This window comes from Hemicordylus capensis, chromosome 1 (assembly GCF_027244095.1).
Source record: "Hemicordylus capensis ecotype Gifberg chromosome 1, rHemCap1.1.pri, whole genome shotgun sequence".
Lineage (NCBI taxonomy): Eukaryota > Metazoa > Chordata > Lepidosauria > Squamata > Cordylidae > Hemicordylus > Hemicordylus capensis.
Window position 1 is genome coordinate 279,286,622 of NC_069657.1, and position 144,179 is coordinate 279,430,800.

Consider the following 144,179-nt stretch of genomic DNA (forward strand, 5'->3'; position numbering starts at 1 on the left):
TCTTTAAATTTGGCAAGCCAGTGAAGTATACAGATTTGTGCCATAAAAGCTTTCAAGCAGTTGTACAGAGAAAACCTGTCTTTGTTTAAACAAATACAAACTTCTTCAACTCAAATACATCTAGTGAGTGGAGGTCAGGGTGGGTTGTGACCTTTATACAGTTGTATCCGCAAGTGGCAAACTGTCACCACCCTCGCCACGTTTGACTTGAGTATTTGCTCTTGGCACCATTTTTAAAAATTGCCTTTTTTGGCCAATTCCCGGGGTCACAGGGTCAACCCAAAGGTCAGGGGGTCATTTACAGGGTTCAGGGGGTGGTTTGGGGGGTTGCGGATGATTTGGGGGAATTAGGGGGACATTTCTGGGGTCACGGGGTCATTTACAGAGGCCAGGGGATCTGTTCCAGGGGCCAGGGGATGTTTTCCAGGCGCCAGGGGGAATTTTTTAAACCTTTTTTTGTGTGCATTTTAGGCACTTCGGCACTCGCAGATCCCCTCTCCCCCTGTTTACAATGTAACCCTATGTCTCGCCAACCACGAATTCGCCAACCGAGAGGGTTTTCAGGTATGGAACTGTAGTGGTTGGTGAGGGACAACTGTATTTCTGGTCGATTAACTCCACAGAGCTGCTTTTTAGAGCTTCATGCCTTCCAACTTGCTTGCGGTGGCCATGTGGTGTATAACGTCAGAACTATGTCTTTCCAACTTGCCCTCTCCAGTAGGGATGTGAAAACGGTTCGGCACCAAACTGGTTTGCCTCAAACTGTGCTGGTTCAGCAGTTTGATCGTGGACTGAACTAGGGTAATTGAATGGGTTCAACACTGCATGGTGGCTGAGGGAGGGGGGTTGTGTGCTAAATGGGCAGAGGTGTGACGGGGTGGTGTGATAGGTAGATTAAGGGTCTTATTACTGCCCAGTGCAGCTGCCAATGCCATCGCTCACCCCATATCCAAAGTGCATGTGCCCCTCCGTCCTTTACCAAGCTGTCAGTGCATGGGCAGCTTGCAAAAGGATGGAGGGTTGCATGTACTTTGGATATGGGCTTCACCGGGTGGGGGGGGGGTGATTGGCGGTGCCGGCACAGGCAGCCAAGATAGGCAGTAAGAAGACACTTAATCTACCTCTCTCACCATCCCCCCAGTGCCCCTTCTCAGAAGCCAGGACCCCCACCCCTTTACTTGTAAAGGGGAATCGTAAAGGGGAATCTGGTTAGAAGTATTGGCCACCAAACCCTTGATCTGGTTCAGTCAAATAGATCAGCCCAGCCCATTGGTTCAACCATATAGGTTCAGCAGCATGCAATTCAGCTCAAATTCGATTTGAATTCAATCTGAACCACAACAATTGGTTCATGCACACTCCTCCTCTCCAGGCCATTTGTTCTCTTAAAGCTAGTAACTCCCAAATAAAAATTATGGGCCAGCTCCCTATGGTTTATTCAGTCAGGAATGAGATGGGAAATCCCCTAAGCCTGATGTACCTGACAAACAGCAACTCCAGATTCAGACACACAGCTGTTGTTTATACTAGTCAGGATCTGGGTTGTACATGCGTGGGAAAGCAAGGTGAGGAAGGAGTGCATGGGCTTGGGTCATTCATTCATTCATTCATTCATTCATTCATTCTATTTCTATACCACCCCATCTATCAGCTCCAGGCAGCTCACAACAAGTAAAACACCAACATAATTCATTAAAATCAGTGGTGGGGAGGGGGGGCAGGGACTAAAAGCAATAAAAAATCAGTCTTAATGAATTTAAAATTTAATAATCCTGGAAGGTCAGACCTAAAAAAATAAGGACTCTCTTGAAGGTCAATAATGTTGCTGAGCCTTGGATTTCAAGTCATGTCCCTGGTAATCTGAACCCACCCTAGAGTTGTGCACAAAACCGGGTTGCCCAGTTTGGTTCAAGTCCGGATCGGACTCAAACCGGACTGGACATGTTTGGTTTTGGCACCCAACCCCAAACCCCTGCCCTTGGTTCAGTTCAGGGGAGGTTTCATGATTATTATTTTTTAAAAAAAATTACTTGCCCCCTCGGGGGGGCACTACCATGGCCATGGGGGGCGGGTCTCCAGAGATACCCCCTCGCCCCACCGGGCTGCATTTATGCCCAAATCTGGGTGGTCTTCAGCCCATTCTGGGCCTGCCCTCCATTGCGGTGGCCATTTTGGAGTGTGATTTGTGCACAAACAGAGGCCAGCAGATGGAAGAGTACCTCCACACACACACACTCCCGCGACCTCTGTGAGGCTGGGTGATCCGGCCATGTAGAGGCCCATTGGGCATGAGCAGCAGCCTCCAAAATGGCCACTGCAACAGAGGGCAAGCCCGGAATGGGCCAAAGACTGCCTGAACCAGATGATTTGGGCATAAATGGAGGTGGGAGGGGGAGGGGAGTAACTTCAGAGACACACACACCCCGCGGCCACTGCAGAGCCCACTGGAGGGTGTCAGTAAATTTAATTATTTTTTAAAAAATTTAGAACCCCCTGAACAGGCTGGGGGGGAGGGGAGGTGTCAGTCCAATATCAAATCATCAAACCAAATCAGTTTGATGTTGAACAGTTTAGGACTCAATCCTGTTTGCACATCCCTAACCCACCCTGTGTCAATGTACGTCAGTGGGAGTAAGCTTCCATTATTTTATTTTTTAACATATTTTTATACTGCCCCAAACTTGCATCTCTAGATGACTTACAATTAAAATAATTAAAAACATTAAAACAATTAAAATCATTTAAACATTAAAATCATTAACATTAAAATCATTTAAAACCACATTAAAAATTAAAACCATAAAGCTAATTAAAAGCCTGGGTGAAAAAATGTGTCTTCAGTGCCTTTTAAAAAGTTGCCAGAGATGGGGAGGCTCTTATTTCAACAGGGTACACAACATTTTGGAATCATGAAGAACTGTCATGTCTTATGAACAAATATGAAGTTGCCCTATACTAAACCAGACAATTGATCCATCTAATCCACTATAATCTGCTTTGACTGGTAGTAGCTCCTTATGGTCTGAGGTAGAGGTATATTCCATGATGTGCTGCCTGCCTGATCCTTTTTTGACTGCAGAACAGTGCCATATTTCATATAATAAACAATGAATCTGAGCCTCCCTTTATGATGAAGCAAGCTTATACTGAGTCAGCCCATTGGTTCATCTAGCCCAGGCATCCCCAAACTGCGGTCCTCCAGATGTTGCTGAACTACAACTTCCAGCATACCCAGCCACAAATAATTGTATCTAGGGATGCTGGGAGTTCAGCAACATCTGGAGGGCCGCAATTTGGGGATGCCTGATCTAGTCCAAAGTTGTCCACTTGGATTGGCAGAGGTCTTTCCCATGACCTCCTCTCTTATTTTAATTGAAGATGCTGACCTTTTACATGCAAAGCATGTGTTCTACCACCAGGGAACCTTTATGGGTGTATTTTTGGGGAGCTTCGAGGCAGCAGAAGGATGGAGGGAAACGGCACCTCCCCCTTGCACATGTGAAAATTTCTTAGGCACATGCTACTTCAGTTAGCATGTGGGTCCTGGATATAATCAGTTGAATTGACCACTTTTGATAAGAAAGCACATCTATCAGCCATATGGCTGGCAGAAGGTTTGCACCAGTATATGTTATTCCCATAGGCCAGTGAGTTTCAGAGGATGCCATCATTGGCATCTACCCCTCCCAATCCTTGTCTGACACAGCATTGCCAAGGAAAGAGCAAGGGGCATTTCTTTCAGCATAGGAAGTCATGGGATTAGGCCCTTGGGATTTATGGGGTTTCATCCGTAGGTGGTACAAGTTATCTATGCATAAAAATGAAAATCTTTTGTGTGCATGGGGGCAGGAGACACAGCTGGTGTTGTGTTATTTGTTATGCAGGTCTAGATCAAAAGCTGGGTTGTAAGGATTGTCTAATTCTTTACTCCCCTGCCAAATACATTCAGTTATGAACAGTGTTGAAACAGACATTTGCACACTTGTGACTTCCTCTAGAGTGATAAATCCCATTTTATGTTCTCCAGATGTATGGTCTCTGCAATCTCTCTGTTGGATTTTTTAGCTAGGATTCCAGGAACCTCACAGAAAGAAAATCTAAAACCCATTTTTTTAAAACCACTATTTCTGGCTAAAAAACCCAGACTCACTTTCTACTAAATTCTCTCCACAAGGCATGTTTTTTTAATAGCCATCACTCATTTTCCTTAACAGCCTTTTCCATTCACATGTTTAACATTAGCAATAAATGCAGCCAGCCAAGATGACCTATAATTTTGTAATGTGCACTTTATTACATACTTAACACTTTAATAAGTTTCCAGATTGCTAGTTCTCAAAGTGTGAGGTGGGTCTCTCTAAAGAGGCATGAACATTCCTAGGCCTGTCATTCATCACAGGTGTCATTTAACAGGCCAGGAGGAGGGATCCAAATACACCCTATCCAAATGGAAGGTGACCTGCCCTGTCAGCAGATAGTTCACTCTTTCATGGAACTGATTGACAATTCCATGGCCCAATAAGGCAACCCTTATTTTCAAGTGCTTTGTTGCTTTAAAGTTCACAGTGATTCTGCAGGGCTCCAGTCCTTTGCTTTTCATTTGATTAGCCAGGATCTGTGACAAGGATAATTATGAGGCGCTTAATCCCCTTGAGGAAGCTGGAACATGTTTGTTTAGATAACAGAATAACTTACCATAACAGAGTATGAGAACATTTTATTTTGACAATGCCAGGTATAGCTCAAGTATTAGACTACTGGTTCTACAAAGCTTAGCTGTCATTCCACCTTCTGAACAGTGGCTCACAGACTGTGCAATGTAACGTGGGTAGTTGATGTACCACCTGGGCTGCTGTGCATGTGTAAACACTGCCAATGGAGTTGCACTCCAGTATACAGTTGTGTAAAAACACATCGTGTAAATGCCCATTATTTCCAATGGGTGTCCTGTTGTGCAACTGCATTTGCACAACTTTATGCCAGGGTGGAGCTGCCCCGATACACTCCATCAATGGTATTTACATGTGCACAGCAGCCCGGGTGGTACTTCAACCACCTGCATTGCATTGCCCAGTATATGAGTTGATAAGTGGTGCCATCTTATTGAACTATATCTAACTGTTATTAAAGTAATCTCTCTTTGATAGAGGTTTAATGATGCATGCCTCCATGGGTTGGAATCAACTTCATAATTTCAAGGAACAGACCTTGGGTAGTTCAAATAATTATGATTAGTGCTACTTGTTTATTATCAAACATACTGCTTCTCCTCCTCCTCCTCATCATCATCATCACCATCATCAGAATCAGCATCAAATACACTGCTTTTCAACACAAGTTCTAAAGCGATGGAACTTTGAGTGCAAGGAAATGATACAGGAATAGTACAAGGAAATGGCTCCCTGTCCCAAATGGGTTCAGGAACAACTCGAATAATCAGCTGTTGCACGGAAATGGCACTACAAGGTAACAAATCTCTATTTTTTCTGCCTATTCATTCTTAGTTCCTGCCCCAGAAGCATTGGGTGGGGAGCGGGGGCAGACAAGGAAAAAAATCCATTTGAATTTGGCTGAAAAGTAATTTCCCCCTTTCATTGTTTGTCTGTTGAAAATGTGATGCTGAGGGAGTAGTATAAGAATGCCAACAAATCCCTAGTTTGTAAGCCTTACAGCTCAGAATCTATGCATAAGGATTTGACTCTCTTGCCCAGCACAATCTTCGTCCTGATTTTGTTTGCCTATTAGGAGAGTTATTTTTATATCTGGAGCAATTATGGTGCTTCAGCTTTGCAGCTGTGGGAGCTTACGGTGCTGACTATGCTAGGCTGGCATTAACACTGGAACCTGTCCCATTTCATTGCTTTCAATGGGACAGTGTCAGCTACCTTTTGCTGGATTAGCTCAATTGTTTTATGTTGTACTAGTTAAAAGCTAAATGATGTGCAGTTCATTGTAGAGGAAAGTGCATTCACTTGTTAACATCTACTGTTCAATATGCCAGGCAGAAGAGATTGTAAGTGGAAAGAAATTCTAGTAACAAACATGACTTTTAAACTTATTTTTTGAACTTTTTTTGAGGGGGGAGGATCTTTAAATCAAAGCATTCTAGAGCAGAAGGAATTTACTAAACTGTTGAAAAATCTTGACACTTCCAATATTTGCCAGAGCAGTGAGGTGTAGGAGGAGTCCCTTTACTCAAAGTAATTCCTCAGCGTCCATTGTGGTTTTTGTTATTTGTTACCTAGAGAAGTGAATGGATCACTGATTGGCAAGCAGCCAACACTTTTGCATAGGCTATTGAGGATTCAGGAGCCCCTTCATTTAAAAGGGGAAAGGGAGAGTTCGAGCAGGCAGAATAATAATATGACTAGCTTTCAGCGGGCCCAACATCCATACAAATGAAGCACTTGAGTAGTACAAAGTTGTCACTTGAAACATTTGCAGTCCTCATGGGTGCTAGGAAGATCATATTGTTCTCCAGGTTTGCAATTTTTTTTTTTAAGTTATCGGCAAAAATATAAGAACCGCTTTGCTGGATCTAAGCAAGGCATGCCCTATTGCAGGCAAACCCTTACTGTCTCATATGAGGGCACACTGTCATCGTAGCTGCCATACTCTATCCACATGAAGAGAACATAAAGCAACAGCTGTATGTATCACAGCAAGTGTCCAGTCACTCTTTAGGAGAAAGCAACAAGAGTTTAGCAGCAAGCATCTTCCTACCGATGTTCTAATGACTACACGGCTTCTCATTGGGAACTGGTGCCACATTTGCTATAAATTGGCACCTGCCATAAGCTTTGCAGGTAGCAGTCTAAGCAATGGTGCACAGCAGTTCAGAGTACAATATTAATAGGGTTTCAGCCTGTAATCTAAACAAACCATCAGCTAAAAATGCCCCAATGACTAAAAAGGCACCCTCAGTTACTTGAGACAGCAGCCAAAATGAACAGGCGGCTGATGCACCTTCTCTGTGAGAAGAAACTAGAGAGTTTGGGTCTATACAATTTTATAGGTTTATAAAATTGGGCATGCTGTGGAGAAAGTGGACAGAAAATTTCCCCTCCCCCCCTTCAAAATGTTAGACCTTTGGGTCAAACTGTGAACTTACTTGGCAGGAGATTTAGGACAGACCTCCACACCCCGAAACTACTTTTTGACACAATGCATAATTCACTTAGAACAGGGCCTCTCAAACCTGCATCCCATTTGTTGTTGGACTATAACTGGAAGTCCAACTCTGAGAAGGCCTGACTTAACATATTTCACTGCTAAATTAGTAGCTTGATTGATTGATTGATTGATCAAGTGTCACCAAGTCAGTGTCGACTCTTAGCGACCACATAGATAGATTCTCTCCAGGATTATCTGTCTTCCACTTGACCTTTAAGGACTCTCAGTGTTGCATTCATTGCCTTCATAATCGAGTCCATCCACCTTGCTGCTGGTCGTCCTCTTCTTCTCTTTCCTTCAACTTTTCCCAGCATTATGGACTTCTCAAGGAGCTGGATTTTTGCATAATGTGTCCGAAGTATGACAGTTTGAGTCTCGTCATCTCTGCCTCGAGTGAAAATTCTGGATTGATTTGTTCTTGGATCCATTTGTTTGTTTTCCTGGCTCTCCATGGTATCCTCAAAAGTCTTTTCCAGCACCAAAGTTCAAAAGCATCAATACTTTTTCTATCTTGCTTCTTCAAAGTCTTCTAAGTTAGTAGCTTAGATGGTCTTAAAAGGAAATTAGAGACGATCACAGTAAATTTAATTTGCTTACTTACTTATTTATAATATGTCTATCCTGCCCCTCCAGTGCAATGCTGCTTAGGGTGGCTCACAACAACGGAACAAATAAAACAATTTAAAAAATTAGATCCAATTAAAACCAAACTGAAAAATTGAAAACCCACTAGAACATACAAGATAAAAAAAATTGAAAAGCGTCTCTAAAAAAAAAGGTACGTCTTTAAAAGTTTTTTGGAGGGAGGGAGGGAGAGTTCATGCAGGAGGGCATTCAAGAGTTCACAGACCCCAACCCAAAAGGCCCTATCTCTTCATTCATTGTGTGATATTGTTACAAGTTATGGTTGCACAATAAAACTATCAATGGCTATTAGTCATGATGGCTAAATTGAACTTCCATGTTAGGGAGCAGTATACTTCCCATGGCCAGATGCAGGGAGACACACAAGAGAGAACTGTGCTCCGCTTGTGGGCTTTCAGAAGTTTCTGGCTGGCCATGGTTGGGAAAAGAATGCTGGACTACATAGACTTTTGCTCTGACCCAGCAGGGCTCTTCCTATGAATAAATGCTCTCTTTTTCTGTGCTGCTATTAAGCCTTCTGGGACTGATCTGAGGGGAACTGCCCTATTTCTAGGTCAGAAGGTCCTCTGGCATTTCTGGTGACCAGTTCCAAGCACCAGCTTATTGGAGAATAATCTCTTACCAAGTATGGGTGCCCAGAGTTCATGAGATGGAGAATTCCGGGTGAAATACTTGGTTCCATCAAAACGGAATAATTTATTCCAAATTATAGGCAAACTTGCCAAAATGTGCATTGCTTTTGTCCAGTTTACTATATGCACAGCCAGGGAGGGCTGTGGCAATATGAGCACCACAGCAATGAATATTCCATATCCCCACAATATTGTAAGTGCTTTCATTGTGATCTTGGTTTGTAATCTAGCCAACTCCCACAATAACCTTTGTGTGGCAAGAGCCATTCAAAATTGTTAATATTTATTCCCTATTTCCTCTGAATAACTGTTTCTACAGTTTTTAAACCATAGCCTTCATAATGCAGTGCTGCCTGAAATGAGATCAACATGTGCAAGACTGATTGTTTGCACAGAATTAAGACTGAAATTCATGGTGTTTTGTGACTGCAAGCAAAAAAATGCAGTTCAAGAACCATCCAGAGACCTGAATTAGAGCAAACAATGAAAAACAGCAGAAGAGGGAAGTGCATACAGAATCAGCTATATTTGAGCAATGAATTTTCCACTGACATCTCTTGAAGGGATGGGGCTAGGAAAATACATTTCCATCTGAATTTTTCAAGTGAATTTCACATATCCTGTCATCAGTCCCTTACTGTGTCTTTGGCTCTTACAGCAATTGTTTCAGAGTAAAGGGAAGGTGGAGAAATATAAACAACAAAGAACCAGTTTAATAGAAGAAAGGCAAACTTAATTTCATAATTTTACATTGGGTTGCATCCAGTTGTGCCTACTTCTGATAATGCAAATTGCCCGCTTATCCTGTCAATTCCTACCTCCAGCAGCAGCCTCCCCATGCCTTCCCCTGTGGCTTTTTGAAGGATCACCAAATCCTCCGCCTTTACATGGGGTTGCACTGGGGAGCTATGGATGAAAAGGCCCCACTGTGGAAGCAAAACTCATGTGACCTAGGATCCAGGCCAATATTTTTGTCCTTGGTATTAAAAAAAAAATGTGTGTATAAGATAGCCAGAATACCTCAGCTTGATCTTTGACATGGCCCAAGACATGTGCCCCTGCTATCAGAAGGATCCAATGACATCAGGGTAGGGAAAACTGGATTTAGAATCAATTCAAGGACAGACCTCTGAAGATACAACCTCACAAAGACCAGCAGTAGTTCCATCCTCTGTACCTGAAGAGGTAGCCATGTTCCTGTCTTCTGACTCATAGGAGTCATCTTCAGAGTCACCAGAAGTGTGGGAAGATACATTACCATGCCCCATCTAGTGTTAGCATGTTGGTCTGCCACCCTGCAGAAGTAAGCCATTAAAGTTTAGGATAAGGCCCCATCAAATACAAGCCTTTTTCCTCACAGAAGCTGACACCCACCTTCTTACAGGCCTACTTAGGCTCACAGCTGTCTCCTGACTGGTGCTGGAGTGACATTCCAAGGTCTTTGCTTTTTGATGTGCTTTGTATACAGCCTGACTTGGGTACCCAACCTCCACTGAGCTGACCTTGGTCCTGACCTGTGACCTATACTGGACTTCTGCACAGCTTAGCCAACATACCCTTCTGCTGCTGTCCCCCTAGTATGAAGCATGATAGCCTCCTAAAATGATGGGAAACAATTCCATCATTGCAGATTCAGAACTGGAAAGTTACAATTTCATTTAAGCAAATCTGACATTAAAGAAAGAAAGACAGACAGACAGGGTAAAGCACATAGCTTTACAGTAGCTCTGTCCTATGATCACCCATAGCAGGAATTATGAAAAATATAGTACACAGAGTTTTATGAAATCTTTGGTCTCAAGGAAAGTATAGTGTTATAAAACCTTTGGGCTAGAGGAAAAGGAAGGGGGTGGGGAATAAAGAAACAATACGCAGATTAACCGGTCTTCTTGTTTTGATGTTTCTTCAGATGACGTAATACTCTGTTTGACATTATGCTATATTGACCTTTATGTTTACATACTGAAAGGAACAGTTATGTAACGGAGAACAGCTAAACTAATAGAACAAAAACATGAAATAATACATTCCACACCCAAATGAGGAGCAATGGTTTTTTTAAACCCTCTGACAAACCACCGTGAGGAGCATAATAAACTACACACAAGCTTAGTAACATGAACAGTAATAACAAATTATAAAACCTTTATTAACTCTACTTCTTTGATCAGAACTTAAACTTTGTCTCAGATAATACACTGTCTGGGTTTGCCAAGCATTTAACAAAGGCACTCTCTTTGTCTATTCAGAAGGGCCTGTAAATCCCTAGTAGATTTGTGAGGAATAGCAAAGTTCCATTCTTGGAATAGTTTGGCAGGATGGGATTTTTTTCATTCAGATTCTATTGAACGTCAAGAATGCAGTTTGCAAACCATTCTGGATCCCAGAGATTAGATTTTGCTGCCAAAGTCGATAGAATCCAGTGGATTCATATAGGTTCTGATAGTTTCCAAGACTTTATTTTGATGTTGTAGACAATTCAAGCTCTTTGTTGACAACTTTGTTCGTGCTGTAGATGCTTCAAGCTCACTCTTAAGAAAGCTGATCTCTTGAAAAGAATGTGCTTACATGATCAAAGTATAGATGGTCAGCCCATTTATATTTCATTACAGTCTATCTGAGGGAAAGAAAGAAAAACCTACCTTTGCTTTGGTTAATCTTGCATGTGTCTCATTTGGGCAGGAAAAGCTGCCCAATGTATCATCCTTCAGATATAATAGGTAAAGAATTTTCTTCCTTTACAGCAAAATCTCCAGAAAATAATCAAGACAAAGTGCAAAATGACCTACTAAGAAACAAATGACATAGCTCCATGCATTTAACTATTTCTGATTGTCTCTTTCAGATTAATCCCTGAGTTAGTGCAAAATCAAGTAACTAATTTTATCTCATCCTGATCTTAGTTAACTGTACCAATGTTCTAAATCTGAGAAAGCTGTTTTCTGTATACAAAAGAATTGTGGTATTCTCCAGATGATGGTTTCGAAGTGGAAAATGTATTTTGCTGCAAGGTGATCATAGCACTACTGGTTGGACTGTATTTTGCAATTGCCGCCACCTAGTAGTCAGGGCTTCTCAGCTACAAAGCACATGCAATCAGTCATAGAACTGCATACAAATGTGAACTTTTATATTTTATACATGTTGCATTAAAAATTCAAAAGAGGTATGCCACATACAATGTAATGTTTTCTTACAAGCGAAAGTGTGTGCAGACGATGCCCTGCCTTTATTCAAACTTGGTAGGGTCACTGGGTAAGATGGAGACAGACAATGTTGCTTGCAGGGCCAGATCTGGCTTGTAGACCACTTGGTCTTTCCTGCTTTAGAAAAACCTGCCTTTCTCAGGTATTTCAACTGGCTTCTCATGCTATGGATCACTCCCAGCCTCCATATTGCTGTCTGATTCAGCACATGAATTTCTGTTCACCAATGGCACAGCGAGGGAAATGACTTGACTAGCAATCCAGAGGTTGCCAATTCGAATCCCCGCTGGAATGTTTCCCAGACTATAGGAAACACCTATATCGGGCAGCAGTGATATAGGAAGATGCTGAAAGGCATCATCTCATACTGTGCGGGAGGAGTCAATGGTAAACCCCTCCTGTATTCTACCAAAGAAAACCACAGGGCTCTGTGGTCACCAGGAGTTGACACTGACTTGTTGGCACAACTTTACCTTTTACTGTCCATTAATGACTTGGCATCGAGGGGATACGTTCTCATCATTATCGTAATTCCTGGTAAACTAAGAAGGCATGTGTCTACTTTTCTACAGCTAGTCATAGACAGTCCCATAAATATAAAAGGCTGAGTCAAAAGGGGGACACATTTTTAGTCAATATTTTCAGCAGTTGAGAAAAGGACCTCTCTTTCAGCATTTCTGAGGAACATGTTGACAAGGCTTAAAGTGATTGCCCATGAAGCCAGTTTAGTTAGAGTGAGGACCATGGGTCATTTGATTGGCCATCATCCATGTAACTCAATAAAAGAAGTCTCCATATATCATTAAATTTTGAGGACTTGCCACTGTCTTAATGGATGGATTGGATGTCTTTCTATTGCTTATATGTCCATGTACTGTACTTCAAACTGGGTTCCCTATTGGTCTATTAGATACTAAGCCACTGGTCAAGGCATGGATTTTGACATCAAAAAGATCAATATCTGCAATAAGAGTGATAAAGAAACAACTGTGGCAGATAACCACCCACCCTTTGTCCAGAATGAAAACAATTCAGAGTTATGCAGCTTGGCTTTGCAATCCAACTCAACTCCTACATATCATGAATGCTTGAAAAGCACAAATGACAAGAGGAGATTACAAGTCATGTCTAATCTTATACTTTGCATCTGTATGCATACCACAGTAGAAATATGCAGGACATGTGCTGAGACTATTAATCAAATTCTTTATTAAGCTTTAGAAACAGTATGATTCCATGAATAATGCATTTTCGTTCCTAGCACGCTGTTCACCTTATTTAAAAACATGGAGCTCCTATGATTAAACATCTCTATTTCTACCCACTTTTTGTGCTGAATTGGGGGGGTGGGAGTGAGGTGGCTCTCAGTGGAGATTTACTGGAGCATTTGGAAACAATTTTAATAAGGAGTGTGCCACTGAACCTACTGCTACGCAAATAGAAGATTCACACAGCGGCAGGATATTATGTGGAGCACCAATCGTAGATTGAATTTTCATATTTACTTACAAAGCACCCTCTGCTGTCTGAGAAGCCATGTGCCTTGGAAACAGAGCTGCTTTTGGATGAGTGCAATCTACTCAACCTTGCCAAGATAACCCTTCCTTTCTTGCTGTCAACTCACTTTTTTTAACCATAGAAAACACAAGGTCTGAAGCATGTGATCAGCAGGCTTGTAGTTGTCTCAGTGGGAGACCAGATCAGAAACATTTGTAAGCTACCTTAACCTCAGCCGAAGAATGGGGTACAAGCACACTAAGTAACTACAACAGCTGGGTTTGGGTTTCTAGTATCCACACTTTTTTCTAACAATTGGATAGAAAAACAAATAAGCAATTGCATGAGGCTGCGTAAATTTACCCACAAGGCACCTGTATCTATTACATCAGTTCTGATTGATCACTTCAGCCTGAATGCCTTGGGTTTGTTTTGCCCTGACTTGACTTCTTGTGATTCTAAAATGATGGACTGGGATCTACTCCAGCTTTATGGGAGCAATGTGGATGTAAATATTTGTACCCTGCTTCTCCTTCATTAGAAGTAGCTTATAACAACCAACATATTCCAGAAAACACAATTGTGGAAAACCAACTCACAAAGGGATCATTAAAACAGTTTTTAAAAGTCTACCATCAAGCTAAAAGCAGTAAATGTACTGTATAGTATGCAGCCATACAGAGTAACACAGCAAATTTAACTAAACTCCTAGTTCCCTTAGGCCAAAGCACATGTAAATGTTACTTTTTCTTCAAAATGCCAACAAGAAAGATCACAGAAAGATGACAAAACCTCTTCTGGTAAGCTGGTCCAGAACCTCAGAGTCAGAAGCAGGGGCGTAGCTAGGGGAGAGGGGGCCCCGTGTTCGCCCCTCTCTCTGGCGGCCCCTTGGCTTGAGGGAGATAATGAATAATGTAGGGAGGGGTGGATCTGGGGGGCGCTCAGGGGCTGGGCCCCCCAGTTTCTTTGAACCCTTTTGCTCAATTGTAGCTTCACCCCTGCTTAGAAGGCTGGGCTCCTTCCCACATTTGTCTTCAGCATTTTGAAAGATGACATATTAGGCAGGCCCACCTTGATAATCGGAACAAGATAGCAAGTTTATTTACAGAGTGACTCTCTGAAATAATATATTGCATTTGTCGGTCTGAGCCACAATGCAACATCAGGTTTTAAAAAGATGCATGCCTTTTCAGACCACAGAGGGTTGCTTTTATTGATGGGCAACTTTCCCTCAGCTTGCCTTGGAAATGGTTGCAATAGTGTTAGCTTTCCTGACCCCCAATACACTTCAAGGGTTTTTTTAAGAAGTCTCAAAAAATCCTAAAACAAATTAAGCATATATATATTCCCTCCACTGCTTAAAAAAATTCTTTAGAAGCGGGAGGGACTAATTGGTGCATAATTCGGTTCAATAAAGAAAGGAGAGGTCTTGTCAAACTCTTCTATCTGGAAAGGTTCAAAAGCCTCTCTTCCTGCAGAGTAGCATGGGAATCTGAGTTTCTGAATCAAATTGGGAGCCAGAGAAAACTACAATCCTATGCTTCCTGGCAGGAAATGGTATCTGCTCAGCATGCTCTAGCAAAGTCTTCTACTTCTCAGAGATAATGTTTTTGCTTCAGAAGAGGAGGGTGAAGTGGCAGGGAGGGCTGGGCCAAGGCCAGAGGCGTATCTAGGGAAAATAGCGCCTAGGGCAAGCACTGAAATTGCGCCCCCTGTCCAAGCATCTGACACCCATCTTTCAGATAACTTTACCATAATATCAGCTGGAAAATACAAGTCAGGCTCGTTAATCTTTTAATATTTCAAAAACTATTTAGCAGTGGACTTAGCCAGACCAAAAAATGCTGGAAAACTACAAATTTCAGTATACTGGGGCTCATGAAATACCCAAATACTATGTGGAGGTGTACTTGGAAAACTAAACAGAAGTGCCTGTCTAATTCTCTGCTATGCATTGTAGCATCACCATTACATAAGTTTTAAAAATCAATGGAGAATTTGACTTTTCCCAGATACTCTGTAAATAATTAAAGGATATGCAGAGTAAACTGTGTCACTGCTTGGAATATATTCTAGTCTTTCAGAAAGACAGTTAAAATGAGAGAAAGAGAGCAAGAAACTCCCAGTGGGCCTTAATATTAAGAATTTCACATTGATTCAGAGACAAACTCACCATTAATAGCCATAATATTAAGACATCACATTTAACTCACTTATCACAAGAAGCAAAGTAAAAGCAAATGAATACAATCCTAGCTCATAAGCGTCAGCTCAGTATTCACAAGCCCTGATTCTCTGTACATAGTGCCAATCTGAATATGTGTACAGTGTCTTGTATTGTATTAATTTTTAAATTTATTTTACCTCTAGCCCCTTTGGGGGGCTTCCTAAAGGCTGGGGGGGGGTTCAAAAGTTCCCCCTCATCCTGCCGGCCTCTAGGGCCTCACAGGTACCATTTGAGCATGTACGGTGGCCATTTAAAAAAAATCTTTTTTAAAAAAATGCCACTGAAAACAAAAATTGCCACCGCGCATGCTCAAATGGCCTCTGCAAGGCCTGGCATGACCTAGGGCCTCACAGAGGCCATTTGAGCATGTGCGGTGGCCATTTTGTTTTCGGCAGCCATTTTAAATTTTTTTTAGATTTTACAAAATGGCGCCCCCTCCAAGTGGTGCCTGGGGCACGTGCCCTGCCTGCCCTACCCTAGATACGCCCCTGGCCAAGGCGGAGGCAACCTCCATTCTGACATTAGTCCAAATGTAAAAAGGTCTGAGTCCAGTTTGAAATAAGATGAGGCCTTTTGAATTGGGGGAGTCTGTGTTTTGAATATCCCAGTTACAAATTTTCCTCCATCAGTAGCTTCTTGTTCTTACGAGACAGAAAACATATCAAGACCCCCTCTCCCCTAGCTACGCCCCTGCTTCTGACTCTGAGGTTCTGGACCAGCTTATGAGAAGAGGTTTTGTCATCTTTCTGTGATCTTTCTTGGTGATGAATTGTATATGCATAATGATGTATGTAAGGTGTCTGCTTTTCAAAATACACATGAACAGTGCCTCCCTGACAAGCAGCTGCTTCCTTCCCTCCCAGTGCTGGGCCCCTGTCATAACTTGAAAGAAAGGTATTTTCCACATAGTCAGTGGTGCTTGTCTTTATTTTCATTCATCAATACATATAAAAGTATCAGTATGAGCAGTTGTTCCTCATGGGCTCATTTAAGTTTATCTTGAGAATGTGGACATTAATATGGAATACACCATACACCATTATTTTTATTTCAGAAATGTAATGTGTGTGGCAAAGGTCATTCCGCCCCCCCCCTGCCCCCACCAGAATACACTTTTCCCTTTCTGTGCCCCCCCCCCCCATATTTTGTTCTGGTGCCACCACTGCATTTTAGTTGCAGAGTTTTCTAGCAGAGAATGTCCATGTTCTTCTTGTCACTGAATTTCTTTCAAATTTCATGCAGTTCAGTTGTTCCCTCACACAGAGCAGGAAAGCAGCGGCCCTATTACTAAGCCTGAGGTAAATTTAGAGTAGCTGTTTCTTGACTGACATGAAGGGAAGAATATTTTGTCTGCTACAGGAGGTTTTAGGGGCATATCAAGATGCAGTAGTACTGAAGGAGAAAGAAAGAAAGCATTCTGTGTTTGTCTACAGATGCTGCGGTTGAGGTAATGAGAACATGAGGGCTGAGAACATTGTTCAGCAGCACCATCTCCTTTAATCTGATACTGAATGGGTGGGTGCAAATGCATATGCATTGCCTTAAATATAATCACTGTTTCACACTAAATCTCACAATACTTCATAGGGCCAGGTTAGATGATATCTCTTCCACCGGTTAAAGTACGTGTGCTAAGGTTGTGCACATGCATGTTCTTCTGCACCTCCCAATGTGCTGAGGCACTTTTCCCTAATCATGTGGGGTGGGGAGGGGGTAGTTCATCCAAACCACTCCTCTACACACTCTAGAAATACTAGTGTAAAATAGTATTTCTGGAATGTGCAGAAGGGTGGTTCAGACAAACTGAGCCTCCCAACCCCATGTGATTAGGGAGAGGCAGTTCAGGGTACCAGAAGGGGAAAAGGACATGTGCCAACACAGCATCCACATATTTATCACATGTGCTGGGGCTGGTGGACAAAGCATCATCCTAATCAGACACCAGCCTGCTGAATTCTTCAATCCATGTTACTGGATGGATATCAGTGCTGAGTCTCAGTAGATAATCTTTGCACAACATTAGAGTAAGTATGCCTCTACTATGTTCAGAATTAACACTGAGCAATCTTTAAAACAAAAGGAGTCTGTTTTGCCACACAGTGTGGATACCTGATCATTTAGCAGCAAGTCATGTGATCGTGGCTAGCATTCTGAGTGTCATAATCTGGTGCTGGCATTATAAATGTTCTAAAAGAGATCTTAGAAGGCTGAGGACAGGAAGAGGGATAACTGACCCCACAGCCTAGAATGCTGATAGGTCAGTTACTCCTGCGGAGGAAAGAGACACCTTTTAAAGTGGTGATTATCTTATATTTAACAGGGGAAGAACAGCTGGCCATATTCAACCCCAGCACAGCATCTCTCCAATGTTTGTTGCTGGTGTCTACTGTATGTTTCTTTTTAGACTGGGAGCTCTTTTGGAACAAGAAATCCACCCTTCCTTCCTTCCTCCCTCTCTATTTTTTCATTTTTCTATGTTAACCACTTTGAGAATTTTTGTTGACAAGCAGTATAAGAATATACATTGTAGTAGTGGTGGTAGTAGTACTAGTAGTCAACTATCAGTTGTTATGGATTCAAGTCCATAGTCAGAACTGGGATTCCCTAAATCTTATATTTCAACAAGCATTGAAGAGAATGAATAATTCCAACACTGCTTCCTCTAATCACATTAAAAGAATGTGACAAAGCCCTATTTTCAAGCTAATGCATCCTGGTGGCATCTTTTGAGAAGCTATGAAATATTTCACCAAAGGAAATATTCCACACTTTCAAACATGACTTGTGTTTTGGGAACTTCTTACTTTGTAAACTCAGTTGAAAACAGAATGAACAATTGGTCTCAGTTGAAAAAGTGTTGATTGGCTCTTAGTTGTCTGTTTTTGATGCTTTTAATAGTTGTCAATGCAGCAGTGTTATGGGAGCAAAAGTTCCAGTGTGTTTGGGAACTCCCAAAGCCTAACCACTTTTCTTTCATTGCCATGGAGGAAGCAAGTTGAAGCTAGCATTCCTTGTGTGTGTGGATTGGTAACAGCTGTTGAAATGAATGCAGAGTCAGGATCCCCTCCTCATGAACACTCCAGTTCCATTTGTGCATCCAAGTCACAAGAAACTGTGGAGTGGTGCTTTTGTGTGCTGAATGGGGCCTGTTATCAGATTCGGCCCTAGGCTCTGACACATGTTCAGAATATGTGTAGACTGAACATGTAGTGAGAAGAACAGAATCAAGGGCAGATTAAGCTTTTTGCTGCTCATAGGCAAAAAGGCTTTTGCCGCCCTTTTACCTTAAAAGGTTTGCCTTTTTAAAAAATAAGGTAAAAGCAGGGAGGGGACTTTCTCCTCGCCCACTCCACCCTTGCTGCAGCCGCCACTGCCCACAGAGAGGGGTGGCAAAATATGAGGAGGGGCAAAATTTGCTGCTCCTCAGTTTTTGCCACCATAGGCAAATGCCTACTTTGCCTCTCCGTTAATCCACCACAGAGCAGAATCACACCCCTGTACAAGCTACCCCCATACAAGTTGTATATACATAGGCTCTGTGCACCCAGAGTCAATCAATGCATGGAAGCTGGTGGCAGGGATAGCAGGTGAGTTTCCACTACATGTTAGCAAGTCCCCTGCTAATTCAGCAAAGAGGCACCTTTTTAAAGTGGTGATTCTCTTTATTGAGCAGGGGGAGAGCAACTGGCCCTGTCCAACCCCCAGCACAGCATCCCTCCAGAGGCTGCTGCTGGTGTCTATCTTATATTTCTTTTTTTATATTGTGAGCCCATTGAGGACAGGGAGCCATTTTATTTATTTATATATATGTAAACCGTTTTGGGAATGTCTCTTGAAAAGCAGTGTATAAAAATTCATCTTGTTCATATGTTCATTTGCCACACTTTCTGAATGTGTGTACAGAGCTCATTACTGTGTCTCATGGGAAAACAGGGGCATGTTGGCAAGTATGCACACCATTTATTTAGTTCGTAGACAATTTTTAACCTTCCATAAAATAGTTCTACGGTAGTGACCAAAAATATAATCTATGAAACAACCATAAAATCCATAAAGTGCAGCAATCAAATAACAGTTTTGAACAGAAGTGGCAAGCAGGAATTGCAGCTCTAACTGGCATATTTGGCAGGCAAAAGCTACTCTAAATAAAAAGGATGCCAAGTAGGGATGTGCAAAAATCCTCTGAGAAACGTGTTTGATTTCTCTCGAAAATTATTAGATGTTTCACCTTTGGAAGAATTCCAACATTTTCCTTTGAATTTAACTTTGTATGGAATTTCAATGCCAGCCCTAACCTTCTGAAAAGTTCTCTTGTCTTATGGAAACTCCTCTGACTCTTCTGAAAATGTCTCAGATTTAAATTTACTTGACAATGGGGTTTCTTTTGTTTTGGTGTTTACATTATTTTATTTATTTTTACATTTGCATCCTGCTCTTCATCTGAGGAGTCCAGAGCTGTGTACATGGTTATGTTTATCCTCACAACAACCCTCGGAGGTAGGTCAAGCCTGAGTGACTCAATAAGTTTCATGGCTGAACAGGGATTTGAACTTTAGTCTCCTCAGTCCTAGTCCAACACTTTAATTCAGGGCTGCACAACTTTGGCCAGCCACTTGTTTTTGAACGACAACTCCCATCTCCAACCACTGTGGCCAGTAGTCAAGGTTGATGAGAGTTGTAGTCCAACATCTGCAGGAGGGCCAAAGTTCTGTAGTTCTGCTCCAAATACCACATCATGCTGCCTATACAGATTTTTCTGTTCCATTATGTTTTTGTGAAGGAAGGAAGGAAGGAAGGAAGGAAGGAAGGAAGGAAGGAAGGAAGGAAGGAAATGCTCAGATGTTTCTTCTTGGGAGGAGACCCAAAATTAGGACTGAATCTCACTTTTTTTGAAATTTCAGTGTCAATCCTAGTTTCAAAGCACAGTTTCAGGTTTAGAACAGAAAAGGTCCTCCTGGCCACTAGAGCATGGGTACATGATGGTGTCTGTCTGCCTATCATATGCATGTTTGCCACCTTTAAATATTCCCTCTTGGATATCGTTCTGCTTCCCAACAGAATATTCTTGTTGTTTCAAGAGCAATCAGAATAACTACTTAATTTTGGAAGGAAACAGTATTTTGTGTTTTTTTGCATAGGCAGTTTTTCATAATTAGAATGAATCACCATGTGGAAACATGATTTTAAAAATGAGTAATATTTGCAAGGAGTCCCAAAGCAATGTAAAGCCTGTCTGCCAATCACAAATAATGAAAAATAGGCAGCTTGTGGGCATCTCTGCATTTGATTCCATTTGTAGATCACACTGTTCCACACTAGATTTCTCCCCCTTGAATAGTTGTTGTTTTTAGTCAATGTCACTTTCTCAAGCATTAAAATGTATACCTTCTGTGAATTGTAAAAACCATATTAGAGAGCTGTGTGATCCCCTCCCCCCCCGATTTCAAAGCCATTTTAAATTGGAGCAAATTATACTGTGGTTAACTGGGCAGATATTATTCAATAGCCATGTGTGTGGCAGTGCCTTGTACTAAATCTTTACTGTGAAAGGGAGACAGCATAATCTCAGTGTTAGTGCAGGAATGAATTAGCGGAATCCATGTTAATTCAGGTATATCAGGGCTGTGATATAGCAGAAGCAAGCCTGCATAGGCAAGGTGCTTGAAATCTGCATGGCTTTTATCACACTCTGAAGCATGTGACCTCTAATTCTGGTAGCTGTCAGGGAAATGAGAACTATAGTTCATTTTTCTTTTAGAAAACAAGTTTCTAGTCCTTGGTGAGAAGCAGGGCCATGAAAGAATGCTTGAAAATATACTAGCAGGGTTTTTTAACAGGTGTCGGGCTTCTTTAACCTCCTCTGTGAGACGGTTGTTTACCCAGTCAAATGGTGGTGTGCGAAGAGAGACAGAGGGCTCCGGTGACTGGGACAACCTCAGCACATCCCTTGCAGAAGCCAGGAAGGGCTCGGAGAGGCGGGCAACAGCTGCTGTGGGGATGGGTGGGGGCAGCCCGAGAGGCAGCAGAGTGGTGGAGATGGAATGATGATGATGTCAGCCCCACAGCTGCAGCCCTGTGTGGAAATGCTAGTGGAGGGGGTGGCGATGGAGCAAAGGCCCATTTGGAGACCAGGGATTGGGTGGCCCATCCACTTGCCTGGCTGGGGGAGAAGGAGCAATCTGGAAGCAGGGAGGAGCGTCCTAAAAGTAGGACTTTATTTAAGGCAAGGGCCGCCGAAGATGAGATGATTAGCAGGGATGGGGTTTGTTGGTCTGGTGGACTCTGGGAGAGGAGCACGGATCTTTGCTCCCACTGATAGGCGAAGGAGTGGAGCGAATATACTTCCCTCCTCCCCAACTCTGAGGCAATGCCTGTGCCTGTAATTTAGTGTGAAAGGGTGGGAAGGTTAATTGGAGAATTCCTCCTCCCTAAACACAGACAACTAGCTACTCTGAAATGGTAAGACTCGGAGTGACCAGTCCCTGTGTGCTTCTTCATTCAGTAAAGTTTTCATATTTTTCTCATCCCATCCATGCTTCCTGGATATTTGTAATTTATTTATACAATTTCTCAACCACCTTTCTGCAAAATTGTGTTCAAGGTGACACCCTTCTACCTCTGCAAATCAAATGCTCCTGGGTATGTTAAATTCCTTGTGGGAGATAGTTTAAAAATTTAGAACTGACATAGAAAAAGTCCAGCTGTCCTTCCTAGCTCATGAGAAATACAAAAACCTGGAATTTAAAAAAAGAAATACAAATTTGGTGAAAAAACTACTGAATTAGCAAAATTACAGCATTACAAATAAGTACATTGATATGGCTGTTTGGACAGTGCATAGCAACTACTGAAACTGAATATTTTGGTTTCAAAATGTAGGAAGATTATTATTTATCTATTATTAATGTGGATTGATGATAATTACATATTCTTAAGTCCCCCTAGAATCAATGGTATTTAACCAGAATTTAACTTTCCTCCCCTGAGTTGCAACTTTTGTACACTAGCAAAAATTGCAGCTCATTGCTTATGTGGAACCAGAAAAAAGCAATATCCAACAGCCTTGTGCGGCGGGGCGAAGTGAGAGGAAGTCCCGTCCCTGTTGTGTCACTCATCCACATGCCCTGTTGCTCACACTTACAGCAGGGCTTGTCTGAAGCGGGCATGGGCAGAACCCTACCTGTGGTGGCAGGCACCTCCATGATTGCAAAGGTGGATCAATCCAGTCCTGCAATCATGAGAACGCCTGCCATCATGGGTAGAGCTCTGCCCTCTTCAGATGAGTCCCGCTGTACGTGTGAGTGACAGGGCATGTGGGTGACTGATGGGGCGGGGGTGGGACTTCCTTACCTTTCACCCTGCTGTACACAGCTACAACAGGGCATTTAGCATCTGAAGAGGGCTTATATCTTAATTTCAGAGTCCAGGACTCTCTCCAATACTACCATAGCAGTGTGGGACTCACAGTAGCATATTTTAATATTTGTATACTGTTTTTCAAGTTCATCAATAAAAAGGGTCCTCAGAGTGGTTTTCATAACAAAAGGAATGAGCTGTCCAAAATGAACTCACAGTCTAAAAAGAAACAGAAGAGAGGCACCCACCAACAGCCACTGGAGGGACACTCTGCTGGGGTGAATAGGGACAGTAGCTCTCTCTGAGTTCAGCCACCATTTTGGAAAGTTCTCTTTAACAGCTAACAGACATCAACAGAAGACCTTCCTGCATCACTACGGTAACATCAGAAGCCTCATCACAACATGTGGGAGGAGCTGGCCCCTAGCTTGTGGTGAACTAGTGGTGTGCATTAGCTGCCATGTGAATGACTCTGCTTTTTGCACCTTACCACAAAAATCAACAATAAGCAACCAAAGCTAGTCCTCTGGCTAGGGAAGGATACACAAGATTAACTCACCATAGGTTAAAGCTAACAGGTTTTTCCACAGTTACCATAGAAGTGCATTAGTCTCCCCCCGCACCCCATAAATGCACTTTCAGAGCAAAGGGAAACTCTCTAAACTTTTTTATTGGTGACAGATCAAGCCAATAGCACAGAGGGAGAAAGAATCTTACCATATTAGAAATATCTGCCAAAAGACGTGCTAGTTAAACTGAAAAAATCAAAATATTTGCAGCTTAACATTGCCAGTTAGTATGCTTTGCCAATTTAAAAAAAACGCTGGGATGGATTTTGCTTTTTTACTTTTCTAGAGTCAGCATTACTTAATTTCAGTGCTGTTACTAAAGCACTGATCTACAAAATAATGCCTCTTATTTAACTCCTTGTGATGTGTTTTCTCAAACATGTTTAGGGCTCATAAAATGTCAGTTTGATATATAAGCAGAAACCAGTGATCTCTACTCTCATTTTTTAGTTTTTGTGAGATGGGGGACTAAAACAGTGAACATGATCATTCTTCATTAGAAAATACCATCCATACATCAAATTGCACACTTTAATAATTACTCTATGTTAGGAAGATTGTGTCACCAACAGTGTCTATGGTTATTACACCCCACTTGTTATTGAAATAACCCTTTCCCCTCTACTCTGTTAAAGGTTGAGTTGTGATTTATGTTGTAATGACTACGTTTGAATTGTGAATTTTATGGAGGGAGAGAGCACCCAAATTTAGAGCCATGTGCAGTTGGGAGGGTACTAATTAATGTAAAGGGATGAACAAGAAAAAACTAAACTAAATGTAAAGCTGGATAAAGATGACTTTGTGTCAATTTAAAATAATGTTAATTTAGAATTGCTAAGCAAAGTAAGAACTTATTGCTTAACATAGCTCTATTTCTGCTCTCAGAAAAGTAGTCAAGGAGATTTGATATGTTAAGGCTCGAAGGCAGTACTGATTCCCACCAATTTTAACCAAATCAGCCCTGTAAATAATAATAATAATAATAATAATAATAATAATAATAATAATAATTCAATTTCTATACAGCCCTTCCAAAATGGCTCAGGGCGGTTTACACAGAGAAATAACAAACAAATAAGATGGAACCCTGTCCCCAAAGGGCTCACATTCTAAAAAGAAACATAAGATAGACACCAGCTACAGTCACTGGAAGTACTGTGCTGGGGGTGGATAGGGCCAGTTACTCTCCCCCTGCTAAATAAAGAGAATCACCATGGTAAAAGGTGCCTCTTTGCCCAGTTAGCTAAGCTGGGAACTTTTACGACAACAAATATTTATATTCCACTCTTCAACCAAAGTGCTCCAAGTGGTTTGCATAGAAAAATAAATAATACATAAATAAGACGGTCGCTTGTCCCCAAAGGACTCACAATCTAAAAAGAAACACAAGGTAGACTTCAGCAATAGCCACTGGAGAGATGCTGTGCTGGGGTTGGAGAGGGCCAGTTGGTCTCCTCCTGGTAAATATAAGACAATCACCACTTTAAAAAGGTGTCTCTTTGCTCAGTTAGCAGGGGTAACAGTAATCACAAATATACGAATACGAGTATTTATACTAAAACAAAAGCTAATAGACCTGTCCCAATCTGGACCCCTGTAATTCAAGCATTACTGCAATTCCATGCACACTTACCTGGAATATACTGTAGGTTCATCAGCAAAACTCTGAAACATTATAACTAAAAGCCTGAGAACATAGGGGTGTTTCAAGAGTTGCTTAGAAAGAGCCAGAGATGGGGAGGTTCTGGTTTCATTTAGGAGTGCGTTCCAGAGCCCCGGGGCCACCCTATAAAAGGCCCAGTTTGGGGTCGCCACCAAAGGAGCCGGTGGTAACTACAACCGAACCTCTGCTGATGATCTGAATAGGCGGCAGGAAACCTGCGCATACATACACAACCAAATCACCATCAAAACAAGGTGGCATACAAGCAGCAGGCATGGCAGCTGTAGTTCAGCTGCAGAAATGGTGATGACAGCAATGGTGCTATTTAAGAGCTTCTCGCTTTTATTTTTCTTCTTTATTGCTCTCCCCCGCCCGCCCCAGCTTTGGAACTTTGCTCAAATGTTTACATTGAATCTCACTTTGATATTGACCCAGTTTTTGCAAGCAGAAAATTTAGAAGCAGACTGAACCCTTGCTCCACCCCACCCCCACCCCAAGATAAGGTTTTTATGTTTCAACATGCATTATTCCTACACTTGAGTTTTCTTCTGGGTCTGTCAGTACCAGTGTTTCTATTTAATTAAAACTTCCTGCTAAAGTCTTTTCAGATAGGACGTCACAATTTTATCCAAGGAGGAAATCTGTCAGATAAGATGAATAAACCAATCTGTAGGCTATTTAGTGGCATTTTATTATGTTAGGAATGAACTTTAAAGCATTGGTCAATGGGGCCTCAGGGCAGCCAGTGCTAGATTAAATTTATGACCATTTTCATGGTGGTGTTCCCTGTCATTATCAGTCTAGTTGGCAATCCTCCATTCTTTCACTGCTGGCTTTTAAAGAAGCAAAGACATTTGACTCATTGTCTGTGCATGTGAACACGGTCTGTATTATTTATAGAATCTATAAATTAAGACCATTTGAAAGATGCCTTGAATCTGCAGTCTGTCCACATTTAACTTGATTATCTTTAATTTTTACCTCATGAAAATTGCTACCTTGTGAAAATTGTTACAGAAGAGCTGCTCCTAGTGCCCCCATGCTTTCTGGGCCACAAATGGCAATTTCTGGACAACAGACCCTCCCATCTCTCTGCTTCTAGCAAGATTATAGAGCTCTTGATCCAGCAGCCTTTCCTGCCTTTGTCCCTACAGTCATGAAACAGCTACCAGTCTTCTTTGCTGTCCCATTGCTATGCAATAACCCCAAATTCCATCTAAGTTGGCTGAAAGATTTGGCTGCACTGCATTTCAAACCACTGCATAGCCAAGCTTCAAAATCTAATTTTCAAAGTTTTGTTGTTGTGGTCATGTTTTATAGTTGGAGAGGCCTGAGGGGAAAACAAGCACATCTTATATGAACATGGCATTCCATCATGCTGTGCAAATGGCCCCCAGAGCTAAAACATCTCTTTGAGCTCAAACATAGGCTTGTGCAAGGGGGTCTAAACAATGCTCGTTGGACATTTAAAACAGGACATTAAAAAGAGTTTATTGTACATTTGCTGTGTCAGTCAGAAGACAGTCAGGGTGCAAATGCACCCCTTTGACACACCCTCCATGCATGCTTATGAGCTAAAAGATGCAAATGTTATTTGCTAGTGATATCATCTAGAGGTATCAGATGTATCATCTGAATCAGCCCAAAGGGTATGATGCAGTCAAAGGGAAGCACATTTAAGTTCCACTGATTCCATTGCAAGGAATTTATGCACATGGCTACTGGCTACCTTTCCTAAGGGAAATCAAGGAGTCTTGAAAGTGTGTCACTTGGGCTGGATTGTGTCTTTAGTATTTATACAGCATTTCCAAAGTGCACAGGACACTTTACATAAAGTATAGCAGTTTTTCTTACAACAGCTCTATCAAATAGGAGGCCAATATTATTTCCTTAAGACAGAAAAACTCCAACTAAGAGAGAATAGTTGGCTAAGGCTACTTGTGAATAGCTGAACTGAGATTTCAAGCAAGAGATTCTACCTAATGCTCTTTATGACAACACTACATCTGTTCCCTCGTTAAGTTTGCTTCTCAGCCATCTGCACTGAATGTTAAGTGCCCATTTCCCACTTGCCAACTTGCACTAACTTCTTTGTTTTGTTTTGTTTTTTGCAGTCATGTGTGATGAAAGATCTTTAGGAGGAACCAGCCTGCAACTGATTTCATGATGTATGAAAGCACTCCTTCTTATCTGCACTTCTAAAATCTTGTCCCTTTTCCAGATGGACTAAAATAAGAGAAGGGGAACATAAAAAGGAGCGCCACTGGCCAAGGCTTTACTATCTTGTAGCAATTTGGCAGCAGACGGTGTCTATTCCCTAATGTGGAACTGCTTGGCTAGACACCACTTGCTAGAACACCCAGTCCTGGGCTCCTTAGGAGGTCTCAAGGAGGGGATCTGTTTCTTAGCAATGTGTTCAGCAAGGGCTTTGAACAGCTGCAATTCTTTGTTTTGTACAGTATTGTAGAAGTTCTAAAACAGTACTGGATGAACAAGAAGGGTTATGGCTTGAAGGCTAGGAAATGCTTTATGAGTTCCGGAAAACAAAAACAACCCACAAAGAAAAGCCCATTACAGCCATCTGGTCTGGAATGATTCCTCAGATTTTAGCTGGTGCCCACAGCACAAGGTCACATAACATCAGTGAGTGATCTTTAGCCATTCTCTGTAGTACTCCCAGTCACAGTAGTTAAAGGGTATCAAATCAATGTTTATTCTGATCAAAGATCAAATACAGAGTTCAAAAACAACACAAAATTACAACCAACTGGATCATGACTGTGTCAATTGTTGTCATATTTTCTCCACTGCTACATAGAACTTAGCTACCACGCAGGTTGTGGATTGATTTGTATCAGAAAGCAATAGCTTAGTATAGAACCCCTCCAGTCTATCTGGATACCTCTGCAATAGAGGAGAAAGTAGTTAAAAGGTGGATTTTTGCCACTTGCTTAGGAGTGAAATGGAGATTCTTATCTGTGCTAGTGATCATGATGATGGGATATGATATCTAATCTAACATTAACCTCCTGGTTACAATGGAATTTTGCTACAAGCAAATCAGTATAGATTGGTATTAGACCTGTTGTTTTTCCCAGCTCCTATATATCATAGATGCCAGGAGTCGGTAATAGGGTGGATGAGGGATAGTAAACTCAAACTTAATCCAGACCAGATGAAGGTGCTACTGGTAGGTGGTTTAACCAACCAAGGAGGTGGTATTCAACCTGCTCCTCCTAAACCAGGAGTACTCAAACTTGAGTTCCCAGATATTGTTGCACTACAACTCTCATCATCCCCAACAAGAATAGTCTGGTGTTAAAGGACCCAAGTTTGATAACAACTGCCCGAAATAATCAGGTTCACTACTTGTGAGTGCTGTTAGATCTGGCCCTTACTTTGGATGCCCAAGTGGCACGTGTGGCAAGATAAACGTTTCACCAACTTAGGTAGATGCACCAGCTGCAGTGCCTCCAGAACATAAATGGCTTTGCCACCATTATTCATGCTCTGGTATCAGGGGGAAATGAGTCTAACCAAATGATTACTGTAACAAGTCCTCTGGTGGCCAGGGATGGATAAACAAGCTGTGGAGGTAATCAGGGATTGTGTAGTAGTGCCAGAAGAGACCTTCCACACCCTTCTAACACCAGCTGATTACCCCTTCTATTCATAGGAGAAAACACGTGCCTGATACTTTCAAAAGCTGCTGCCAGTCAGTGTAGACAATATTGATCTAAGTGGACCAATGGTCTGACTCAGTGTAAGGCAGCTTCCTATGGGACCACTGAATTAGGAGAGGATGGGAGGAGAGCTGGTCTTGTGGTAGCAAGCATGACTTGTCCCCTTAGTTAAGTGGGGCTTGCCCTGGTTGCATATGAATAGGAGGCTACATGTGTGAGCACTGTAAGATATTCCACTTAGGGGATGGAGCCGCTCTGGGAAGAGCATCTAGGTTCCAATTTCCCTCCCTGGCATCTCCAAGATAGGGCTGAGAGAGATTCCTGCCTGCAACCTTAGAGAAGCCGCTGCCAGTCTATGTAGACAATATTGAGCTAGATGGATCTATGGTCTGACTCGGTATATGGCAGCTTCCCATGTTCCTCTCCCAAATCTATAGGCAGGATCTGTAGGGAAGGATATAGTAGTAAACTAAGACTTTGCTGTATGTTTTAGATTGTGGCTAGTGTATCCTCTTTGAAAGATGCATGCTGCGCTCAAAAGCAGCTTGTGAAGCACAGTCCTGTGGTGGACTCATTACCAACGTTTTGAAGGATTGTAAAGAAGGTGGGGCTAGTCCTCAGTCTCAGGTGTCAGTGGGAGTAGAATCATATTTGTGTTTTATTTACACTCTGTGCTGCCCTAGGAGTCTTGCACTCAAAAGTAGCCTATACCTTGATGAAACCAGTTGATGGATTGATAGATTGATAGAAAATAGATCTAAGGTCTGCAGCCGTCCCCTGACAACTGCTACCTGGGACTGAACATTGTTTTATAGAAAAGCACTTAATCTGTCTTGTTCTTGTCTGCTGCCGGTGGGAAGCAATTAGACTAAAAGTAGATCTCTAAATTGGGGAAGATATAGCAATAGAATGTAAGTATAAGGCTGCAACCAAGGGTCTTTACTAGGGGTGTGCAAGCTGACCCGGTTCGAGGCGGGCTTACCATTGAACTGGCTCAACTTGACAGGTTCGGGGTCAAAGTGGACCGGCCTTGACAGTGCTCCTGGTAGGGTGCCATATACTCGGCAAGGTGCTGTGCAGGATGTCCTGGGGTCTTTGGATTTAGGGTCCATTCCAACCCTGGGTTCAGGCAGGGCTTGCTGACTGCACAGCTTGCCTGCCTGTGCAGTCCTGGACAGCTCCTATTTGCTTGACTGCCTTCCCCGCCCCCTCCTAGGGTGATCCACAGGTCAGCTGGGTTGCAACCTGGCTGAGCAGTGGCTGTCTGGCTGAGCAATGGGTGGCAGCAAAGGAGGTTAAAGTGATCATCTGCTCTGCCTCGTGCCCCATCTTGGATGCAGCCTTCTGAACAATCGTGGGAATCAGTGCTATATGTGAATAATTGCATGTGCATATGAAGATCTACACATGTACCCAGACTAAACGTGTGTTGAATATAACATGTGAATAGATCCAGTCAGACACTGTAAATGTGGTGGATATTGTCTGAACACATACATTGCACTCCAAGGCCTTTGTTTTCAGGGTAGAGAATGTTTGTTCAGCTTCAAACCACTTCAACTACACTTAGAATGTCTGTCTGTCTTCGCCCATAATCCTATACTCCATATTACACTCTTAATCAAGCTCCATTTCCTTCCCGTCTTTTAAAAAGTAATTTAATGCAGCTGGGCTGTTGGCACAGCACCATAATGTAAATGTGAGATTGCCTAGACGCTTTGACCCTTGGTGTTGGAATCGAGATGTAACTGTACTACACCAAGCTGCATTTCAGAACCAGACACTGGCTTTAAGAGAAAACAACTCCCTGCGCCTCTTTCTAAGCCTTTCTCAGGCACTTCCATTTGCTATGAAGAGCAACTACCAAAATAATGGCCAAATGGCATGTAAAGGGACTGGGGTAGGGGAAGGAATCTCAGATATCTTCACAAGCATTTTCTTCTTATAGTAAAGATTCACCATATGTAGCTCATACAGAAATAGCCTAAGTTTGTATCATTAAAAATGTGTGTCAGGACACTAAATATACTATAGAGACTATTGTTGTGCACAAAACTGGCCAGGCCAGTTCAGTTTGACCCGGCTCGGATTTGGTTCCGGGTCGAACTAGACCCAGTCTGGCTCCACTGCTGAACCGGTTTGAACCAGTTCAGAGCTATATTTGTAAAGGGGAAAGTGGTGAGGATTCCCCTTTACCAGTAAATGGGCAGAGGGGGCGGGAGGGCAGTCTGTTACTACTTACAAGTCCCATTTGTTGTGGCAGCGTTGTCTGCAGGGTGGGGTGGGGGAGGAGGCTCCACCCCATCCCTACCGGCCTCCCCCAGAGTAGCCCAGGCCAGCGGTGGCCAAGTTCTGGCCTTCTTCAGCCTGGTTTAGGCCTCTGCACACATGTGGGAGCCACTTTAGTGATGATGCACATTTTAGTGATGATGAAGATGAGCAGGAGTGCTGCCAGGGATCAGTGGGCATGGGGAGACACCACCCCAGTTTCTGGCTGCTGTGACCAGAACCGTAGGCCAGAGGCAAGAGAAGAGCATCTTCTCCAGGGACACATCACTCTCCAGCTGTCTTAGTAGGGAGGAGTATGCCCGCCCATCAATTTCCCCCTGCCAATCAACTTGGCATCTCTTTTCTTGGCATCTCCACCAGCACAAATTAATTGTCCCCGGTCCCCTGACTTTCACCGTTCCTAGTGCCTTACATGGGGAGTGTAATTTTTGGAAGGGGGCTCCATCTCCTGACTTCTTTGGGGTAAGGATAGAAATCCACATTCCCTGGCAAACCCGCCCCCACCCCACCACAACCAAAGGCATCCTTGGAGGAGGGGAAGCCAGGAGCCTTAAGTGTTTCACCCTCTACACACAGTTATACCATACTGTAGTGAAGTTTTTGTTTGTAGCCTGTTCCATACTTAGAGGTTCTATCAAAGGATACTGTTTTTCTGGAGGCACTGCTGCTGCTGCTGCTACTGCTACTAATAATAACAATAATAATAAATTTAAAATACTGCTTTTCAACCAAATTTCTCAATGTGGCTTACATAGAAAAATAAATAATACATCAAAAAGATGGTCCCCTGTCCCCAAAGTGTTCACAGTCTAAAAAGAAACATAAGGCAGACACCAGCAACAGCCACTGGAGGGATGCTGTGCTGGGGTTGGATAGGGTCAGTTGCCCTCTCCCTGCTAAATATAAGAGAATCACCACTTCAAAAGGTGTCTCTTTGCTCAGTTAGCTGAGGTAACAGTAGTCACAAATATATGAATACAACAAAGTTCCCAAAGTGGTACACACACACACACACACACACACACACCTGTTTTCATTTTTCAGCAATATTAGGAACTGTTTTTCATCAGTGTGGAACCAAGCTATGCCTTTGGCATAGCAACTATATAGACTTCCATAACTGGTCTCTCTCTCTCTCTCTCTCTCCCGTCTCTCTTTATATGTATACATATACACAACCTGAAAACTCTCAGGTGATTTTCCTCCTCCCCACCACCGCACCTATATTTATTCAGTAGGCCGTGGGATATGGTGGTGCGGAGCTACGCATTACTTTATGCAGAAGCAGTGTGCTGATAAGAAAAATCAAACTTAACTAAACAGCAGATGCACTGGGCACCTCACACATACCAGGCAGGATCCTGCTTTGTTTTCATCACCAGTCTTCAGAGTTTTTTGGAATATGGGTGTGTGGATACAGTGTGTGTTAAAACTTGTAGAAATGAAGACAAGACAAGATCATAGATTGGAGGGTGGAGATCCTAGTCTAAGTGTTCAATGGAACATCTCTTCACCTAGTTAGTCTGAAGCTCTCTAAACCAGAATCATTTCTCTCCTCTAGAAAAAGTTCCCAGATGGCAGCTGATGGTGTCCTGTTCTGGGTCTTATTTATAGACAGCCAAGTGGACTTTGACAACTCTGGCTAATAAACAGGGACCTCAGGAGTTTGTTTCCAGGCAGAGGGAAAGAGGCCTCGGCCTTTAGCAGTCAATTTCTCACTTCTCAGACATATTTCACAATAGGTTCAGAAAATGTTAACTATTTGCTGGGCTTAGGTTTGAAAAGGCCAAGTCAGACTCTCCAGACATTTGACCACACTGACTTACGCGCAGGCCTAAACAGCTTGTAACCTACCAATCCAAACACACCCCACAAGCCGTCTATCTATCTATCTATCTATCTATCTATCTATTTATTTATTTATTTGAAATTTTATACCGCCCTTCAAAAAGGCTCAGGGCGGTTTACATTAAAACACCATTAAAATCAATTAACAATTAAAACAGAAATTATAAAACTGCATAAAATAATAATTAACAATTAAAACATCATAAAACACCAAATAAATAGCCAAAACAATTTAAAAACAAGTTTTAAAAAGCTGAGAAAGCTTGGTTGAAGAGAAGTGTTTTCAGAAGTTTCTTAAAAATTGCCTATTGTCTATGGCAACCCACCAGGAATTCCACTTGCTTTGTTTTTCATCTGTGAAAACAGGGGCCTTTTTTTTTGGTCAGGAATCCATGAGGCTACCATCCATGGCTGAAGGGCTGCATTTGGCTTGGTGAACCACAGGTGGTGCAGGTGTGTTGTAAGCTGTCTATAAACCATATTACAGTCCATAGACAGGGACAGGTGCCATGGATACCATGACATGGAAACTCATGCATTTTGACTGGCAGTCAGGTTGGTTGTTTTTCAAAAATGGATTATTTAATCCAAAATAATGACAATAAAATAGCATTTTATTTGACTTCCTGGAATCATTGTTGGTTTCAAAAGAACCCTTCTGAAAATATTTTCTTGAATACGAATTTGATTGCTTTCCCCTTCTTTGTAGCCTCTTTTGCTTGGTTTTTGTAGAGTTCCACCCCCCCCCCTTCAATGTCATGAAACTGATACATTTTATGGAGGACTGGTGTGTTTGTGTGTGTGTGTCAAAATCAGATGCACATAAATATAATTAAAAATAGGTAGATAGCATTAATGAGAAAGGGGACACTAAATGACTGGGGAGGGAAGGAGAGGGAGAGGGAAGTAGGTTGTTACATAACAACTCTAACAAAAATAGCAATTCTTGACTATATCAATGAAAAGTTTAAGCTGAATTTTATTTGCCTTTTAATTAAATAGCCTTTTAAAATAGCTACAATATATGTAATCCAATCTGCACAGACACAAATCAGCAGCTGTGTACAGATCTATTAACTTTGGTTGCACTCTTTGCAGGTGGGAGGATTTAGCTGTGTTTTATTAGCATTTCTAATAAATTGAGCTCTTATTGTAAACATACTGATTACACAAGCTCCTGTTTTCAGAGCATAGCTGTTCTAACTGTATTGGCTGAAGGACAATCCATCACCCCCAGATTGAACTCAAAGTACAATAATTTCACTTGTCACAATTTTGGTGTAGCTAATCAAAGTAGGGGCACCTGTATTCTGATTCCATGAAGTCATACACATGACCCTTTTACTGGGGCAGGAAGGGTGTAGGGGAAGGCAGGATAGCACCTACCTTCCCCCCAGAAAAAGGCCCCATTTACATATAATGCAAAACTGGAATTGAATGGGGCAGAGGTTGGAATCAGTGGACCAGGTCTCACGATCCGTGAGACCCGGTTTTGGGAAGTGAGTGGGCAGGGAGCCCTGAGCAGCCAGATCGGCTGCCCACACAATGGCCAGCTCTGAGACAGAGTCGGCGGGGGAGCTTGGGGGCCGCGCGGCCTCCAGAACCCCCAGTATGCCCTGCGTGAGTGCGCAGGGCATACTGGGGAGACCCCCGAGCCGGGAGGCTGCTTTTAAGCCTCCCAGCCGGGGGTCTACACGCAAATAGCCGCGCCGCGGAGCCGCGCTGCAGCTACTCATGAGCAGATAGCCCAGGTTTGCAGAGCACTCGCTCTGCAAACCCTGGCTAAGAGGCGGGCTACAGGAGCAGGTTAGCCGCTCCAGAACCACCAGGCTCGGCTGCGAGCCCGGTGGTTCTTACGATCACAAAAATTGGGCTAGGATTTTCCTAGCCCAATTTTTGTGATCATAAGAATAGCCCCAGTGTATGTCCAAATGCATGAAACTGCAGTTTCATAGCAAATGTGACCTGCGGTTTCCCTCATCAAACTTTGGTTTGTGTGAGTTTCGCTGCTCCAACCTGAGGTTTAAAGGGGCAGCATTACATCTGAATGAAGATGCCACCATAAAAGGGGTTTCGTGCTGTATCTGAAGGGCCATCACATAGAAGAAGGAGCATACTGCTCCTGAAGGAAGGACTGGAGCCACTGGATTGAAATTATAAGGAAGCAAATTTAAGCTAGACATTAGAAAGAATTTTCTTACTATAAGAGCTGTTTGATAGTGGAACAGTCTGCCTCATGCAGGGATGGGCTCTTCTTCATTGGAGATTTTCAGACAGTGGCTGAGCAGCCATCTGACAGTGATGCTATAGCAATTTCCTGTACTGAGCCGAGTTGGCTTCCAAGATCTCTTCCAATGGTAAAAGACTATAATAATACTATGAAACTGTGTTGTCTATCGATTGAAAGGAACTAAGGTAGATTCCAGTGCACACAAAAATATCAGAGTGGGAAAAATGCCTCTGTCACAAGCCAGATATTACAAGAGATCATTCACTTCTGATCGTGGGGGGAAACATAACAACAATAGACATAACTCTGATTCTTCTCCACCCTGACTTCTCCCCCTTAAAATACTTCCTGGGTTTATACATACATTAGCTGTCACTTTTCTTTGTGAGGGAGGAGCAGCTACATGTATCCTCCTGAGCCACACACGCACAGGGCAGGTTCACTTAGGGGTGTGCACAAATTGATTTTTTCATTTTGATTTGTACCCAAATCAAAACACCCCCAATTTGTACCCAAATCAAAACACCTCCCGATTTGTTTTGGGTCTGAATCTGACGCCCCCAAATCACCCAGATTCTATTTGTGCCCAAATTTTCTGAATCCGAATCTGAATCAATTTGGATCAAAAAAGGATCCCAGGGCCAAAAGAGTGGGGTGGGTGATAGTGCCCAGTGGGTGGAAGCTACCACCCAAATTTCAAAGAAATTAGGCAAAGGGGTGTTATTTAAATAATTTTTGAAGTTTACGTGTCTTTAAGCTTTTCCCCATATGGAATAATGGGGATTTCATCAGCCTTAGTTATAACTCTTCAGGGGTGGTGATCCAAGGGTGACTCAAGATGGATTGTGGTGGGTGGTAGTTCCCAATGGGTGCAAGGAAGCTACCATCCAGATTTCAAAGGAATTGGGCAAAGGGTTGATTTTAAAATGATTTTTTAAAGTTGGCATGTCTTTGTGGCAGATTTGGGGCAGAAAGGGGGTTTGGGGGGGCAGAAAAGTGGGCCAGGTGGTAGTGCCCCAATGGGTGCCTGCTACCATCCAGATCTCAAAGAAATTGGTGAAAGGGGTGATTTTTAAAGAATTTCTGAATCTTTAAGCTTTTTCCTCATAGGGAATAATGGTGATTTCAGCAACCCCATAACTCCACTTGAGGGGCACTGGGATGGCCCAGAGCGAGTGGTGGTGTAGTGCACATAGGGTGCCAACTACCCCCAAACCCACTAGCCCATGGGGCACTGGGTTTTATTGTTCCTGAGGTGTTCTGAGAGTAGATTCTCTGGTAGCAAATGAGATTGGTTTCATTGTTTGTCATTGAAAACTCTGAAACCTGGGTAGTAGCAGGCACTACATTGGGGCACTACCAACCGACCCATTCTTCTGCCCCTTAAGCCCCTTTTCTGCCCTGAACCAGCCCCAAAGATGCTCAAACTTCAGAAATTCTTTAAAAATCACTCTTTTGCCCAATTCCTTTGGAATCTGGGTGGTAGGAGGCACCCACTGGGGCACTACCACCCGACCCACTGTGGCACTCCTAAGAGGCACCTACAGGTAGAAATGGGCACTGTGTCCCCATTGTCCCATAGGGTGGATGCAGCATACATCAACAGCAGAGCTTTGTAAAGAACAAGGTTCCCATAGGTCACGCACATCCATTGTGTCCCACCATCCCCCCCAACAGAAATGCAGTTGAGCTACACACAGCAGTGTGGTGTAGTGGCTAGAGTGCTGGACTAGGACCAGGGAGACCCGAGTTCAAATCCCCATTCAGCCATGAAAACTAGCTGGGTGACTCTGGGCCAGTCACTTCTCTCTCAGCCTAACCTACTTCACAGGGTTGTTGTGAGGAGAAACCTAAGTATGTAGTACACCGCTCTGGGCTCCTTGGAGGAAGAGCAGGATATAAAAATGTAAAATAAATGAATGAATGAATGAATGGAGTGAAAAAATAAATAAATAAAACAGTGCAAAACAACAACAACAACATGCACTGCCCCATGCGCCCCCTCCCAATGCAGGATAACAGCAGCAGCCAGCAACAAGCTGTCACAGATGCAGCAGACTAGGGCCAACAACAGCATTAAATATGCCCTCCCCTCCCTCCCCCAAGCATTTCATCAACAAGCAACAGACACAGCTACATCTATAGCACCCGGCCATAGAAGTGGGTTAAGTAAGGATGCAAAACAACATTCTGCCAGTGGGTTTGGCCCCCCCTCCCACCTACACAAGTAGAAGAGTGATGATGACAACAATGGCACACAATTTTTTGGTGCATTTCTTTGACATTCCTGCAACAGATCGGAGCCTGTGGCACCAGCACAACCTATTGCAGATTCAAGCAATCTAGTTTGAATATATATAAGCTAAATGTGCAGTGAGGAGGCTAGAGCGTGTGCCCACTCAGAGCCTGTAGGCTGCTGGGCAGAGAATATTAATACTGATCTATATTATGGGCACAGTGGGCTGGAGAACAGGTTCTGTTTTATAAAAATGCAAAAAAAAAAATCTTTGGAATGGGAAAAAAGACAGAATTTGTTTTTTAAACCACTAGGCTATGCTACCCTTCTAATCACCTACTAGTACTAGCTAACAGGGATCCCTTCCACAGACAGAACCCCTATTTAAACTTCTTCTAAACTAAACAACACACAACTTTTTAAATTCAATTGCAACCTGAAACCTCCCTCCAAACAGGAAAAAACCCAAGAACACACAATTCCAGAGGTGTGTGTGTGTGTGTGTTAAATGGGTACTCACTCAGTCTAGGGCTTCACCAGTGTTGTGTGTCCAGTTGCCCTTCTTCAGTCTTGGGGGTGGGGCTGGGGCAAAAGCCTGGAAAATCTGGGGGGAGAGGGGTGGCTGGCCACTGAGGCTCTGGGGCTGGTGGCTGCCTGGCACAGACAGCAGCAGGAAAGGGGTGAAAAAAGAATGTTCTTTTCTTGAATCAGCCGCAGGAAATGTCCTTAAGGTTCACACAATCAGTCTCATCTCTCATAAAGAGACATGAGTTTTGGGCAGTATAAAAACATGTTAAATAAAATAAATAAATGTCAGTTCGGTGAAAAACTGGGATCCCGGTGGCATGTGCACTCCCATGGGACGTGCAGTGTAAACTCAGGATTGGCAATTTCAGGTTGGTACTGTGCCAAACAGACATTTAGCCAACATCAACAAACCAGGTTCAAATCTAAGATTAAGGATCTCAGTTAAATGTCAGTTTGAGTTTGTGCCAATTGTGATTGCTGAAAAATCCTGAGTTCACATGACATGCTCTGTGGGTGTATGCACACCATCCAAATCTCAGTTTTTCACTGAATGGACATTAGATTGATTGTGTGAATTAGCCCATAACATGCAATATGTAGAACCAGGTTGTTCCATGAAGCCAACCTTTATGTCATAGAGGCTCCCAGAGGTTCTCTTAAACTTAAGTAACATAAATCAGGAATGATTACCTTAAAGCTCCAGCTTCCCAAACTGGCCATTAAGAGCCCTATAAAATTTAACTCAAGCTGGGGACGAACACTTACCCAGAGTTTCTCTCATAAAGAAAATACAAATATTTTCAAGAATCTATTTATTTTGTTTTGTTTTAATACTTATTGTATATCCCACAATTCAGATATCATTTTACATGGTGGTGTACTTTTAAAACTGGGAATAGTCCATAAAACAATTTGACAATACAATATTAAAAACAGCACATTCCACCACTTTCTTGGAATTGGTATGGAATTCCACCTCTTTCTTGGAATTGGTATGGAATGCCCCAGCAATGCCTAAGCACATGATGCTCCATAACTGAGTGTCTGGCTACATGCCCTCATGCTTGCTTGCTTTCCCGCCTGGCAAGGTTAACCGGGTTCGGCAGGGAAGGGAACAAGGATGGGGAGGAGGTTGAGCATCACCAAGTTCCTCCTCTGTCCCAGGCTGCTTGTTCGCCATATCGTCCTCTCTCCAGAGGCTCCCAACACTCACCACCCACCAGCCTCTCATCACCACCGGCCTCTTATATGCCTCCTCGCAGACCTTACACTGTTCGCCCCTAATTACAGGGCCAGCACCCCTCTTTATTACCCATTCATCCCCTGCTGTAGCTCTCGTCCCTGCCTCTCTCTCTCCTCCCTCCACACATCCAGGCCCTCTCCCTTCAGGAGGCATGCTGATGATGTCATCCCCATGCGCTTCCACCTTGGCTTCCTCAGGCCTCCTCCTGCTCTGTCCAGGTTCCCAGGCTGAAGCTTTGGCCTGTCGCAAGTCATGGAGGGTTGTTGGGGCTGCTCTCCCACCCGTTGGCATTCCATCCTCCACCTCTTGCTGCCGGTCATCCTTCCCTGCCTCCACGGAACGCTTCCCTGCCCTATGCTCAGTGATAAGCATGGCTGGCTCAGCTGGACACCAACAAGCCCATATTATTTGATGGTGCTAATGTTATTAAGCAGCCTGGCCACTGAGCATGAAGATATGCTTCTGCCCCTTTAGTTAATCTCTCCAAACTGGGTGAGTGGGCAAATGCGGATCGATGTAAGCAAGTGTAAAGTGATGCATATTGGGCAAAAAACCACCCCCAACTTCACATACTGTATACTCTGATGGGATCTGAGCTGTCAGTGACTGACAAGGAGAGGGATCATGGGGTCATGGTGAACACTTCATCAAATGAGTTGGCAGTAACTGGAGATGGACCTCTTCAGATTACCTCAGTGGGCGGTGGGGTTCATAGCGAAGAAGACGCTCTCTTAAATACCCAGGACCTAAGCCGTTTAGGGCTTTATAAGTTATAACTAGCACTTTGTATTTTGCCCAGAAACCTATCGGCAGCCAGTGTAACTCCTTCAGCAAAGGAGTAACGTGGTCTCTCCGAGATGACCCAGAGACCAAACTGGCTGCCGCATTCTGAACCAGCTGAAGTTTCCGGACTACATACAAAGGCAGCCCCATATAGAGCGCATTACAGAAGTCCAGTCTGGAGGTTACCAACAAATGTACCACTGTTTTGAGGTCATTGATCTCGAGAAACGGACGCAGCTGGTGTATCAGCCAAAGCTGATAAAAAGCACCCCTGGCCACCACCTCAACCTGAGAAACCAAGGAGAGGTGTGGATCCAGGAGTACTCCCAGAATGCGAACCTGTTCCTTTTGGGGAAGTGTGACCCAATCCAGAACAGGTAGATCAAAATCGTCTCTAGAGTTCTGATCCCGCACAATCAGTACCTCCGACTTATCTGGATTCAGCTTCAGTTTATTCTCCCTCATCCAGCCCATTACTGCTGGCAGGCATTTAGGGAGGATATGCCAGCTCCTGAAGAAGTTGACATGGAGAAGTAGATCTGAGTGTCATCAGCATACTGGTAACACCCAGCTCCAAATCCCGATGATCTCTACCAGTGGTTTCATGTAGATGTTAAAAAGCATTGGAGAAAGTATGGAGCCTTGAGGTATGCCATACTTAAGCTCAGATTTTGAAGAGCAACAATCTCCAATTGACACCATCTGGAACCTGTCCGAGAAGTAGGAGCGGAACCACTGTAAAACAGTGCCTCCCACCCCCAACCCTCTCAGGTGCTCCAGAAGGATACTATGGTCGATAGTATTGAAAGCCGCCAAAAGGTCCAAAATGACCAACAGAGTCACACTTCCTCTGTCAATTGCCAATTGGAGATCATCCATCAGGCCGACCAAGGCAGTCTCCACCCCATAACCCTCCCGAAAACAAGTTTGAAATGGGTCTAGATAATCAGTTTCTTCCAAGACTATCTGGAGCTGAGAGGCCACCACCCTCTCAATTACCTTGCCCAGCCACGGGAGGTTGGAGACAGGCCTATAATGCTCAACTCTGAGAGATCTAGTGCAGGCTTCTTTAGAAAAGGTCTAATAATTGCCTCCTTAAGACAAGGAGGCATCCTGCCCTCCCTCAGAGAAGCATTCATTATTTCTACTAGGCCGCCTATAACAGCCTCCCTGCTAGATAGAATAAGCCATGTTGGTCAAGGGTCAAGAGAACAAGTGATAGGCCTCACTGATCCAAGCAGCTTGTCCACATCCTCAAGAGTCACAAACTGAAATTGATCTAGTCCAATTGTATAAGAAGAATTATTGGACACCTCCAGTTCAGACATCAAATTAATTGCGGAGTCTCCATCTAGGTCGGCCCGAATCTGAGAGATTTTGTCCGTGAAAAATTCATTAAACACATCATAGCAGGTGACTGATGCTTCCAAATTCTAGTTCTGGGGGGGGGCAGAAACTAGCCCCCTCACAACTCTGAACAACTCCACCAGACGTGAACTCGCAGAGGCAATACGGGCAGAAAAGAATTGCTTCTTTGCCGCACGTATTGCCTGAGCATAGATCTTTAAATGTGCTCTATGTCGTAATCTGTCAGATTTGAGTCGAGTCTTTCTCCACTTGCGCTCCAATCGCCTACCTTGCTGCTTCAGCCCCCGTAGATCTTCCATATACCAAGAGGCCAATTTTGAAGCGTGTCAGAGGGGACGCTTAGGAGCAATCGTCTCTACTGCCCTGGTGAGCAAGTTGTTCCAATTCTCAACCACGGTATCAACAGGATCACCGGCAAAACCAACATTAAATCCTTCCAAGGCTTCTTGGAATCCTACTGGATCCAATAACCTCTTCGGGTGGACAATTCTAATAGGCCCCTCTCCCCTGCGGAGGTGGGAAGTGGTTGTGATCCCAACCTTAACCAGATGGTGGTCCATCCATGACAATGGGGAAATCACAGGAGTCCCCACCCACGGAACACCACCCTGATCAGAGTAAAAGACCAAATCAAGCGTGTGACCTGCAGTGTGCGTAAGTCCAGAAACCACTTGGGATAGGCCCATAGTTGTCATGGCCACTATGAACTCCTGAGCTGACCTGGACAGATTGGTCCCGTAATGAACATTGAAGTACCCCAGCACCAAAAGTCTGTGAGACTCCAATGCAAGTCCCGCAACCAAGTCCGTGAGCTCAGTAAGGGACTCAGTTGGGCAGCGGGGTGATCGATACACAAACAAAAGCCCCAATCTATCCCTGGTCCCCAAACTTAAGTACACACATTCAATATGGTCCGATACCCTAACAGGGACCCTGGTAAGGGAAATGTCACAGCCACTCCACCTCCCCACCCACGTCCCCTCACCTGCTCCTCTACAGAATATCCTGGAGGAAGAAGCTGGGGCCAAACTAGACCACTAGCTTCCCCCAACCAAGTCTCAGTAATACAGTACATACCAGGTCAGCCTCTTCATCCATAATCAAATCTCTGATGAGCTCTGGCTTATTTTGGACTGACCTGGCATTGCAGAGGAGCAAGGTGAGGCTATGTGGGTTGTTGGCAATGCTCCCCGAGGTCAAAGAGCTAGCAGGACAGCCAAAAGGGGAGACAGCTATTAAACTTCTGACTACCCTTCCCCTGGAACTGCCTGCTGATTTGCCAACATTACTTCTTCTATTCCCCACCACCACAGGAATAGCTGCCCCACATTCAATGAAGGTGCCGCCTGTCTCCCCATCTCCAGGCAAACCCAAACACATTACCCAATCTCAGTGACAAAGCTGGCACACTTACTGCTACAACTCCTCAAACAGTTAAACTGAATAGAGTGCAGCCCAATCCTCAGCCTTACACCAAAGGCCAGCCCCCTTTGGCAGCTGGCTTTGGCGGCTGCCTGCAGGCTGGCCACACCGCCGGCTGTGCCACCTGCCGCAGCCCTGCCCATAAATAGCCCCCCGAGTCCTTCCTCTCACAAAGGACCCTGGGTAGGGCTGGTGTAAGCACTCACTGCCTGCAGGTGGTGAAGCATTGGCACTTGGGGAAAGGAGGATTCCAATTAGGCAGCAGGTCTGTGCTGGGCTCAGTTGGTGACAGTTGCTTTTAATGCTGTGTTGTTAATTCTTGGCAAGGCGCTTCCTTGGGAGCCCATACATCTGTGGGAAGAAACACATTCACAATGTTAACTAATGATAATTTGTGATGCACGGAATAGATAAGCTGCTGTACTTGCTAAACAGGACATTTATACTTGCGTGTCATGAGGGAAATAAGAAGTGTGGGCAAACCTACAGAGTCAGCTTCAGCCTATAATTTTTTTCAAATGACTTGTGTGAAAGGTCAAAGAAATAAGCCTTTATTCATCATTCCCAAATGGTTTGCATTTTGCTGAAATCATTATATTGACCTCTCTCTCTCTCTCTCTCTCTTTTATTGATAAATAACTCAACAGAAGGTTTGAGAACATGGCTTTAACTTTTTAAATGGAGGGACATTTGTGTGTAGAAAGACAAAATTTCTACATTGAACCTTTCTCTAGAAATCCTGCTTGGTGCCTTAGACATGTGGAAGGAGGCTTCAGCACGTGTATTCCTAGCTGAATGATAAACTGCATGTGCCGATGAGTGCTGAATACAAGATTCTTCTGCTTGATTCTTGGTTTCAAAAGCCGAGTCCTGCCAAGCAACTGATGGGGGAACTGAATAGTGGAATTACAACTTTTAAAAATAGGGCTATACAGGTCAATCAGTGGCATAGGGAGGCCAGTGGTGGCCCCAGTTCAGCCCACTGCCAGCAGCCCTCTAGCCACGCCCCTTGCATCTGACATCAGATGCAGTGTCTGACGTCAGACACAGGTGGTGTGGTTTCATTCGCAAATGGGGCTGTGTGCCCCTTTTGCAAGCAAATCCTAGCCAGTGCCATGTTTGCAGCATGGCCGGGAGAGGCTCTCTCTGCTTTAAAAGGCAGGGAGATATGTTCCTGGTCAGTGGCTCCATTTTTCAGAAGCTTAGCCAGTGACCAGCCTGGCTGGGAATGCATCTCCCTGCCTTTTAAAGCAGGGAGAGACTCTCCAGGCTGCGCTGCGAATATGGTGCTGGCCAAAATTTGCTTGTGAACAGCCCCGTTTGAGAGCGAAACCACACCCCTGCGTCCAACGCCCCTAGGGGACATGGCTGGGGTGCAAGTTGCAGCCCCTGAGCACGGTGGCCCGGGTTCTTTGGACCTCCTCATACAATGGTGGCTCCACCCCTGAGATCAATCTTCTCCATAGTTCCACAGTCCATACAGTTGGACTGAAGTCCTGGCTATTCCCTGTTATCAAATTCCAAAGTTAAAGAGACATGGAAAAGAAGGGGTGAAGAGCAGGAAGAAGGAACAATTTTAGGCTAATGAGAAGGACAAAACCAGAGGAATGCAAAGGATAAGGAGGACAGTCCAGCCACAGAATAAATGAAAGAAAAGACGGGTAAGAGAATGAACGAGCAGTGTAATTTTACTTCTCTATTAAAACATTCAAAGCAGTTTACATTACAAGTTCCTCATAACAGAACACAACAAAACAATGTTAAAAAAAATCCATGTAGCAATACCAACAAGAAGCTACCTAAAATTAAATAAGATCAGAAACATAACTTAATAATTAAAAAGAAATTTAATGGTCCAATAAAAGCAGCATCCAAGCCTTGGGGAATGAAGAGGTTATAACCTGTTGCCTACATGCCGGAAGTGTTGGTGCCTACTGAACATGCCAGGAGAGGATATTCAATAACTGGGGTGCCCCCCATGAAAAGTCCTTCTTCCCAGTCACTACCCACCTAATTGTTGAAGGGTGGCACCCTTGGAGGAGGACCTCTGAAGATAACTAGGTCCTGAGCAGTTGAAGGCCTTAGTGATAAAAAGCAGCAGGTTGGGTTGTGGTCATGGAGAGATAATACACTGAGAGCTAATGAAGCTCTTTAAGCACAGGTGAGATGTATTCAGACTGGCGCACCTAAGTTAATAACCTGGATGCCATCTTCTGAGCCATCTTCAAGCCCCTTTGAATAGAAGTTGTGGACCAGTAATACCTGGTGCTCTGTACCTACAGTTTTCTCTGGGGCATATGCCTACAGCTTGCTCCATGCCACTCAGTGGGAACCAAGTAAAACTGATGGTGCTCTTTGTTTTCTCATACGCCTGGGGCTTTTCTTTGAGCCATCTGTCTTACTTCGCTTCTCTTTTAAGGATTGATCCCTGAACATATGATGACGTGACATTGTGGCTTCCAGTACTTGTCAGGTTCCCAGTGACAATATTGTGTTCCGATAAGGGAGGGAAAGGAGCACAAAAGTCTCCACAGTGATTTTCTAATGAGGGTTTTCTGTTTGCAGTGTTAACAAAACAAGATTTTTTTTGAAGGATTTCCTTAGGGTTCCTGTATCACCACATGCAGCTTCAGCTGGGTGACTTCATTTTTTTTTAAGTGGCAGCTGGTTTGTAACAGCAGCATGCTTGGTGGGAAGGCTGCTGCTAACAGGTTTGGGCAGAGAATGAGCAATTGGATTGGTGGGGGTGTGAGAATTGTTTTACATTCAGCTTGGTGTTAGAATGCGGATTGTTGATTTTTGACAGTGAAGAGAGAGAAAATTAGGATGGAAAGAAAAGAACTGAACATAAGGACATAAAAGCCCTGCTGGATCAGGCCCAAAGTCTATTTAGTCCAGCACACTATTTCCCACAATGGCCCACTAGATGAGAAGCCCACAGGCAAAAGGAGAGAGCATGCCCTCTCTCCTGCTGTTGCTCTCATGCGACTGGAGGCATCTTGCCTCTGAGGCTGGAGGTGACCTATATAGCCACCAGACTAATAGCCACTGATAGACTTTTGTTCTCCATAAATTTGTCTGAGCCCCTTTTAAAGCCATCCAAGCTAGTGGCCATCACCACATCCCGTGGCAGAGAATTCCATAGATTAATTATGTGCTGTGTGAAAAAGTACTTCATTCTGTTGGTCCTAAATTTCCTGGCAATCAGTTTCAAAATTCTTCTAAGAGAACCACAGGCTCTGCCATTGGTTACTGTTAGGGATGTGGTGAACTACTCACAGCTTCTGGTGGGCACAGAAGCATTTCCAGGGTGGACTGTGGTCCTATTGCTTTCTGACAGGTTCTGCCAGAAGAGGGAGTGGAAGGTGTTTTTGTCCCCTGTTCCCTGCCTTGGAAGCCTTGGGGGGATCCAAGACATGGGCCTGGCATAGCCTCTGGAATCTCTTGTGGCATCCCAAAAGTTTCTAATCCAGCAAAGGGACAGCATTGGTCTTCTACACGTTTCTGGCCAGTGACATACATATAGAAACAATGGAAGCCCATTAGTTAGTCCTTGAGTCATAGGCCTTTTCACATATGCCTACATGGAAGTGATTCTGACTTCTGCAATCTGTTCTGTAGTTTTGGCAGAGCAGAATGGATGCATATGGATTTTTGCCCAGACCATACATAGAACAGAACTGGGCAGGGCACTTCTGTCCATCCTCTGATTGTTGTTAGTGGGTTCCTCTGGCTCTTACTTTTGACTTTTATGGCCCTTGCTTTTTGGTGCATGATGTTAGATGACTTATTACCTTTATTTCCACCCTCATTACGGCTGATTTTCTCTCCTTGCATAAATGCATACCTTCATACCCTCTTTATTATCTCCGTATTTTGGTACAATCTCCTGGCTTATTTGACCTTGACAGAACGGTAGGTCTGCAGACGATGATGCAGAGACATCCCTATGGGCATCTATGCTTTTTATATTATGAGCAGTTCATGGGGTCTCACATTAACCTCATATAAATATTAAGTAACTCTATTGGTTTGACTAGCTTTGTGCCCATGCATTGCTGCTGCTACTATGAATTTTTAGGTTGCAGTCCTGTGCACTACTCAGGAGTAAATCCCACTGAATTCAATGGGACTTATTTCTAAATAAGCATGAATAGGATCAGGCTGTCAGTCTTTTACTAGGGGAATGGTTTTGCTTTGTGTTTATTGAGGATGACAGGTTCCTTGCTGGGTGATGGCTCAGAAACAGGAAATGTAGCGAATGGAGTCATATCTTATGCCTACTGGATTGAATATATAAACTCATCCTTTACTGTATGTATCAAAATGATAACTTGGCAGCTGGCAGAACACAACAAAGAAATCTCTCTAACCTAAGTTTGTACCAGTCTGTCATTTTATAGGACCATTACAGAAACACATGCACAAATTATTCAAGGAATAATTTGAAGTCAGAAAATGACTGGGTTTGTATTTTTGATATTTCTCTCCTCTAACTCAACATCTACAGTGCTGCATATAATAAATCGTAAATTCAAAAGTACTTAAAAATGCACTGAAGCAATATTTATAATTGCAACAAGATGATCAATTACTCTAGCCTGAGCAGCAGACATACGCAAATAATTGGCCCTTAAAGCTTATTAGTCACTTTTATTACAATTGCTGCATTTGCATAATATTCTGTAACTTTATGACTGTTGAGTAAGAGTGGAATGTTATCATTTAACATGATATCATTTAACACATGAATGTTATGAGTTGCAAAAAAGCACACCCGCTATTTAGAATTCTAATGTTAATATTTTGTCTTCAAAACTGGCCATATCAGTGGGGATATCAGCGCAGACCCAAGGCGGTATCTTGCTCTCTAAACTCCCAGCCCTGCCAGACAAAATCAACCAATCATAGTAAGCTGCCAGACTCATGAAAACACATTGGCGGACATCCTGACTAATGGTGTGTGCATGTTTCTAACAAAAACATGCATGCACCCCTAGCACCTCCTCTTATGAAACATATGTAGGTGCTCTTGCACAGAAGTGTAATGACTTTTGCCACTCTTCTCTCATTCTGGAAGTGCTATTTGACTCACAGAAACACCTTCCTGAGGGCTGCCCAACCCTCAAGGACATGTTTCCACGGTCAGAGAATGCTTGCAGAGTACAGGGAGAATGAAGGAAATTGCTCAAGAGCACTCATGCTTCTGACGTTGGGAGGCTGTTGCGGTGCACTGTTGGTCAGGATGTCGACCAGTATCCCTAAGAAGAGACAGCTTGTACAACAACAAAGGAACCTCAGCAAGTACTTTGGACAGACAACTAGCCTGCTGACATTGAGATCACTGAGGAAGAAGGTCTTAATATAGTACAGTATAGGGATGGGGAGGAACACCTCTCATGCCAAAATTTGTGAGGGAGCACAAAGTTCTGAACCACAGCTGTTCCAAGCCTCTATTTACCACTGTGAACATCAACTGAACAATTAGTTATTTCCAAAGGCTCTGGGTTGTATCAAAAGGAAGTTAGTCATGACTAAATCTTATTGAAATCAATGAGACTTAAGCTAGTCACAATTAACTTGTCACTGATTTCAGTGGTGCTTATTTGTGACTTTGGGGGGGGGGTGTAACCCTCTGGCATCTGTAGTCACAGGGTAAGGATATCAGATAAACCTTTCAAAATGTAAAACAGTAGGTAATTTAAAAGTACAAAATATGAAGGTTCTGTGGAACCTGGTCAAGAGAAGGAGAATATCTTGTATTCTCCTAAAAGATTTTTGTCTGAGAACCTAATTTTTAAATTAAGTAGTTTCTGATTTTCTTTTTGACCAGGAAACGTCAATGACAATTTTCTGAAGTATGGTTGTTATGGTGATCACCAGATTCTTCTAAGAGAAGAGTTGCTTATTGTCAGAAATTGTGTTTTACTCCCTCCATCACTGAACATCATCCAGAGGGTTGCTATATACTTGTCAAGTGAGAAATTAAAGGCATTACGGTCACCATGGATCCCAGATATTTTCTGAACTCTGCACAAGAATTATTTTTAACTAAAATTCTAGACAGACTAGTGCTCATCAGGAAAGGAAAGTTAATTCTGGGGAGTTATTTGAACAACGCAGTCAGTGAAACTAAATTGGGCTCATCTTCAGCATTGATGAGATAATTCCCCTTCATTTTCTGATATTGTTATCAAATCTGGGTTAACAGACATTTGGAAAGGTTACAATCTTAGCACTAGATATTACTCATATTAGTCCAGATCAAACTAGGTGTTAGTATAAACATGTGCTTTGCAAGTACTTGCCTGGATTGTTAAACTTAAAAAGAAGCCAGATGGGGACCCTCAAGGATTAGGACCATGGGAGGTGATCTGGTCCATGGGTGGATGATACAGATTAACACTATAATGCGGGGTGGGTAGGCTTAAAGCTTTTTACCACCCAGCTTGTTTCCAATCCTGTAGCTGGGAGTTCCAATGGCTATCTATGTGGGGGGGGGGTTAAATCATGCAATTGCAAAGCATGCCCTTACAGTAGTGTCTAGTTTGACCCTCTGTGTGCCACAAGGCTTTAAAAAATGATCTCATCCTAGGTTCTGCTTTGTGATCCAACTCAATATCATATTCCTACATAAGGCCCCCACAGCTGCTTCTGTCTATGTTCCAATTTTGTTCTGTTTTAGCCTGGAGAAAACCAGCCAACTTCCTCCATGGGACTTAATAGTCTTTTATTTAAACAGTAATCTATTTCAGATTCAGTCTCAAAAGAAACAGAGAAGTGCTTGCAACTGAATTACTCTCCAGAGCTTTCAAGGGCCTTAATGTAGGGTGCAATGACGTTGGTAATTTGGGGATTCTTTATTATCAAAGCTGCTGCTAATAAAAAGCAGTAGGGATTTGCAAGAGAGCTTCTCCTTGAAATTACTCCACTAGAAATTACACATAAAATGACGGTGAAATTTTTACTTGAAGATAATGCACTCTGCATCTCTCGTGTTGTAGCAAAATTTTGTTACATCGCAATTAGAACTCGTTCTTTGATTGATGCTAAAGTTAATGATTGAGTTAATGTTGAAGGTTGGAATAATGTTTATTGTTAGTGTTGTTGTTTTGTTTTGACCATTGGCCGTAAATAAAGTATCTATCATATAAAATGACTGCTAGCAATAGTCTACAAGAGTTCTCTCTCTCTCTCTCTCTCTCTCTCTCTCTCACACACACACACACACTACATGAATAGTCTACAAGAGGTTATGGGGGGAGGAGAAAACAACGAGAAACTTGGGAAGATGGAAGAGTTCAGGAAGGAATAGGTTGGATGGATCCTAAGAATAATATCTTCTGCAAATTGAAGAAGTCAGAAGGCCCTTAGCATCAGTTTTTTTAGGGACTTGGGCAAGGGGGTGGGGGTGGGGCTGCAGAGGGAAGAAGATTCAGCAAAGATAACATGTTCTGGCCTTACATGAACACAACTTCTTCTATTTATGGAAGAAATGGTTAGGATCCAACCCAATGAATTATGTAAACCAACCATACTATGAATTTGGAAACAAAAGCTCAACATGATTAGCTAGCTGTCTCAAAAGAAAAATGGCATGTCATAAAATTTCAGTGACTACGGATAATAGCCGAAAATAATTTTCTCACAACAGAGATACTTATGAGAAATGTGCTGAATTTTATCAACATTTATATGCTTTGGATTAACCAGGCTTAACTCGATTCATATATATCTCGATAATGTTGACATCCAAAAGTTATTTTCCCAGTACAGGCAAACCCTGGAAAAGAAGGTGACTGAGAAGGAAGTTAAAGCTGACATAATGAAATTAACAATGATAAGACATTGGTTTTAGATGCCTATTCTGGTGGATTTTATAAGCAGTTTGGAGACCTTATTATTTCACACTTGGTGTCACTAGTCAATAACATTTTAGAAAAGTGGATGATCCTAAACATGAGGCAGGGTTTGCACTCCTAGAACCAATTGTGCAGGATTGAATAAACAAACTGACTCTTAGATGCACAGTGCCTGTATCTTAGCCCAGTGGAGATGCATAAAAGCCACTTTGAATGTTATCCCAGAAGCCCCACAAGCCCCACAAAAACAAGCACCAAAGAGCAACTCTTTTTCACATTCCTTCTTTGCATTTCCATTAATGTCTGATGCCTGCTGGGTTTGTTGTTGTTGTTGTTGTTGTTGTTGTTGTTGTTGTTTTGGGGAGGGTCAGCTGTGATCTCATTTTACTCTCATTTTTGCCTGTTCTCTATGGTGAAAATCCCACCATATTTCACAAAGAGGAACTGATGGTTTTAGAGTAAACCCACTTCTCATTCTGTACATCTTATAACTTGTATAACATTTATTTTGTCTTATATAGATTCATGCCAAAAATACCCCCACAAAACAGGTTTATGAAGGCATTGATAGATATAGAGATAGAGATAGAGATAGAGATAGAGATAGAGATAGAGATAGAGATGTGTGTCTTTTTCTTCAAACCATATTGAGTTGTATCCAAAGCTTTTGCTCCGTGGACAGAGGAAGTCTCCATTCAAACAATATCATGATATACTGTGTAATGTTATCGTATATATTGCAGTTGGGCCCAGTGCAACCACCTGAGTGTCAATTCATTCCCAACTCTGGCCATCATGTATACAGCCCTCCACAATGAGTAACCACCTCACACATTAGATTAGACGCAGAGCAGAAGGGAGGGGCAGGCTCCTCCCCCAATCCTGGTAAGATGTCTGAACTTGACCTTTTGTCCTGTCCTGACATCAGAAAGAGGTAAGGTGTTTGGGGTTGCAGCACCCTGGGTAGCTCCCAGTGACCAACTTGCTCTGATAAGGGCCAGAGTTGGAATGAGGTCTTAAATAACTCCAGGCTCAGGCTGCCCATCCCATACCTCTGAGCCATTTTGGAAGGGTGGTATAAAAATCAAATAAATAAATACCTCCTCTCTGCCTGGAAAGGAAAGAGATTTAAAGGGGTAGTCCTCTGGCCTGGGGCCTCTACTGCTTATCTTCCATTCCGTCAAGATCCTCCTGTGTCATCGCTGGCACAGTGCAGGCTTGGGGGAGCATGAGATATGAGGTGTGGAATAGGCCAGTTTATTGGGGAGCTCAGAGTCAGACACCACGAGAGTATTCTCACGATCACTGGAAAGTGGGCTACGGGAATTTAGCCCACTTACCAGTCATCGTGAGAACCAGTGGGCTCGCAGTCAAGCCCGTTGGTTCCCTGGTAGCTAGCCCACCAAAGTAGTCCTCCCCTTAGCCCAGGTTAGTGGGAGCAAACACTCCGCTACCCCCGGCTTCCTGAATGTATATTGCAACACCGTGGCTCCATGCTGCGTCGGCATGTGAGGAGACCTCCGTCCAGGCTTGGGGGTCTGTCCAGCATGCCCCATGTGCTTGCGCAGGACATCCTGGAACTTCTGGGGTCCACGCGTCCCCGATCCCTGCAGCCCCCTCCGGCTCTGACGGAGCCGGCAGTCATGTGGGTGGCCAATCCAGCCTCTTGGTCTGCTGCCTTGATCATCTGCGGTGAGAGCGGGCTAAGCCCACACTCCACACAGAACCCCCTCCGGCAGGTCTCATTGATCATGAGACTCGCCTCCATTTGTGTCAGTTCTGGGGTCTTTGGTTCCGGAGTCTCCCAATTGGCAGGCTCCCAGTCCCAAGTGTTAGGACTTGGGACTGGGTCTGAGGCTGGCTCTTCCATCCCAGCTGCACACACACCCTCCTCCAGGGTGACTCTGCACTCCTGCTCAGGGCTGAGATCATGACACCTATGCTATTTGGAGTCCTTGAAAACAAAATCGTAGATGCATGTAATAGACACTAATAAATGGAAATGCATCCAACATCTCAATTTGGACACCATGAAGATTTATAAACCTAAGACATGCTGTGCATGCTTACAGGTATCTATCTCTACACATGTACATGTGTGTTGAACATGATGTCTGAGCTCTACTCACAGAGAAAATTAATCTCAAATTGAACATTCCCAAATGGTACACTTACAGCCATCACCTGCTATTCAGCCACCCTCACTTGTTCTCAGGAGAGTCGATCTGTTGCTCTCCAAGTCCATGACCTCACTAAAGCTGAAGACAATTAGTTACTTTGTGTTTTAAAACCATACAGAATGTCAAGTGTTTACTGAGTTTGTGGGTGGTTTCCCCCCTTTTTTTCTTTTTGCTGCCATATGAAATAAGGTGTCAGATTTGTTTCTGAGGATGTGCAGGGTCATACCTGTCAATGAACTTGTTTAAAGAGCCACTTGTCAGTTACTTGTCAGTGAACCCATTCAGAGAAAATTATATTCTCTCTTAACCCCATGGGTCCACATCACGTGCGAAGCCACCTTCAGTCTGTAAATGGGAAAACGAATACAGAGAAGCGGGGGGGGGATATTTTTTCTTTCTCCCTTTCAGCACTTGGAGCTGACATGATATTGCTTACAGTTTGATTAGCAGTGTCTCCTTTAAGTTGAGTTGCCCAGTCACTGGGATTCAGAGTGGCAGGTTTTAAAATATTAAATTCAAGCAGCTAGCAGAAAGTCCTATTAGACTGTGCAATTGCATTTTGCAGCATTGGCCACCTGCTGTTTAACAGCAGAAGTTTTCATGCCATGGCTAGCACCGTAAAATGTGCTTGAAGAAAGAAATGGAAGCATGGTCCCCCCACCCCCCCAAATATAGAAGCAACTTGCATTCCTTTGGCCAAATGATTCAGAAGCCAAGAATTCAATTTCAAAGGACTGCACTTTGCTGGCTGAAGTTTGTTTTGAAGAAAGGCGCTTTGACAAATGGATGTTTAAACCCCTCTGACCACCCAATAAAAGTTAAAGAAAATGAATGTAGCCACTTTCTAAGTAAATGGTTTACTAGGCAAGGCATGACAGCATTGTAATGCAGAGGATGGCCATTTTATTTTTCTTACCACATAAAACAATGAAAATAGATGAACACATAAAAACACTTTTAAGGGGGAAAAAACGCAGGCTCTCATAAGTTCGAATACTTGGAATATATTCCATGGGTAATCATCTTTAGCAACTGGAGTACAGCAGGTTTTACAATACCGTACAAGGTATTTCAGAAGAACAGTCTATTTTGTGCTATGTAGCAACACACTTTTGTGTGCGCAGAACCCTTACATTCTCTAGTCAGTCTTACATATTTCTCCATAGACGATGTGGGACAAATCTATATGACAAACGTAAATGATGCTGAAACTACTTGTAAACGGGTATAACTGCCATAGTTTCCCCCCACCTCAAGAAATCTGGAAATTGTTGTTTTGTAAAGAGGCTAGAAATTTTTTTTTTTTTTAAAATGCTCCTAGTCCACCAACAGAACTATAATTCCCAGAGTTCCTTGACTGGGAGTCTTGACAGTTAAACAGCTTTGAATCAAGCTTATATGCAGGATATGCCCCTCTGTTAGGATAACAAAGGGCCAAACTGACATTATGGGACACACAACTGCTACCTAAAAGGACGGCTGCTCATCTTGTTGCCCCTTCTGTGATGTCAAATACCTTTGGTAGTGATGTCGTGATAGTCTGCATTTTCTCATCTCGACATCACCAGCTACTAATGATGGTGGGTAGAGAAAGAGTCATTTGTGTACAGAAGAATAAAGCCAGAACATGTGATCTTGTTCCCCTGTCCACATTCAGTAAACCAAAGGTTTCCAAACCTGGGTCCCAAGATATTGTTGGCAACAATTCCCAGAATTGCCAATGGTCATTGTGGCTGGGAATGATAGGAGTCAGATGTGTAGCCACCATTGGGCTGTGTGGGGTGGGGGACAAATGGTCCTGGGAGCCTGGAGGCTGCTAGGCCCCCCCTTGCCCCCCTGTGTGCCCCTTCACTGCCACCTCCAATAAGGCTGAAGCCACACACCACCACTGGGCATGCTACCTGGGCTGGCCACGCCCCTTCCACCTGTGTTAGCATTGCTGATACAGGTGGAAGGAGCATGTCTGGCGCAGGAAGCAGTGTACACACATGGCTGGTGCAGTGCCCTGCCTCAAATCCTGCCCCATGGTGACTGCTAACCTTCCTATGCCCCTGATGGGATTTATAGTCCAACAACTTGTGGGGACTCAAAGATGGATTGTAGGATTCCTATCTTTTGCTCCCAGAGTGGGGTAATCCAATAGATCTGAGCCCCCATCTGCACAAAAGCAGATAAACTGAAATGTAGTGATCATGGTGGGGAGTAATGTATTTGAATACCCTCCCCCAATCATCACAGAGGCATGTCAAGGAGAAGCTTTAGCTAGAACCCTTCTCTCTGGCATCATGTAAGCTATATAAACATTCATAGATGCATATATGAACTAGACCTTACAAACTGTGAAAAAAGGTCTCTTCATATTTCTGCATCTAGACAGGCACTGTGTTTAGAAATTCTAATAACAACTGTATCAGACATGCATGTATGCACTTCACTTGATTGCTCCACATTTGAAGACTGAGACTGCAGTTCTAAATACTCTTAGACAAATAAGCAGTAAATTCTATGGAATCAATGGGACTTGCATCCAGTGAGGGAGGGAATGGAAAATAGATGCACCCAGCCAGCAAAGGCCAGATGGGAAATGAGGAAGGGGAGGGGCCGGGGGGCCGGGTCAGGCAGCTCCCAGGAGCTGGGCAGCCTGGGTTCTTTAAACGTGTCTGCCTTACTATAGCTCTGCCCCTGGTCCTAGTACAGATGAAGGGACTAAGAGTGGCTATCCAAAGACAGCTTTGGGAGTTCATGGTTGAGGGGAGACTTAACATAAGAACAGCCCTGCTGGATCAGGCTCAAGGCCCATCTAGTCCAGCATCCTGTTTCACACAGTGGCCCACCAGATGCCGCTGGAAGCCACAGGCAGGAGTTGAGGGCGTGCCCTCTCTCCTGCCATTGCTCCCCTGCAACTGGTACTCAGAGGCACACCCTTGAGGCTGGAGGTGGCCCACAGCCCTCTGACTAGTAGCCATTGATAGACCTCTCCTCCATGAAGTCATCCAAACCCCTCTTAAAGCCATCCAGGTTGTTGGCCGTCACCACATCCTGTGGCAGAGTTTTCCACAAGTGGATCACGCGTTGTGTGAAAAAGTACTTCCGTTTGTTGGTCCTAGACCTCCTGGCAATCAATTTCATGGAGTGACCCCTGGTTCTAGTGTTGTGTGAGAGAGAAAAGAATCTCTCTCTCTCCACTTTCTCCACGCCATGCATGATTTTATAGACCTCTATCATGTCTCCCCGCAGTCGTCTTTTTTCTAAACTAAAAAGCCTCAGGTGTTGTAGTCTTGCCTCGTAAGAAAGGTGCTCTAGGCCCCAGATCATCTTGGTTGCCCTCTTCTGTACCTTCTCCAGTTCAACAATGTCCTTTTTAAGATGTGGTGACCAGAATTGTACGCAGTACTCCAAGTGTGGTCGCACCATAGTTTTGTATAAGGGCATTATAATGTTAGCCGTTTTATTTTCAATCCCCTTCCTAATGATCCCTAGCATGGAATTTGCCTTTTTCACAGCTGCCACACATTGAATAGACACTTTCAATGAGCTGTCAACCACAACCCCAAGATCCCTTTCCTGGTCCATCACCGACAGCTCAGATCCCATCAGCATATACTTGAAGTTGGGGTTTTTCGTCCCAATGTGCATCACTTTACACTTGCTAACATTGAACTGCATTTGCCATTTTGTCGCCCACTCCCCCAGTTTGGAGAGATCCTTTTGGAGCTGCTCACAATCCATTTTGGATTTCACTACCCAACAGAGTTTGGTATCATCTGCAAATTTGGCCACATCGCTGCTTACTCCTGCTTCTAGATCATTTATTAATAAATTAAAAAGCACCGGTCCCAGTACAGATCCCTGGGGGACCCCACTTCTTACTTCACTCCATTGTGAAAACTCTCCATTTATACCTACCCTCTGTTTTCTGTCTTTCAACCAGTTAGCAATCCACACATGTACTTGTCCCTTTATTCCATGACAGCTAAGTTTCCTCAGGAGTCTTTGATGAGGAACTTTGTCAAAATCTTTTTGGAAGTCCAAGTATACTATGTCAACTGGATCACCTTTATCCACATACTTGTTGACACTCTCAAAGAAGTCCAAAAGGTTGGTGAGGCAAGATTTACCTTTGACTTCAGGCAGGAAGCTTATAGCTCATACTGGCTAAACCAGTTTTTGCCAGTTTTTGCAACTGAAGGGTATTTTTAAAAACATGGCTATTGAGACTTATAAATATTACAGAAATACTGTTAACTATAAGCTTGCAACATTCAGTATTTATACATCATGTTTTGTAACTTCCAACAGCATCTGTAATTCAGAATGTTGCAGTGGTGGCAGGGGGTGGTGAGAATATAAATTAGACTTTTTGCAAGCACATTTTCTTGGGTATTTCTCCTCCTCAGCTTCATTTTTCTCCTAGCATGAATAAATAAATACACATGAACATGTAGAAATGCACATGGGCTCATGAATGATTGTGGATCATCAGTCTGAATGCAATCAAATTCTCATCACCAGGTACATAGCAAGGTTGGAATGGGCCTGGGATAAAAGGCTAGCCCCCTGCTCCCCGCCTTCTTTGTCAGAGAGGCATGAGGGGGAGAACCAAGAGCAAGCTGTCACCCAGCTGGTGTGGGCCCCGCTCCCTCAAGGGCTCAAAGACATTTGTCCCCTGTTGTTCAATTGTAACTACACCTCTGCTCATCACATATAATTGCTCAAAAGAAAACTCATGCTCACTTCTGTCGTGAACTGCAAATTTGTCGAATCATGAGCAATCATTAGATCAGAATTCTCAGGTCTTGAATGCTATTGAGAGCTTTAGCTGACAGCTCCTCAAAGTCTTCATCTCTGACCTGAGAACTGGACCCATGATGATAAGGTTGGCCTCTAGAACTAGCTAAGTTCCAGAACTTCCACGGAATCATAGCATGTCATTATACCTTTAAGCATGCCTCCAAAGGGCTGTCTTTCGGCTAGAAGGGGGCCCTTGGCAAAGTGGCCTCTGTGGGCCCCCTCCTACCTGGATGGGCTTCCCTACAGTTTGTGGTAGAGTTTATCCAGGTGCTCTCCCATTCGCAGATAGAAGCTCCTTCCAGACACAACCGTGTTATCAGAAAGGCCTCTGGGAGAAAGCTCCCATTTTCAGTTAGGAAAGGATGGGCTGGGGGAGAAATTCTGACTCCATTTAATTTGCAGAATTTTTGCCTGTTTTGGGAGGGTCTGATAGAGGGAGAAACCTTTTGAGGGATTCCAACATGGAGGAGACACTTTTGGGGAACTCCAGAATGTTTCTTCTCAACTCTGAACATGGAAAGAGCAGCTTTCCTGAGGAAGGAAATGGAAGTGCATAGAAGCTGGGACCATACAGTATTTTTTAAGCAGAATCTTGTGGACACCAGCTATAGTGTTCAGTGCCAGCTATTTTTGTCCATTGCAATACTGCTAGCAGAAGTCACAGAGTCAAGTGCAAGCTTTATTGGCTATGCAGCTTCATTTCCTGGTGCATTCTAGGAAGGAAATTGTTGGCTAGGCGGCAAAGCCAGCCCCAGCATCACTGAAGCAAGCTATTATTAGACCACTTATAATGAAACTCAGTCTGGACCCAGAGGATGTAAACAACTACAGGCCTGTGGCCAGTATTCCCTTCCTGGGCAAGGTGCTTGAGTGTGTAGTGGCTGACCACCTCCAGACACTCTTGGAAGAAACGGACTATCAAGATCCATTTCAATCAGGCTTCAGGCCCAACTTTGGAACAGAAATTACTTTGGTCAACCTGTGGGATGACCTATGCCAAGCGAGAGATGGGGAGTGCAACCCTGTTAATTCTCTTGGATCTCTCAGCAGCTTTTGATACAATTTACCATGGTATCCTTTTGGATAGGCTGGCCAAGTTGGGTGTAGGAGGCATTGCTTGAAGGTGATTCCATTCCTACCTTGAGGCTCGTTCCCAAAAGGTGGTGCTGGGGGCTACTGCTCAACCCCTTGGCAGTTATGCTATGGGGTTCTGCAAGGTTCCATTCTTTCCCTATGCTGTTTAGCATCTGTATGAAACGACTGGGTTAGGTCATCTGGAGATTTGGCTTGAGGTGGTCATTAATATGCAGATGAGATGACACTCAGTTGTATTTCTCTTTTTCATCAGATGCAGGTGAAGCAGTGACTGTCCTAAATCAGTGATTGGATGCAGTAATGGGCTGGATGAGGGTGAATAAGCTGAGACTCAATCCAGACAAGACACTCAATCCAGACAAGACAGAAGTACGGTTGGTCAGTGGTTCCTCTGCCTGGGTTAATGATGTTCAGCCAGTTCTAGATGGGGTTGCACTCCCCCTGAAAGACCAGGTTTGCAATTTGGGAGTGCCAGTGCTCATTGATCCAGCACTGCCACTAGAGGCTCAAGTGGCCTCTGTGAGTTGGAGCACCTTTTATCAGCTTTGGCTGCTACGCCAACTGCAACCTTTCCTGGACAGAGAAAGCTTAGCCACAGTTACTCATGCTTTGGTAACCTCTTGCTTAGATTACTGCAGTACATTGTACGTGGGGCTGCCTTTGAAAATGGTCCGGAAACTGCAGCTGGTAAAAAATAGGTCTGTAAGATTATTAACAGACTGGATGTTTTGATCATATTACACCAGTGCTTTGTCAGCTGCACTGGCTCCCAGTCCATTTCTGGGCCCAATTCAAAGTGCTGGTTTTAACCTTGAAAGCCCTAAATGGCTTGGGACCTTGTTACCTTGGCACCTTGCCCCATATGTCCCTACTGGAACCTTAAGATCTTCTTTGGAGACCCTCTTCCAGGTGACCCTGCCAAACCAGGTGTGGTGAGTCGCTACTAAGGAGAGGGCCTTGTCGGTGGTTGCACCCTATTTTATAGAATAGCCTCCCCTGTTTTATAGAATAGCATGAGGTTCACCTGGATTCATCACTTTGTTCTTTTAGATGCCAGGTAAAGACCTTTTTGTTCACCCACGCAGCCCTGGATTAACCATAAGGCAAAACAAGCACGTGCTTAGGGCATCAAGGGAAGCGGGGGCCGAACAGAGTATTCTCCCTAGCTATTATACTCTTTCACTGAACATAAGAACAGCCCTGCTGGATCAGGCCCAAGGCCCATCTAGTCCAGCATCCTGTTTCATGCTGTGGCCCACCAGATGCCGCTGGAAGCCTACAGGCAGGAGTTGAGGGCATGCCCTCACTCCTGCTGTTACTCCCCTGCAACTGAAACTCAGAGGCATCCTCCCTTTGAGGCTGGAGGTGGCTACAGCCCTCCAACTAGTAGCCAATGATAGACCTCTCCTCCATGAAGTTATCCAAACCCCTCTTAAAGCCATCCAGGTTGTTGGCTGTCACCACATCTTGTGACAGAGAATTCCACAAGTTGATTATGCATTGTGTGAAAAAGTACTTCCATTTGTTGGTCCTGGACTTCCCGGCAATCAATTTCATGGGACAACCCCTGGTTTTAGTGTTATGTGAGAAGGAGAAGAATTTCTCTCTCTCACTTTCTCCACACCATGCATGATTTTATAGACCTCTATCATGTCTCCCCGCAGTCACCTTTTTTCTAAACTAAAAAGCCCCAGGTGTTGTAGTCTTGCCTCATAAGAAAGGTTCTCCAGACACCTGATCATCTTGGTTGCCCTCTTCTGCACCTTTTCTGGTTCGACAATGTCTTTTTTTAGATGTGGTGAATTGTACGCAGTACTCCAGGTGTGGCCGCACCATAGTTTTGTATAAAGGCATTATAATATTAGCAGTTTTATTTTCAATCCCCTTCCTAATGATCCCTAGCATGGAATTGGCCTTTTTCACAGCTGCCGCACAATGAGTTGATTGAGAACACATTGACTTACAATTTCAACGAGCTGTCCACCATGACTCCAAGATCCCCCTCCTGGTCAGTCAGCAACAGCTCAGATCCCATCAACATATACTTGAAGTTGAGGGTTTTTTTGTCCCAATGTGCATCACTTTACACTTGTCAACACTGAACTGCATCTGCCATTTTGTCGTCCACTCCCCCAGCTTTGAGAGATCCTTTTGGAGCTCCTCACAATCAGTTTTGGATTTCACTACCCAACAGAGTTTGGTATCATCTGCAAATTTGGCCACCTCACTGCTTACCCCTACTTCTAGATCATTTGTGAATAAACTTAAAATCACTGGACCCAGTACAGATCCCTGGGGGACCCTACTTCTTACTTCTCTCCATTGTGAAAAGTCTCCATTTATCCCTACCCTCTGTTTCCTGTCTTCCACCCAGTTTGCAATCCACACATGTACTTGTCCCCTTATCCCATGACTGCTAAGTTTTCTCAGGAGTCTTTGATGAGGAAATTTGTCGAAATCTTTTTTGAAGTCCAGGTATACTATGTTAATTGGATCACCTTGATCCACACACTTGTTGACACTCTCAAAGAACTCCAAAAGGTTTGTGAGGCAAGATTTACCTTTGCAGAAGCCATGCTGGTTCTCCCCCACCAGGGCCTGTTCTTCTATGTGCTTTACAATTTTATCCTTGAGGATGCTTTCCATCAATTTGCCTGGAATGGAGGTTAAGCTAACAGGCCTGTAATTTCCTGGATCACCCCTGGATCCCTTTTTGAAAATTGGGTTACATTTGCTACTTTTCAGTCCTCCAGTACAGAGCCTGATTGCAGGGATAAGTTATATATTTTAGCAAGGAGGTCCGCAATTTCACATTTGAGTTTTTTGAGGACTCTTGGATGGATGCCATCTGGCCCTGGCAATTAGTTAGTTTTCAGTTTTTCCAGACAGTTTAGAACATCTTTTCTTGTCACTTCTATCTGACTAAATTCTTTAGCCTCCATCCCCGAAAAGCCTGGTTCAGGAACAGGTATATGCTCTGTATCCTCTGCCGTGAAGATTGACACAAAGAACTCATTTCACTTCTCTGCAACCTCCATATCCTCCTTAATAATCCCTTTTACTCCCTCATTGTCTAATGGTCCAACAGCCTCCCTGGCAGGCTTCCTGTTTCTGATGTATTTAGTTTTTATTACTCCCCTTGATACTTTTGCTACCTTGCATTTCACTGCCACACTCAACTTTAGTCAATTTTTTCTAATTGTTTTTATCTGCCCTGTTCGACTTTACTCTGCATTGTTAAAAAAAACATTTTCTTTGGCTCAGTTTGCCACTAAAGTTTCAAAAACTACTAAACTATGTATCTGAAGTAAAAAGTCATTGATTTGCGAAAGATTACTGTAAAGAGCAGTACAAAATATTGATAAAACTTCACGTAAAAGAAGGTCGTATGTTATGATGTCTTGAAGATGAAATATTTTTCTCAATCATTCCTTCTGTTGCGGCTATTTATAAGAAATTATAGGCAATGGAACTGTTTTGTTTTACCTTAAAAAATCAAGAAGAAAACTTTCAAAAATTTAAATAAATGTTACGGTATAAGTAAATAATTTGCTTAATGTCTTGTCAGTTAAGCAATGGAGGGGGCCGAGGGGGGCAGCACTGTTGGGCTGTGCTTAGGGCATCAGTTGCCCTTAATCCGCCCCTGCACCCAGGCCTTTTAAATTCTGGTCTTCAGATTTGATCTGATTTTTAACTAATTTTAAAATAAGTTTTTAAGCTGCTTTGTATTGTTTTTTATGTTTCCTTTTCACCTTTTTTGTCTGTTATGATTTAATATGTGTTTTTATTGTATGTTTTAATCCTCTCTTGTGAGCTGCCCAGAGAACAATTCGTTATGGGGTGGCTAACAAATAAAGTGTATTTATTATTATCATCATCATTATCCTTATCATCACTCTCATTATTGTTTAATGCTCTGACTGCTGCTCACACCATGGCTAATGGAAAATACAGATAAGGAGCCTCTGCCCATGACATGTGCTGCTTGTGTCATCTGGGGCACCAGGAGCCCTTCGGTCTGGGCTGCTCCAGAACTGTGGAGCCTGACCTTTCTACCCAGCTCGTTGAGTAGAGACGTGTGCTGTCACCCCCGATAGCTGAGCTTCCCACCAGCCTGCCACCATTTTAGGCAGTGAGCTGTGGTGGGAGGTGTGGCTGTGCAGAGTGCAGCAGCTGCAGTCCTGAGAGCAGCCACTTGGCAGCTCACGCGGTGCATTTTGGGATGTGGAAGGACTTCCTTCTCCCGATCCCAATTTGGGACTCTGTCCCCATGCCAATCGTGTGGGCGTGTGGCACAGTGGAATCTGAGGGAGCCGCACGTGTGGGGGGAAGGCAGATAAGCTCCCCCCCCCGCCCTCCCCAGCCCTGCAGCTAATGTCTTGTGGACCACCTTAAGGATGTGCAGCCCTTGAAAGCAATGACAGAGTGGCTGCAAGAATCATTCTGTTGCCAATACTACTTGAAGGCTGTGAGCACAGGTGGTATGGGGCCTTCCCGAAGGACTGGGCTCCTTGTCAGCTGCCTGGGCCCGGCATCAGAGAGTTCATATGGATGACCAAACTACTCTATGCCTTTTTATCATCTCAACAAGTGGTACAGACAATTTTGCTACATAGGTGCCAATGTGTGGTAAAATGCATACTAAAATCATAATCTGTATCCACCCTAATTCTGATCATTTGCATCTTTCCCTTCTCACTATGGAATAATTATACATGTACTTCAAATATTCTGAATGACAATCATCACCTTTAACGAGGTACCCAAACCTTCTCCAGCTAACCTTTCCTCAAGGACATTAATACCATCAAAGGAAACTTCAGTGGCTGCTATTATATTCTCACTTTCCATAAGAGGTTTTAAAGTTCTCATGATTGCCCTCTGAAGGCTGTCAGGCACTGTCAAATCTTATAGTACTTTCGCCCTTCTCTGTCAAAATGAGAAATATGGTTGCCGTGTCTTCTTCCAGAAGGCCAATTTCTCTTTCTAAATAAAACCTTGCCATGTGTTACATTCCCAATCACTTCGGCTGCAATGTTAGCAGAAGATGTTGCTATAAGTGCCTAACCTCTGGCCTGGTTACTATATTGGGGGGGATGAAGATATCAGCCGACAGACAATCAAATTTGCTAGTGCAGGTGACATGTCTGTCAGATATTTTTTAAATTAAAAAAAACACCACTTGTACACACACATGCGCACACACACACACACACACACACACACACACACACACACACACCCCTTAGGTTTTAATAGCAGGGATGTGCATGAAATGGATTTTGCATTTTGTTTTGAGCTCAAAACAAAATGCAGATGACTGCCACGTTTCATCAAAACAGCAGTCAAACCAGCTGTGTCAACAAAACAAAACTCAAAATGTTTTGTGTGTTTCAGCCATAGGGAACAATGGGGAAACTTGGAACACTCCATTGTTCCCCATGGGTAGTTCCTAGGGACACCAAATTAGGTTGTGTGGTAGGGCATGAGGGGTGCTACCTACCAACAGACCCAAAAAAGAAATGGGCAAGCAGGCATTTTGTAACACTTCCATAGGATCCTATGGGGGTTTGAGGGCAAAATTTTTAAATTTTTAACAAGTTAAAAATTTGTTAAAAATTGCCAGCTGCCTATTTCTTTTGTGGGTTGGGTGGTAGGTAGCATGCATCGTGCCCTACCCACACAACTCCACCTAGGAGCTACTCATGCGGAACAGTGGGGTGTTCCGGTTTCCCTATTGTTCTCTATGGCTGGAACAATGCATTCACAGCTGCACACAAGTTTTGCATTGCAATTTGGAACAAATTTTGCAACCCTGCCTTGAAAAACACTGCAGAAGCACACAATAAAAGGGAATCTGCCCCTCCAAGCACAGAACACACATTTCTAAAATGGTCCAAAAATGGCCGAAAAAGAATCAATGACGCAGAATCCACTACCAGCCACAGTGCCTGCGCTCCAGCAACATCATTGGCACAATTTGCTCTCTTACACACAATTATGACTCCTTATATTACTTCCTAGCAATGCAACAGCTGCCATAGCAGCACTCTTAACAGCAAGCATAGGCATTAAGGCTATGCACACAAGCAGCAAAACCCAGGCTACCTGGGTTTGGCTGCCTGTGTGCACTGCCGGGATTGAAACTGATCCAAGCGCTGCCCTCAGAGGTAGCCCAATTTCCATCCCCTGGCACCAGGGTTGTGTGTATGCTCAGGCTGCATGGGCGCTCTAGGCACCCAATCTCTGTGTATGTACATAGCCTGAGCTTACACAGAGATGGGTGCCTAGAGTACCTGTCTCATGGGGGAACCCCCCAATGCATTCTGCTTATCATTGTGCTTTGTCACACATTGTGCCAGCCTCCGGAGATCCATGCTGCTTGGAGCAGCATGGCCATCTGGGAGTGTGAGCTGTGCTCCCAGGAACAAGTGCTGGTTTGTCTGGGGGGAAGGTGAGTTGGTCACTACCACTCCCCCACACCCTTGCACCTTCCCGCAGGGTTGTGTAAATAGCACTATAGGCTCAACTAGAGAAATTTCAGTCACATTTTGACTGAGTACACTTTTCAATGCAGATTGCAGAGCAGAGCAGTGAGTGAAGCACAAGTTAGTCTCAAGACCAGACATTTATTTATTTATTTATATTTTACTTATTTGACACATTTGTATACCGCCCAAAATGCAAGTCTCTGAGTGGTTTACAACAGAACAATAAAAACAACAAATAAAAAGGTCAAAACATTACAACTATTTAAAATTTAAAACATTAAAACTATTAAAAAATACAGTTAAAACAATGAGGCGATTCTCACGACCACCAAAAAGCGGGCTAAAGGAGCCTAGCATGCTTTTTGGCAGTCGTTTGCTGCAACGGGAGCTGTGTGGCTCCTGGCAGCAAACTCCACTAATTCCCCCTCCCCTTAGCCTAGGTTAGCAGAGTGAGCGCCCCACTAACCCGGGTTTTTTGGTCATTTGTTGCCATGGCATGGCTCCACACTGTGGCAACACATGGGGAGACCCTCGGCCGTGAGACTGCAAGCAGCTTCCCAGGCTTGGGGATCTCTCCAGGATGCCCCATGTGCTCACGTGGGGCATCCTGGAACTTCCGGGGGCCATGTGGCCCCCCGATCCCTGCAGCCCCCACTGGCTTTGTAACTGAGCCAGCAGTCATGTGGGCAGCCGATCCAACCACCCAGGGCTTCCTGCCTGCTTGTCTGTGGGGAGAGGAGGCTAAGTCCGCTCTCCCCGCAACCCCCCTAGAGGCGAGTCTCACTGATCGTGAGACTCGCCTCAATATCTAATTAAAAGCCTGGGTGAACAAATGATTCTTGACTGCCTTTTAAAAAGTTGTAAGAGTTATGGAGTATTATGGAGCTCATAACAGCAATCACCAAAAAACATTACACATACAGAGCTGCCACTGTGCATTTATCGCCACAACACTATCTCACAAAAAAAGGAAAAAAGAAACCACAGCTCCAGGAAGGAAGGCACCCAATTTCCACCTCTGTCAATCTGAGATCCAGCAAAACCAGATAATTATAGCAGCAATAGCACAGCATATTATACTCAGTGCTGAGAAAACCACAAAATCAAACTTTCCTTGATTCATTCCTCCTCTCCTGTTGTATTCTCCTCAAGAAAGTTACACTATAAGGGCTCTCTCTGACTCCCAGTCCCTTTGAAAACATTTTGAAACTCTATGCATTTTTTGTTCCTCTTCCCTCCACCCCCAGCCAATGGGGGCACAGTTGCTCATGACAACACTAGATTTGTATGAGATTACAAGCCAGTCGTAAGCCAGTGCCAGGAAACCAATCAGCAAGGGAGAAAAAGGCCTCCAAAATGGCACTCAAAAAGTTGAAACATTTTGAATCAAAATGGGGTTGTTTTGTTCTGAGCTCGAAATGGGCTCTTTATTTAAAGGGTGGTTTTTTCATGCTCAAAAAAATCTCAAAATGGCCCATTTTGAGTTGAAACATTTAAACGTCAGAACATTTTGCACATCTCTATTTAATAGCACATCCAATGCAGCAACAGTCTGTCATTTGAGGGGAAATCAACATTTCTTGATGAAAAGTAAGGGCATTGACTGATGAAAAAGAAACAGCAGCTAGTCCAGATTGAACCACTGTGTTGTCTACTTTATTAGAATGTCAGTGAAACTGATTTTGCTGGATTCAAAAGCTTGGGGCCTCTGAACTATTCTAAAGCCATTACATTCCAAAGGATGGTGTGTGGTTTTTCAGATGGGAAATCCAAACATGTAATAATAAAAACATGCAGGTGGTGGGTACAGCTGACTTGAACCACAAATTAGAAATATGTCCTATGAATAATGCTCAGGAATGAACCATTGTGGACATTACTAAACTGATCAATAATACAGATCATTAAAAAAACAACACTCTTGTTTCTATTGTCTTCCTATGTTCCTTTCAACTCCCCTTCTCCCTCTATGTCTACATAGAGTAGGGGTATGCGAGCTTGCTTGACGTGAACTTGCTCAATGGCTGTGGTGGCGGCAGCTGTGGGGGTGGGGTGGGGTGGAAACGGGGACTCCCCCCCCCCATCCCTGCTGGAGCAGACAGGCCCAATTTGGACTGGCCAATTCATGACCTCCTGGCCAGTCCATGGAGGTCAATAAAATGGCATCCATACATGTGCAGAGGCCTGAACCAGGCCTGAACCAGGCCCAAACTGGCCCTGTCTGTTCCGGTGGGGGTGAGTCCCCACCGTCACTTCCACCTACCTCTGCAGTTGCCGCAGCCACAGCCATTGCCACAATCACTGGCGGTGGAAACTTTAAGGTAAAATATAATTCCCCTCCCACCCCAAATCTCTTTAGGTAACCTCACTAGTCCCCCCTTCCCCTTTACTGGTAAAGGGGAATCCTTACTAGAGTCCCCTTTATCAGTATGGCTTTGGAAACCCCTCCCCCTCACATTCGAAATGGACTCAGTTCAAATTGAACCAAGCCCAGATCAAGTGTGTACAGAACTGGACCAGACCAGGTTTGGCTCAAGTCTAGTTTGATTTGAGCTGAAACGGGTTTTCCAGTTTTGTGCACATCCCTAAAATAGAGACATGATATATGGTTCAGCTAGAGTTGAGCTGAGACTCTTCTCATGGTTTCAGTTTTTTGCTTGTCCTGAAATCAGTTCTGCATCTCTTCCTTTAGTGTGCTTATGTCTCAGTGTTCCTTTTACATATTGATCCCCCCACCCCCAGGTTTTTCACTCAGTTTGCTTATTGGTAGCAGATTGTCTATATATCCATGAAGTCTATAGCTCTTCATGGCTGATCAGGAATTTAAAATTATTGATCACCAATTAAAATTAGAGTTGCCACTAAATTTCATCCAAAATGAAATTCAAGATAAATTTGGATTCACTCATGTGAAACATATATACAAACTGTGGAAAGTTAAATTTTCACTAGACAAGTGAAATTTCTCAGGTGGGTGCACATATCTAGTTAACAATTTCAGGACTGTTTCCAGTTGACTACGTTGGTTTTCAGTCTTGAATATGAGCAGTTTGGAAAGAACATCCATTTTAATTTGTTTCTTCTATTCCTGTTACTGAAACATGATCAGATTCTTGTCAAAACACTCCTCCAGAAATATGTATTTTGCTTTGCCATTCCCTACTGCTCTGAGATAGCTTTATTTTTTACCCAATGAAAAAAACCCTCCCCTCCCCAGTACAATATATTACATAAACATAGTGCGCTTTTGCACTTTGTAATTGATCCAAATAGATTTACAGAAAATAAACCCACTGTTCCTGTCATTGAAACATCAGGCGGCCCACATGGGTGATGAACCATTATTACTTTGATGAGATCACCAGTAATTTACTTCATCGGCTTTCTCCCATGTAGCAATTACGCTTTGGAAAAAGCCATACAAAATGTTACATTGTTTGCAAATGCAGCTTATCTCTCAGGGGAGGGGTGCTTCAATTTTTGTTCTCCTGTTAACCTTTCAAATACTGCATCTTTGAAATCATTGGCATATTTATACATCTAAATACACATAGGGTTATTGCCACACATGGATAAATTGGTTGTGATGTGGTCATCATCATCTTGGCATGGACGTAGTCTTCATTAGGGATGTGAGATATACAATGCAATGGTTTGAAGTGAGTGGTTGTGGAAGAACTGTTGGGACACAGAAATCTTACTAGGCAAACAGGATTGGCAAGGACTACATCGATTGACTATTGATAAGAAGAAGCTACGATCAAAACGTGAGGAAGTTAGAATACAGAAAACTACACAAAGGGTGTTGTGTACTGACTCTTTAAGAAGCAAATCCAGTGGACCACAGGATGAAAAGGCCCCGTGAGAGAGCTGAGGGAACAGGTTCAGTTTTGCAGCATAAGCCTGTGTAAATAGTTGGGTCTGTATGATCTCTGCAGGGGCTTGAACAGCCCTAGGCCTACATGTATTAGAAACTAGAGAAAGACTTTAGATAAGTTGTGTTTGCTTATTTCCCCACCAATAAGGATTTAATGCACTGGGCTTATTGAGTGAGTTGTTAGGAGTAAAATGTTAAATTATTAGAAGATACATACTGTGTGCTTCTATTCTCACATAGCTAATAAACCAGAACTAGTAAAGTGGCACCAACATAACATCCAGGGAAGCAGGAAGCAAAGGGTGGGCAGTGGAAAACAGCAGGAGGCAGGAAAAATGGGGACAGCTTGAGCACAAAGCCAGGTAGATAGTTGCTCAATCAAAGGCATGGATCTGACCTAATATCCCTAATACCTTATAGTGGTGCCTTGTGAGAAATAGCAGAATAGTCTCAGGAAGTAGCTTTGCTTAGCCATGCGATAACACAACAAAATCTTGTCCAGAAGGTGACCATGTAAAATGTAGCTTTGTACTGAAACAAGCACAGCCAATGATTGCTCCCTGATGTCTCCTCCCATTTCCCTTGAGACCTTGCTACAATAACAGATTGGGAACTTGAGTTTGCACTGCAGCATTCATAAAGCTGCTTTCTGGCATTTCCTTCCAGAAATCAGACCAAGTTCATCTACAGTTCTGCTTCCAGTGTCCAGTAAAATGCCATCAAGGAGACAAGTGGAACACAAAAGGGAAGGCCATGCCCTATTGCTTGTTTTCAGCATGTGCTATTTACAGATATATTACATCTATCCACAGATTTTCCATTCATCAGTCATGGCTAATAGCTATTTGTTGATAGACCTCTCAGTGAATCTGCTTAAACTTAAAAAAGAAAAGAAAAGAAATTGGAAGCCTGGTCTATACATGCTGCAGAATGAGAAGCACTAGGTGGTAGAATTAGTAGTATGGACTAATATGAAGTACTATACCACTTCACACTGCAAGCAGGGTATCTATCACATTTTGACAGTTCTATTTAAAAAAACAAAACAAAACCTTCCTTGCAAATAAAGAACTAGTACTGAGGGGAGTAGGTTGGACTAGAACCTTACTTTCTTATGTCCTAGATATTTTACTTGGAGATTGTTTTCTACCATGAGGAAGCATTCAGAATGAATATCTTGTATCCTCTGCAGTCTACTATATTGGCAACCTCCACATCTTGTTAAAGCTCCTAGCTGCTACACACACCAGCACTGATGTATTTCCAAACTACGTGCACACACCAGTTAGGAGCTGCAAGTCCCTTCCACAGGCATTGAGATTGAGTGCAAGGAGCATATGATGCTTCCAAACCCCCACACCCCCACCCTTTTGATCCAATACAAAAACTCCTTCACAAAATAAGGCTGTTTCCAATGTACTGGAGCCATGCCAACATACACAGATCTGTGTCATGTACTTCTTGCTCTTTCAGAATAAAAATCTTCAGCTTCCATGAGTCTTCTGTTCTACTGTACTGTTCTCAAAGTTTCTACTATTCATGTGTGGAGGTGGGATGTGAATCTACTATATTTTCTTACAAAAAGGAAGCATTGTTACTCCCATAGGTTGCTTTTTATTTTAGCGCAAAACTACAGAGGTATTTCTTTTGAAGCAACTCAACTCTGAAGTCTGAACCAGCAGTCTGTCTTCCTTAGCTTTACCTTTGTCCTTGCATACATTGTAGCCTGCCTTGCATTTCTGTCATCACTCTCTTATCTGAGGCTGTATAGAACCATTATCTGCACTCACTCCAGTTTTTATCTTTACAAACCTTCATGTCTCTTCAGCTTTAAAGACTGCAAGAAACCAGGATGCCTCTCCATCTACTGAACCATTTGGCAAAAGCACTTCATTTTTCTTAAAACCATGCCAGTGGTCTTCCATATATTACCATAGGCATCTTGGGCTGCTAATAAGGCAAATTTGGGAAGTTTTGTCTAAAATATCAAATTAGGTGTGTATATTTTGTTTCAGAATGATGAGAAATTGAACCGAATGCTGCCCATTCAGGCTTGGAAAGGAAGGAAATTTCAAGTCAAAATGAATGCACCTCAAAATGAATGAGGGATTAATAAGTATGAATAGGATCCTCATATTGGCTCTTAATAGGATGGATATGAAAAGGGTTCATACCTTTGGATTCATACCTCTGAACCTGGGTTTCAGAATCCAGTTCTTTCCCATTTGTACTCATTTGTGTGGGAAGACTTATTTTTCCTGGCAACCAGGGAGTTCCTTTGTGCTGCCACATTCTGGTGGCCACCATTTTGTTTCCCCCACAATATCCTGAACATGGTGGTTGTCTGGAGCATTGTGGAGGGGGGCGGGGGGAATGGCAGCTACCACTGGGGAAAATCAAAATGGCAGCCTCCTGCAAGCCAGCAGCTGCACAGAAGATCTGCTGCTGCCACAGGTGCCAACAAGAGGGGGGGAGACAAATGGGAGTTATCAAAGTGAATAAAACACAAACAAATGAGAAATGAGATGAATGCAAGTACAAATGAAAGAATAACTAAATGAATGGGGGCTTAAGTAATGAAAATGAATGAACATTCTTGCACACATCTAGTTTAAATTCTCCCAGTGATTCAATCTCCATTTTTCTCTCTATGCTTCCTCCCTTCTTCTGAATTACAATGGCTTGAAAGATAATAACTGTTAATATAATTCTTTCTTTTTCTGCTGGTGGAAAACATTGTTCATTTCTCTGTCTTTAAATTTCACACAGTAAATTTTGCATTGTTCCGAGATTTTGTACTGATAATCCAAGATAACACTAGAATCGGCTCTACCCTGGGCTATCCATGTTGTCTGTGGCTTCTAATTAAAGATGTTATCATACCTTAATGTGTGATCTCACTTCCATGAGATAACAGGACTGTGACCATATCAGAAAAGCTGATTTCCAGTTTCCCTTTTTTTGCTGTACTTCCTATGTGTAATAATTTTGAAACCAGAGTATTTGCTCCTGTTATGAGCTTATTTATTTTACTCTAAAGAAAAATGTTTTAAAACGGCTAGCAATGGTTGGAAGTGTGTGTATTTTTTTAATGGACTTCACAACCTTCAAGTACAAAAAAAAAAAAAGCCTTTGAAAGGTACATTACGTTAGACAGTCCACATCCTTGGTGTTTTTAAATTGCTACTCATGATTTAAATTATTAGGATTGATTCAGACATACAAAAAATGCCATGCCATGTACTCCCAGATAGCTCCAGGAATGCATTCATGCGGAGAACATAATGTGCATCATGAGCTATCAATGGATATAGCTATCCCAAAATGGCTGCCAGGACTGCGGCAGCTGAAAAATACACTGGTATGGTCATAGAAACTGCCAAGGGGAAGCTGTGGCTAACTTATGAGCAGTTTGGGTGTCCATGTGGAAGTCCTTGCTTAGCACAATAGAATAACATCGACTGCAGAAATGGATGTCATTTATTATGTACCCTGTCTAGGGATAAACATATCAGATGGTATACAAATATGATTGGTTAAACAAACAAACAAACAAATGTGGGTAGGCATTCTGCAGAATCAAGATCCTGAAGAATGGCTCTATACTTTAGGAGTTGAATCATTTTTGCAAACAATTTAATGAGCAATAAATAAATAAATAAATAAATAAATAAATTTGCTACTAGGTAACAGTTATTCTCTGGGTAGCTCACAAACAGGGCTGATGTAAGGATCGTCGCATTAACTTGAAAAGAAAACTTATCTCCTTTCTGCAAATGCTGGGACCAAATCCAGTTCCCTACTTGCCCAGGCATGTAACAAGGCTGGGGTAGGCCCTAGACAAGTGAAGATGGGGCCCCAGCTTCTTCTCCCCAGCCCCCTGTGTCTTTAACTGAGAAAAAATCTTGCAAGTGCTGATGGCAAGAAAATACAAACCTTCTCTGTGGCCGCCCCGAGACTCTGGAATGTGCTCCCTGCTGAAATTAGAGCCTCCCCATCTCTGATAACTTTTTAAAAGTCTCTACAGACACATTTATTCACCCAAGCTTTTAAACTAGACTTGTGGTTTTAAATTATTTTAAGGTTTTTATGTCTGTTTTAATTTTAACCACCCAGAGACAGAGGTTTCAGGCGGCATGCAAGTATAATAAATAATCTAACCTGGTCTTTCGGATTCCTCCCATTATGGAGCCTCATGTCAAGCCCCTGGCTTAGCCCCACCCTTCCCTCCTACTTGTGATTGGCTGGGTAGGTGCTCAGGTGTCCAGCTCATGCCTCCCCTCAGCCTGTCTGATAGGCTCAGGAGCTAGGGAAATACTGACTGAAGCTCAGGAACAGCCCTCCACTGGCTGCTGAGCCTGTCTGTCAGGTTGAGTGGAGGATGGGCTGAGCCTTAGCAAGCCAGTCACAAGGAGAGGAGGAGGGAGGAATGCTGTCTGACGCTCCTCCCCCTTCTCCCTCCTCTGTTGTAGAGGACTCTTCCTCTTATGGGGAGCCCTTTGTGCTGGTGAGTCAGGGAGTGGGAAAGCAAAGGGCGAGTTACCATCCACCATCCCCTACTTCAGCAGTGCAGGGACATGTGTTCCAGAGCGTTGTATTGAAACTATGTCCCTGCACAGTTATCCTCTGGAAGAGCTTTTGTACCTTCCCAGCTGAGGGCAAGTTCTTGGTAGGGATGTGCATGAGTCCAGGGGTGTTGCCATAATTGAGCAAATGAGTTCAAAGAACCCGCGGCCCCCCCACCCGCCAGCTCCTGAGGGTCCCCCAGCTCCACTCCTCCCTGTTTTCTTCATTATCTTCCTTACTCTGAGGGGCCGCCAGAGAGAGGAGTGAACACAGGCCCCCTCTGCCCTAGCTACACTCCCGCACGAGCCGTTCACGCAACCGCCGGGGGTTGTAGTTCAAAAACAGTGGCAGGTCCAAAGTTCTGCAGCTCTGGTTCAGCGCAAGGGCATCTGAACAGAGAGCTAGTATGCCATTAGGGCAGATATTTCCTCCCCACCACACATGCACAGCCTCTTCTGTCTCCAGTCTCTTGAGACTTTATAATTTAATCAGAGGAAAACCTGAAATGCTGCTTCCGCTTTTCAGCTGTTGCTGGAAACAGGTACAAGCGCTACATATTTAAACAGTTAAAGATTAGCCAACCCCGAATTAAAGAGGAAAGTTTAAAAATATCCTGTGTCAGTATCCCCATGGGCTGGCTAGGCATAGAGCAGGGTAGACGTTTAAAACAAAAATAAAATTAAGAGGAGTAAATAATAACCAGTGTGTTGAAAGTGTGCTTCATCTAAATTAGCTGACAGTGTTGGGCAACATATGTAAAAGTGGAGTGCTGAGTGCCCAGCCCATGCTTCATTCCCACAGATATCCTGACACTCCGCTTTAATTAAAGGCTTATCTGTGAAAACACTTGCTTGGAACACTTTTTCACCTCCAAGGCATTTGAGTTCCCACAGTCTGTTAATGTATCACACACTGCTTTCTTGGAAAAGCAACCTTAACCAAAAAAAAAAAAAAAAAAAAAAGCTTCTTCCAAACTTGCACTTGGTGTGAGCCTCATAAACACCTGAGGGATATACATGTATCGTTCTTAACATACATGTAAATGTCTTAGAACATGTATCACATAGGCACCAACTGACCCTATTTGCCAAGGACAGTCCCTATTTTCTGAAATCTGCCTCTGGCAAAATCACTGCCCCGGTTTTGTCTCTGTGCTTACCTCTTGGGATACCATGTTCATCCCCCCCCCCCCACACACACACACATGAATAGCTGGAGTTGTCATTCTTCAGGAATCAGCTCCCTCCCCAGAGACTCTAGAAATTAAGCCTCCAGGAGGGTGGGTGGATTCTGTTAGAGATGTGATTCCATAGGCATCAACTCTTAACATCCATATCTCCTGTTATCTCTAATGCCTACTAGGGACATTAGGAGTAGAGATAGATAGTACAGGACTGCCCCCTTTCTCTCACCACCCCCACCCCCAGCACCTTTAGGAGAGGGATTAGGGATTCCCCCTTTACTGCTCAAGGGTTCCTTTTTACAAGTATCCCTGAACCAGCCTGTGCACAGTTCATAGAACCGGGGCCAGACCAGTTCGAACTTGAACCGGCTCACCCCTTTGGGGAGCTGGTCTGGTTCAAACTCAGACCAGCCAAACAGGTCTGGCTCGATTCAAACCGCAGTTTGAATCAAGCTGGCTTGCACATCCCTAATCAACACTGCCCAGAATTAAATGGTTTCACAGCTGTTCCTCAATGAAAACCATTTTTTGCTCCTTGCCAACATGTCAATTCTATCATGCAGACCACACCGGTTGCAATGACCCTACAGCTTCTTCATGCCTATGCATGGAACAGAGAGAGGCAAATGACTGAATGGTCAGATGACCACTTTGATGGGTGTACATTCAGTTCTTCTGAGGTTTTCACATACTGAAGTGATCTTGATTATGTGAATTGGCCCTCAGATATTTGAGAACCCAAACCTTTTCTTGTTCATATCACTTCTTCATTCTTGCTCAGATATTTATTTTATACACATATGGGCTCCCTCCCCTCCCTCAAAACAGAATTTTCATTACACAGATATAACCAGATGTCCCTCATTTAGCCTCACCCTCTGTGGATTAGATCAAGCTCTGCACCCTGCTCCACAACCAGAAGCCACCATATTGCTAAGGAGCAGGAGCTATTCCCTGGTAATAAGGCAGGAGAGAAAGTAGGGAGGGTCCAGGAAATTTTGCTGTTGGAGGTGAAGGACAATGTGACATACACGCCCCAGTCTGTGGGCAGCTGCTCAGCTTTCCCAGGTCATGCTTCAAAGGCAGTGGTGGCGTCACATAAGCACTCTTGAGCTATGCTGCCAAGCCAGCCATTGGTGGCAAGCATGTCCCTAGCTTGCATTGGTGAGGGGAAGAAGGGAAAGAAGAGCCCCGCCCCCTGCAAGCAGGGTGAGGAGCGGAGGAAGAACAGCAGAACAACCAGTAGCGTGAGCAAGGGAGGTGGCAGTGGGCAGCAGAGACCTGTGGAGGGGCACCCCTGGTGGTGGAGGACTGGTACTTGCTGCCCCTGTGCCCTCCTCATGCTTGTATATGAGCCAATGGCCTCACTCCTCCTCAAATAAGAGCTGCCCCCTGGGATAAACCCACTTTTTAAAAATTCTAATGATGAAAATGAAAGTTCCTGAACCCGGACCCGGGCCTTCTCTGTAGTAGCAGCCCCAGGGCTCTGGAATATACTCCCTGTTGAAATAAGACTAACCCTAACCCTAACCCTAACCCTAACCCTAACCCTAACCCTAACCCTAACCCTTCTCTGCTTGTGTTTAGGAAGACCCTCAAGATGTTCCTGTTTTCCCACGTTTTTAACTGAAGTTTTAATTTTAATGTTTTTACTTACTGAGATTGTTTTTGTCTGTTTTATGAATTTTAACTGTTTTATATTGTTTTCATATTTGTTATGTTTTTAACTTTGTTCACTGCCTAGAGATGTCTATATCAGGCTGTATAGAAACAGGACAAATAAATAAATTATGAGTAAATAATTACAGCACTCCCGTAACTATTTCCTATAGGAAACATTATATGCTGCTGTCCTATCATTACAGAGTAAATGAAAGAATGGAGAAGAGAACATTATATGCCATAAATAGCACCCTCGTCCTGCAGCTTTTTTCAGCTGTGAAAGCCATTATCTGGAAAGATAGCCAGGGCCTCATTTTCCACAGGCCTCTTTAAGAAGGGCTCGTAGATGCAGCACAGCTCACAGAATTCTCACTCTGTCTCCGTCTCTCTCTCTCTCTTCTTGGCATGCCATTTCTGTTTTCTCAATTAGTTGAGGCAAGTAGAACATTGTCAGCAGCTGCCAGAACTGCACAGAGCAATGTAGCCTTTTAGCAAATAGTGAAGGCTACTATCAACTGAGATAGTGATTTGCACAGTGTAGCGAACACTTAAGCAGCGGTAATACGTATGAAAATTGTGCAGTGTCCATTGCTTCTGAAGTAGTTTGGTGCTGCTAAATCCATTCCTTTATAGTGCTGGATTTTTGGACAGTGTGCACTGGCTTGAGATCAGAGGTGATGCCAATTGTCCTGTTCAATGGGGAAATTCTTTTCAGTTCTTTGTAAATTCAATTGTCCTGGCCTTTAAAGGAGCTGTGGCAACTGACCTCAGCTGTTGACCTGAAATTTCATGTAGTAGTTCTCAGTGAAGGGGGGGGGGGATGAATGGGTGTTCCTCCCCTTCTGCCCTCCACCCATATTCTTACATTTACATTATATGTCGCGATGGGAATGCTTTCTTACTTCCTTTATTTTGATTTATATAAATAAAAGGGAAATGCTAGAGTGGTTACAAGGCTGGAATAAGAAGGTTGTAGGGCAGTCTGCCTGCTGCAAAGCTATCTTTTCATTCACAACATTTGCACTTCATACACCATAGGTCTGCACCTTCACCTTCTTCCATGACCCAAGGGCTTTCCATTCTTTTCTCCCAAGCCTTCTCTCAGCATAGCAGTCATATGTAGTGGTGTGCTCAGTTGCTGCCTCCATGTTGAGACACCACTAGGGCAGTGGCTTTCCAACAGAGTTTTGGGGTCCCTCGGTGAGTTCAGTAATAGCAGAGAAACATCCATGAAAGACCTCTTGCTCCAGGAATAGGCTGCATGGGAGGGTTGGGTGTCTGAGGGCACACTAGAGGAGCACCTCATTATCTGCGGTTTCATGAATCAGCAAATGGGTCTTAGAGACCAGTTTCTTTATCTGTGGCATGAAATATAACTGATTTTCACCTATCCGTGATTCCTGAGTGCCTGGAAATGACTTCTGATGTAATTTCCAGCCTCCTTTTTGAAGCACAGAGCCATTTTGTGGCTCTTTTTTGGAAGAAGAAGAGGAGGAGGAGGAGGAGGAGGAGGATTTAAATGAAAAATAAGAGGATGGGGGTGGGATTCCTGGAGACCTGGAGAGCAAGGTTCACATGCCCTTACTTCTGTCCCCTCCCTGCTTTTTTTTTTTTAGTATTTTAAAGCTGAAGGAACCTAGCCCTCAATCCCCATAGGATTAAGGGCTTTTTATTCACGGTTTTGTTATCCGTAGAAATTGGTGGGAATGGAAACCCTGTGAATAACAGTGGCCACCTATATTCTGTTCATGCAGAATGATGATGAGGCCAGAGAGGCCCAGCCAGCCCGCTTTGTGTATTGTGTACCCTTGAACAAACCACAAAACTGCCTACAGTGTAGGGGTTCCATAATTGAGATGCAGGGATTCCTTGCCAGGCAAGCAAATGTGGAAAGTGTTCCCTGAAAGTAGAAAATGTGACCTATGAAAGGAGAAAGATGAGACCCATAGAGCATAACCTTTCAAGCTATGATTCTGCTCAAGGTCTCTACGCATAGAGGAGATAATATCTGCCTGAGCAGAATGCTCTTGTAATCTCTGTTCACTGAAGCCTATATTTTGAAGTGACTTGGCGAACAAATCAGAGCTTGTTTCCAAGTGTGATATTCCACTTCCTGGCCCAATTGGACCACTGAGGTTGTTTACAACAATCAGTCAGCACTGGATAGAGCACTGTCTTTGTATGCAGAAGATTCCGGGTTCAATCCCCAGAATTTCTAGGTAGGACTGGAAAAGACCCCACCTAAAACCCTGAAGAGCTGCTGCCAATCAGTGTAGATGACGCTCACTGACCAAAATAGACCAGTGATTTGATTCAGCCTAAGGGAGCCTTGTATGCAAAAGAGTTCCAATGGCAGGGAGCAAAAACAGAAAATGTTCTAGATATCATGGCTGCTGTCTGTATCTCCATCAGTGAAGGCACACAAAGCATAAGAACATAAGAACAGCCCTGCTGGATCAGGTTGAAGGCCTGTCTAGTCCAGCGTCCAGTTTCACACAGTGGCCCACCAGATACCTCTAAGAAGCTCACAGGCAGGGACTTCCTCTGCCATCCTTAGGACACAAAAGGGAATCTATCTTCAACTGATGATTTTCCCACATTGCAATACTGCAAATGCATTGATTGCCAATCCATTTGGCAATATATCATTCATGGCCATCTGCATTTTCTTGTTGCTGTGTGGTGCAGCCCTCGTGCAGTCAACAATCACAGTGGCTAGAGTTGGTCTTATGGTAGCAAGCATGACTTGTCCCCTTAGCTAAGCAGGGTCTGCCCTAGTTGCATCTGAATGGGAGACTAGAAGTGTGAGCACTGTAAGATATTCCCCTCAGGGGATGGGGCCACTCTGGGAAGAACAGAAGGTTTCAAGTTCCCTCCCTGGCTTCTCCAAGATAGGGCTGAGAGAGATTCCTGCCTGCAACCTTGGAGAAGCCGCTGCCAGTCTGTGAAGACAATACTGAGCTAGATAGACCAATGGTCTGACTCAGTATATGGCAGCTTCCTATGTTCCTAAGAGGAATGGGTCTCACAGTCATGTGAGTATTTGCTAGCCCATTGTTTTTAATGGCTCAGACTGAAGTATCCCAGGAACCATATCAAGTTCCATCTCTATCTTGTTGGAAACAGTTGCTTGAAATAAACATGCTCCTCTCTCTCTTCCCCCACCACCCTGGTCCTGCTCTTATTTTAAAACACTTCACACCAGTTGCTCTGCTGGCTGTCCATATACAGTATCAGATGCTCTCTGTAAGGAAATCTCTTCTCAATTCCTCGAGTGCCATCCCTTAGCGACTGGTGACAGGTGCCTCTTTGGGTCTTGGATATGACACCATTGCAAATAGCCTCCTGCTAGCCTAAAAAAAAAAGTTTCACTACCATCAGAAGGCCCAAACCGGCATTTTTGCTAATTCCTCAGAAATGCAAAGTTCCTGGCACTTTACCAAGCAATTGTCAAAACATTACGCAACAGTAAGAGAGTGGGAGTTATACATGAACGGGAAGTTTGGTATTGCAGGAAATCTTAAGTAAGACATGGTAAGAAGTGATTTGGAATAAAATATAAAAATGTAGGCCTATGCTGATATCCAAAGCCCTTGCAGACAGGCCCGACCCTATCATAACGTACTGTATCTGCCAACATGTCCCTATTTTCCCATACACCTGAATGGGAAAATAGCGACATGTCGGCAAGTATGCCATGAAGGACAGTGAAGCAGTGCTTCAGGTGGCAAACTGTGGGCCTGTCCTCAGGAGGTGGCATGGCAATCCACCCATCACATCCTTCATAGATGGCCTGCAAAGCAGGTAAGGAAAAATGGCACCACACTGCTTCCCCTCTTCCCTCCCTAGCAGAAAAGAAAGGGGGAGCTATTTGAAAGAAGAAAGGAAGTGGGGATGTAGTTTTCACAGAAAAAAAAGATAAAGGGGCGGAAAGAGAAGGGAAGACAGCTGGTGCTATGCTTCAGGCAGCAAAATGCCATGAGGAAGAGAACAGAAAGGAACACAAACTATGGCAAAAGAAATGCAAGCTGACAATAAGGGAGGCAAAAAGAGAGTTTATTTAGCTACAAGCATCAAGGGGAATAACAAAAAAAGTCTTTAAATACATCAGAAGCAGGAAACCTTCCAGGGAAGCGGTTGGACCATTAGAAAAGGAAGCTCTTCTCACAATCGGTGAGAAGAGCTTCTTCTGGGTCTGCGGGGACAGTGGGCTTGATCGTCTGCGGACGATCAAAAGGCAGCCCTGGGCAGCTGGATTGGCCGCCCACATGACTGCCGGCTCTGTCATGGAGCCAGTGGGAACTGTAGGGGTTGGGGGCCGCATGGCCCCCAGGATGCCCTGTGCAAGCATGCGGGGCATCCTGGAAAGACCCCTGAGCCCAGGAGGCTGCTTGCAGCCTCCTGGTTGGGGGTCTACTCATGTGTCGCCACGCACTGCAGCAATACATGAGCAACCAAATGAGGTTAATGGAACACTCACTCTGTTAACCTCATTTAAGGGGAGGGGGAATTAGGCAGGCTAAGTAGTTCCCATGATCCTTGGAAAGTGGGCTAAGCTCCCTTAGTTCACTTTCCAAACATCGGGAATAGCCTCAATGAGAGAGTGAAAGGGATTATTAAGGAGGATATGGAGGTCACAGAGAAGCTAAATGAGTTCTTTGCATCTGTCTTCACGGCAGAAGATACTGAACATATACCTGTGCCTGAACCAGGCTTTTTGGGGATGGAGTTTAAAGTCAGATAAAAGTGACAAGAGATGATGTTCTGAACTGTCTGGAAAAATTAAAAACTAGCAAATCGCCAGGGTCAGACGGCATCCATCCAAGAGTCCTTTGATTGATTGATTGATTGATTGATTGATTAAGTGCTGTCAAGTCAGTGTTGACTCTAAACGAACACATAGATAGATTCTCTCCAGGATGATCTGTCTTCAACTTGGTCTTTAAGGTCTCTCAGTGGTACATTCATTGCTGACATAATCGAGTCCATCCACTTTGCTTCTGGTCATCCTCCTCTTCTCTTTCCTTCAACTTTCCCCTGCATTACGGACTTCTCAAGGGAGCTGGATCTTCACATAATGTGTCCAAAGTGTGATAGTTTGAGTCTGGTCATTTGTGCCTTGAGTGAAAATTCTGAATTGATTTGTTCTAGGATCCATTTATTTATTTTCCTGGTTGTCTATGGAATCCTCAAAAGTCTTCGCCAGCACCGAAGTTCAAAAACGTCAATACTTTTTCTATCTTGCTTCTTCAAAGTCTAGCTTTTGCATCCATGGAGTGTCACAGGAAAAACCATTGTCTGAACAATTCTAATCTTTGTAGGTATAGACAAGTCATGGCATCTAAATATCCTTTCCAAGGCCTTCAATGCAACCCTACCAAGTGCTAGTCTGCGGCCTATTTCTTGACTGCTGGATCCTTTACTGTTGATGATTGATCCTAAAAGGCAGAAACTATCCACCACTTCAATGTCTTCATTATCAATCCTGAAACTGGTTGCTGTACCCATTTTCATTCGTTCAGTCCTCTCTACATTTAGTCGTAGTCCTATTTTTTCACTGTGCTCCTTGACTTTCATTACTAGAGCCTGCAGATCATCCACATTCTCAGTTATCAGAGTGGTTTCATCAGCATTGCACAGGTTACTGATGTTTCTTCCTCCAACTTTAAAACCACGCTCATCTTCTCCCAATCCAGCTTCTCTCAGTATATATTCAGCATATAAGTTGAATAAATAAGGAGAAGGTATACAGCCTTGACCTACTCCTTTGCTGATCTAGAACCAGTGTGTTTCACCATGTTCCATCTGGACATGAGTCCTTAAAGAACTCAAATGTGAAATTGTTAACCTCCTTGCAAAAATATATAACTTATCCCTACAATCAGGCTCTGTACTGGAGGACTGGAAAGTAGTAAATGTAACATTAATTTTAAAAAAGGGATCTGGGGCGATCCAGGAAATTACAAGCCTGTTAGCTTAATGTCCGTTCCAGGCAAATTGGTGGAAAGCATTCTCAAGGATAGAATTATTAAGAATATAGCAGAACAGCCTCTGCTGGGAGAGAACCAGCATGACTTCTGCAGAGGTAAATCTAGCCTCCAAAACTTTTGGAGTTCTTTGAGAGTGTCAGCAGGTGTGTGGATAAAGATGATCCAGTTGACATAGTATACCTGGACTTCCAAAAAGATTTTGACAAACTTCCTCATCAAAGACCCTTGAAAAAACTTAGCAGTCATGGGATAAGGTGACAAGTACATGTGTGGATTGATAACTGGTTGAAGTACAGGAAACAGAGAATAGGTATCAATGGAGAACTTTCACAATGGAGGGAAGTAAGAATTGGGTTCCCCCAGGGATCTGTACTGGGACCGGTGCTTTTTAATTTATTCACAAATGATCTAGAAGTTGGGGTAAGCAGTGAGGTGGCCAGATTTGCAGATGACACCAAATTCTGTTGGGTAATGAAATCCAAAACGGATTGTGAGGAGCTCCAAAAGAATCTCTCCAAACTGGTGAGTGGGCAACAAAATGGCAAATGCGGTTCAGTGCTGGCAAATGTAAAGTGATGCACATTAGGATGAAATTGGTATACTTCAAGTATACGTTGATGGGATCTGAGCTGTTGGTGACTAACCAGGAGGTCATGGGGTCATCTTGGGGTCATGGTGGACAGCTTGTTGAAAGTGTTGACTCAATGTGCGGCAGCTGTGGAAAAGGTCAATTCCATGCTAGGGATTATTAGGCAGGGGATTGAAAATAAAACTGCTAATTTTGTAATGTCCTTATGCAACACTATGGTGCGGCCCCACTTGGAGTACTGCGTACAATTCTGGTCACCACATCTAAAGAAGGACATTATAGAACTGGGAAAGGTGCAGAAGAAGGCAACCAAGATGATCAGGGGCCTAGAGCATCTTTCTTATGAGGCAAGGCTACAACACCTGGGGCTTTTGAGTTTAGAAAAAAGACGACTGCGGGGAGACATGATAGAGGTCTATACAATCATGCATGGGGTGGAGAATGTGGAGAGAGAGAAATTCTTCTCCCTCTCACATAACATTAGCACCAGGGTTCATCCCATGAAATTGATTGCCAGGAAATTTAGGACTAACAAACAGAGGTACTTTTTCACACAACCCATAATCAACTTGTGGAATTCTCTGCCACATGATGTGGTGACAACCAACAACCTGGATGGCTTTAAGAAGGGTTTGGATAACTTCATGGAGGAGATGTCTATCAATGGCTCCTAGTCTGAGGTCTATAGGCCACCTCCAGCCTCAAAGGCAGGATGCCTCTGAGTACCAGTTGCAGGGGAGTAACAGCAGGAGAGAGGGCAAGCTTTCAACTCCTGCCTGTAGGCTTCCAGTGGCATCTGGTGGGCCACTGTGTGAAACAGGATGCTGGACTAGATGGGCCTTAGGCCTGATCCAGCAGGGCTGTTCTTATGTTCTTATGGTGTGGCCTTGCTCCTTTCTTGAAGGCTTTGCCCTTCCATAAGGGTTTACCACTTACTTCTGAGCAGAAAAGAATGGGGAAGCTCCTTACCTTGAGCTCAGTATTTGTATTAGACCTTCTCTGGGCTAGTTCAGGTGACTTTTTAAACCCATGTGATTAAAATGAAGCACACCAAGAGCATGTCTGTAACAACGTCTTTCATGGATGTCCTAATAACATCCCAGTGCATTTCTTCATTGTGTGTTGGGTGGAGGAGTTGTTTGTCTGAACAGAGCATCCTCTCCCCTAGTTGGGCCCAGCTGTTTTCTCCTGCCCGCCTGCCTGCCAGCCTCCTCCTTCTCCTCCCACCGGCCCATTTTCTCCCGCTCACCCGCCTCCTCCTCCAGTTGGCTAGCGCGGCTCTGCCGACTGGCTTCCTGCTCCCTCTGGCTTAGCTCCACCAGCCGCCTCCTACCACTGGCCTCCTCCTCCCACCAGCCTCCTCTGCCGGCCTCCTCCCACCAGCCCGTTTCTCCCCACTCGCCCGCCTCCTCCTCCAGTTGGCCTACACGGCTCTGCTGGCCGACTGCCTGCTCCTTCTGGCTCGGCTCCACTTTCTTCCTCTTCCCACCAGCCTCCTCCTCCCAGTCTCCTCCTGCTCCTGCTGGCTCAGCTCCACCAGCCACATCCTTCTACTAGCCTCCTTCTCCCATCAGCCTCCTCCGCCAGCTTCCTCCCACCGGCCTGTTTTCTCTCGCTTGCCCACCTCCTCCTCCAGTAGGCCAGCGCGGCTCTGCTGGCCGGCTGCCTGCTCCCGACGGTTCAGCTCCGCAGGCCTCCTCTTTCTGCCAGCCATCTCCTCCCGCCAACCTTCTTCACTTGCTGGCCGCCTCTGCCCGCCAGTGTGGCTCCACCAGCCACCTCCGCACATTGGCCACCTCCACCTGCCAGCATGGCTCCACCGGCCACCATTGCTATTTTCTGTCCTGCTTGCAAACTCTCGCAAGATTTTTGCCATGCATTAGAACCAGCACATCTTGGAGAAATAAGTATATAGATAATATAATATAATACCCACAATCCATGGTAAGTTAATTTTTTGTACTGGTATACTACAAGATCTATCCAGCAGAGTTGTGCAGTGTGAGGATTACTTGAGGTGAGAGTAAACACTGGACACATATACTTACTCTGTAAGAGGCCTTGGCACCTCCATCTGGCCAAGCACGTAGCATCAGTGAGACTGTAGCATCTAAGTCTCTCAGGCTTAAAGTGGTCTACCTTTTAAAATGTTTGGCTGAGTGATTGACAGTCAGAGCTCTCAATCAGAGCATGATGTTCAAGTGAGCTCACCCCTGGAGTACTAAGCTCTTTTTAAAACAACAACCAAATATCTTGCATAGGAAACAGAAGAGTATTCCTTATATTCCATTCCAGTTCTTATAACTGACTGATTGATGGATTGATGGATTGATTTCTTTCCTACCTTCTGATTTCTAATTTGGGAACCCTTTATACGTTACAATTTGTCACAGGGTTGGATACCTCATCCGAGATTTGGATTTTCCCTTCTAATGAACTCTTGAGTGAATTTGCTTTATTATTTCCTGTTTACACAGTCAGACAGGTGTTATTGTCTGGTTTGTTTTATCCAGACATCGAGTCCTTCCCAAGGACCTGGGGTGCCAGAATTTTATTGTCAATTGTTATAGATATCATCGCAGAATATAGGCTGTTCCCAGTAAAGCTGCTTTTTGTAATTGGCTGATGGTGATTTCTGTGGCCCCTATGGTGTTGAGGTGCTCTTCAAGGTCTTTTGGAACTGCACCCAGGGCGCCAATTACCACTGGGATTATTTGGGTCTTTTTCTGCCACAGCCTTCTGCTGTGGCAGAAAATAATAATAATAATAATAATTATTATTATTATTAATAATTCAATTTCTGTTAATTTGGATACTGCTTAATTTTGATATCTAGATATTTAGTTGGATGTTCTGTTTGAATATTTGGGATTGTTGGATTAAAGTTTTAATTAGAATATGGGTGGTTAGGAGACGACGTTGATATGATTGTTGTTTTCCCGGTTTGATGTATAAAACAATATACAAGATGTTATCTACCCCCTCCCCTCAAAAAAAGATTTCTTTCCTACTTTGCCTTTCTTAAAAGTATTCAAGACAACTTGTGGTAATAAAAGAACAATCAAAACACCGTTGCAATAAAAATGAAATACAATTTTAAAATTACAGCAAAATTTCAAAAAGACAGTAAAGAAGCTAAAAGGCAGCTGTGCAGGAAAATAGAAATCTTATTTAAACAAGAACTGTGCTGAAAGTTCTTTATGGAACTTAGAAGTATGGGCTTAGCATGGACAAGTGGTGGTGGAGGGGAGGAAAGTGTTTCCATGAAACTAGGCCTTCCATCCACCTTTTCCAATGGCACCATCAACTATTTTGTGATCCAGACAGTGGCTGACATGATGTGCAAGGATAATGGGGACAAGAAGCACAGAAGCAGTAGTACCACTTGGGACGACTGACACCAGGTGTGCTGCCAGCATTACTGTAGTTCCATCCATTGCTGCAAATGAGTAACTCTGGTAGCACAACTGCTGTCCTCCTCCCCAGTGACACAGAGGCAGCAGCAAAAGAGTGTCCATAGCAGCAGCATCACAATGCCCTCCTAACCCCAGTTACCCTTGCACATCAGGTACCGCTGGCAATTACACTTCCAAGGGGTCCAAATGGCTGTGTATAATTGTTGCTTTTTTGCTATAACAGACCAGCCCAACTACTCCTCTGGAATCTCTATATTCTGTATATGGCCAACCCAGTCAAAAAAGATTGGTGTATTTCTTTCCACAAATGTATTTTGTCAGTAAACTAGCATGAATATACCTTTACGGGAATATACCTTTTTACAGCTCAGAACTGCATGGAGAAGGTAATGATCCTATGCACTCTCCCTCTCCCCTTCTCTGTATTTAAAAACATGACTGCTGTGTTCTGCTGGTTTCATTTTTAAAAATCTTTCTATTTGTAAAATCGGGTAGAAAATGCTCCTGTGCTCACTGATACAAAGAGACCTGAAACAAGCTAGCTAAAAGACCTTATTGAGAATATGACATTCACCACTAAATCACTAGAAGGCATACCAATTAAGTGGAATTAAAGTCCCTATTAAGGAGCTGTCATTTCTGTTCAAAATCACTGGATTTAAATCCATTCCCTAGGTGATTTCAAGATTGCTCATTGTAATCCATTCCCTAAGGAGATTTCAGGTTTCCCAGTTTTAATCCAATCTCTAGAAGATTTCAGATTTCTCAGTTTTAATGGGAGTTTCTAATGAAATTGAACATTCAATAAAATGACAGGCAATTGACCCTGCATCACTTATAGTTGTATGCTGTTGAGGTTTGGCTTGGACAGAACACCGTATGAAAACTTACTATCTTCTAACGATCCCGTACTAGAGTGTCTAACATTTTTCAGAACTAAGGCACTATCTCTTCCTTGGATACCTCTAGTATAGACACATTTATCCTCTCTGGCAATGTCTAGCTGCCATCTCCAGCATATAACAGGCTGGGTGTACCATGCTGCAGGGAGGAGAACAAGTGAGCAAAGTGGCCCCAGAGATGAGTGAGGACCCGGAGGCCTGTGCGCCCTATTATAGCTCTGCCCCTGACTCAAACCTTTCTCCTGAGAAGTCTTTCCCCATAGGCATGCAAGCCTATGGGAACCTGCGAAGGAGGGGACACTAGGCTCCTCCTAGCAGCTTTATTGTACACAATGTCCCACTGGTCCATTTCCCCTAGAATTGTCTGCCAGGGTTTCCTTCCCTGCAAGACAAACAATATCATCTCAGTATTTCTGCTGATGTTGACAGGTGCCCCCTGTGTGTGGCTAATATGAGAGTGTCATCATGAGAATCCTCAGGACTGGGGTGATATAGTTGGCAGAGACTCTGCAGCAGGGCTACACTACTTTGGCCCTCCTGCAGATAGTAGACTACAGTACATTTCCCATGATTCTTGACTAATGGCCACTATGGCAGGAGATTATGGCGATTGTATTCTAAAAACAGCTGGAGGGCCAAAGGTATACAATCCAGCTCTGCAGGAATGGTGGTAATTGCTACATTATCTCCCCCACCCCCAGTTCTACTATTGTGCTTCTTACTTTGCTACTGGAGGAGCAGAGGATCGTAACTGGATTTTAACAGCTTTGGTGTCATGGCAGGCATTTTCACTGGGCCAATGGATTTTTGTGTCCAGAATATGTCACTGGAATCTGAACAAGCAATGGGCACAATCCAGTCAAAGTGAAGTACTTTTAAGCCCCACTGATTTCCATGGGAGAGGTAACCACATGTTTAAACCACTCGAACTGAAATGAACAAATTCATTCACAAAGTCCTTACAAATTCTTAATTTTTGCTGGGCCCAATCCAGTGAAAGCTAGCTATGCTTAAATCCCATTGAAATCAATCTGATAGTTTAGTCACAAATAAATCATTGTGACACAACTAAGCCCATTGATTTCCAGGTGATCCTGAGTGACTGTTGAAGTGACACATGTGCAGTTTTGAGCTGATTTGCAGTTTATAAGTCTGTCCGTAGGCAAACATTTCCTTAAGTTGATCCTCCCATTGTAGAATCTTCCTGATGAAAGCCCTGCAGACCGTGCCATTAATGCCAAGCTCCTCTACAGACAGCTGTTCCATGTAGTCAGTAAGAGATAACCTCACTCAGCTCTTAGAGAATTCAGATTCCTGACTACAACTGTGTGGTCTCTAAAACATTTCATAACTTAGTGAGACAACGTCAGCTTGCACACAGCAGCTCATGTTTCATATCTTTCAGTGTGGTCTAGCTGATCATTACTTAAGGTGAATTCATGTTTCTCTTGGACAGAGTCACGTTAGCAAAACAAACTCTGCCAGCAGCAAATAATGTACAACTGTTTAGAACAGGAACACTACCGTACCATTCCCTTGCTGACCTTGGAGAATAGAGTTCTCGATGCAGTCATAATGCAGGAACGTGAAACAGGTGCAGTGACAACCATTCCATTCAAAAATGGTGTTGCTGTTCTTTATTAAGATGTAATTCTAGAGGATGAGTAACAATTATAAGACTTCCAGACATTCCAAAAATAGACTGCATCCATCTATAATTGACTCATCTTTTGAGATGTAGAGTAGGTGGAATGATATCCATTTTATTGGACCAACCAGCTGTGAATATTTGCAAGTTTTCAAAAGCTGCAGGTTTGAACCATCAGGTACAGATGTTCACAAGATTAAAAAAACAAAGCTGATGATGTCTATTAGTATCATTTATCAGTTCCTTTGCTGAAAGCCATGTGGGTATCTAACAAAACACAGAGGCAGGCACTGTTTCTTGATGTTCCTGTTTTTCTCAATGTAATTTTATCTGGTGCCAAGATTAATACAGAAGGGTTAGAGAATGTGAAAGAAGGGCTCAGTGATAAAATAAGGCCCCTGAGGCCTTAAAATAAGACCCTTAAATGACAAACCAGGCAGTACGTGCAACATAAGACTACTCACCGACATCCAGACTAAACCTTCACTAATGCATGAGGGTTTTCTCTTGTTCAAAAGGGGCACTGTGATTTTTGGAGATCTCACTTTTTCTCTACAGCCACCTGTGCCTCCCAACACTATCTCCCCAAGGTCCCCCACCAATCAGGAACATGGTTTTGCAGGGCAGAGAGGAGAGAGAATTGCCAAAAATCATCCCTCCCCCCACACAACCAGAAAAGCCTGGCTTGTTGGTGGAGGGTTGGTCTGGATGCTGGCCCCTCTTACAGCCCTTTTTACACAGAACAAGCCGCTTCCGGAAGGATTGTTGGAACTTGACAAGCAGCAAGAAGGGCAGGGCTCTGTTCCTATCTGCTATTTCTCTTCTCCATCCCACCCCCAACAAGCTTCAGATGTGGTTCTGCACTTGGGCTGTGTACTTTGGGGCAGGAAAATAGGAGGTAAGGAAAGAATTAAGCGCAAACATCCTGCTGCTTCTCAGATCCTGAATTGCTGTGGGAAATGGCTTTTCCTGTTTCAAAAGGGTTTGGGGGATAATGTTACATACATCTGCATGCAATGTCTAGTTTGCCCCTAAGGGAATGCACCTTCCTCATAAAGTGCAGTAAGCTTCTATATAAGAGGACACCATTTTTTCAAGCATGGCTTCTTTCTTGTTTGTGCTTTACATTGTGATTTCTGCCTTTGAAGGGTGTGCCTTTCTTTCTATTTTCCAGACTTTAGTCCTCAACTGTACCTTGCTGCTTCCTTTTCTCGATTGAGAGCTCATTTCAGACAACTCGGATGAGAGTTAGCATTCCATTGGTTTTCATTTATTTTACCACATCATGAGCAAAACCAAATATGCAGGTACATTGATAACTCAAATGTCATTGCTGATGGTTAGCTTTTATTCTAGATCCCAGATGTGCAACAATGACATCTCTTTAACAGAACACACTGTTTAAGAAACCATAAAGTGCACTTTCCAAGGAAGACTTTTTTAAAAAAAAAGCAACTCGAAAGTCTTCAGTAGATAAACACATGCTTGTTACTCAAGTTGCAGTGCATCTATCGCTGCCAGAATGTTTTGCCTTAACTAATAGTGAGAGGGGGAATCTGAACTAGATATACTGAAAGGCAAGAAGTCCTGGTCCATATCTCTCAGATATCTGCCTCGTGCTAATGGAAACATTTGCTCATAGGGTTGCTATTCCTATTCCAAGGCTGCTTGTTCAGAGTGGAAGGTATGAGGAGGAACAGTGCCCCTTTCTGATCTGTGTGGACTGTTGCCATTGCTCTCCCCATGAATATTCCCAGCCAGCCCCTCCCTGCTCAGGTCTCCCACTCTCAAGGGAAAGTTATGAAACGGCACATTTAGCTCCGGCTTCCAAAATATGCGGGAGACAGGACATGTTAATGAGAGCCACAGTCCATCAAGCTCAATGTTTGCCTTCATTTTATGACAAGGAAAAATGTGACACAAAAGTTGCAGAAACTCACAGCAGCTTTTCTGAATACAGGTAGCATTGGTGCTATGGAGTAAACCAGGGGTGGCAAGATTCTGAATGGCAAGATTCCTGCAATGAAACTTCTCTTGGGAAGCGTAAAAAGCATTGGGTGTGATCATGCTCAGGAGGACTTCCTATTTCTAATGCTGGAAGGAACTCTCTCTTAGAAAGGACTTCTAAGAGGAATAGGAATAGGAATAGGAATAGGAATAGGAATAGAAATAGCTAGGAATAGCTTCTGCATATTCCTTATTCCTCACACTCCACTCTTCGCCAACTTCCTCCTCCCAACTTTTAAAAAATCAAGTGCTGATAGGAGTAATGCCTACCACAAGACAAAAACCCACTAAGTTGGATATTACATAAAAGAGCATATTTTAATAATGTATACATTCTGAAAATAATAAAACTGGCAACATATCTTCTTATGTTGCTATCCTATGCAATTCTTAATACCTCCTGCTTAACAATGTGGTTTTGTTCATGAAAGAAAATGAGCTGTAGCATCCAAAAAATCATAATTGAAAACACTCAGGAAGCAGTCTGTAAGCCTATATATATATATATATATATATATATATATATATATATATATATATATACACATATATACATATACACACACACACTTTTCAGTGATGTGTGTTTCTGATGCTACAAGGAGGTAGAGACCTAAGTATGCCTTCTGTGTGTATATTATTGGGTCTATGCGAACACAGACCCAAAAGGGAGGCGGGGGGAGGAGATGATGATGATGATGTTGATGATGATGATGATGATTGATTTCTACTTTGGCCACATCACCACCCCTTGAGCCCGAAAGCTCTGAGCAACTCCCCAAAGGGCTCCAGTTCCAGTTCTCCGGGCCACAAAACCCCAAGGTGCTGTTCCATGAAAAAACCCTTCACCATAAAGCAGTGGTGGCCAGGGTGGGTGCCACTCCCTGCAGCAGAGGATTGGCTCTGCCACTCACCTGGCCACCAGCAAGTGATCAGATCTGTGGAAGCCAGGTGAGTGGAGTAGCCGGCTGGGTGGTGTGCTGCTGATCGGAGCAGCTTACAGGTGCTGCTGGAGCGGAGGTCAGAACCTTCTAATTTATGCTTAAAGGTGCCTTCCCACCCCAGTGGTGTCCTCATCGGCTGCTACTGCCATAAAGGTGCCCCCAGTTGAACACCAATAAGGCGCACTACCTACCCCAAGCCTACAATCGCCCTGCCAATGTGACCATCCTAACCTATTTAACTGCGCACTTCTAAGGAGAAAACTGCAAACAATGATCCAGGAGTGAGCTGGCAAAACTAATTTCAGCACAAGCCAATCAGGTTAAGAAAACAATAATTCTACTCGGCCCCATCATTGCCCCCCTGTCAGGGTGGATGGGTGCAGGCTGAGCTGCACGAAAGACTCTTGTGGGGAAGAGGGGCCAGTCTTATAAGGCGGCCACCTCTCCTGCCCTATGTTGAGCATGCAAAAGTGGGCGGATGGTCACCAATACACCCAGCATTTCTCAAAGCTGGGCACAACCCTGCCTCTCCCTCAGGGCTTGCTTCACACACTGAGGGAAGCAGCAATGCAGTGACTGTGCACGTGTATGTGCAATCCACGAGTACTGAATTGCTTCCATGAGTGTGTTATGCTATCAAGTAGGGGATTTAAAGATTTTCTCATAAGACAACAAATGTCTACACGACCAGTTTCATTATTTGCAGACTGAATGGGTTATTAAATATACTCTTCATGTATTATCCTGAGGAGATTTTTAAATGTAGCTTTTGGGTGACGCTAGTATTCCTTTTGTGTGTCTAATGCTTACACACCATGTCATTTTCAAAGCCTAAAGGTAGATTCTGTGAAAAGATCCCAAATAAAATTGCCAACTGACCAGGGGGGAAAGCAGCTCTGCTCCTCTGCATTTAAGAGCAACTTAATCTGAAGAAAGCAGGAAGTGACGCTCTTCTTTGCAGAGATACAGGGTGTAGCTATAATTGAGTGGATTATTGAGTGGGTTCAAAGAACCTGGGGGGCCCAGCTCCTGAGGGCCTGCTCCCCCAGCTCCACCCCTCTCTATTTTCTTTATCATCTCTCTCACTCTGAGGGGCTGTCGGGGAGAGGCGTGAACACAGGCCCCCTCTTCCCTACCTATGCCCCTGCAGAGAGAGATAATAATATAAGTATTATCATTTGTCAGTTCAGCTGCTGCTAAAAGCACAGGAGAAGGGGGCAGCAAAAACATTCTATGCATAGTTCTACTGTGTGTAAAGTTGTGATAGACTTTGCCCCTCCTCCTTGTCGAGTAGTTTGTTTCCAAGCACAGGTGAAGGCAACTCTAACTGCACTGTATTTTTTTTTTAAAGAGATACTACAGCTTTGCAACTTCAAGTCTGAGCAAAAAGAACAAAGTGGATGTGGCAATGCACATTCTTAAGAGGGCGGTGAGCCCTAGAACTGAACCCAGAAGAAAGTCAACAGAAGTTTATACTCAAGGCATGGAACAGAAGCCAACCTTTAACTTGAAGGAGAATGGAGAAGGCAAAATTATGAGGAGTCTATGAGTTGTTCTGAGGGAATCGTGTGCTCCTTAAACATTTGCCTTGACAGTTGAAGCACTTCATACAATGGCTCTCATGATATCCTTTCTTAAATAAGTAACAGCTTTATTCTGATGTTATCTCCCCCTTTGCTAAGACAGCTGTATTAGAAGACCGACCTCCAGCTAACTGCCTATTTCCTGAGTGAGGGATACAAGGCCTGAAAGCTCATTTTAGTCTGTCACTTTTTTTGTATTTAACATGAGACGTGATCTTAACAAGAGATAATTTTGAGTCCTTTTAAATTTGGCCATATGTTTACCACCCCAACTGGCCTATTAAGATCTAACAAATACTTATTTTCCAATGCTGGTTGCTGTGCTTCTTAAAGCTATTAGGCTACTACAGATCACCCAAGCCTTCTAGATTGGCTTTGGTATATGTGGGAAGAGGAACTCTTTTGCAGTAGCTTCGTTCCCCTTCCTCTTTGACCCTGTGGATCTGGCAAAGTAAATAAGAAATATAATATGTACAGTGCTTAGTGCTGCCTGTATGTTAGGTTGAGAAACAGTTGCTTTGTGTATGCCTTTACACTGGCCGCATTTGCACGTAACGTGAAGCTGGAGGTGGCCGGACCCATGGTTAATTTTTCTAACTGTGGATCTCATTGCAGATGTGTGTCCAACTGTGGTCCAGCAACCTCGATATGCAGGGCAGGGGAACCCCTCCCTCTTCCTGTTCTGCCCAGACCTCATCCCAGCAAGCTCCATAGTGCCTGTATCACCAGACTGTGGGCAAGGCATCAGCACATCATAAGAGTGGCAGTCATTGGCCATGATCTGGAAGGGGCTGTGCTATGCACAATTGTGCCTTTTTGGAATGGACAACCTGCCTGTGGAAGGGAAAAGGCATTTACATCCCTTTAAATGCCATACAAGCCCTTCTTCCGATGGCAATTGCACTGATGCCCTCATAACAGCCCCAAAACAAAACAGTTTTGCACAAGCACAATTTCTGACAGGGGTGTGTGTGTGCGTGCACACACACTGAGGGCCACTATTTTCCTGTTACTCAGGAAAGGGACAGGAATATAATGAATTCCTAGAAGGAGATATGTATGTGAGCGAGGGAAAAGGATCCTGGGGTCTGGCCTGCTGTGACCAATGATGCTCTTGTGAGGGCTCTCCCCGGCAAAGCAGTCCATGGAGACTGAACCACATTCCTGCCCCCATGGCATGTACCTAAGCATTCCAATGTACCTAAGCATTCCTGGTTGAGGCTGGCTTTTAAACCCAACCCCGGGTATCCCCACCCTGCCATACGTCGCCATCCCAATGCTCTGATGGGGTTGCCCTGCTTGTGTTGCCATCGCGGGTTAATGTGCTTGTGAACATACATCTTTGTCGCTTCATTGTCAGAGAGCAAAGTACTTAGTGTGCTTGTTGCCATCTCATCCTCTTTCTCTCCTGATTGCCAGAATGGGGAGGGGGTGGTGCAAGTGCTCAGAGAGGCAGGCAGCGAGAAGCATCACAGGCGTGGAGTGGGTGCAATCTCGGGCAAGTCTGCACCACCACCTCTATGATCACGGCTCCAGAAGTGAAACTGTGGTTATGGTGCCGTCTATGTTCAGATGTAAAGCTGCCACTGAAAAACTCTGGTTACGGCAGTGAAACTCACTACAACCCAAAGGTTCAAATTGGAGTTTGGTGAGGCAAACCACAGGTTGCTTTTGCCACAAAACCATGGTTGCATGCATTCGGATGTAATGGAGTTCCAATCTCTGCCCCGTTTACACCTGGTTTTGCGTTACATGCAAATACGGCAAGTCAGATCATTGGTTCATTTAGTTTAGTACACTGACTGGCAATAGCTCTCCAAAGTTTCAGACAAGGGCCTTTCCTGACTACCTCGAGATGCCAGGTATTGAACCTGCATACGAAACAGGTGTTCTGTTTCTGAACTATGGCCCCTCCCCAAGGCCCACTGCACATTGTGAGCTTCAACATTTTCACCAGTGCTAAACCAGTCAGCACGACCCACTATGATATTCATAGAGTATTCTCATTCATGCTCTGAAAGTGAGGAACATTTTTAGTCAATTCTATTAAAAAAAATTATAGTATGCTATGAGATATGGTGTGTGTGCTGAGGGGACAGGCTGTTGGGAGGGATTGAAAAGTTACGTTCTCATTGCTATAACATTGTAACATATTAGCATCACAGTTTTAAGATGATTGTTGCAACTGTGTAGGCTACAAACTTAAATTTATTTGGAAATGAAAGCTGGAATTCTCGAGGTTTAGACAAGAGTCTGCAGGCTATATATTATAGTAAATGTTATGACTTCCATGCGGCTCATATCTCTGCTGAGCTAGAAGGGGTCAAATTTCATATACGTTGGCTGAATTCCTGCACATACTTACTTGAAAGTAAGTCTCATTTAACTCCGTGAGACTTACTTTTGACTAAGCCTGCACACGATTGGGCCTATGACATTTCTTCAGCAGGTTAGAATTAACCCATAGTGCTATAAAACTGTGTTAGTATCTCCGTCATATTTTAATAAGGAAACACGGATTACCACAGCTTTGTCGGAAATGAAACAAGACAATGCAGCCTATGCAAAAAGCAATTCATTCATGCTGCTGGTAGTAGAAACCAATCAGGACCAGCAGTTTAGTGTGGAGTCATTTTCTTGCTGAATGGCTTATTTGCTTTCACTGGGTTCTTCTTTGTTTTTCCTCCAGTAAATATCTTTAGCTTGCTGTTTTGAAAAAGCACATCTAGTGTGATGATGAGAAAAATGGGGTGCAATAGTCATTGCCTGTACATTTAATACAACAAGGGGGCTCTGCTCTGGGTGCCGACAATGAGGGAGGCTCAGCTGTTGTGCACTCGGGACAGGACCTTCTTTGTTGCTGCCCCCAGACTTTGGAATGCTCTCCCAGTGGCCATTCGCTCCTTGGACTCCATCACAGTTTTTAGAAAGCTTGTTAAATCTTGGCTTTTTATCCAGGCTTTTACATGATTGTTTTTATTGCTGCTTCTATGTGTTTTTACCCGTATATAGTTTTTATGCTTGTATTTTATAGATTTTAAATTTGGTTTGTTTTTATATTTTTAGCTTAATATTTTTATTGTCATTTTATTGCATGTTTTAAAACTTTTGTAATCCGCCTTGAGATTGTTTTTAATGAAAGGTGGTATATAAATTCAACAATAAAATAAATAAATATAAATAAACAACATTTATATACCGCTTTTTAACAAAGGTTTCCAAAGTGGTTTACATAGAGAAATAATAAATGTTTTAAATGGATAATAAAATACCCACCTTAAACAAATTGGTAACAATAATGTCATTTACTAACTTGTTCCTTATAATAATGTTATTTATTACGTTGATAGCTTTCATTTCTTCCCTGGAGCTCAAGGGAACCTTTACAGCAAGGGTGGGGAACCTTGGCCCTCCTGCAGATGTTGGCCTACAATTCCCATAATCCCTAGCTATTGGCCTCTGTGGCTGGGGATTATGGGAGTTGTAGTCCAAAAACAGCTGGAGGGCCAAGGTTCTCCACCCCCACTGTACAGGGTTCCCAGGCTGTCTTCCATCCAGTTACTTTAGCTATATCAAGTTTGCTGTATCAAATACCATCAAGCCTATGCTGGCCTCTCAATGACATAGGTCTGCGGTATTCCCCTTCAGAATGCAGATGGCAGTTCACTGGATTTATATAATAAACATGCCAAGAGAAAGCTACGCTAGATCCCTTCTCCCTGACATGTAGTCCTCTGTGGAAGGAATTTTCTTGTATGGATGAACATTCAGTCATGTAAGATCGCACCTGAAGGAAAACCTCCCAGGCACACATTTCCCATCTCCATCAGAGTTTTAACTTAGACATAAGAACTGGTTATTTATGGTGCAGGTTATAGTCCTAGTGCTGGTCTATAACTTTTCAGTTATAATATTGTTGTTGGGTTAGACTGTTGACTTGTTTGTTTGTTTTTTAAATTATTTATATTTTATTTGTATTGTTTTTCCCCCTCTTGTTGTGCTGGTCATAGACCGTAATAAACTTTGATTGATTGATTGATTGATGGTGCTTATTACCTTTAAAGCCCTGAACGAGTTAGGTCCGAGTTATCTTAGAGAGTGCCTTCTTCTGCATGATCCCCACCACATGTTAAGGTCATCTGGGAAAGTGTGCCTTCAGTTACCACTGGTTCGTCTGGTGGTAACTCAAAGGCAGGCCTTCTCTGTAGCTGCTCCTCGGCTGTGGAATGCACTCCCAGCAGAAATCCATAATCTGAGCTCATTATTGGCCTTCAGGGGAGCCCTTAAAACCTACCTGTTTGGCTTGGCCTTCCAGGGTTTTAAACTGTTGTAAATGTTTGGCCTGGTTCACCAGGGTTTTTAACTGTTTAAATGTTTTAACTGTTAATTGGGTTTTATGCTGTTTTTATAGTTTTGATTTTAACAGTTAATTGATTTTAATTGTTTTTATTTTGATGTAAACCACCCTGAGCCATTTTTGGAACAGTGGCATGTAAATGGAATAAATAAATAAACAAGAATGTAAGAACAGCTCTGCTGCATCAGGGCCAAGGCCTATCTAGTCCAGCATCCTGTTTCACACAGTGGCCCACCAGGTGCCTCTGAGAGGCCCACAGGCAAGAGGTGAAGGCATGCCCTCTCTCCTGCTGTTTCTCCCCTACAACTGGTATTGAGAGGCATCTTGCCTCTGAGGCTGGAGGTGGCCTATAGCCACCAGACAAGCAGCCATTGATACATCTGTCCTCCATGAATTTGTCCAAGCCCCTTTTAAAGCTGTCCAAGCTAGTGGCCATCACCACATCCCATGGCAGAGAATTTCATAGATTAATTATGTGCTGTATGAACAAGGACCTCCTTTTGTTGGTCCTAAATTTCCTGGCCTTTAGTTTAATGTGTTGACCCCTGGTTCTAGTGTTGTGAAACAGGGAAAAAATTTCTCTCTGTCTACTCTCTCTACTCCATGCATAATTTTATACACCTCTATCATGTCTCCCTGCAATTGCCCCTTTTCAAAACTAAAAAACTGCAGATGCTGTAGTCTTGCCTCATAAAGAAGGTACTCCAGGCCTCTGATCATCTTGGTTGCCCTCTTCTGCACCTTTTCCAGTTCTACAGTATTCTTATTAAGATACGGTAACCAGAACTGCCTGCAGCACTCCATATGTGGCCGCATCATAGTTTTGTTTAAGAGCAGTTTTATTTTCAAACCCCTTCCTAATAATTCCAAGCATGGAATTGGCCTTTTCCACAGCTGCTGCACATTAGGGGGGTGCACAGAACTGGCTGGTCTGGTTCGGTTCAAGTCCAAACCAGACCTGAACCAGACTGGGCCAGTTGGGTCTGGCACCCCCTTGCGCGCACACACACACACACACACACACACACACACACACACACACACACCGTTCGGTTCAATCCAGGGGCATTGGTTTTTTAAAGTTTTTTTAAAGAAATAATTAACTTACCCCCACCAGGGTGGTTCTCTGAGGCTGCTGGGGGGGAGGGGTCCACGGAAGTTCCCCCTCCCCTGCCAGCCTCCCATCCATCCCAAACCGGCCCATTCGGCCATTCTTCAGCCCATTTGGACCTTTCATCCCGGTATGGCGGCCATTTAGGGGCCAAAGTGCCTGCGCAATGGGTCTCTGCATAGCCAGGGTCAGACCGAACAGGGGGTGGTTTGGTTTGATTCTGAACCATCAAATCAAACTGATTCAATGTCAAACCTGTTTGCACATCCCTACTGCATATAAGTCAACACTTATCAAGCTGTCCACCATGACCCCAAGATCCCTTTCCTGGTCAGTCGCTGACAGCTCAGACCCCATCAGTGTATATGTGAAGTTGGGTTTTTTTGCCCCAATATGCATCACTTTACACTTGCTTTCATTGAACCTCATTTGCCATTTTGTTTCCCACTCACCCAGTTTGGAGAGATCCTTTTGGACCTCCTCAGAATCTGTTTTGGATTTCACCACCCTAAATAGTTTGGTGTCATCTGCAAATCTGGCCACCTTGCTGCTTACTCCAACTTCTAGATCATTTATAAAGAGCACTGGTCCAGTACAGATCCTTGGGGGACCCCACTTTTACTTTCCTCCATCATGAAAACTGTCCATTTATTCCTAGCCACTGTTTCCTGTCCTTCAACCAGTTACCAATCCACACATGAACCTGTCTATACTCATATAGTATGTTTCATATTTCCCAAACTCTAGATGTCACTAAGAATGCAACAACCCTTTGAGTACTTGATGCTGGCAGTTCATACTTACTGATGAAGAACATGCAGTATCTAATCTAAACTAGAAGTGGCCAACTTCTGAGTTCTCAGGGGCCATTCTTAGGACTGTTTTCTGGTGGTGAGGATGAAAGTGTAATTTGTCATTAAAAGTCACCCCTCCACAAGGCTCCATCATGAAAGTGGCATTATCTAGTAGCAAGAGCTTTGTAGTTAGGGCACACATGTGCTTAGGCATTGCTCTACACCAGGCCTGCTCAACTTCAGCCCTCCTGCAGATGTTGGCCTACAACTCCCATAATCCTTGGCTATTGGCTACTGTGGCTGGGGATTATGGGAGGTGTAGTCCAAAAACATCTGGGGGGCCTAAGTTGAGCAGGCCTGCTCTACACTCAAACACAAATGGACAACCTTTTCATGGCATCTAGCTTAAAACTGGGAAGAGCTGCATGCAGCCAGAAAAAAAATTGCTTAGTGGGGTGGATCTGGCCAAAGGACTACCAGTTGTCTATTCCTATTTTGAACTATGGGTACTTAAGGACTTATTTTTGAGTATTTGTAACTTTTAATAGTTCCTGGGATATCTACTGCGGGCTGTTTTAAAGGTGCACAGAAACACATGCACACACATTTCATAAATCTGCAACATTTATCAGTGTGGACAGACTACTATGATCCAAGTAATACATATATATTATTGCTTTTGCTGCTGTTATGGCCTCTGTGATAGTTTATGACAATAACTCTGTTTTCATTTGTAACTTTCATAGAGCAATACAGTTCTTTTCATTTCAGTCAAGGAGCTCCCCAAAAGGAGTAGGGGATGCATGCTTTAGCTGTCATGAACTAGAAAGTACCAGCAACTGATAGGGCGTCCTCCCCCACCCACCACCCCAGCTCTGAAGCAGTGGGCTGATATGCAACCCATTCTGCTCCACTGCTGCTTGATAGGTCCTTTCACCCATTCTCCTTCCTCCCCATGTCCTGCAGAAACCAGATATTTTCCTGTACAGCAGTGTGGGGAGAAGGGTGGCAGTGAAACAGGAATGGGGAGGGAGGCTGAATCTTCCCTCACAGCTTGGCAGCTTTTAAAGAGACAGGCATGATCGCCAGGTTGACAGCTTGCAATCTCACTGATCGAAAAAGACAGAGAGGGGCCATTGTGCAGTAGATGAGGCTGAGTCTAGCAGGAGGTTTTAGCTTGGAGAATGTCTCAAGCCATTAGGTTTGAACCCACCAGAAGAACGGTTTGCTTTATATAGATAACTTCTCAAGATGTTCCTCAAGGTAGTATATCTGAATGTATATCTTGTGAATCCAGCAGAGGAATAACAACTAGAGGAGCCTTGTCTCTGCTAGGGTTGGACCTCCCCTGAGTATCCAGTGTTCCCTATAACCAGGATTCCCAGATGTTGTTGACTACAACTCTCAGAATCCCCAGTGCAATAGCCTTTGCTTGAGGATTATGGGAATTGTAGTCAACAACATCTGGGAATCCATGTTAGAGGGAACACTATGAGTATACTCCCTCAAAGTTAAGCCATCTAGAATCTGTACTCCTTTGCTCACTTCATACTTTCCTTTCCATGAAGTTTGCTTTCGTGTGACATGGCTTAGCATGTACCTTCTGTCCAAGACCACAGTCTCAATTTGTTTTAGAAAAGGGTGTACATGTTTTAATTACATCAAGATAAAATAAAAGCCCACTGGTTTTCTTTTCTCAGACATTCAGTTTTCACATCTGTCTTAGATTCCAGTGCCATGCAAGCTATGCACAACCCACCCTCTCCAGTATCCTTACTACATTATTTAGAGTTCTGCCTCCGATGAAACTTAATTACAGTTCAGAGCTCTTAACAGTTTGTTTATTGATGCCGTTTCTCATTTTTATGATGTCCTTTACCTATGCAGAGCAACTTGAGCAATTACTTAGAGAAGCTATTCTCATGAGCAATGAAAACCGGGCTTTCTCTGTGTGTGAGAACCTGCATGTGAGGGCACGGCGGTGAGGTTTAAGTAATTAAGTAGCCCAGCACTTAACCCAGGTTTTGGGTGTGAGTGTGCCAAAAACTAAGTGATTATGGGCCTGCCACGTCTGCTTGCAGCCAGGATGGACACACTCAGAGGGGGGGGGGGTCTCCTAGTAATGCACCACACACTCTGAAGTGTCTTTTTAGATTGTGCTTCCCTGCACCTGACCCCCGGAGAGCCCAAGTGAGTCTTGAGAGCACTGAAGGGAGGCTGCCACTCATCTGGGTGGGCGATCCACTCGCCTGAGGAAGGGTAAGCGATCATCTGCAGAGAGAGCAGGTCAAACCCGCAGACCTCCTTTCAGAGCTTCACACTGCTTGTGTGAAGTGCCTCAGAGAGTTATTATTGCTAATTATTCAATAAATAGGAAAGCCTTGGTTATTAAGGATTTTTGGTTCACAACAGCATAATGGCGGCTTCCCCAGCTTACTTGACCTGTGATACGTTAGGAATTCAATCACATGAACACTACACCAATTTTAAAAAGTAAACATAGAGGCTATTCACACACACATGCAAAGCCAGGCTAAGGGAGCCCAGCTCGATTTTGCATGTGTGTGTGAACTACCAGGACTGGGCCTGATCCTGGCAGCACCACAGCGGCAAACCCACTCGTTGAGCCTCCCCTCAAAATAGGAGAGTGAGTGCTCTCCTAACCCCATTTTTCTAATCATGTGTCAGCCGCAGCTGCTGGCAGCCATGGCTGGCAGACTCGGGTGGGGGGAGGGGATCCCAATAATGCACACTCACACGGTGCATTATTAGAGTTCTGGGGGGCAGGGCGACACGGGGCAACATGCCCCAGCACCCCAACCCTTGGAGCTACCGGCAGAAGCTGGTGCTCATCTGGGCGGGTGATCCGCCCACCCAAGGAGGGAATAGCTGCTTGTCTGCGAGGAAGGTAAATATAACCTGCCTTCCCCCTCAGACCACTCCGGAGCCCTTCTCACTAATTATGAGAAGAGGCTCGTGGTGTTTCATTGCCAAATACAATTTCTCTCCAGCTTCTGTTGAAGCTTCCTTAGTCTGCTCTCAGCTCCGCCCCTTCCTCTTGGGATCCTCTCCAACTCCCATCCTCTGTATTACTTATGAGGATGTGTCTTTTAAATTACAAGAGTCACTAGTCTTCATGGTCTCCATTGTTCTGCATCTGTACAGTGGAAATTCTTGCTGCAGGATATATTGTAGTGAGCTTGTACATATTCCAGTTGTAAGAGCCAAAGTCCTCTTTATCTTTGTTAGCAGCATCTTCGTCATTCTCATTTGTACTTTTCATGTTTACTGTGGGAAATTTCATAGACACAATCTAAAGTTGGAGATTCCTCTTCTTCTTTAAAGATAAAAGGTGTATAAGAATTGGCAGGACATGAAAGTGGCCTAGAAGGAATCATGCTCCTTTGGTAGAAAGTTTCTTCTAACAGATGGATCCTGTTCCTTATTCAAAGGGGGAACATCCCGTGCCATCTGGTAAGATTCAGATGAGTTCCAGCATAGGCAGTTCACAACCTCTGCTCTTTTATGTGAGCAAAACCCACTGGAGCAAATGGAAATATGTTGAGAGTCTGATTATCTCAGAGTTCAGTTCACCCAGGAACTCTCGCTGAAATAAATTGCATTACTTCAGAATAAGCAATTTGAGGACTGTAGCTCTTGCTTCAGGCTGTGATTTAGTAAGGCCATATGCAACTTCAGAATCATATTTGACCCTGAAGTCAGTAGGCTCTGCTGAACCTGGTTCAACCTGAAGCAAAGTGCCATCTGCAGAGGGTTTAATCAGATCTGAAATGAAGTCAGCTGGGGCTGAATCACTTTGGTACTGAGTAGGCCTCAGAAGACCCCTCTCTGAGCCCTGTACTTACTGGGCAGACCTCTCTTTGCTCTTCTTATTTTTCACTACCGGTGGTGAGGGAGCAGCAGCTGCCAAGCCTGATCTCTAAATCAAAAGAGATCAGAAAGCTAGAAGACTCTTCCCCCCCCCCCCACCCTTTGCAGTCCTGAGAACAGTGCAGATGTTTCTGGGAATCATAGTCTTTTCAGGGATTGGTGAAATACCTGCAGTCTCTGAAAAGACTGCAATTCACAAGAGTACCCTCACCATTCCCAGGACTGTAGAGGACAATGGAAAAAGTCTTCCGACAGTCTTGTTTGAAATAGAAGACATGCATGGAAGTTGCTGCTGCCTCATTGCCGGGAGTGGAAAAGGAGATTAAAGATCTCAGTAAGCACAACATTAAGAGGGGGCTTTGGTTGACTGATGCTTCAGTCCCAAATAGAAGTGATCCTTTGATTCAGAGCCAACTTGAACAGGCCCAGCATCCAGTCCAACAAATCAAATCAGGGCCTTTCCAAAGTACCAAAGTGGCATCTAAATCAAATACTGGCTGCTTCACATAGCCCTATGATTTAGCACACAGACAAATCCAGAGACCACCCCCCGGAAGTGTTTTCCAGTGTTGGGGGAGGACTTAGGGCAGTCAAAATGTGATGAATGTTGCCTACTTTTCATGTTCATTTTTACATGTGCTTATTTGATGGGCAAATAATAAAGTTATAATCTATAACATTGTTAAAATTAGTGTATCACAATTGTATGTACACTTGAATGAAAAAAAGAAAATGATAAAAACTAGTAACAGATCAAATACACTTAAAACACTAGTAACAGATTAAATACACTTCAGGAATTCAGTTATGGAAAACTCTGTATGAAAACGCAAACCTCTATTTCCTTTTGAGAAGGGGGAAAGGCACAACAAAGTAAATCTTTATCTTGTAGAAAGCTAGAACTTTTTCATTTATTATTGGAGCATCTGGTGTCATGTTAATCATTCTGTGGTTTGTTTGTTGGAGAGCCAAGGCTGCCTGCCCCTGTTGTAGAGAAAGTGTGTCGGGGCCAACCTTGCTTCCCTTCAATCTACATGCATCACAATTTTCCCAGCACTCCCTAAAGCAGGTACAGATATTTGAGTAGCTGATAACCTACACACACTTACTTGAAAACAAGATCTACTGGACTCAGTGGGATTTACTACTGAGCAAACACGCACAGAATTGGGCTGAGAGATTATATTCTCACTCTGTTTCAAAAGATGATGACAGGTTGTGAATTGATCCAATACAGAATATCCACCTGCACCGAAAATGAACCACTCATGTATATTATAAAATGGTAATAAATGAGAAGCTTGCTGTTCAGGGCTTAGCCTCTGTACTCTGAACCACAACTCTTTCTCTCCACAAAATAGTTCTTCTCCTCGGGTCCTTCCTCTGCAGCTAACCTCTGCTCTCAAAGCACAGCAAACCAGGCTCTGCAGTCACCTGCTGCATCCTAGACAAGGGACTGCATTTCTCTCTCTATCGATCAACCTTGACTATAACTGCACTCTTTTTTCTTTCTTTTTGCCTGAATTGGGGCTCTGCTGCTGCCACAGGAAGAGATAGGGCAACACAGAGGCTATAAAACTTATCAGTTGCAAACTAGCCATTGCTCATGCAACACTGTATTGGGATCAGATCCTAGTCGGGACACTTCAAAGCTGGACAGCTCCTGCCGCTCTGGAAACCTTGCTCCTGAGCAACTAGACAGTTTCCTGGCCTTGTGGGTAAATCAGGATTCTGAACACCCCACAGTAGTGGCTGGCATGGGATAGTGCAATCTAAGTTCAATTTCTACTCCGGTCTGTGTGTACATGTTATGACCTTTGGTAAGCCACTGTATCTCAGCCTTAATTTTTCCATTGGCAAAAATGTGAATTGTGACCTACCTCATAGAATTGTTAGGCGGGGGAATAATGGTTTGATGCACTTGGCATATTGAAAGTGTGTATATAAACAGTAAGTGATAGTACTCTCACCCACCCTTTATTTTTTCATAGCCATGTCAATACCTATACAACTTTTACCAGAAATGTTGACATTATCACCACTGTGGCCTTTGTGTGCCTTTGCTAAAGGAAGAAAATCATCTCTCTGTGATGGTTGCAATTCTTCTACTGCCTTAAACACTGGCCTGGTTCACACTGTTAAAGTCCCATGCGTGGAGCAGTCCTATAGCTTCAGCCACTGGGAAGAAGCAGCGTCTGAGCCAATAGGACCATGCAGCTTCCAGGCAGTAATTCATGTGAGCATGGGGCATATCTTTTTTCCCTTCTTGTCCTTGGGTAAATCACTGCCAGGAAGCTGCATGATCCCAGGGGCTTATATAGCTGTGGCCAAAGGACCATTCTACATGTGGGATTTTATTATGTATGAACCAGACCTCTGTTGTATCAAAAAGTGGAGGTTGTATGCTGCAACACAAGCATTGCAACATAATCATTCAGCTAGCTGTAAATACAGGTGGGTGCCATAGCTAGACACATCTGTTTAGGGTTGGATTTTGCTACTGTGATGCAATCCCAACAAATATTCAAAAGGTTTGGAGAAGGTGGGGAGCCACTCTTGTGCTTCCAGTCTACTCTGCAATTGTATCACTGTGTCTTCTGCCTTCACAAGCCTCAACATGATGACACAAGCATGGTCTATGCAGAGGATTCTAAGAAGCACTGAAACTATTGAGAATAAGTTGGTCCACCCATTTCAATTAACCATTTTCATATGCAGGTTAGTGTAGAAACTTTCAGAGAAGCATATAATTAAGTTGCAGCTTATCTTGATGAGCCTGACCATTTACATTGGGCAACTCGTTCCTAACAAGAGCCTTTTAATAGATGTCCCATCGTAGGGCTGAACTCTTCTTATGCTGATCTTGAATGTTCTTAGCATAGACAAATTTGGATCAGGTTTGAAATAGCCAGTTTTCCAACTCCCCCATCGCACATTGCAACAAGATGGATGAGATCACTCACCAGAGCAATTTTTCCAGTGTGAATGATTCTCCTCAATGTGTTTCCCCAGCTGCAGAAAATTATACTAAACAGCCTGTTCTTCACGTATATTACCCCGGATTGAATTATAACGTGTGGCAAATGGCATCTATGCCAACAGCCTTTGCAGTGAGATGACTTGCTGGATTGCAAGTAGGAAAGATAATGATAAATGAACTTGAGGGAAAACATGTGACTTTGAAAAAAATATAGTTTCCAAAAGGCATTTTAAAAGCTGTTAGGTTAAAACACAGACCTCCATAGATGAGCCATATATAGATTCTCAGCTGCAGCACAGAGTCTGAGGCAAAACGTATATAAAAGAACCACTTTGCCCCAGTATACAGCCTGGTTCACACACTCATGTACATAATTTGGTTCCTCCTGATTTGATTACTCAGCATTTGCTGACTCACAACTGAACATGGTCATTGGCCACATGTGCACGTAACATGAAAGCAGAGGTCCCTTCACCTCCAGTTTTGAAAAATGTCTGTATGAATGCAGGCAACCACAGCTAAAGCTAAAAGTGGACCTGCTGTTTCCCTCTCCAAACTCTAGTTTGTACTTTGGTTTTCTCTTGGTTTCACTGCCGTTAACTCCATTTCTGTGGCACCAGCGGTACGTCCAAGCGCTGGCACAGCAGTTTCCCCCTTAAGCAACTGGAGTTGAGGGAGGAAGCGCCTTCCTTGGTCTGGCTGCTGCTGGCTGCAGGGGCTGTTCTTCATTAAAGAAGGAAGCCCTGGCAGCCAGTTCCCCTTCTGCTCTGCAGTCAGTGAGACTGCAGTTAGATCGCTCTCCATTTCATCCAAATGTGGATGGGAGAGGGTGGGGGTGGGGGTGGGGCATGGAACTGCAGGTCCATTGCCCCCACAGTTCCACATTACGTCCAAAGGCAGCCAATGAAAAGTATTTGTGTTAGATGTGATGCTAATATTCTATCAATAGTTTCCTGTACGCATGCGAGATGCCTATTGAAGCTCCATTGGCAAGTTATGGGCATGCATGGATAAACTAGGCTTACCTTTCCATTATTTACATACAGAACTTTAAGGATATGCAGTCTAGATCAATAGATCTGCCTGTCAGTGGCACTGGGATGTTATGGATTGCCCAAAATATATATGATTGACCCATGCCACCTTTGATATGGTGAGAGTTCAAAGTGGGTTCAAAGGATCCACTCTGAGCATTTAAGATCACACATGAGTTCCCAATGAAGGATCAGTGATCAGCTAGCTGGCTTCCATGTACTTTTGACAGATGCAGTACTAAGGTGTCTTCACAAGGGCCCAAGTTGCTAAGAGGTCCTCCGAGCCATTTTACTTACCAGTTGTTGTTTTTTTAGCTCTGTGGCTTTAAGAGAGCTGCAATACTAAAGCTGCTATCCCGGTGTGTATATATATGTTTAGTTGGACAATGACTTCCCTGTTTCAGGGTGCTGCTGTTCTTGGCACCATGGTCTGACTGAGAAAGATGAAGCAATTAGTGTATGGTAGGATTATCTGTTTCTTGTCTGAGCCTTCTGTCTTCACCTTAATATTCTATTTTCCCAGCTTTCCCTTCCACTTATGCTCCTGCTATGTCCCATACCATGTCCCTGTCTTCTGTGTTCTCCCATGATATCTATTTGCTGAGTTAATTTGCTCCTGTAGTGTTTCATTTCTAAAATGAGAGATGCTGGGGCTCAGGCAAAGTTGACATCTCTATCCTTTGGCTTGGAAGCTTTCCCCAAATAGGTATAACTTAATTATGGTGCCTGTTGGTTTGTAGTGAGTGCAAACAAGGCACTTTGGAGGCATTGTTTGTTATTGCTGCATATGTTCCTCTGCCAATTTCTGATTATGTAAACAGGTTCCAAAGTTATGCTCTGGTAAGCCCCAGTTCAGATGTAGCTGTGTTGTCAGTTATAAATAAATATATATACTTGGTGGGGGTCTACAGTCAAAGATCATGGACCTGAGCACCACCTATGATTCAAGATGTCTGTTAGCCAAGCCTTGAGACACTATCCCTGGGATATTACTGGGAGACTATTCCTCCCTCACTGTTTGCCTGCCTGCTTGCTCTCCAAAGGATGATTGGTGGTGGCAGAAGGAGGGGCAGCAGTGGGAATGGGCCCTTAAGAACATAAGAACAGCCCTGCTGGATCAGGCTCAAGGCCTATCTAGTCCAATATCCTGTTTCACACAGTGGCCCCCCCAGATGCCTCTGGAGAGCCCACAGGCAAGAGGTATGTGCATGCCCGCTCTCCTGCTGTTATTCCCCTGCAACTGGTATTGAGAAGCATCAAGCATCTCTTAGGTGGGAGGCTATAGCCACCAGACTAGTAGCCATTGATAGATCCCTTCCTCCTGCTCCTTCTCCCTTCCCTTTTCAGCCTTAACCATGGTTCACCATTGTACCTGCACAGTTGCTAAACCAGGAGGCGCTTCACATGATTAGTGTGGAGCGCTGTTAGGGTTTGTGCAGGGAGAGCTTAGCTCGCTCTCCCCACACATGGGCAGGGAGCCGTCCCTGGGTGGCTGGATTGGCCACCCACACAATTGCTGGCTCCGTCATGGAGCCAGCAGGGGTGGTGAGGATCAGGGGTTGGCCCTGACCGGGGATCGGGTGAGCATGCGGGGCATCCTGGAGAGACCCTTGAGGCTGGGAGGCTTGTTGGAGCCTCCCGGCAGGGGTCTCCTCAAGAGTCATTGCAGTGCAAAGCCGACTTACCAAAAATGCAAAAACGCAAAAACAGCTTACCAAAAATGCAAAAACACAGTTAATGGAGCAAGTGCGGACTAGCCACCAGGGAGCCACCGGGCTCGTGAGTGAGCCCGGTGTTTCTAACGATCACTAGAAACCGGGCTGGGCTCCCTTAGCCTGATCCTTAGCCAGGCTGGGATCCCTTAGTGATTGTCAGAATAGCCTCCAGGATTAATGCTAATCAGGGTTCCCACTTTAAACTGTTTGAAACAGGTTTGCAAACCCTGGTTAATAGAGAACGATGAGTACCAATGTACTACCAAAGTGTGGTTAAAGCTGACAAGGGAAGGGGGTAATAATGCTGGAGGGTGAGAAGAAGCTTGTTCTCAGCTGGCTTCTTATTTGCAAATACTGATTTGCAGGGAACCAGCGTTATGTCTACATGGACCATACACCATTGTTTTGCTAAAATAATCACTACTGTAAAAGAATGCATTTTCAGTATTACAGTTTTTGCATTTTCAGAATTAACTGCTGATGATCCCTTGCATGCTGCAGTGGATTTCAGAGCATATTCTAGGGCGCACATTCAGTTCATGACCTGAGTTCACGAATTACACTGTCATCCACATCAACTGAGAAGGCACCCTCAAAAGCACTCAACATTGGGGCTATTCGCACAACCATGTGGATGGGTGGGCAGGCAGTTGGGCGGGCGAGAGCAGGGAAAGGCAGGGTTCAACCTACCTTCCCCCAGATCAATGTTAGTTGCTTCGGCATGCGACTGTGTGCCCACACAACCCGCACTGCTCCTGGCAGCACAGTTCAACAGAGGCCAAGACTCATTTTCTCGGCCTCCGCATATCCCACAAGGCACTGTGCTCTAGGCAAGCACTCTAGGTGCTCGGCTCTGTGTTTCCTCAGGCTCCATGGAACATGAGGAGACACACGAGCCTAGCAGCAAGCTTAAGGGAGCACTTACTCACTTAACCTCAGCTGAGAGCCGGGCTTGGGAGCAGAGTTAGGCCCAGGGTCTTTGAACCCATCCGCTCAGTTATCGCTACACCCCTGGCAGGAGCACCTGAATCCATGCAGATCCTGGCACTCTACACATGCAGCCTATCCTGGGCTAGGCTGCCCATGCAGAGCACCAGGATCTGCATGGATCCTGGTGCTATTGCCAGGGGTGTAGCTATAATTGAGCGGATGGGTTCAAAGAACCTGGGTCCCCGAGCTCCTGAGGGGCCCCCAGCTCCATCCGTCCCTATTTTCTTCATTATCTCCCTCACTCTGAGGGGCTGCCAGAGAGAGGGATAAACACGGGCCCCCTCTCCCCTAGCTGTGCCCATGGCTCCCGCCCAACCTAACCTGCTGCCACCTGCCTTCTCTCTATGGTCCCCCCACATCCTGGGTCCTGGTTCCTCCCTTTGGGGCTCATCCCCTCCATCAGCACTGCACCACCCACAGTGACAGCCCTGCACTTCAGCCTGAATCCCTCTCCTCTGCCATATTAAACCTCCTCCCACCACAGCAGGCAAACAAGCCGAGAGGGAGACCAAGAGCAGCAGCTGCTGGTCACTCGCTTGATAGTGGGTTGCTTCTAGCCACTGCCTGGGTGAGGGAGAGCAAGTGGGAGCTGCTGCTGCTGCCCCTCCCACTGTTCACTTGCCCCCTCCATCTGTGAAGCAGGAGCAGGGGAGGAGAGGAGGAGTTGCTGGCAACTTGGAAGCGGTACCTCGCCAAGACCCTGCCTCCAAGCCTGGATATGGTCATTTGGACAAGCTGCCTTTCAGGGGAGCTTGTCTGCCATTTCTGAACTAGAGCCCTGTTCACACATTATGTTCAGTGCACAGATCTGTATGCATATAGTTATTCATACATTATGTTCAACACACACAAAGTTATTCACAGGTTATGTTCAATGCACATAAAGTAGTATACTTCCTAGTTGCACTCTGCATTTAAGGGGAGCTGTACCCAGCTTCATGTTTGAAATGAACACATCTATAGTCAGTCACACAAAAACACATACATGTATGCAGGCATTTGTACATATGTACAGAGTAATGTCTGATTTGGGCCTAGGGTTTCTTGGAATGTCATTTATTTTTGTTTGCTTATCTAACACATTTGTGTACGGCCCGAAGCTTGTATCTTATGGTGGTTTCCACAACAGCAAAAACAATCAATGTCTCCTGCCCAAGAGCAATGCTTTTGCCTGCAAATCTTTGTACTACTGACAGAGCTGTTTTTGTTTTGTGATTGCATACACTTCTATGTAATCAAATACAGTATAACCATTTGTAATACTAACAGCACTTATAGCAGAACGGCTGCCCTTGAATTTTCTATGATGTGCATCATTGCTTTAAGGTTGCTGTGAAAGCAAATCTTGGTGGAATTAAATATACAACTTTGCATGTCGATTTTGCAGACCCCCATGTCTTGCACTTCTACAGTTCAGAAAAGATGACTGAACAGATGGCGAGACATGCCAATGTATTTACTATTTGCCATTTTCTGCCAAACGGTGATTTATTGATTTATTTTACTCTCCCAAGCAACTTTCATGCAAAAGTTGATCAGTTCTTTTCTTTTCATTACATTCGCGTAACCTAAAAATATAGGCACAAGTTGCCAATAAGCTGAGTGTGAGGGGTAGCGGAACACCATTTTCTGCTGTGTCAATGAATAATTATCCCAAGTAAGCCTCACGTTTTCAAGCAACCCTTTAATCCCCCTAGCAAGCCAAGGACAAAAGTGCATTGACGGCATAGAAATAATATGCATAAATTGTGTTCACATGGAAAGTCTAAGGGCCACATTGAAGGAAAGCATGACTGAAGTCATAATAAAAGCATGCTTTTTATTTTAAGGATTTGTCTCAAGGATGGCTGTAATCAGTGACTCACTGCATTACTAATGGTTCGTGGATTCTGCTTTTCGCTGTTTATCAGTTTGACACTTGGAGCACCTTGTACATTGGAAGCAAAGTGTTCCATTTTGCTATTCTGATTAGACAAAAGAAGAAGAAGAAGATAAAATAAAAGGAACAGTAACTGGCCACTTTCTTTCTATAAATATAAAATAGTTAGCATTGGTATAGTGCTTCTGAGCATTCAAAACACTGTACATTAATGATCTGATTGTAATAACAAGCCTGTAAGTTAAATAATTGTTATTGTCCTCATATTGCAGTGGAATGTGAGCGGGAGGGGCTTGCCTAAGGCCACAAGTGAGTTTATGGCAGTGGTGAGATTTGAACCAGGGAAGTACTGGTTTGCAGCGCAGTCAATTAGTCACTATGCTACACCAGCTCAGTGAGTAGGAAGAGGGACTGCTCTTCTTGATGTAGCACTCATCCCACTTTTGCCTCTGGACAAAGAGGCTTCAGAGATTTTTTATTCATTTCAAAAAGCATATTCCTGTACCATGAGATGGAATTTAGTGTCTCGTAAACAACTTTCGGCTCTGTTTAAAACTGTCATCAGTCTCCAGCTCAATTATCCACTCATTATCTTTTTCAAAACTGCAGATTTTCATATCAAATAGTGACACCATCAATTACACAATCCCATACTAGAAGTAAATGATCACACACCAGTTATTATTTGAAATAAGCGAAACAAAACAAATCCTGGTGTAGTTCATTACCATCTGCAAATCTAAACCGATTGCCTGTTTAAATGAATGGCACTTCAAGAGACCTTAAAGCAGTTCTCACAGTCATTACGAGGGTTGGGCAAGCATCCTACCCAGCCTGGGGAGCTGTGTGCGCACTCCTGATTGTTGATCTTTGGTTAGCAAACTAGGTAGGAGGAGTGAGGAGTGATCATCTGCGAGAAAGGAGCTCGGTAGGATGTCACCATCCTACCTAGCACTTGTACCCAGCATTATAACAAGGTAGGCGGAAAAGCCATCCTACTCAGCTCCTCTCTCACAGGTGATCACTCTCCCCTCCTTCTACCTAGCTGTTTGCTAACAGACCGAAAACCAGGAAGGTGCACAGCTCCAATAGCTGGTGTCCTACTCCCTTAATGATGGGAACTGCTTATAGGAACTGCTGGAGAAGACTTGTTGCCAACTTCTGCACTCAGCTAGTGCCAGCATTCCCAGTCTGGTTTGGACTAAAAAGGACACAAGATTTGAAGTGGGGAGAGAGAAAGGATTCTTTGATTGCAACAGAGTGACACAAAGGTTGTACTATGACATCAGGGGCACACTCTGATGTGCCCCTGATGTCATAGTACAACCTTTGTGTCACTCTGTTGCAATCAAAGAATCCTCTCCCCCCTCCCCACTCCCCCCTGGCTAGTTCCTGGTGTCAGTCATCCACCAGGGTGAACAAGGCAATTTCAGTCTCCAACCCAGGACAGAAGCAAGATTGGAAAAGGGGTCTAGATGTCAGACTTGAGGTGTTTTACACTGGCTTGAATTATATTAAATGATACCAGACCCATCAATATCTGGCTCAAATTATTATAATTATTATTATGACTATACACCAATTTTCAACAAAAAGAGTTCTCAGGGCAGTTTACATCTGGGGGTGGGGGGAGAGGTGGTTCCTTGTCTGAAAGGCGCTCACAATCTAAAAAGAACACAAATTAGACTCCAGCCACAGCCATTGGAATGACATTGTGCTGGGGCTGAAAGGGGATCATTGTTCTCCCCCTGCTAGATAAAACAGAGCCACTCCTATAAAAGGTCTCTCTTTGGCCAGTTAGGAGGGATATAATCACCTCGTATATCTGTAGGCACAACAGAGAAATTCAGGCATTCCTAAGTTCCATGGAAAATATAGGATTATTTCTGGGGCACAAGAGCACCTATATTTGGTTCACGATTCAATCAAAATTAAAAACCTTTAGTTATATTGTAGGGGATTATAGCCTTTGTCTCAGTGCAAGCTCACGTGAGGGAAAGAAATGCTGAATCATCCCTGCTGAGCTTTCTGGCAAAGGCTACTCCTAAAACTCTTCTGTATTTCTGGTAGGTTCAAAAATGGCTGCCACCACCACCCTTCTCTATTACAGAGCTTGAACCTCCATGGGCTTGGGGTGGAATCCGAGGGGAAACTTTCTTTTGCTTTTGGAAAAGTTCAAAAATATTCCACATGCAAGCCTACATGTGGTGAGAAAAATGATAGTTGCTGAATGTCTGAAGATGTGTCTGCACCAGAGCAAAAAACCCTTTCAGCCCCTGCTTTCTCCTGAGTCAAAAACCCCACTTGGAGAGGCTTGTAAAAGAAAAGAACAAAAAGAAAAAAACAGTTTTTTCAAATGCTACAGACTGCTTCCACCTGAGACTTTCTCAGTTTTTAGTTACAGGTAAAAATACTCAGTAGGTTACAAGAATACTTCAGAAAGCACCCCAGATGATGTTGGGGCAGCACACTTTAAAAATCATGGTTAGCCAGGTGCTAGGAACAGGTATGTAGGAAAATATAACAGCACCTTTAAAAGCTTACAGATTCTTTTGCAATGCCCTGGCTGGATGGGGGAAGGCTAGTGTTTCTTAGTTTAGTTACGTTACAGGTAAACAATAATGGACCAGTATCAGGCTTATAGCCAGCTGGTGACATGGTGTGTACGTGCCACACCAAAAAAACTCTCTTTCCTCCCCAGCCTCACTGACTGTTTTCACTGAACATTTTATAACCTTCCTCCTGTGACTTCTGCAATCCCCGACCAAAAGTTTTTTGAGGCTGGTTACAGGCCTGACCAGTATCAGGGATATACAAAACACACACCAAAAAAACCAGAAAGTCTAATGCAAAATCTGACAAAACAAACTTTCCCTAGACTAAACTTCCTGAAGCCAAAGTCCAGGCTTCCTTTTTCTTGAACTCACCCAAACTCTAGTTGAGAATTCAAGCCCCTGAAGTTCTATCTTCCAAGAGCTGCAGTCATCTTCCTGCAGCCATCCTCCATGGCCTCATGCGTTCTCCTGCACGCCCAGCCCAGCTTCTTCTAACAAAGAAACTCTCCTTCCTCCCAATACCTCTCTAGCTCCCACCCATGTGATGTGCTGATTGGCTGAGCCCTGGAGTTCACCACCCTGTCAGTCAGGACAGGGTTCATTTCCAGTTAACTCTTTAGGGGAGGAGTGGCTGATCACTTCATATGTACATTCTTAATTCCCACATTGGAATTAACTGGATTTTGGCTGGGTAATACCCTCTGGATTGCCCCCTCCCATGTGTGCCAATGCAACACATGAGCCTCCTTGATGAGCCCCCCATATTGCACTTGCTTAGCCCCAATGGATGAACGGGAGTGATCAAGATCCAAAACTATGACGAAAGGGACTGTAAAGAACGAAGCATGTATGGCATTTGTTTAAAACTGAATGAAATATAAATACATCACCTTGCACTGATATGGTACACAGTATTTTCCATTAAGTGAGCTGAGCACGATGAATCACCAATGCAATGCTAACGCATGGATTGGTTTCATTAAAAGGATTTGTTTAGTTTAGAGGGGCCAGCTTCTTTCCTGGCTCTGATAAACACTGTAAGTGACTCATTATTTTAACATCATATACATTTCCTGTTTATAAGCAATAGTTCAAACAGTCTGTTTTTTAGAGACAGGTTTTTCCAATTCCAATATAGAACTTTTTCCATATACTGGAGTGCCAGTCCCATGTCTGCCCACAGTTTTTCCAATTCCAATATAGAAATTCTTCATTTTTCTTGAACTTTGGTCCCATGTCAATTCATCTCTACCCACCATATTGATGTTTCTAAAATGTATGTCCACAGTTCTCAAGGCTGAAGACTTTCCTTTTTGTCTTGAGAACTGAGGAAGTTCAGTATGGAGCTGAAGAATTTAATAAGATAAATCTATGCCTTTACACATAATGTTTCTGTCTGATTCAGGTCATTCCATCCATTCAGTGATCCTATATAGAACTGAAGCTACCATATCCTGAGCCAGACCCACATAGCTACACGGGAAGGGAGAATGAAACATCCAAATTTCAGCTAGCTGATACTTTTCAAATGTGGTATTTTCAGCATGGAAAAGGCACAATTCACATGTTTCACCACTCTGTGACTATGCAGGGCAAGGAGAGCTCTCCTTGAGAGGAGAGCTGGTCTCATGGTAGCAAGCATGACTTGTCCCCTTAGCTAAGCAGGGTCCACCCTGGTTGCATATGAATGGGAGACTAGAAGTGTGAGCATTGTAAAACATTCCCCTCAGGGGATGGAGCTGCTCTGGGAAGAGCAGAAGGTTCCAAGTTCCCACCCTGGCTCCTCCAAGATAGGGCTGAGAGAGAAGCCGCTCACAACCTTGGAGAAGCCGCTGTCTGTGAAGACAATACTGAGCTAGATAGATCAATGGTCTGACTCAGAATATGGCAGCTTCCTATGTTCCTAAGGAGGCACACCAGGTGCGGAGGAGACATGCATTCACTTGCTTATTGAATATTTGGCAGCTGGTTGGGCAACAGTCATCCAAACCACAAGTTCTGCTGAGTCAAGGGAGCAGATCAGGCACAGATCAGAAGAAAAAGGAGGCAGAGATGGCAGATTGTCATTTGTGGTGGCTGCAGTTATGAACACTGCCCTTCAGCTCGCCCACCTCCGGAGTGGTAGCTCAAGACCTCAGTGCACCTGAGGTATGGCACCAAATGCACCCCCATGAACATTCTTCTCCCCCTCCAAATGCCACTACCTCCACACTCACATGCACACATGCACATTCATTCACTTCCACCTCCTCTTCCTTTGCAGCCTCCTCCGCCCCCTCCCTTGCATGTCACTGGACTACTAATGAAAATGGGAATGAAACAGAAAAGGAAAAGCGGGAAGGGCAGTAGATGTCTGGAAGGATGGGGAAAGGGAAGGAAAAGGAAGAGGATCATCTCAGAGTGGCTCTCTATCAAGACATGCTGGTACAACTGCTCAACTAACAGCTGCTCCGGTGATGGGGGATGGCAGGGAGCAACAGGTGAAGCAATGGGGGTATTTTGCCACCCTGCAGGTGCCCCAGCAATCCACCGCTTGAAACAAGTGCCTCACCTTTCTACATGGAAGGACTGTCCCTGCACATTTCCCAGCATCAGTCAAAATGCACACACACAAATGCACACCTCTGTCCACCAAGAGTCCACCAGTCTCAGGCCCCTGACCCTCCTCTGGTCCTGCTTCCTTGACCTATACAGGTACCAGAATTTTTGAAATAAAAAAAATGACCACTCTGCTGTCCAATCTGGGGGTGAGACAATGCCTTATTAGTGCCTCAAGCCAAAAGAAAATGCTTCTGCTCTGCCTTTCCTGCTCTGGGGCATTCTAAGGCCCTGTTTGCTGCTTCTGGGTCCACAGTAACCCAAGGCAGCCTGGCTCTCACCTGTTTACTTGAGCTTCAGTGATTCCGTGAATGCTTGTAAGACAACAAAATATCTATCCAATATCTTTGCAGGTGAGGTAAGAGGAGAACATTTTGCTCATATTTTGTCACTTGTACTTTTGCAATTGCAGGCTTTAGGGTGTTTGCTGGCCTCTGGGCGAAAAAAATAAAGGACACGGTTATCACTATCTGAATCCCTTGTGTAATAAGCAGCCATTTCATATGAGGCTGCCTGGGGCAAGTGGTGTTCTGCTGAGATTGTATCATTGGCCCTGGCTACTGTTTGCTCCTGCTGTTGTTGCCATGTGAAGACATAGTTAATGTTTTCCTGAGTTTCCCTGAGTTCATTTCAGTGCTGTGCGGTAGATTCCAGTACGAGAGTTGATTGGGATACAGAGAATTGGTCACAAAATCCCTCCTTACTACAGCTGTCTAATCCTATGCCTTCCCTAAAGTAAACCTCCAGATTTTATAAAGGTGGCCTAAAATGGACCATTAATCTTCATTACCAAGTGCAAAGAAATGGCCAGAAGAAATCAATACTTTGTGTCTGTATCTGTAGATTAGTTAAACCATGAAACTGATTGCCAGGAGGTTAGGACCAACAAACGGAAGTACTTTCCCACACAACGCGTGATCCACTGTGGAACTCTCTGCCACAGGACGTGGTGACAGCCAACAACCTGGATGGCTTTAAGAGGGGCTTGGATGACTTCATGGAGGAGAGGTCTATCAATGGCTACTAGTCGGAGGGCTGTGGACCACCTCCAGCCTCGGGGATGGGGTGCCTCTGAGTACCAGTTGCAGGGGAGTAATGGCAGGAGAGAGGGCATGCCCTCAACTCCTGTCTGTGGCTTCCAGCGGCATCTGGTGGGCCACTGTGCGAAACAGGATGCTGGACTAGATAGGCCTTGGGCCTGATCCAGCAGGGCTGTTCTTATGTTCTTATGTGTCACTGAGCCATACTGCATACCATACAGTATGGAGATAATTCTAGGTGGACGCTATTGGGAACCATAAGTGAAGAAACTATTGGAATTAGACAGTGTGAGTCCCAAATGGACGTTTTGACTCACATTTATACCACATTAAAAAGAGTGAATCTCTATTATTGTTTGAGCTGATTCTTGTATGCATATTAATCACTTCAGAGCTGCTGCATGTGTGAATGAGCCATCACAGATTTAAAAACACCATTCATATCACCTGAAATTGCCTCTAATGCACTCTTAATGTTTTCCATGAACATTATCAGCTCTGGCTGATATGTCAGCTCTGCCCATTTTCTGGAGGTAAATGATGACGACAACTATTTATATACCACACTTCAACCAAAGTTCTCAAAGCGGTTTACACAGAATAAACTAATAATACATAACCTTAGAACAGTGGGACATATGCTAGTATCTTCCAGGCTTGACTACTGTAATGCACTCTATGGGGGGCTGCTTTTGTTTCCTTTGTCCAGAAACTATAACTGGTACAGAATGTGGCAGCCAGACTAGTCTCTGGAACAACCTGTAGGGACTATATAATTCAGATTTTAAAAGAATTATACTGGCTGCCAATATGTTTCAGAGCAAAATACAAAGTGCTGGTTACTACCTATAAAGCCCTGAATGGCTTGGGTCCAGGGTGCTTAAGAGAGCACCATTTTTGTCATGAACCCTGCCGCCTATTGAGATCATCTGGGGAGGTCCGGTTCTGGTTCCCACCGGCTCATATTCATTAGAACATCCATGCCCATAGGATCTTAGTGGATATCCTCTACCTGTCTTGCAAATCCACATTATGTGAAAAGGGCTGTTTTCATAGACCATCAAAATAACAACCATCACTTTTTTTTCTTAAGTCGTTAATATTAATAATTATCTTCTTACATGGTTTAATTACTCTTACAAAGCAAAAAGAAAAAGGCCATTACATAAAGTAAAGATGCTTACAATGAAGACAGAATTCTGTCAGTCCATAACTATGCAGGTAAAATTGTCTTAGCCGTGACTCTTTCTCTCTGTAAACAAAAGGCACCCATTATTTTCAGATATGTGTGTGTGGGGGGGTTCTCTCTCTCTTTTACCTCTTACACAATTTGTAAGCTTAACAGTTTTAGCAAGAGTCCACATCTTGGATTCATATATGGTGAGGGTGGCTGTGCTGTGCCATCTTCTTACTATTTTAAAGTTAACATTGGTTAATATGTTTGACATTAAGTCCGCAGCTGACATTCTAACAAAGTGCCGGTGCAAATGGGTTTGCTACACAACCCTGCATTGGAAACATTAAGGCTGCAGTGGCATATGTCAGAGGAAACACTTCTTTCCCCTTCCTTCCGCAGCCGCCTGTGCCACCCTGGAGTTTCCCCCCACATGTGCCGCTGCAGCCTAGTCTGGAATGTAATGCTGCTGCTGCTGTTCTGGTGCTTCATTAGTCAGGATGTCAGCTGATGTTTCTTTTACCTGATCACTATTTTAACTATTCTACTAAGGCATTAACTGGATCAGCCAGTCATAGCACATCTCAATAAATTGATTATATTAAACTAGATGTAATTTGTGAATGGATACCTACTACAGCTTTAAAAACTATAGGGACAACATCTTTCATCCATCTGGTATAGTTTGCAAAGATTTACTTAGCAACAGAAAGCCCCCCAGCCAAAGCTTGACTAGGCTTTCTCAGAAATAAGCTGCACTGAAATCAAGGGGCCGTCTCTCCAAATAAGGCAAGAACTATACATTATGAGGATCATGGGTGGCTGAAAACAGCTCTTTGACAAGCAATCCCTCCATTGCTTGAAACATGCAGTTAAAGAAAAACAGGATGTGATGTCATTATGTTGGGTGTTTCACCGTCTCTCCTTCTCAGTATGAAAGATAATATTATATGGATGTAGGGAAATGCACAGTGTGATGGCATCATGATACTGATTTCCTTAACAACCATTTTGGTGAGAGGGAAAATTTGACATATTTGACAAATTTGAAATTTAAATTTGTTACTGTTTTGGACAACACATCTGCTTCCAGCTTGAGTGTCTATAAGATAACAACTCTAGTCCAGGCTACCATTTAATATGTCTTACCACCTATTTGAGTACATCTGTACTGTGAAAAGTCATAGCTGATCTGTACAACGAAAAATATTGTGCTTTTCATTTACTTTAGTTCTAGGGAATAGGTTCAGTCCAACCACCTAAAGTAAAAACTTCTTTAAATTTAGGTGTTCAATTTCCACCCAGTGTTGCAAAACTGTGTGGCATGTTGCAACTTTGTTTTAAACAGTAGACTTTTGCAAAACACATATTGAGTAACTAAAGTATATCTTTATCCTTGTGTGTACATAGCAACCTTGCCAGTCTGGTTCACATTTTTTAAAAAAGGAGGAGAGGAATTTGCCCTTGGACAGGAGTTTAGCAAGACACCAAACAGAAGGGAGAAGAAATTATACTTATATATCTGGCAGTATATAGAGGTGTAACATTTTCAAATGAAAGGTGTTTCTAAGTGATGTTTGATATAGCTATTTTAAATTATGGTTTTTGAAACTGTGTAACACTGATTGCAGAACGGAATTATACTATTAAGCTGAAAATTAGCTGAAAATTAAAAAATAGAGCAATAGATGCTGTTTTAGAACTCGTTGTTCATGAAAACATAAGGTGTGGATGGAAAGGTGAAATGACACAATTCATCATGCCCAATTAATGGCTAATACAGATGGTGCTTCGTAAAGGCAGGACCTAGTCCTAAGAACAAGTTAATGGTCTGGTTGTCACATGCAGTCAATCACTGCAGTGTTAAGCAATGTCTGGTGTGAGCCACCAAAGAGCAAACCAAATAGACAGAACTTGCATATATATACCCCTTAATACAATTAGCTGACATGTTATGCAGTGCACCCTTATGAGGGTGATGCAAGAGCCCCATTGTCACAAGGAGCATGATGCTTGTCTTGTGAGGAGGGGGATCAAGATGTGATTTTTTTGCTGCCCCCAAGAAAAAGCCCTGTACTCTTGGAGAAATATGTCCCAGAGGACTGTGAAAATCACATCCGCATCTCACCCCATGAATGCTGTCCTGTGGGAGAAAGCTACGACTCATTCATTTCAACGAAGTGGAGATCCCTCATAAGGGTGCATAACATGTCAGCCAATGCTTTTTGATGGAGTCATTTCACACATTCAGTCCTCAGCTGTTATAAAACACTTAAATTGCTGCCTCACCACCACCAACACAGGGGGCAGAAGGCTCTCCAAAATGAAATGCCTCTTGGCCACGGCCATTTTGAAAACGCTACTGCTGGGACACACTGCCATCTTTGCAACAGTGTGGTTAAAATATAGCCACCACCATGGAACAATCATGCCTGCTACTGGCAGTGGCCATTTTTACCCACACTGCCCCAGTTAACATTGCATGCCAGCACAATTGTGGGTTTAAAAAATTGTGCCAAGAAGCAGCTGTGTATTGGAATTCCTGCCACCACTGACACAGGCAGCAGGCAGCAAGACAGCAGTCAGTAGATGTTTTGTCTTTCATTATTTTTTAAAGTGGAGGGAATGGGGTAATTCATAGGCCCAGAAACAGTAGCTGTGATGCAGCAAAGTGTTCCAGCTCTGGAACGTAGCAAAGCATGTGTGCTTCCATTGCTTCACATGCAATTAGTTACTCAGGATGTTGGCAAGCAGCTCTGAGTCCATCAAGAAACAGGTAGCTTCTAGGGTCCCAAAAATTAATGAGGCTCCCAGAGACATTTTTTTTCCATGCACACCTCAATAATACAATCATGTGGTGTGCCTGATAAAAATGTATCATAAGTTAATTCCCATCATAGAAACGTGTTGTGGGGAACCACTTTCCAATTCATGTATCTTGCATTTGAGTTTGTGTTTGTTTTTTAAAAATGCTTCAAAATACATAATTATTGTAACGGGCACACAGTTCAGACCTCTAAGGTGTGCTTGTCAGTACAGCAACATGTGCAACAGGCCCTAAACATCTTATTATTTAACAGATATTTAAGAATGCCCAATAAGATAATTCACATTTTTCTGCCTCCAAAACATCAGGTAACACCAACAAAAGGAAGTACTTTTTCACACAGCCCATAATTAATCTATGGAATTCTCTGCCATGGGATGTACTGATGGCCACTAGCTTGGATGGCTTTAAAAGGGGCTTAGACAAATTCATGGAGGACAAGTCTATCAGTGGCTATTAGTCTGGTGGCTATAGGCCAACTCCAGACTCAGAGTCAAGATGTTTCTAAATACTAGTTGCAGGAGATCAACAGCAAGAGAGAGGGCATGCCCTCCCCTCTTGGCTTTGAGCTTCCCAGAGGCATCTGGTGGGTCACTGTGTGAAACAGGATGCTGGACTAGATAGGCCTTGGACCTGATCCAGAAGGGCTGTTCTTATGTTCTACTTACTTTCCATGAGTTGTGTGAACCCACCTTATTTTAAAAGCAGAGTATTGCATGTATTTGATCCCCTCTATTTTACATAGACTTAAAATGACTGAAACCATGAATGCTAGTGCTGCTATGAAAAAATATGTTTGTCCCAGAAATGTTACCTCAATAGTAGGGATGTGCATGAAATGGATTTTGCATTTTGTTTTGAGCTCGAAACAAAACGCAGACAGCTGAAACGTTTCATCAAAATAGCAGTCAACCTGGTTGTTTCGATGGAACGAACCTCAAAAACCTTTCAAGTGTTTCAGCCACAGGGAACAACTGGGAAACTCAAAACACCCCATTGTTCCCCATGGGTAGCTCCTAGGGACACCAAAGTGGGTTGGGTGGTAGGGCATGATGAGTGCTACCCACCACCCAGTCCAAAAAAGAAAAATGAGTATACAAAATGCAGGAGGTGAGCCCAAAGTCTGGGTTCTATAAACAATTTATTCATAACTGAATCTGAAAATCAAGAGGGTTTTGGTTTTTTTAAACATATTTTGGTTAAAATGTGTATTTTTTCCATTATGCTTTCACTGATAATTTTACTCATCCTACTAAAACTTGCTTTTGTTTTGCTTTGCTTCTCTCAAAATTGCTCAAATATTTTGCTTCAAATTTCACTTCAGGCAATATTTCAGTGGCAATTCCAGAGTGCCACTGTCGATTATCTGTTCTGACACAGACAATTTAACATACATGTCAGTATTACACAGCCAAAGATTTCAGGTGTCAGCAAAGCGGTAATCATTATATAGCATACTGTCACTTTGGAAAGGTCACTGTTCTTTTAGAAGAGTGCCTTTAACAGGTGAAACTACTCTTAGTAGAAAGAGTAGATAGAGACAAATATTTCTCCCTCTCTCACACCACTAGAACCAGGAGTCATCCCATTAAACTGAAGGCTGGGAAATTTAGGACCAACAAAAGGAAGTACTTTTTCACACAGCACATAATTAATCTATGGAATTCTCTGCCATGGGATGTGGTGATGGCCACTAGCTTGGTTGACTTTAAGAGGGGCTTAGGCAAATTCATGAAGGACAGATCTATCAACGGCTACGAGTCTGGTGGCTATAGACCTCCTCCAGCCTCAGAGGCAAGATGCCTCCAAATACGAGTTGCAGGGGAGCAACAATGAGAGAGGGCATGCCCTCACTAGTGTTCCCTCTAACAGGGATTGCCAGATGTTGTTGACTACAACTCCCATAATCCCCAGCCAAAGGCCAATGCAGCTGGAGATCCTGGGAGTTGTAGTCAACATCCGGCAATCCCTGTTAGATGGAACACTGGCCCTCACCTCTTGCCTGTGGGCTCGCTAAAGGCATCTAGTGGGCCACTGTGTGAATCAGGATGCCGGACTAGATAGACCTTGGGCCTGATCCATCAGGGCTGTTTTTATGTTCTCTTTTGCAGTGTTTTGTAGAGAATAATAATATTCACCACTATAACAGTGTGCACTTTCTTTAGTACCTGTTGGTGTGTGTGTGTGTATCTCCTTGTTAAATGCATTCACAAATGAACTGAAGTTAGCAGTGAACTACAAAGTATCCAAGATCACAGAAGACAACACATTATTCAGGATGGTGAAGTCCCAAGCAGACTGTGGTGCAGTTTGGATGAGCGTCCACCAAAACACATATTGAGGGCAGGGATGCACCAAGAATGTGCCCGCTTGACGTGACTAATGGATGTCCCGTTGTGCTGCTAGGACTTCCTTTGACCATGTGAAATCATCCAAATTGCTCCCTCTTTGGAGTATGCACAAAATGTTGCCTTTTGAAAATAAAAATTGGAACTTCCTATGTACACTGATGGTGTCTGAAGCAGCTGTTACCAACCAGGAAAGAGATCTTGAGGTCAGGGTGGATAGCTCAATGAAAAACGTCCACTGTCAGTGCTAAATTAGTATAAAGGAAGTTAGGAATTTTTAGAAAAGGAGTACGTGCATCTGTTGATCCACTGTAAAGGATGACATCCTAGCTGATAAGGAGTTGATGTAATTCTATATTATTATTATTATTATTATTATTATTATTATTATTATTATTTACATTTATATTCTGCTCTTCAGCCAAGCAGCCCATAGTGGTATACGTTTCTCCTCAAACAACCCGGTGAAGTAAGTTAGGCTGAGAAAGAAGTGACTGGCCCAGAGTCACCCAGCAAGTATCATGGCTGAATGGGGATTTGAACTCGAGTCTCCCCGGTCCTAGAGACATGTGTGCAAAGAGAATTATATGATTACTGTATATTGTATCAACTAATTCCACCGGGATGTAGTTTATATCTAAAGGGGAAACCTCAGTGTATTGCTTCCTATAGCTGTGTCTTTTGATGTGCCATAACTTAATTAAGCTGTTATGTGGTTGCATCACACAATTAATCCATTCCAGTCTGGGTCACTGCAACCCCTGGCCATTATTTTCAGTAGAACGTCTTGTGAAGGATGAACAATTTACTGCTGCCACCACTGTAATTATTCCCCTCTTTCATATGTCTGCTAAGTGCCTGCAGTTTGATAATCTCTGTGTGAAGCTATTACATTAACAGCTGATGTGGGCAGGCAACTTGGTACTCTCACAAAAGAGGTATTGACCTCCAGAAAATTGTGGGAGGCAGAGCTTGCATTAAACACAGTGAACTTGGATTTTATACTTAGTTTAGGGCCTGGGCCTGCCTAGCATCTTGCATCGTCAAGCCATAGACCTTGGCAAACCCATTACACGATCTCTGAGAAAGTACATCATGCAGCACTTCATTTTTAATTCTGCTCTCTTCCCCTGGTTGCCTTGTTGGCTTTTAATTAGTAATTTTCTAACAAATAGCCTAAGAATCTAAATCAACCATGTGGAAGACAGTTGATAGTTTTGCTGCCACGAATATTGGATTAATATTGGAGTTCCTTCAGCAACAGAGCAATTTTGCTAAAGATGGAGAGGCAGCTGTTATATTATAAATGTTGAACATGAGTACTACTTATTATACTGCTGCAGTCTTCAGAGGCTCCCACTCACTCTCCAGTACAGTCTGGGTGGGGATGATTTGTTTCGATCATCAGCATATGGGCTGGAGGGAAGATTGAAAGAACGGTGAGAATAATTAAGCTTTCACGCCATGCTCTTATTGGCTGACAGGAATCAGGTGCCAGACTTCCTGTCACCTGAGAAGTCAATGAGGGCCAAGGGCAGGGAAGTGGGGCAGAGGGCTTTTAAGCCCCTGCACTTAGTGCCGTGGAGACCTCACATGGTGGAGGAACCTCCCTGCGCTCCAGCACATGGCAGCTTCAGGCTGCTACAGGAGGCTGGGCCTAGGCTTCAGGCTTGGGATTCTAATGAAGCCAGTGAGCCACTGATGGTTCTTGACTGAGAGATGCTCACAGGGCTATACATTGTTAGCCATCCTCGACCGGAGAAGTCTCAAACTGTGGCCCTCCGGATGTTGTTGGACGACAGTTCCTAACATCCTTAGTCACAATGAGCAGTAGCCAGGGATGATGGGAGTGGTAGGTAAACCTCTGCAGGAGGGTTTCAGTTTAAGACCCCTGCTCTAGTCACGGCTGCATCTAATTCCTCCTTCTTTGGACTGGGTCAGTAGTTGGTTGTTATGGAAAGGACGGTTGCTGTTGTTTGTTGGTACGGCTTGAAGCATAACAGGACTCTTAATCAATCAATCAATCAACAAATGAATCAGTTAATTCAAACCTCTTCTTATTGAGGCACACAACATTGTTGGCAAACTCCATTCTCTCCAGTGAGGCCCGCTCCCTTCCTCAGCTGACTCTGCCCTGTATGCAGTGGCTGGGCGGGCAGAATTGAGTGTGGTTAAATGATGGCCAAGCCCCCTCAGCTCAGCTCAGAACTGGGCCTGGCAAACAATTTTGTAAATAGCTCATTTCCCCCCAGGCCTAATTCAGAATTCAGTCCACCACCATTTGCCATATGCGTATATTTACATACATACATACATACATACACACTCTCTCTCTCTCTCTCTCTCTCTCGCCATCCAGGTGAATTAAAAATGATAGTTCTGCATCTCAAATCATCAGAGTTACCACACCATACCTGATGAAATCTCTCCTGATTTCAGTCCCTCATGCTTTCGCTCCCTAAATCAGAGACACTCAATACGTGAATTGGCTTGGATAATGAGGAATTTGCTCTCAAGCTGGCACCAGCATTTTGCCTTAAGTGAAGTTCAAAGTAAATGTGTTAATCTTGAAGGTACCACAGTAGCCATTGACGTTGTTGTATAGTTGCCATAGACTAAAATATTTCCTTCCGGAATTTGTCAAAGTGGATTTGGTTTGGGAAAAACAAAACGTTTCACTTCGGCTAATGACATTTCACTGATAAAGTTTGGACATGCTTAGTTCTATGGAAAAGGAGAATGAACTGCAGCCAAGGAAACCATGAAAGAAGATGGAGAACATTCCTGGAGAACAGGTGAGGTGTCTGAATAATGGAGATGAGCAGATGTCCCTTTCTTCAATAAGGAGGAAAAGGAGGAGCCAAGAAACTACAGACTAGTCAGCTTGACATCAATACCTGGCAAGATCCTAGAACAGATTATTAAGCAAACAGTCTGTGAGCACTTAGAAAAGCATGGGTTTGTCAAGAACAAGACATGCCAGATTAATCTTGGCATGCCTCCCCCATGCATGTCTCCCTGCACAAAGAGGCTGCTCTTATTTCAGCCAGAGTGTTGCTGAGCAGTAGAACGTGCATGTGGGAGGAGTGATTTTTGCTGAAGTCACCTGCTTCTGTAAGTGCTCTTTACCTTCCAGAAATGTGTCCCTGTGGGTCACGTAGCCCTTAGGGATAAATTTCTGGAAGGTAACAAGCACTTACCGGGATGGAGAGAACAGCAAAAGTGACTCATCCGCTCCCCCTGTGCATGCACTCTGCTGCTTTGCAATACACTGCCTGAAATAAGAACAGCTCTGCTGCGTCCCCTAATGGATGCTATGGGCACTGCATTTCAAGGAGGACATTCATAAACCGGAACTAGTTCAGAGGAGGGCAACAAAGATGGTGAAGCATTTAGAAATCAGACCTATGAGGAAAGGCTGAAACGTTTAGCCAGGAGGAGAGATGGCAGTGTGTAATTGTAATTTTTGCAAATGGCAAATCTGACAACAATTTAAGGGAATAGGCTACCCTACCATGCCCTGGGATACTCCCCACATTCCTGATAGTTTCATTTGCAATTTGTGAGAAGCTGATGTCAGGAAAGATCTGCCCGTACTCCCCTTATTCATACACACAAACATACAGATGATGCTCCAGCCAAAGTTAATCATCCCTCTACATCCCACTGATTTTCAGGAGGAGAGTTAAGAACATATTTAAATAGCCCTGCTGAAATCAGTGTCACTTAAAAGTGCATCTCTTTGGCTGGATCATATCCATAGTGTTTGTATAGCTAGTGTTTATACTTTCCTTATTTCTGAATGGAGTTAGTTTAGACCAAGCATCCGGCTGAACCGAATGCAAACCTTTCAGTTCTCCAGGAAAGATTTTGAGATACATGCCCAGATTAGTATAACTCTGTTACTGCTTTTACATGTAAGTGCTGAATCTGTAATACTGGTGCTGCTGATAATGGATCCAGTTCATCTTTTTTTAAAAAAAAAAAGCATGTGTGAATGGCTTGCAGAATCGTAGGCAGAACAAGAAACCAATTGAAGCAAAGCATGACGCAGTCACTGACCCTGGCTTTGGCTTCTGTGAACTCTGACTCAGACTAAACAACTTGTGTCACGCTGAGTTTTGAATGAACGCAACGTTATCGATTTTACACGGTTGGCTGATAAGCATGTGAGGTTATGGGAAGAGATAAACCTATTTATCACATGTAAAAATAAACACAGAAAAGCTTACCTGCCTTTGAACCACACGATAAGCTATCTCAAATGGGAGCACTATGAAACTTGAGTTTCCATCACACACACCATTCTAAGAATTGCAGGGCATTCTAGCATTCCTGGAAAGAAGGTCTTCCTTTGCATATTTCAGGTAAGGGTGACAGGTAGAAAAAGAAAGGAGGCAAAACAGACAGAAGGTCCTGAAAGCTTTATAGTTCCAGTGGCGGTGGGGTGGGAATAAACCAGGGCTGTGATAGTAAACACCAATATATCTGGAGACAGAATCTTCTGGGCCTTTTCCATTGTTGGCGCATTTTGGTGCTAATTTGGAGTCACTTCTGATGCAATGTTAGGGCTCCCAAGGATGAGACTATACAGGTGAGGAAAGCTCATCCATCTTGGTTATTCTCTTGAATTATAAGGCTTAGCCTTTTGTATCGCACGTTTGAATGTCCAAAGTGCTTCACATGAAATATCTTCTTGTAATTCTTGCAACCACCATGTAATGTCGGCAAGAATTATTAGTCCCAACTGAGGCTGAGTGGCTTGACTGAGGCCACTTTGCAGGCAGATGGCAGAGGTGAGAACAGAGCCAGGAATGTTCTGCTTCATAGCCCAGTCTCTTAGCCACTATGCTGCCCCAGCTTTCTAGGGACTATCCCTAGACGAACAGGGCTGCAAATGCACTGGCAGTGCTCTAGTGTGTGATACTGAAGAACAATCAAGGCGAATGGAAGAGAGAACAAAGAAACCAGCCAGTGGAATAGACATTAGACATTCTGAAGCCAATTAGAGAGAGAGTAATGCTGAGGGTAATTTCTTCATTTATTACACTGGTACTCTGCTCTTCCTCTGAATAACACTTTTTCTATAGGATTCCCCAAAGGTTTTACACCCAAACAGCTTAAAAAGCCAAAGCTACTGAGCATAGAACTGTGTTGTGTCTTCAGACAGTTTGCTGGGCCACCCTGCTATAGTTACTCTATAAGTTTAACATGGTTAAAAATTCTCCATTCATCTTCAGTCCCTCAACTCCCTCTTTTCCTCCACCACCCTCTCCCAGCAAAAGAAAGGGGTTTCAAGTTCATAGAAAATAATGTGTCTACAGTACTTGACAAAGGCTATTCTAGAAGCCCTCTGCTGTGTAGAAGTGTTAGCCTCTGCAGTGCTAACTGGGCAAAGAGGCACCTTGTTAACGTGGTGGTTCTCTTTATTTATCATGGGGAAAGCAACTGGCCCTATCCACCCCCAGCACAATACCCCTCCATTGAGGTTGCTGGTATCTATCTAATGTTTCTTTTTAGATTGTGAGCCCTTTGGGGTCATCTTATTTATTTATTAATTATTTCTCTATGTAAACCACTTTGGAAATGTTTTATTGAAAAGCGGTATATAAATATTATTAGTAATAGTGGCGTAGAATGATAATTCCCAATGCAGCACTTCTCAGAGCAATGACTGATAAGTGGTGTCAGTTCAAGAGTATCAGGCTTGCAGAGTGGGAGGAGAGCTGTCAGTGTGTAGTTATGTGTACTGAGGAAATCACAATGGCCTTGAAAGCTCAGCAGTGACTTCTTCAGCTACCTCAGGTTGATTGTGCAAATTTGAACTCAGTTCATGAAAAAAGGCTTTATTCCCAGATACTATAATGGTTACACCCTGAGGCATCTACGTATGGTTATGGGGATAGCAAAAGGAACAACTAGTACTGAAAGGAAAATTCTGCTCTGATTGGAATCTATACCAAGTTTACACTGCCTGGTTGGAAAGGAATGGGTTCCAGGTCAGAACCAAGCCTTAGTGTGGCCTTTTAAAAAATATCTGAAGAGAGCTATCATCTCAGGGAGTAGCACTCTCTCTTTTCCCCCCTCCGTCCCTCCCTCCCTCTTCCTTCAGATACATAGTCCAAAATAACTAGCAGTAAGCATTGATGGCCAATTTTGTTCTTGTTGTTCATGCTCACAGTGTATTTCCTTTCCAGTCCTACCACTGGGAAATATGATGCTCTTAAAGAAGATTAATGAAGTCATTACTAGAAGGTGATAATTATCTCCTGGTAATCATCTTGGAGAGATGGTGCAAGGTTGCTAAGAGTGTGAACTGGGAAGTCTCCAAACCCTACCTCAGCATTAATTTGGCAGGTGCCCTTAGGAAAGTCATTATAGTCTTATCCTTAGCTCCCTACGAATCAAAACATTCATCGGGAGAGGGGGGAAAGGGTGGCATCTTGACCTTTAGCTGCCACCCCTTTTTCCTCTCCCAATGAATGTTTTGATTAGCTGAGCAGCACATTGTTGACATGAGCTCCTTCCATGAGCAGAACGAAAGCTGATCTCATGCAAAAACACACTCTGCAGGTACAAGGAGCCCTTATGTGAGTACACCTCTCTTTCCTCTTGCAGAAGGAGCTACCATTAATGGCGTGGTGCTCTGCTGAAGATCTGGTTGCCGCTCAAAGTTTCTAGTCCTTATCTGCACAGATAGGCTTGGGAATGTGTGAACAATGTGTCCAAAGCTCAGAAGTCAGAGAAGTGGCTGCATACGATTTGTCAGGGGGCAGGACTGGAATTCAGTGCCTATACATGTCCTATGACTAGCAAAACAGATCATGTCACACAAAATGTGCACATTTGCATAATATATGCAGGACTGACTTACTTTCTTTTTTTCGCACCATCAATGTTGGAAGATTGCTACGTCTCTTTTGTGGAGATTTCTCAAGTCATCTCATCTTTTCGAATACTTGTGAACACTTTTTCGGATTTCCAGTAGGTGGCGATTGTGGGACCTCACGGTCCTGGTACGCCATTACCTTTTACAAGAAGAAGAAGAAGACTTTCTTTGGTACTGAATTTCCTGAGTGCAGGTTGGTTGTTTTAACTTTTAGCACTATAAAAACATAAGAACAGCCCTGCTGGATGAGGCCCAAGGCCTATCGAGTCCAGCATCCTGTTTCACACAATAGCCCATCAGATGCCACTGGAAGCCTACAGGCAGGAGTTGAGGGCATGCCCTCTCTCCTGCTGTTACTCCCCTAACACACAAAGGGAAACTTAGGAAATAGGAAAATTGCTCTCTCCGGCACACAGGGTCGGCAGGTTCCCTGGCCTGCACCAGACCAAGGCTTGGCCTGCCTTCAGCAGCTGGGGAATCCTCGGTAGTTTTCCCGAGGAAGCTATCTTTCCTTCCACCCTCCTTCAGTGACTTAACCAGGGCAGAAGGAGGTCTTTACTTCTTCTCTCTTTCTCTCTTTTTCCTAAGACAGATTCTAGGAACTGTGCAGCTCATTGCAATAGAATTAATTTTAATGTTACTCCCACCAAATACACAAAGCCTAAGCTACCTAATGGCACAGTGGGAAATGACTTGACTAGCATGCCAAAGGTTGCCGGTTCAAATCCCCACTGGTATGTTTCCCAGACTATGGGAAAAACCTATATCAGGCAGCAGCAATATAGGAAGATGCTGAAATACATCATCTCATACTGCGTGGGAGATGGCAATGGTAAACCCCTCCTTTTTTCCACCAAAAGAAAACCACAGGGCTCTGTGGTTGCCAGGAGTCGATGCTGACTCAGCGGCAAATTTTACCTTTACACAGGGCCTAGCAAAGTGGTAAGAGTGCAAATCCCATTTTCTCTCTTGACAGAAAAGTTAGCAAACCTAAACAAAATGTCAGAAATACTTAAACAAAAAAACCCCCATATTCACAGCATCTGTGCATACTTGAATAGCCAGCATGAATGATCTCTGATTGTGTTAAGAGCATGACAGAGGCACAAAAACATGGTCAACCATCTTCATAGTCTCCTTGTTCAGAAGATGTGCCAGTGAGAAGCCTTTTAAAATGCTGCTTATACTCAAGGGCTGATTATTTGTATATAAACTATTGAAAGGCACTTGCTTTTCAAAATAACTAAAATCTGCTTCATAGAATGAATAGGTAAAAAACTGCGCTTTATTATGATTCCAAAGTAGGGATGTGTGAAACTTTTCAAAGTCAAAATTTTTTGACTCAAAACAGTCTGTTTTGAGTGTCTCATACTTGAAACAAAACACCCTTTAAATAAGGGGGCCTGTTTTGAGGTCGGGACAAAACAACCCTGTTTCGAGTCAAATTTGGGGGGCCTGTTTTTCTCTTGATGAATGGTTTTCTGGCTTCTGATTGGCATGCAATCTCCTTGCTTCTTGGTTGGCTTATTATCACACAGATCAAGTTTTGTCATGGGCAACTGTGCCCCATTGGCTGTGGGGTGGGAGGAGGGAGGGTGGAGCCCAAAGGAGGAAGTTGCTCTAGTTGAGCTTATGGCTATGCTTGCTGCTAAGTGTGCTGCTGTGGCAGTTGTTGCAATGCTAGGGAGGAATGTAAGGAGTCATACTTGTGTGTGAGAGAGCAACTTGTGGCAGTGATGTTTCTGAAGTGCAGGCACTGTGGCTGGCAGTGGGTTCTGGATCACTGGTTATTTTTGGCCATTGTGTGTTCTGTGTTGGGAGGGACAGATTCCCTTTAACTGTATGCTTCTGCAGTGTTTTTCAAGGCAAGATTGCAAAATGCATTGCAAATTGCAATGCACAACTTGTGTGTGCACTCTATGAGTGCAGCTTGTTCCAGCCACAGAAAAACCCAAAACACCCCATTGTTCCCCACACGTAGCTCCCAGGGACACCAAAGTGGGTGGTGTGGTAGGGTACAATGGGTGCTACTTAACACCCAAGCCACCAAAAAATTGTCATTTTTAACCTTTCCCCCAATCCTCCATAGCATCAGGGGCGGGGGTTAACATTTGTTAAAAATTGTCTGCTTGCTCATTTCTTTTGTGGAGTGGGTGGTAGGGAGCATGCATGATGCACTACCATCAAACCCATTTTGGTGTCCTTAGGAGGTACCAATGGGGAACAATGTGGAGTTTTGAGTTTCTGCATTGTTCCCTTTGGCCAAAACACTCAAAACCGTTTGGGGTTTGTTCCGTCAAAACAACCAGTTTGACCACTGTTTTGACAAAACATTTTTGCCATCTGCATTTTGTTTTGAGCTTAAAACAAAATGCAAACTCCATTTCGTGCATATCTGTATTAGGGGTGTGTGGAGCTGTTCAAATTGAACCTAACTCTATTCAAACTGTCCTGGTTCAATTGGCCTTGTGGCCTCCCAGCTCAAGACAATCTTGGAGGAAACCAATTTTCTAGACCCATTTCAGGCTGGCTTTCGGGCAGCCTATGGGGTGGAGACTGCCTTGGTCGGCCTGATGGATGATCTCCAACTGGAAATTGACAGAGGAAGTGTGACTCTATTGGTCCTTTTGGACCTCTCGACAGCTTTCAATACTATCAACCATAGTATCCTTCTGGAGCATCTGAGGGGTTTGGGAGTGGGAAGCACTGCTTTGCAGTGGTTCCGCTCCTACCTCTCAGGCAGGTTCCAGATGGTGTCCCTTGGAGACTGCTGTTCCTCAAAATCTGAACTTTTTAATGGTGTCCCTCAGGGCTCCATATTGTCTCCGATGTTGTTTAACATCTACATGAAACCACTGGGAGAGATCATAAGGAGATTTGGTTCAGGGTGATATCAGTATTCTGATGACACCCAAATCTTTTTCTCCAAGTCAGCTTCATCAGGAGAAGGCCTAACCTCCCTAAATGCCTGCCTGGAGGCAGTGATGGGGTGGATGAGGGATAACAAACTGAGACTGAATCCAGATAGGACAGAGGAACTCATTGTGTGGGGTTGAAACTCTGGAGATGAGTTTAATCTGCCTGTCCTGGATGGGGTCACACTTCCCCAGAAGGAACAGGTATTCAGTCTGGGGGTGCTTCTGGACACAAAACTCTCCCTGGTGTCCCAGGTTGAGGCAGTGGCCAGAGGTGCCTTTTATCAGCTTCAGCTGATACGCCATCTGTGTCTATTTCTTGAGACAAATAACCTCAGAACAGTGGTGCATATGCTGGTAACCTCCAGACTGGATTGCTGCAATGTGCTCTATGTGGGGCTGCCTTTGTATATAGTCCAGAAACTACAGCTGGTTCAGAATGTAGCAGCCAGGTTGGTCTCTGGGTCATCTCAGAAAGACCATATTACTCCCGTATTGGAAGAGCTTCACTGGCTGCCGATAGCTTTTCGGGCAAAATCCAAGGTGCTGGTTACAACCTATAAAGCTCTAAATGGCTTGGGCCCAGGGTATTTAAGAGAGTGGCTTCTTCTTCATGAACCCCACTGCCCATTGAGATCATCAGGAGAGGTCTGTCTGCAGTTGCCACCCACTCATCTGGTGGCTATTCGGGGACAGGCCTTCTCCGTTGCTACCCTGAGTCTTTGGAACATGCTCCCTGTTGAAATAAGAACCTCCCCATCTCTGACAATTTAAAAAAAAATTTAGACACACCTATTCACCCAGGCTTTTAGTTAAATACCATTTTAATAGTTTTAACAATGTTTACAAATATTGTTTTAATGTTTTAAGTTGTTGTAATGTTTTGACTTTTGGCTATTTTTTTTAATTTTTAACCAATGTTTTAATTTCTCTGTTGTCATTATTTATTTTAACTAATGTTTTAACTTTTTTTCTGTTTTTTGTTGTCAAACGCCCAGAGACATACATTTTGGGAGGCATAAGAATATGTTAAATAAATAAATAATGCTTTAAAAACCAGTTTTAATCAACAAGAACCGCGTTCTGTAATTGCTTCCCATTTCAGCTGCTAACAAAACAGTCAATGCATTCTGTCTGCCAAAATCCACAAGGCCCCAACCCTCGAAAACTCATTAGACTCCAACCCCCTGGGGCACTTCTCACGATCAACAAAAATCAGGCTAGCAGAGGCTAGCCTGATTTTTGTTGACCATCAGAACCACCGGGCTCGCAGCCGAGCCTGGTGGTTCTGGAGCGGCAAACCCGCTCGAGAACCCCTCGTAAAAAGCAGGTTTGCGAAGAGAGCGCTCCTGCAAACCTGCTTTTTGCGATCGTGAGTAGCCGCGGTGTGGCTTCATGCCACGCCTACTCATGAGTAGACCCCTGGCCGGGAGGCTTAAAAGCAGCCTCCTGGCTCGGGGGTCTCCCCAGTATGCCTTGCGTGCTCGCGCAGGGCATACTGGGGCTTGCGGGGGCCATTGTGTGGGCGGCCGATCTGGCCACCCAGGGTTCCCTGCCTGCTTATCTGCGGGGAGAGTGGGTTTAGCCGCTCAGATCGTGAGACCCGCCTCCCTGAGAGTCAAAAGCCATACTCAGCTCCTGCCATTGGTTGCATCCCCTGACCAGGTATATTTAAAACCAATGTTGATAACTTTATGTACATAGAGATGGGCAGAGTAAAAATGAGAGCTGAATGTGCATGTGCTCTGTTCTCCTACAAAAGGATCTATGACTCTTGTCCCTGGTGCTGGCACCAAAATTCAGAATTGTGGGTTCTGGAAATGAATCTTCCCTAGTTCAGAAAAGAAATGTCATTCTGAGCCAAGCCCAAACTCTCCCAAAGGTCAGGTTTTGATTGTTTGTGGCTCAACCTTGTATCAGCCCTTGCTACTGCCAGTTCCCCCACTTTCACAAAACTTAGAAGCTCTCCACAAGAGCAGTGTGGAGAGCCTGTAGGGCCTCTGCAGGGAGAGCGGGCCTGTTTGCAGAGGCCATTTGAGCATGCACAGTGGCCATTTTGTTTTCAGTGGCCATTTTAAAAAAAAGTAAAAATGGTCACTGCACATGCTAAAATTGTCCCTGCGAGGCCCTAGAGGCCAGTGGGGGGAGGAGGAACATTTGCAAACCCCCCTGCCTTTAGGAAGCCCCCCGAAGGGGCTACAGGTTTATATATATATATATATATATATATATATATATATATATATATATATATATATATATATGTCACTGTACACATATTCAGATTGGCACTATGTACAGAGAATCAGGGCTTGTGAATACTGAGCTGATGCTTATGAGTTAGGATTCTATTCATTTGCTCTTACTTTGCTTCTTGTGATAAGTGAGTTAAATGTGATGTCTTGCTAATATGGCTATTAATGGTGAATTTGTCTTTGAATCAATGTGAAATCCTTAATATTAAGGCCCACTGGGAGTTTCTTGCTCTCTTTCTCTCATTTTAACTGTCTTTCTGAAAGACTAGAATATATTCCAAGCAGTGACACAGTTTACTCTGCATATCCTTTAATTATTTACAGAGTATCTGGGAAAAGTCAAAATTCTCCATTTATTTTTAAAACTTATGTAATGGTGATGCTACAATACATAGTAGAGAATTAGACAGGCACTTCTGTTTAGTTTTCCAAGTACACCTCCACATAGTATTTGGGTATTTCATGAGCCCCAGCATACTGAAATTTGTAGTTTTCCAGCATTTTTTGGTCTGGCTAAGTCCACTGCTATAATAGTTTTTGAAAGATTAAAAGATTAACGAGCTTGACTTGTATTTTTCAGCTGATATTATGGTAAAGTTATCTGAAAGATGGGTGTCAGATGCTTGGACAGGGGGCACAATTTCAGTGTTTGCCCTAGGCGCTATTTTCCCTAGATACACCTCTGTTGCCACAGAGGGGCCTCTCCTCCTCCATGAATGTTTCTAACCCCCTTTCAAACCCATCTAAGCCAGGGATCATCACCACACCTAGTTCCACGAGTTAATTGGCTTTCTTTTTTGTGTATTCTGAACAGAGATGGGCCTTAGTGCTAAATGTGATGTAGAGGGATTTCCTAGCTAAGGGACTTCAGCAAGTGATTAGGTGGAAAACATGTGGGGAGCAGGGAGGGCAGGACAGGGGTGACTCTCCCCTGGTGCTTTGACACTTTGAGCTGCACAACCAAGACAGTGTTTGGATTCAAACCAGAACCAGCGTGGCCAGTAACTGATCTTGCGATCTCACAATCAGCCACAGAATTCTGCCGTCATGGTTCCCCTTGGAGACCTGCGAGGATTCTGCAGGAGGCTCACTTGGCAGCATTCTAGATAAGCTGCAGCATCTTTGATAAGTTGGCTGTCTTTGGCTGTCAGTTTATCATCAGCTTATCGTCTTAGCTGTCAGGATGGGTGGCTGCTGGTAATGGGTGAACTGTAGGTAAGTCTCCGGCATGATGGGGAAGCAAAATCTAATGGCTGCCTGGACTTGGTTTTTAAAGATGCCTTTCCATTGTTTTACATGCCATTGTGCTCCCTATGTGAACTTCAGTGGTCACAAGTTCACCACCAGTATTCATACCACACAGCTTCCCCTTGAAATGCAGGTGGCCCTCGAAGGTCACTTGCTGGGCTGATTTCCACTGTATTTCTTAAGCTTACAGGTCCTAGACCTGTGAAACTGTAGCACCCAGGAGCTACTGGCTGGCCCTTGTGGGCCCACTTGGGTGTTTTTTTTGGGGGGGGGAATCCTGCCCACCAGTTGAAGCTGACTTCAAAAGCTGTCCTCTGCCAGCACCCCCATGTTATTTCCAAGAACATGCCTAACCTTTTCTTCTTTCATGTTCCCATAGGTCTCACCCAAAGGCAGAACCAGTGAGTTGCTTTCCCCCCTCTTGACTCCTCTTAATGCTTATGGTTCTGGTGTGGCCAGCTAAAGGGATGGGGGTGGAGGGGGTGGGGGTTGTTCTGACATAGCCCAAACCCAGGTAAAAGTGTGCCATCGAGTCGGTGTCAACTCCTGGTGACCACAGAGTCCTGTGGTTGCCTTTGGTAGAATACAGGAGGGGTTTACCATTGCCATCTCCCGCGCAGTGTGAGATGATGCCTTTCAGCAGCTTCCTATATTGCTGCTGCCCGATATAGGTGTTTCCCATAGTCTGGGGGAAATACAGGTGGGGATTCGAGTTGTCACAAATTTAAACCCTCTTATTCAAATTTTAAAAACCAAAACCGTATGTATGTTCTTTTAGCTGAAGTGTCCGCCTTTGGGGGGGGGGCTTTTTAAAAAATTGAAAATCTTCTCTGGAGAGGGGTGGGAAAGCTGGCCTCATATCTATAAACTACGAGAGTGGGCCTGCCCCCCGCCCTGTCAACCAGTCAATCCCCAAGTGAAAACAATCTGAGCAAAATGTAGTGAGTGACTTTCAATAGCAAGTATTGCTATTTCACTGCTCCCAAGTATTGAATCATCCAAAATTAGCAGGGCCTTCTAGAAGGATTATGGGTGAGGGCATGCTTGGGATGGCACAGCACCCCCTCGGATTACTGGGCGGACCCCTCAATTTCCTGTGATTCGCTACTAAGAATGTTTCTCCTTATCTCTGCAGGGATGAAGATGAAGAGGGGGCACAGACTGGTAAGTGGATGACGAGAGTGCATGCTTCTTCTCAGGGTATCTCAGGGCTCCTCAACCCCCCAGGGAGTGTCTCCTTGGAGACCTGTTTCACTTTGACAATGGAGAGAGATAGGCAGACGTCCATCTGATGGATGAATGGCAGGAAGGCAGGTTCATTCACCTCTATCCTTTGCTGCTGGCACTTGTTGCAGCCAAAAGTGTTGGAGGAGACCAGGGGGCCTGGGCAAGTCACATCTGGATACCCTCCCTTCTAGGAGAAGATGGGGAAGGGGCTGTGGCAGCAGGCAGGCAGGTTTGGTAATTCTCCCTTGGAGGTGGTGCACTTCTGGAAAAGCCCTGCAAGAACCTTTTGCCCACACCCAGCCCCAAGACATCCTCTGGGCCTTGTTCCCCTGCCTTGGATAAGAGGAAGCTAAAGAATGCTGGTGTCTTGTTTCCAAAGCATCTCTTTTTTTGACAATTACATGGGTTAAGATGGAAATGGAGGATCACCTGCAAACAAGGGCAACATTTCCTGGCCAATGAGCTCTGAGATTAGTCCAAAGAGACTCTTTCTTTCTCTGACCCCAGTTTTCTGCCCCTCGGAGCTGGGCCTGCATTCCTCAGATCATAGCTATGCTTCCTGCTTATGGCGTCCAGGCATATTTTCAAGCCCCACCCCTACCCCCGCACATAGGTCAAAAGGCTGTAACTGGGGGTTGCTGCTTCAGCCAGAGAGCAAATGCATTGTTTAGTCCATGTGAACCATCAGCTCCCACTCTGCTCAAAGGAGAAGCCTCTTTCCTCACAGGTATGGGAGGGCCCATAGTCCAGTAGTGGAACAGGTGCTTTGCATGCACAAGGTCTTGGGATGAGTCTTCTTCATCTTCTGTTAAAGGATTTTAGCTAGCTAGGAAAAGGCTTCTGCCCAAGAGCGGCTGTCAGCCAGAGTAGGGCAAAGTAAGCCAGGGGTATGACTTGGTAGAAGGCAGCTGCATTGGTATGTTCAGCAGATAGAGCCTGGCCATTGCACTCCCTTCTGAAGCGTAGTTGGTGAGGGCTGTCTTGCCAGTGCTATGCAATATATTCCTCTTCATCCCTCGCTTGTTTCCTTGGGTGGACCACCTCACCCACAATCCCTGCACTGGGTCACCTAGGCAGAAAGGGGAGGCAATTTCTATCAGGGCTATGGGCCATCCTCATTTCCAGATTCCTGCTTTATTTCCTCTCTTTCAGGTCATCCCAGAAATCCGACCCATGTTGCTCCATGTCCTGGGGGACCCTCTGGGGGAAGAGCCCAATGAGGCAAACCTGGTGCCAGGACCCCTTCCAGGACTTCATGTCCCCACTGACATTCTGGGGAAAGAGCTCAATGAGGAAACCTCAATGCTAGGATCCCTTCCAGAACCTCGCATCCCCACAGATATTCTGGAGGAAAAGCTCAATGAGGAAACGTCGGTGCCAGGATCCCTTCCAGAACCTCACGTCCCCACTGATATTCTGGAGCAAGAGCTCAATGAGGAAATGTCGGTGCCAAGATCCCTTCCAGAACCTTGCATCACCAATGACATTCTGGGGGAAGAGCCCAATGAAGCAACCTTGGTGCCAGGACTCCTTCCAGGACTTCGTGTACCCACTGACATTCTGGGGAAAGAGCTCAATGAAGCAACCTCAGTGCCAGGATCCCTTTCAGGACCTCGCATTTCTACTGATATTCTGGAGGAAATGCTCAATGAGGAAACCTCAATGCCAGGATCTTTTCCAGGACCTCGCATCCACATTGATATTCTGGAGGGAGAACTCAATGAGGCAACTTTAGTGCCAGGATCCCTTCCAGCTTCTCATGGTGAGCAGTGAGGGCAAGTGATGGCAGGTGAGGTAGTATGCCAGCGTTTGCGTCTGACCACCTGTTGCTTCTTCTCTCTTGCATATGTTCCTGAAGGCCCTGCTGCATGTCTCCGCCCCCCTGGGTCTGGTTCATTATTATCTTCTGCCTCGCTGGAAGTTGGCTCCATCCCACCCTCCACCTCTACCTCTTCCCTCCTCCTGCATCCCTCTTCCCCTCCTCCTCCTTCCCCACATCCTCTAGAGCTGGAACAATGTAAAATGTAAAAGAAACTCTGCAGAGTTTGATGGATTTGCAGTTCCATCATCTGAATGACCGTAAGTCTCACAGAGGCAGCACCCCTTTTCCATCCTCATTGCTGTTTTACAATCTAAAACACTTATAGTCTAAAAACAGAGATGAGCAAGCAATAGAGGAAGGAGAGGGAAGTTGAGGTGGGACAAGCGGGGGAACGATATGTATGTATTTAAACTGTGCCTCCTTAGGACCAGGGAGACCCGGGTTTGAATTCTCATCCAGCCATAAACCTCGCTGGGTGACTTTGGGCCAGTCACTTGTCCTGCAGTCTAACTTAACTTTTAGGGTTGTTAGGAGGGGGGAAATAACCATGTATACCTCCCTGAGCTGCTTGAGGAAGAGCAGAATGTGAATATTAAATTCATGAATGCTAATAATATGAATGCTAATATCAGCCCTTTTGAGTTCAAGCTGGGCTGAAACAAGAAACCAAGGAGGATGACATACAATTGTGCTTATCATAATCCTCCTTATAGCATCGTCAATGTACATGGGCAAAAGTTCCTGGCCACCAGGAGCATACAGTCTAAAGTTTGGCTTTGGAGAGAGAAGTGAGGAAGAGGAGGAAAGCATAAGGGGCATTCAGTTCAAGCTGATGGAGCTGCCTCTGCTGAGGCATTAAGCCAAAAGCTGCGCAGAGGAGGTGGGTTGCATTGGAAGGATAGGAGAGAGACGTGGGCCCACATGAGTGGCGGTTCCAGACCCAAGGGTCAGCGAGGGAGAAGAAAAAGAGTAGTTTTAGAGAGCAGGAGACCTCTAGGTGGCGGAAGACAGAAGCTGAAGGAGCAAAAACCAACCTGACGGGGTGCAAGTTGGGGGAGGGGCGAGGATCAGTGCAGAGGGACAGGGTGGGGCATAGCCATGGAGGGTTTTCAAGGTAGAGATGGGAAGTCCGTGCTGGGCATGGAAAGGGACCAGAAGTCAGTGCAGGGATTGGTATTGTGGAGGACAGGCCCCTTGACCCTGTTTGTTTTCTTTCTTTCAAGGCCAAAGACACCTCCGCATCTGCCAGGAATGTTTGCAAAACCTCAAGGCACTGAGGGGAGAGCTCCGAAGACTGCAGAGCAGACTGGCAAGTGTGGAAGCCACTATTGGGATCCTGGTTCCTCCAAGGGAGCTGGATGTTGATGTGGAAAAAGAGAAAGACAAAAACTAGACAGTGCTTCATACATAGGTAGCAATAAAATGTTGCCTATTTATTTTAAAATTATTAAACATTTGTTTTAATAGGATAGGATGTAGAGATAAAACAGCAATAGAGCATGCATATTTACTGCTTAAAAATAAAAAGTTGATTTAAAAGAAAATAAAGTTGTCTTACTTTGAATATTCTTTGGGCAGAGTTGGGTAAAAGTGTCTTTGGGTCAAACCCAGCCACAGAAAAGGCTCTATGGCCAGTCCTCTTGGGGCCAAGAGATGTTCTGAGAGGTTCAAGAGGTAGCTCAAGATAGACTGCTCCTTGCCAGGAGGCTTATACAGAGCTTGTCTGCCCCAATATGTATGGCTAGGAGGCCTGATTTTGGCCCTGAAGAGGGATCTGCCTCTTGTGGAAGAGGATGGAGTGGTGATGCAGAAGGGGAAGCTTGATTTAGGGCAGGGCTGCACAACACCAGCCCTCCAGCTGCTGTTTGACTACAGTTCCCATCAACCCTGACTATTGGTTAGTGCAACTGGGGACTATGGGAGCTGTAACCCAACAACAGCTGGAAGGCCCAAGTGGTGCAGCCCTGGGTTAGCTGAACCACTCAGGGCTGCTGGGTGGCAGGAATAATGGAAACGAGGCCAAGTGTTCCAAATGGGAAGGAGGCCAAATGTTATTCTCCTGCCCCCTTATTTTCCACCAAGAGCCAAAGCAGCAGCTGAAGGCTTGGATCCAGGCAAAGAGTCAAGCTGAGTGACTGATTTGGCCCTGGGGGAGCAGCTAGGAGGAAATCTTCCCCCATTTCCTTTGCAGGAAGAAAAGCCATTTCCTTTGCAGGAAGAAAAGGCTCTCTGTAGAGCATGACACTCCCAGTAGAGAACACAAAAGGCAACATCGATATCTGCCTCCTCCCAGGGCCTTCCGGCCCTGCTGATCTTCCAAGGAAAGAACCAAAAGAAGCAACCTCCATATCAGATCCCCTTCGAGGATGTTCCATCCCTGCTGATCTTCCAAGGAAAGAACCCAAAAGAAGCAACCTCTGTATTAGGCCTTCTCCCAGGGCCTTCCATCTCTGCTGAGACTCAGAGAAAAGGACCTAAAGAGGCAAACTCTGCATCGGGTCCCCATCCAGGACATCCCATCCCTGCTATGAGCAATCTCCCAAGTATGGGCAATCCACACTTGGGGGAAAGAACTCAAAGAGACCATAGGCAGAACTGGGGGTGGGCAGGCAGGGCACGTGCCCCGGGCGCCACTGAGGTAGGGGCGCCATGCCAGTTCCTGCCACCCCCACCCCATTGCCCACCTGCCCAGCCCCAGGGCCCCTCAGCCACTTGCCTCCAGCTCCGGCCTAGGATCGGAGCAGCCTGCAAACTGCAGAGCTCTTCTCTCCCCGCCTCTCAGCTGATTGGCGGGTGGGCAGGGCTTCCAGAGAGGCCTCTGAGTAGGCCTCCCTGAAGCCTGAACTGGGCAGGCCCCAAGAAAGGCAGGAAGGAGGCTGGCCGAGCTCCCTGCAGCAGACCAGACCATCCAGCACAGCTTTTGCAAGGTAGGCTGTGAATTCCTTTTTGTGGTTACCCCCATATATAGGGATCTGCTTGCCATAGGGCTTTGATATGGGCGGTGGGGCGAGACTGAGAAGTCTCTGAATATTTAATTTAAAACAGACTGAAAAATGTGCTGGCTTTAAAAACAAAAACTATCTAAGGCCTATAAGGGGCTTGTTTCATGTCAGAAAATTACAAAAACTTCTGGAACAAATATTTAT

The 144,179-nt window shown here is 44.0% G+C and overlaps 1 protein-coding gene and 1 long non-coding RNA gene across 2 annotated transcripts; both read left to right on the forward strand.

The window, feature by feature from the left end:
• The first annotated feature begins 58,778 nt into the window (after positions 1 to 58,778).
• LOC128346882 (uncharacterized) lies at positions 58,779 to 96,776 on the forward strand. Its single transcript, XR_008317280.1, has 3 exons — positions 58,779 to 58,895; positions 90,025 to 90,157; positions 93,153 to 96,776. It is a non-coding gene; the product is annotated as an uncharacterized LOC128346882 (long non-coding RNA).
• Positions 96,777 to 129,017: 32,241 nt separating this feature from the next.
• On the forward strand, positions 129,018 to 142,353 carry LOC128346822 (uncharacterized). The gene is made up of 6 exons (XM_053300568.1): positions 129,018 to 129,044; positions 138,364 to 138,385; positions 139,120 to 139,148; positions 140,364 to 140,973; positions 141,070 to 141,290; positions 142,257 to 142,353. The coding sequence occupies exons 3-5, from the start codon at positions 139,122 to 139,124 to the stop codon at positions 141,237 to 141,239; spliced, it is 807 nt and encodes a 268-aa protein (XP_053156543.1). The 5' UTR covers positions 129,018 to 129,044; positions 138,364 to 138,385; positions 139,120 to 139,121; the 3' UTR covers positions 141,240 to 141,290; positions 142,257 to 142,353.
• Positions 142,354 to 144,179: the final 1,826 nt, after the last annotated feature.

Bases quoted from the DNA above. Each gene is read 5' to 3' on its own strand.
- LOC128346822 (XM_053300568.1), top strand. From the start codon at position 139,122: ATGAAGATGAAGAGGGGGCACAGACTG. The intron at 139,149-140,363 runs GTAAGTGGATGA...CCTCTCTTTCAG, and splicing joins TGAAGAGGGGGCACAGACTG to GTCATCCCAGAAATCCGACC. The intron at 140,974-141,069 runs GTGAGCAGTGAG...ATGTTCCTGAAG, and splicing joins ATCCCTTCCAGCTTCTCATG to GCCCTGCTGCATGTCTCCGC.